This window comes from Vanellus vanellus (assembly GCF_965231255.1).
Source record: "Vanellus vanellus genome assembly, chromosome: 2".
In the NCBI taxonomy this organism is placed as follows: domain Eukaryota; kingdom Metazoa; phylum Chordata; class Aves; order Charadriiformes; family Charadriidae; genus Vanellus; species Vanellus vanellus.
The window spans coordinates 75,615,217-75,757,696 of NC_138906.1; the positions used below are offsets into that span (position 1 = coordinate 75,615,217).

Genomic DNA, 142,480 nt, shown 5'->3' on the forward strand with positions numbered 1-142,480 from the left:
ACCAGGATCCACCATCTATTCTCTAGTTACCAAAGCAGACGCAGACACAGACACAGCTCCTGGGAACGCATAGGAGGAAGCACCATCAACGACAGCTCTTCAAAACAGCCCTAGATGTGAAGAAGATTCTTCCTTTGCCATTCCCTGCTGGGTAGCATCCCCACTGACTCATGTACGTTTCTAGAGTTGGGCCCTGCATTTTTGGAACACAACATGTACATTTCTCTCGCTATCCCGATAGTTTTTAAATTCTTATGCTGCTGACCAGCTGCACTGGAAGGCCCTTCTCCTTTAGCAAAATTTCTTTTTCAGTCCGAGCTGGCATGCTTCAAACTCAGTTCCCCTTGCTGATGCTACTATTTGTTTGCATCATCTTTTGTGTTAGGAATCATATCCTGAAAAATGACATTTACGATTTCTTCTAAATCCTATCCTATGTTTCTGTGACACTCAGTTCTGATTTTTCAAGGCAAGCTGTACACATTGAGACTGTGTTTTTCAGAGGTGCTGAATAACCCATCCTGACCTGAAATGCTTTGCATCATCAAAACGCATCAAAATACATCCAAAAAAGGGGTGCTGAGAAGTACTGGGAAATCTGTGGTTGGAAAGGGGGAATGAAATAGGAAGCTAGTGTGCTTTGCCAAGTCCTTATCCCTGTGTTTTCTCCTCAGACCTCCAGTGAAGAGCAAGCACTGCCAGGTGGCTGCAGAGGAGCGGATCTGTCAGGCACTGTCTATGCCCTGGGCTTGGGTGGGAGCACCCGTGCACAGCCCTATGACCTGAAGCACAGGCCTTCTGCAGGAGAGAAAACAGTACAGCCTTGGGCAATGAAACCTAATTTCACTCCAAGGAGTTCTAGTTAATGGGAACTCAGGGAAAGTAGGATTATACCACAGTGACTGTTTCCAATGCAGTACAAAATGCCTGCATCTCCCATGGTCCAGTCACTGCGTAGCCTCTCCCGTGGGTGTTGGCTGAATTACAGTGAATTAAGATAAGGGGAGCTGGGTGGGTAATTAAGGCTTTTATATGCATGTTTTGAAACAGGATCCAGTAAATTCACAGCTAAAATTTTGAAAAAATAGGGTAGGTTAAGCATTTTATGTCCACCATGTTCTTACTTGCAAGATGCAAATCTTTTGAGCTCCTTCTGAAACATCTCACTGGAAAAAGGCCTATAAATCATGAAATACCTGACTTTTGTTGTTTGGGACACTACAAAAACTAGGGAAATGTGTTTAATGAACATTCTTCTTGTTCAAAGCATTTCAGTAGTTCGGCTCTGATATTGTTTCAAAACTGTTTTCTCAAGGCCCTCCAGCACATGGCGTTACGAAAAAAGTTGTCAGACTGGTTTTAACACATCTTTTCAGTACTGATAAGCAAAAGTTCACTGAAATAATTCTCAGTAAGATACATGGGGAATATACCTTTCTTAAGCCTTTCTTGTTGAATTCAAACTTTAAGGAGATCTGTTGCATTGTAAGCTTAAGCAGCCTCTTTCAAAGTTATTAGAAAAGTACGGGGATGTGTCACATACTGCACTGAAGAGAGTCTATGTCACATCCTGTTAACCGTGTCTGCTTTTAAACCTGTTTTGTAAGTACAGTGAGTGGCTGACAGTCTCCAGCTGCAAACAGCTTTGAAACTACACGAGCGAGTTTCAAAAGAAAGCCAGACACTACTGTATTTTGGTTGCTAATGGTAAAACACTCAATAAACAGCATGTTTTTCTTAATGAAGTAAATGATTTTAATCTTGAGACTACTTTGCTTAACAATGCCATCATTAAAATGGTAATGGGCTTTGAGGTCCCTATTCAGCATGGTATGGCATCATACCTTTGCTGCTATTGTTTCATCTTGTTTACACAGAAGTTTCTGCAGTTTAGGCTGGTAAGAACAAGATATTAACCAAGGAAATAAATCTCAAAAATAGCATGTGGCTAAATCTTTAAGTCTATCTTAATAGGGCCCGATCTATTCTCTCCCTGAAGACAGTCAGCCATTTTAGTAGAATGCAAAATAGTTCCCCTGCAAGGTGGAAACAAGACGAGCTAATGATTTTTTTTAAAATTGTTATCTATGTTGCAAATGATGGTTTTAAAAGCCAAAACATGCTAAAATTACTCAGAAAACAAGTATTTTACTAAACCTGCTAACATGATTTGGTAAAACTTTATACATCTTTTTTCTCTCTAATAACCAGGGGACTTGACTGAACACAGCTAGAAAAAGCCCTGTTCAAACAGGTTACTTTTTCCTCCTAATTTTCCAGTGTAAAAGTTGAAGCAAAAACAAAGCAAAAATACTTTTGCAGATGGACTCGGGTATCAGACCTGGAACTTTTCCATGTTTCCTTTTCCATACTTTTGCATTAACTAGCCTCCCACTGCAGACTAGGCCCATGCCCACAGCTTGGCAGTAAAGGACTAGTCTGGGATGTCACAATCAACTCCTGTTCAAAGAAGCCACAGGTTGTATGTCTAATTCTCCATTATATCTAAGTTATGCTTTGTGTCTTGTCACATTAGCTGGTCCTGATGGGGACCTCTAAGACATCGATACAGATTTAGAGCGGCGTCAAGGTCCCTGCCATTTACCCTTGAATAGAAAGGCCTTTGCCAGAGCCAAGAATAACTAGAAAGCAGCAACTTTCTGGCCACACCTCCTTCCTCACATCACCCTTACAGAAAGGGGCGGGGGGAATAGATAGGAAGCACCATGCTCCTACACCCAGCACAGGAGGATTTTGCCGTGACAGTTTCCATAAGGCTTAACATGCCCTTCGCTTGCCCAGAGGGGCATAAAAAGCCTAACAATGAAACCAGACTCTCCCTGCCAGTAAGCGAAGGAATGGTTGCTAACACAAGTGCTTCTTCTGCACAATGTTTAGTTTTCCCAGCTCACTGGATTGCCTCAACACACATAGAAATATGCTGAATAGGTGGGACCATCAAGACTTTCTGTGGCAGACCCAGAAGAGGAAGCTTTCTAACCTGGCATATTCACCTGATGATGAGAGACTTGTGGGTTGTCCCTGCCCAGATCTGAAGGACTTGCATGGCAGCAGAGGCCCGTGCAAGCAGGTGGCATGAAAGACTGTCCACTGACTGTTTTGCATTGCCAGGAGAGTCAACAAAACCAAGTAATGTTGTTCCACATAAAAGAAGCATGATATACCTAAGCAATTATTGATCTTAAAACACTGGATAAAGACTGTCTAAATATTTTCCATGACTGGAGGCAATGGGCTACATTCATCCATGAGGTATCATCCAGGCCCTCTGCTGAGATCTTTTTAAGAAAAACTTTGTGGCTCACAGCACTTTAACCATTATTGGTTTCTAATTTTTTTCTTAAAACTGGAGTAATGGTACAATAGATTAGTTATATTTCACCACAGTTTGCTTACATCCATGTAACTTTTATTATTAAATTTAGCTTTTAGTAGCAAATGACTTGGTAAATGAACTTGACAAATTATCTCACATAAAAAGTAGAAACAGTAGCATTCATTGTGCATCCTTGAATGTCCTTGAATTAAAGGGCATGGACGCTTTTGAACACTGAGTAGCTTTCGGAGATGAAAGAAGCTAAGGGATGTTTATTCGTAACAATACCTACTTGACAAATAATTCAAAGGAGTAAAACTAATAGCTGCACAGTTTGCTCCAGTGACTTTTGTTCCCTTAATGAAATGTACACGCGTACCCTCATGCATCGACTGGATGCATACCTATTTATCTGCTGTGTGGCCTGCACTGACACACGCGGTGTGTCCCCTCACTCCTGATCCTCTGTTGATCCTCAGGCTGGGAGCAGAATTGGTCCCATGTACAGCAACCCTTTTTTTTTTTTCCCCAGAATACCAGTGCTTTACAAAAAGCACAACTCTGGAAGAAAACTAAAGAAGAAACAGAAATATAATGGTATCTGTCTTCTGTAGGGTTTTTTTCAGTTCTTCCTTCTAACTCTGAAAAGCGATTCCCCACTCCTGTGAATAAAGGTCTATTTCTCTGTAAGAGGAAGATGGAAATCAGATGATAAGAACTGGAGGGAATAGGGAGAAATGATGCATGACTGGGCCTCAAGTTGAGTATTTTTTACTTGTTCTTTTAGTTTGTTTTCCACTTGGAAAGTATTTAATTTGGGGATTTCCTGTAGGAGCAGGGTTGATGAGTTCTCTCTTTTAACGTAAGTAACAATACTGAAAATTGTTAATCTAAAGTAACAATGCTGAAAAGAAGATAGATGCAAACTTAAGGTTTGGAGTCAGCATTCACCTTCTTTCACACCCTTTAACTTCCAAAAATTCAGGCCATCAAACAAAAATTACTTGCATGCAAAAGGGCTGCACAGGGCTACTGCAGTCCCGTGGTTGAGCTACTGCACCTCATGCTACATCAGTAAGGCAGTTTATTTCTATCTCTGTTTTCTTGGTAGTTTACAACACGTAGAGGATAAATTCTGAGAGTTTTATTGCATCAGGAAATGTAAAAGTTGTGCACTTAACTAACACAGTTTGTTGGGACATTTTTTAAACTTTTCCTGACCTGACTGCAAGAGTTATCCAGCCTATACAGTTTCAGCTTCCTCCTCCTCCATTAGCAAGGCTCACCTATGATATTTACTGCATCATTGCATCCAAGCCAAACTTGGTTACTGCGGCAACAAAGTTTTTCTTCTCAAAGGGTCACAAGGAAACACATCCTTCAGGATCCCCTAGTAACCGGCAGCCGGTACGACTAGGGAACATCAACAGTGAAATGCCTGCTTTCCATCGCTAAGGCAGCGCCCCCTGTGCCTGCAACAAGGGGGGCAGAGTCTAGTTACATTCCTGACCCACTTTCACATCCCTCCCTCCTCCTCCTCCTCCATCTCCTCCTCCCTCTCTGAGCACAGCAGCAACCAGCAGGGCAGCAGGAGCCTCCATTTAACAAGCCTTGCACACCCGCAGCCACCAAGCTGTGTGCTGTCTCCTAGCAAGCAGCAGCAGTGCAGGTTTCCCCAGCAGCGTAGGGAGGCGGGGGTGGAATGGGAGGGAGAACAGCAAACCCCCTGGAAAGGAAGTCTTCCCTCTCACCACCCTTTATGTGCAGTGGTGGTGCTTCTGTCTTTTGTCCAGCCCTTTCACACACCCGCATCAAAGCCCACACCCGCATCGAAGCACGCACCCACACCAAATGCAGTGTGAGGCCATCCGCCTTCCCTCCACTCCCCAGACGGCCAGCCATGCTTGGACGAGCATTTACTTTGCTCTCCCAACACCCTTTCTGCCATCCCCTTGCCTCTGGATTTGCCTTAGTGGGTGCATCTTGACTGTCCTGCTCCCCTTCTCGCCCACCTCCTTTATATAACCCCGCCATTCCTCTCCCACTCTCACACTCCTGGGCCTCATCCCTTTCCCCAGACATTGCAAAACCTCCGCCTGCCTCCCAGTGCGGCAGGAAGGTAGGTGAGTAAGAGGAGGGAGCTCCTGACTGGTTTTGCATCCCAGCAGCTGCTCACAGCATCCGTCTGTTACCCTGCGAGGGACGCTGCCTTCCCCTCGGGAAGCTGAGAGGGATTTCACCCCACACAGGGAAGGGAGGGGGGGGCAGACATTAACCCCCATGCCTCACCTCACCTTCATCTCACCACCCGAGCTGCCCACGTTTCCCCCGGCCTTGCGCCACGGGCCGCGCAGGCCTCGCCAGGCCGCGGGAGGCCATGGCCGCTTGGGAGGGAACATGCAGACAAGCCTGTGGGGGTCCCTGCTGCTTGGGGGGTGCCTACACGGCCTGGGGGATGCATGTGCCACCTTGGGGTAACCAACATTTGGGGTGTGGCTGTGGCCTTGTAAGGCCCAGAAGGGGGGCGGCCACCCGGGGGGCGGACAAGGCTTGGCTCCAGGCCTCGGCCTTATTTGTCTCCCCTCAGGGCGCAGGGCCACCTCTGAGGCAAGGAGAGGAGAAGGTGGCCCCCAGCACCCAAACCCCTGGTCCCCGAGCAGGTGGTGGGTTTCAGAGCTCCTTCCTCACCGGAATGTGGAGGGGGGGCAGCTCCCCTATGAGGCAGGTGTGCCGGGCCCCAAGGCCATGGGCAGGGGGAACACCACCTGGGGCCATGGGGAAGCCCTGCTGCTGGAACACGCACAGAACCCACCACAGTGGCTGTGAAAGATGTTAATGGCAGCTGGGATTTTTTGGGGTTTGGATTTTTTTTTTTTCTGGGGTTCTGTTATTGCACAATACCAGCTATGATCACAAGCAGGCTGCTCTCCAGCCATGCCGTGGAGCCCACCCTGTGAGGGCACCCTGGGACATTGGGGCAGGATGGGGTCTGCACCAAGGAAGAGCTCCAGTCCCATGATGGCCTTAGGTGCTCGCTGGCCTGGGACATGAGCTGCTGCCACTGGCCTGGTAGTCCCTGGGAAAAAAAAAAAAGGCAAGAAAGTGGTCCTCCCACCCGGCCCATGGTGGGAAGGAGCCTCAGTTTTAAAATTGTGACTTAGATTTCATGTGCTGCTTTCTCAGCCTGCAGAGTTTGGGGTTTTTTTTGGTGGAAACGGGAATAAAAATAGCTGTTTAATTTCTGAAAGCAAAAAGCGGCTGCTTAAAAAATTGTTCACTGTTCTTTGTGCTTGTATAACTTAAAACCACCTGTTTTCAAGTTTGGGCTTGATGCATATTTCTGCTCCGTTCCTGTAAGCACTTCAGCACATGTTACACACATGCTTATGTCTGCGGAGTCGGGGGCCTGAATCTTCAATGTCACCCTAAATCGTTAGTGCTGTACCACATTTACAAAACTAGTTGAGTAATAGATTAATAATGACTCAAAATAACATGACACACAAGCAGTATATTATGTCCATCACCACAGAAAAGGTGGTTTTCCAGATACTCTCTCTATATAAATGTGCATGTAGCAGAGTTTTAGGTACTGAGTATGTAGTAGATTTGTATTTTTAATTTTTAAATTTGAACTAAGTGTTTATACCTCTCATTTAACCTAATATTTTACACATAAAAGTGCCCTAAAATATTTAAGTATTATTTATGTAAGCTTTATATTAGTGCGCACTGTCCTGCGTGCTGCCAGTACTAACCTGGTAGCAGTACCTCAAACATCTTTAAAACTTCCTTGGGTATTTCTTCACAACACTGAGTTGATGCCTATAGCTAGCCATGCACCAGGGAAGAGTTACTCACCTGCAGGGGTGTTTGTAAGGACACGAGATTGCACAGAGATTATTTCGCTCCCTGGTAATGTTTTTTAGGTCAAGTGAATATGCTGGACTTCCCTGCATCTGTTGTGACCACGACAACGACTGCATGCTGTGAAGTGTGCTTGTCACTGACGGACGTATAATTGGAAATGAGCAAAGAAAAATCAGAAAAAAACCAGGAGAAACCACCAAGAAAATAATAAATGCAGAACTACAACAGTGATAGATGTAAAAACTACTAAACTAATTTTGAGTGCAGTATTTTTCACTGAGATGAGATAACCAAATCTTGTGGTTGAGATAAGACACTTCTGAAAAGGCAGCAGTAGTTGTGCTGCAAATGCATTTTTCACCTCTTCAGAGCTTTTCAATAAAGGACAGAGAATATTTGCAATACTTTGATAGCTTATTATTAAAATAGTAGTATCCCCATTCCGAATGTGAGAAGACACGATTGAATCAAACTGCTAGGCTGTTTAATGAACAATTGTCAATGAGCAATGTATACTTTTCTCTAGAAAGGATTTCTAGAAAGGATTTTTACTTCTTACTTCTTACAAAAATCCTATCTAAATCAGCAACTGCAAGATATTTCCAAGAAGAGCTGTAGAGAAGTGTGGATTGTCTGGATTTATTGCATAAAATATTGTTTTGCAGTACTTTATAGTGAAGCTTTATTGATTAAACAGCTTGTTTGGGGAGCTTTTTGTGCTAATTCCTAAATGTGGTGGAGAAAGGGAGGTGAAGTTGTATGATGCAAGTTGGTAGAGACACAGAGCTTAGCTGCAGTTGCTCAAGTCTTAAGGTGCTTTGCATGGGTGTATTTTCTGTATTGCAAGACAAATTTTAAGGTGAAATCTTCACTGTACTTGCTGCAGTAAAGATGATGGTTGTAAAACCCGGGTCAAGCACTCTCCTTTGGTGAGTTCGCATTATGGATAAGGAGTGGTTTGCTACAGACCAGATACTGAAATATGGTTAGCAAAGTGATAAAGCAATGCATATGCAGGATGTTTCGAAAGGCTCAGAGGAGTGTGGTGGGGAGGCTGTTCTGGGCTGTCCTGGGCCACTGGGATGGCACAAGGGAGCATGCCTAGGGCAGGAGCCAGTGAGCAGCCCGAGACGGTTGCTTAAGATGGCCTTTACTTCAGGCACCTACTGCAGCCATAAAAGTAGGCGTGCGAGGGAATATGCTGGCAGAGCCTTTCCCAAACCAGCAAGGTGTGCCTCGAGGCGCATCGCCATGAAGGCTGAGGTGCGGAGGGGCCCTGATCTAATGGCAGGCACGTAGAGGGTTCTGAGGATGGCGCAGAGCAGGAGGAGCAGGAACGGCTCTCCCTGTCTGCCCCTGCCGCCCTCAGCCATGCTGCCAGCTGTGGGGCAAAGCCGGCTTGGGGGTGAGAGAGCCTGTCAGACGTGGCAATACTGGGGGGCCGTGGAAGGGAGAGGAAGAACAAGAGGGAAATAACTCCCCCAAACCCCCTTTTTACACCCTTTATTTCAATACAGACATTAGGGCCTGTCTTTCCTGCTCACAAGATTTTTTTTACTTTTATTTTTATTTCATTTAAACCTTGCTGTAACTGCTGCTGATGTGGTACAGTAGGCGAGGCCAGCAGCACACCCCCATTTGAGGCTGACCTCGCCTGGTTTGCCTTGCAGTGGGACCGAAGCTGCTCAGCTTCACTGCTTTTTTTACCTCGGGATCGGTCTGAAACATTACCCCGAGGTAAAAAAACTGCACCTCTTTGCACATTGACGGCAAGGCCTCACTCTGCCTCAGCCATCTCGCTCAGTAATTGGAATTTCAGCCAGTACCTGCCCCTAAGATGAACGTTGCCCGGCATTCCCAGGCACGCCCCACCTCAAACGCCGGCCCAATCTTCCTCTGGGCCTCAGCACAGCATCAACAGCCTTTTCCTGCCTGGAGCAACGCGCGCTGGCTGTGGAGCAAGGCTCCCTGCTCTGCGTGAGCTACTGATTCATGCCGCTCTCCCATCAGCAAGCAGGGAGATGTCTGCCCCATTTCGGGGACCTGGGTGTGAGTAGTTACCCAGGCGAAGTTCGTGCTTGGAAAGAAGGTCTTTTTCTATCTATCTCCACTGTCCCTGTCCTTGAAGATTTATATGACCGATTTATAAACTCGACTTAATTGTAGAGATAATGTATTTAAAACATATGTGCTTCCCGTAGCGCTGCGCACGCTTTGAATGCTGTCTGCCTCTTGCCCTGTCTACGTTCACAGAAGGTACTGGTGCATATGGAAACAATCAGGCTACCCAAAAGACAACACACTTGATACTGCTAATTACACGGAGTAAACGCCGCTGGGACTATAACCAGTCTCTAGATCTGAGTCAGTGTTTTGCTGCTGAGCTAAAGAAGAAAGTCCATTATGTGCGCTCGTATTATAGCCAGCTAAGTCCCTGCTGCACATATTGCTGATTTCTGTACATGCTACATGGCAGAGAGCCAAGGAGTTGTAGCACAAACAGGATTTTATAACCAGTGTTATTTAAAGATGGGCAAACTGTGAAGCTCCAAAAGTTAATGATTCTAGCGCACTTTCAATTAATTTTATTGTCAAGCTATATTTCAGGGTACTAAAGACCTCTTGTGATGACAAGAAGGAGTGTGTGGGAACAGGCGGGAATACAGTGTGCATTGTTATTCTCTCTGATTTATAGATCAGTGAATAACCTATCTGGATAACAAGTTACTTCTTTCTTCTCATGTTAGATAGAATCCATCTCTGTGTTGAGCTCCCCCCCGAAAAGGCATTTTAGCAGTATAAATACAGTATCAGACATCATATTGCACAAATGGTACATTTGAGCCCCCACACAGAATTAAATATCACCCTTTCTGCACTAAGGATATCTGTAATACTTGTGTTGTTAAGACAATCAATCTTACAATACCCTGATACACAAATCAATGAATGGAGTTAAAAGTATTAACTACATCTTAATGACTTACAAAAGGAACTTCTGACAGGATACTGTATTTTAGAACACAAGTACCTACGGAAGTCTACATGCCGTAAGTTTCAAAGTCTGGACTAAAGCAGGCTGTGAATGAGCAATCAAAGTGATAAAGCCTGGCCTCATGATGAGCATCAGGTTCACTACCTCAGCTCCCTCCCTGTCCTTCTGAAACCATAGGCCAGCGTCGTGTGTTGGCTAACCGGCAGCACTGGCTAGCAGCTGGGTTTTGCTCGCCTTTCTCCTTGCAGAGGACACGAGTTTGGGCTTCAACCCAGACACTGGCTGATTTAAAGGGACATGCTATGTCTGAGACTCTTTCAGATTTGACTGAAATTGGACAGCAGTTTGGAAAGGGATTACAGGAAGACCAAGGGACAGAGCAATTGCATAAACCTCATTTCCTTAGGAAACCTAAGGAAAAAAAAAAGCCCTAATCCAAACCAAAACACACACTTTGGAAAGTATTGGTAGAGCTGGGCTGCAGTCAGGCGTCCTTCTCTAGCTTGCAGCTGAGCGAGGTGGCTGCTCCAGTCAGCTCCTTCTCCACTGCCCCAAGTTACTGCTTCATTGGCTGTGCTGATTCAGCTGTTTGTCGAGCTGCCCTTTAAGCCAGTTCTGTGAAACGATCCACTTAAAAGAAAAGACGTGCTTTTCAGGGAGGATGTTTGGTGTTTTTTTTTTAAACCCAAAGGTCCTTAAAAAAATCTTTAGAGCTCAGCTACACAAACACTTGATTTGGTGTCATGGGACAGCAGGTGTAAGTGTCTCTGTGCCTGTGTGAGGGACAAGGAGGAGCTACACCATGGGGCTCTGCTTCAGTCTGAACATATGTATGTCCATAACACGAAGTGGCAAAAACAGTGTTACATCTGTTCTGGTGTTCCTACTCTTCTCAAGTCCGCCAAGACCATAAAGCGACCTTACACCTGCCTGCGCAGTGTATGCACCTACTGGGTGGTCACTCTGTGGCTGGCTGCCATCCTCCCTGCAGGGTAGCCACTGCAGAACAACGTCTTCCTTTGGACCCACCAGTTTTGGCAGACTTAGCCTACATTGATTTTTGCCAGTTAAGCTATATCATACCAACTTGAGAATTTAAATAATGGCAAAGCTACGCCCACACCATTTAAAATGTTAGTCAATGCGTTAGCACCAGGCTCATCTCCATGTGAAAGCTGGCGTGTGACCAGCCAGAGTATGAACTTCTCGGATGCTGTCACCCTGCACTTAGGCCGTAGATGTTCATGTAGGCTGTGGCAGAAGTTACTGTCTCCAGCTCTTCCCTGGCGCTGGAGGTTCCTGCTGCTTCAGATCCAGGGAGTAGGCTGTGGGGTGACCACTTCCTGTCTTGTATTGGCTGGTAGCTTATAATGTTGAAATACTAGGCTTCTGCTAACCTACCTCATTGAGACTGAAAAAAAAAAAAATATAAGAAGCTTTCAAGCACAGTTCAGCAAAGCAGACCTGAAGGTATGGTAACCACAGGCTGGCAGGAGAGCCTTTTCCACCAGCACCTTAGCTTGGGAGGATGTGCATCTGCAGCCCAGCCCCCTGCATAGACGTTGTTAGACTATCTCTAGAGAGTTTATTGCAGAGAGACCTGCTGCTTATTTCTAGCATGAAACCACACAGCTCCTCCTTTGGGCTGGCATAGTGTTCTGCCTAATGGGGGCAGCTATTCAGATCCTCTTCTGTGTCTGCTTAAAAGGGGTAGACATAACCTTTATGTATGCTAAGGGGGAGGTAGCTCACCCCTCTTTGAAGTGCAGGTAACCTACTTCACTGCTGATTGCAAACCAAGAGCATCTTCACGGGGAAGTTTTCTGCTGAAACCAAAGTGAAACTTTACCCTTGGCTTTCTTATTGGTACCTCCTGAGTCACCACATCCTTCTCTTGTCACCATCACCTTTCAGTTTAGAAAGTGGCAACAAGCTATGGTATTCAGCAGTGAGAAGTGGGTCTCTCTGTGTTTGTGGGGAAGGGATGAATTTATGGAGGGGTTAACATCTGCACTTTGAAAGCAGCGAACACCGAAGGGTCCACCTGAGAAGAACGTTTCTGGCACGCTGCAATTTTGCGTTGCTTCCCTACGTTTCTTGTGGAGACAAGCCCCAAGGAATCTGAAGACTTGGCTTATTTTCCTGATCCTGCAACACATTTCCTGTCTTTCCCAGCCATGGGCAAGTCACACTTTAGGTTCACATTTTCAAGCATGGGCTTTAATTTTAGCCCCGTAGTTTGAGATACCCAGAATCTGTCTTGCACATGTATTAATCACTTACAGCTCTAGCCAAAATTAACAGAAGCTGCCTGTACACAGAAGTGCACTGAAAATTAGATGCTACTTAGAAAAAACAGGACCAGCTCTGTCTTACTCAGCTTGCTCATATGTTCAGTGGAGATGATAACACCTGTCCAGCAGGGGAGACATCAGGCTAAATTAATTAATGTTTGTGAAGCATGTGAAGCAGTTAATTTTTTTTTGGTAGCATTATTTGCAAATGCAAAGGAGAAGAACTCTTTAAGCATTGTTTATCTTGTTTTGGTGTTTTTATTGGATTCAAATAAGGATACATATTATCTCCTTCAACAGCAAGCTTGCTGCCCATAAAGAATTTGGTTTTGCTTGGAAGGATTAGGGCATGAAATTTTGGTTCCTCTCACTTGTTTATGAGCACGAATTTGCTACACATAAATCACTGCAGGTCAGAACATTGCTGTTCCCTGAGCACAAGGTAAGAGAGCACAGAATCACTCTTTCATGTTGTGCAATTGAACAGGATTTGGCTTGTCCTGATTTTGTGTTTGGAGAACTCAGTCTGCCCTTTGTACTTGATGTTTTACCTTTTTCTCTTGAAGGTCCAGTGGAGAAATCTGACTAGGCGCATTTGCATCACTCATTCACTGCCTGCTCTTTGCCTGTGTTCAGTGTTTTGCTGAAATTAAAGTACAACTTCCTTCTCTTTTGCTTTCTGTGGGATTTCCCAGTGTTTCACCAGGCTGCAGCTTGATGAACTCTTCAAGCTGGCACTGATGCCTGGTCCAGGGTGCATGTGGCTGTAAGGTGGACCAGATCAGGGAAGCAATATGGCTCAGAAAATAACCGTTTCTGGTTTTTAATCAGCTTCGTTTTGTGCGGTTTAGTTTCATGACAGAGCTGAGCAGCAGGGCAAGAGCAGGAGTTGCAGAGAGAGGGAGTCAAGGCCCGATCCTTCAGGTGGCCTTGCACAGTGGTGTTTGCAGAAACACAGTCTTACTATTTGCCACCCTGTGCCGCTTCATCTGTCTTAGTGCCACTATCTCTTGGTGGCGGGGAGTGGTGGCAATAAGTTAATGTTACTCAGTAGCCAGCAAGCAATGGGGATAAAGACCCATATTGTGTCTTTCTGATCCCAAGGCTATCCCCCTCCCCCTTTCCATTCTTTGGTTTACTCAGTAGAGCTACCCTGGTTCACATAAGCTAACAATCTGTTTGAGAAGGAACAATTAGGCCCACAGAAGCTGTTGACATCTTATTTTCATTTTTTTTTCAATGGCATAACGGGTACTCCGGTCCAGCTTGTCCTTTTGTGTTCTCCATCCCAGGCGTTCCTCCCAGATGCAAAGACCCCATGAGGATGGGGACAGAACAGTGGCCCTCCCAGATGTTTTGAACCAAGAGGCTGCTAATGACACTTAGCATTTCTCACAGACCATGATGTGGCTGCCGAGCAGGCTATTAATTGAAAACACTGCTCGAACTAAGGCAGGCTCCCTGGGCCAGCTGCGGGCCGCTTCCCGTGCCCTCTGAGCCCACAGTGCTGGTAATTGCCAGGACGAGCCGTAGAGCCCAGGGAGGACGGACTGTGGTTGCAGGAGGCCATAAGAACAGCTCGGTTGTCTTTTCCAGGAAGTCGAACGCACGCTCCCTGCTTCTTCTTTCTCTGTGGTCTTTTGGAGCTCAGCGTAAATCAGATCCTGAAAGCAACATCCCACTGCAGAAAAGCCAATGGTCCCAGGAACCGACTCCTGCTATAAAAAATCCTACAGGAGCCAGATGCCCCCAATCCTGAGAAAGATTGATCAAGCGGCTGGTGGTGTCACCTTACGCTTCGCTTTGGCAAGGGAGGGAAGCACAGAATGATGGAAAGTTTCCAGGTGGAGTTGTATTTAAGGTTTTTTTGGGGGGGTTTAAGTGGGAAAGAGTCATTCTACAGGATGCAGTGCCAGCACAGAGGCAGAAGGAAAGGAGGGCTATGGGTTACCGAGGAGCAGCCATTCCTAAATGTGGCGTGCTACAAATTTACGCTTTGTGAGAGGTGGGATTAGATCATCACCGTGGAAAGGAAATCTATCAAATGCATCTCCTGGAGGTATGGGAGGCTCAGTGAGAAGTCTTCCAGGGCAGGGTGAATCTTTGGGCAGAGAACTGCTTTAGGGATGGGAGAAGGGGGAGAGAGAAAGAGATGCTCAGAACCGCCACGCTGAGCCTTCCTCCATCTCTGGCTGCAGCTGAGGACGGCTGCTGCTCCAGCGGTCCAGCGGCGGCTCTGACTGTTTCCCACCCGCACGGTAAGTTGCGACGCTCCTTTAAAGACAACCGCTTAAGGTAATTACAGACTTCCATTTCACCCCGCCGTTCCGGCCGCCGGGGCTGCGGCGGACAGGTGCTGCCGCCGAGCCAGAATCCGGCCCGGCCTCCGCGGGGGCGCGCCGCGGGCTCTGTGCGCGCCGCCGGGCTTGTGCGCGCCGCCAGGGGGCGCTGCGCCGCGCCGCGCCGGGCGGGGACCGGGCGACCGCCGCCGCCGCCGCCTCCTCGCCGGCCCCGCCGCGGGCATCACGGGCCGCTCAGCCTCCGTGGGATGCACCTCGTCTACCCGTGAGGGGAATGCGGGTGACGAAGGGGAAAAACGTGGAGGCGGCGGTTGGTGGCATCTCGGGGATGTGCGTGTCGGGAATAACGTCCCCGGGTGTTTGGAAGGATCGGTTTATGAACTTCGCACTCCGCGGCGGAGTCACCCGACATCGTTTAGCGGGAGAGGTTTAGGACAAAAAAGCAGGGAGGGTGATAGTTTGGGAATTGCATCCCTTTGCTCATCTCCGGTGCTCCACAGCGTTTGGCCTTTCCTCCTTGCCCTGTCGTCAGCACGTTGGTGTCCCACGGATCTGGGGTTGTTGCACGGAACATTCCTTATAAAGACATCTCTTGGCACAAAGACAGTCCCTGGGCGCAGGATCCTAGGTTGAAATGAAGCCTTCTTGGAATAAGTAAATACTAGGGGTTTATTTCCTATTGAGCTAGCAGATAGGTTGTTCATTTTGCCGCAGTTTGTGGTGCCCGACCAGATATGGGTGGATACTTCTTGTCTTCCTCCCTCTTTATATTTCCAGTCTCGATGGGAAACAGCAAAAAAGTTAGTGAAAAGAGTTAACATCTGAGAGAGAGAGAGAGAGAGAGAGAGAGAAAAGGATGAGGCAGGCTGGCTGGGCAGCCAGCCTCAGGAGATGGTAACACAGAAGAGCTATTCATTCTGAGAGCCAGTTGCTCCTCGCCCTGCTAGATTATAAATTGGACACCTTATTAAGAGCTGATCCTCCAGCAGCCCCACCCAGGGCTGCGCTCATGCTCTAAACCAGTGGAACGTAATCCCATTTCACTATTGATGCCTGTTACTGGATAAGCACATGTGCAAGCTGGGCAGAGGATACTAGGCAGAAAGAAGCAGCATCCTGGCTATTTTCTCAATGGTCGGTTTAAGCAGGCAGAGTTTTGGGGAGAGAATGGGGAGGAGGTGGTTTGCAATAAAATTTGGGTACTTTTATGATGATGCTAGCTACCTTACCAAATAATTAAACCACTGTTTGTTCTTGTTGTTGTTGTTGTTTTTGGGTTGTTTTTTTTTCTTATTTTCTCAGTTGTAACTTGAAAATACTGACTCACTGGCACCGTGTGCCAACCCAAATGTTGCTGCGGGAATCAACCACTGGAAGAGCCTGATGAGTTATAACCCCACTGTGGCATAGGCTTTGAGCGGGCCTCTTTGGTGATTCCAAATTTCTTTTCTGATGGTTTGCTTGGTCACTTCTTTCTTGGCACATTAGCCCAAAGGTCTGGACAGATTTAGGCAGATGTCAAATCAAATGGTTGTTGTGGTGAAAATTTCACGAGAACATAAGTTTAACAAATTCAGCAAAGTTTTATCATCCTTGGCAAGACAGCCAAGCATTTTGACCTTTACGCACCTTTCAATCATTTGAAAAGTTCTCTGACTGGCATATGAAATGCACAAAGTTATTGCCAGTTGTCGTCAGAAATAAATATCTGACATGTATTCTTCAAGGCTTATTTTCGTGCTAAAGAAAACATATTATAAACCTGTTTCAGTGCCTCTGAACAGCATCCCTGCTCATACACATGTGTTTTTCCTTCCAGGCAAAACCAGCTGGGGGGTTCATGCAATGCTAGATTCATTGTGAGGATTCTGCATCATCAGAGCATTTATTCTGAATATTGTATAGATACACAGCTGGTTGGCTCCCCTATTGATGTACCTCTGGTTTACTTTCTTTGGCAGGCAATTTCAACACAGATATGTTGCAACTGAGCAGTGGTCAGGAAATTCAAAAGTAACATGGAAAAGTAACCTTAAAGCAAGGTCCCCTCCCTGTGTAGCAGTGAGTTATGGACATTGATTCAGGTGTATTTCAATGATACCTTCTAGACTTTTTGACTTATTTTGCATCTCATATCATTGAAGAGCCTTTTTTGTGTTCATTTTAGGAGGATATACATTTATTTCAGATCTGATTATCATTAGTGAGTCATTTGTCATTTGAAAATGTTTGTGTGATTCTCTCCAGGTTCTGAGTCCCTGACTGTCGCTGTTGTGTTGGAAAGCAATGACTCCTCAGATATCCCTGGACACCTTTATGTATCTGCCTCCAATTACTTTATGAGCTCATGAAAATCAACACAAGGCATTTTCAACATTTCTTTCTCTCTTTTCCTCTCCTAATTTTTACATAGGGCACTTTTGCCAATAACTGTTTCTTAGTAAAACAATGCCTCTGGATTCATGCTCTGTGCGTATGTCTGTCTGTGTATGTCATTCCATGTGCCCTACCTCCCCACCTCCCCAAAAGTGTGGGCCTGTTGGTCAGTTAACTTGGCAAAAGAATACAGATCTGAAAGTGAAGTACCTATAAGGTTAAAAGAGAGAGGCAGATGGGTACACAAGAGAGCCTGTTTGTGCTAGAAGCATCATGGTGCTGTCCACTCAGCTGGCCTTTTATCAGGCACCAGAGAACTCCCACTGGAATGTGCCCTTGGAAATCAAACTTCATTCTGTCTGTTGGTCATGGGGCTACTCATTCGTACTGGTGGTTTTGGTCCAGTTAGAATAGAGAGGCTGGTTTGAAAAACTGGAGTTTCTCTTTTGTTCTGCACTTTTGAGATTTATGGTTGTCTCCTGCAGGTGATCAGGAATCCATAGTTGTGTCCTAGGCACCAGAGAATCCCTGATGCACGCACGTTCAAATTGGGTATTTATTTTGTTACAGAGCAATATAACCATCAGATTTCAATTTAATATTAAAAGTGTGGATGTCCTTAAACCATTTTTTGCTAAACTCATGAAGGCTTTGAAAGTAAGGGCAAAACCTTGGATATAAGCTGGAACTGAGTGGTCAGCAGAGCACAGAACAGAACTCAAGCCTGTTTGGTGGTCTTGTGCTGCTGAGTAAATGGACTGAAGCATTCTTGTATGGGGTATCTTTTCTAAACCTGCCAGGTTGTAGAAATCAAGCATAAGGGCCGAGTTCAATCTAGCAAGTCATCTGATCAGAAATAGTGCTGAAGAATTGCGGTTTTTGCAGCAACAGTTATTGAGGTTTCTGGGATGAATGAGTTCAGATGAACATTAAATCTTCCATTAGTTCCATTGCCAGCGATGGAGAATGGATGACATTATGGAAATGTAAAATACTTTCCTATACCATCATCATACTTGTGACAATTCAGCTTCTGCCAGCTTCTCTTCATTTGCTGATCTCAGCCAAGCCCTTGAAGAGCTGGGTAATGGTGTTATTTGCATGGGAGGTGAAGATGATGTAGAGATGGGTGTCGTATGTGTACTGCTGACAAGTCAGCCCATGGTGCCACTGAATCTTCTCTAGAGGCTTTATATAGATATTGAACAGGCTGGGTGAGGGGAAAGAATCTTGTGTTATTCAGCAGGTGGAAAAGGTTTTGGAGGTTAAGGAAGGAGCAAGTGTTTATCATAAATCTCTTGAGTGTACAAGAGATTTATGTAAGGGATGTCTGAAGATGTACCAGCTCAGTTCCATAAGGCTGCGGACAGACATTTATTTTCAAACAGCTGAGCTGGTTGGAGAGCCAACAGCCATTCCAGATGCTTGCCACCAATCCTCTGCTGATGGCGCCTGTACCACTTGCTCTGCTATTAGAATGGGTGGTCTAAGGTCTTCCCGATCTATCAGGTGAAGCCTCTCAGATAGTTTTAAGTGCTGACAAAGGTGGTGTTAGTTAACCCAGCTGTCATTGCTTTACCTTTAAGAGAGAGCTGTTTACTAGCACAGCCTTACCCTCCGTTTTAGAAAGGAGGGAAGAGAAGGTTGTAGTGTTTTCTGCTGAACGTGTCTATAGCCCCAGACAGTTCCTGCATTGCCTCCTAGAGGTCTGAAGATGGGTAAGGCATATGTGTGGGACTGGACACACTGGAACAGACCACGTTACTTCTGTTTTGGTGAATATGTAGTTGGATATTTTGTGCCAAGCATGTGTGTTAAATATGTGTGAAGTACTTGTTTGTTACATGAGCAACTAAAATGGTGTATTTGGAGCTATGTCAGGCTCTTGTGTAAACAAGTTGTAGGATGGGTACACAGTGTGGTAGAAGCCCAGGTAAAAAAGAGGCCATTAGTATCCAAATTTACTAACAGACCATTTACAAGAAACTTGTATTAATTATGTTAGTACCACTGTGGTTAAAGCTGAACCAACAAGTTACAATAAAATGTTTAAGAATATTCAGTTATGGGCAAAGAAGAAAGCTCCTGGGCTCAAAGGATCATTCAGAAATGGGAGGAAGCAGGAAGAAAACGTGCGAGTCGTTTTTAAGAGATCCTGGAGTTCTTACAAGATTTCCAGATCCAAAAATACAGAGCTGTCGAAGAATCCTTGACACGTACACAGGCAAAATGGAGCAAGCTGTCATGCTGTGTGTGGCCTGGTTGTAAATGTGTCTGTGTGCTGGTAGTGCTTTAACACTGAGAGTTGATAGTACCCACTACTATGATTTTCAAGTAGTGAAACATGCTCTCTATTATTGAATGGACCCCTCTGAGGACTGGTGAGACTCGGAAGTCTTCCCAGCATCCCAGAAACAACCTGCAGCCTTTCTGAAACATGGAAATGAGCACACGCTTTTAAAATTCTCCCTTCATCAAGAAACAAACCTGCCTTTTTGTGTAAAGCTGCTGATTTATTGTATGACACAAACCTGTAAAAATGGGCCACTCTAATGTCTAAGTCTGGCTCTAAATGAGATCCCTAACTTACTGGTCATCCTGTTTCTGAACTGGACCAGAATGGAGCATCCTACCTTAACAACAGCCTGAAACTCTAGTGGAATTTGGACTTGGCTCCAAACTCAAGGCACAGTCTCTTCTCTAAATAAAAATAACTAGATCACAAGCTATTTTGAGGTGGTGACTTTTAGACAAGAAACATAGGGCTTACATAGGTTTTTACTCCTGTAAAATACATCTGGATGCTGTCTTTCTTCCAGCCGATATTTTGAAAGAGCTTTCATCAGCTCAGAGCCAAATTACTTCAACTGGAAGGTGGAAACTGTAGTACAACTGACATTATTCACGGTAAGCACCAATGATTTTGTTGTTGTTGTTGTTGTTCCTGCCCCTCTCTGAATATTCTGCTACTCTGGTTGCTGCTGATGCTGATATAATTTCTGTCATGGCCTGTGATGAATAGCATATGCAATGCTGGGTCAAGATAAGAGCCAACAGCATGTTGGAAAGCCTTCTCTAAATATGAATCCCCGTGCTTCTGGCTTTCTTGGCAGGGAGGTGGTTAACAAAATTGCCACTCCTGGTGCCATTTACATAGCTGCCAAAGCTACTGATCACCATTACCTCTTCCTTTCACCCAGCACCCGCTAGCAAATCTTGTTTTTTTTTTTTTTTCTATTTGCTCGGCTATACCTAGTGTAATGATATGAATAGTTTCCATTCACAAAGAATGTGGTGGGATATAGCTGATTATAAGGGATAGGAGGCAAAGGAGGAAGTGGTATGATGGGACCTTATTGTCCGTGGCACTAAGGAGCAAGCGCTAAAGCATGTTTTACAGCAGTGGGAGCTAGTTATGTATTGTACCCTGCTGGGAGCATTCCCACTGTGCTCAACAGATGGACGGCAGGAGGGGTTCATTGCTGTGTTTTAAGGGAAGACCCCTTCTCACCTCGGGAGCTCCAAGCAGTCTACGAACTTCAGTTAATTAAAGCTCTGGACCGTGTAAATTATTATCCTGTTGTGTTGAGGAGCAAACTGGTTTGCATAAGAGGTCACAGGAAGTTTTCAGCTTTGCCAAGGGTATAAACTAGATCTTCTGACTCGTAGGTCTGGGCTACAATCAAAGGAGTTTTCTTCCTCCTGACATAGCTGGCCTACCTTCTCTTTGATATTATCCCATCTTCCTCTAATCACTGGGTGACATCTGATCTCTGTGACTTTTGTACAGCATCCAAGATCTATTGTATTTGGTCCAAGGTCTCGCCTTTCATTTCTGCCTCTTATAATTCCATTTTGGTCCCTGCTGATTCCAGGAGGTTCATCCCAAGCCCAACTGCCCAGCCCTTGGAAAGCAGAGCGCACCCTGGAAAGCATGGTGCGCCTTGGCGGTGTATCTCACCACAGCATAGAGCTTTCCCTGGACCAGCCACAGGAACCGTCGCAGTGTCCTCCACTAAACTCTAATGTGGAGGATGGCTATTGCCACCCACACGCTTCCTGCAATTTCTGCTTAAACACAGTATTCGTTACTTGCTGCCTGCGGTTGGTATGTAAAGCTGTTTTCTGTAGGTTTAAAGCTGCTGCCCCCTCCAGAGTGGCCTTGGTTTAGTGTTCAGTTCAGTGATTTTGACAGAGTACTTACTAGCTGATATCTAAGGTTTTATTTAGGGTCAAGTTAACATTTACCATTGCTTTTGTTAATGTTAATATTTTTCTTTTGTCTCTAATCTCACTAATTGTCTTAGGGCTTAGGTCTCCCCCCCCCCCCCCCCCCCCCCCCCCCCTTTAAGGATTTGCAATTGCTCTTTTGGGCTAGATGTCACGGACCAAATCCTGGCCTAGTTTACACCTGTAAGATCAACGGACCTGCATATGTGCACATGAAGACACAGTTAATAGGATGTTGAAGTTGTTTCTCTGTTTTGAAAAGTCATGTGCTCTAGAGGACTGATGTTGAGAAATATCATTTAGAAATTATATAATTCCTAAGTCTGTAAATCCTGATGTACAGATAGCTTCTCCCCAGGTTGTATACTTTTATTAGTGATAAAAAAAAAATAAATAAAAATTTTAGATGCTTTACTGGTAGAACCCCTTACTGGAGTTATAAACTCTTATAACAGCTTTTTACACAATACAACACTTTCCCCATCCTACCTAGTACTAAAGGCTTATCTACACCAGATTTCCCAGATTCAGAATTGTATTTGAGTAAGTTTAACATTTGTACAGAGGGTGAAAATGGAGATTTACATTCGGTTTTGTAGAGTTTTTTTACTTTTCAGATTTTGATTTGGCAAATATTAAAATCTTCTGTTTTTTTTACTCCCAACTCTTTTTGGTTTTTTTTTTTTTTTTTTGATCAATTGGAAGCTTTGACTTTGAGTTTTGCAGCTTACCTAACGCAATACAAACAGACACCAAATTAAAATGAAAGTAGTTTTGAAATAAAAAAAAAAAAAAAAGAAAAGCAGCTATGTTGCATCTCAAACACACTGAAAAATGTTTCAACACTGCTGGAACTCTTTGTTTTCTTGATTTTCTTCTTAAGGGAAATCCTGGCAAAATTGGCTGGATTTTGTGATGTGTTTTGATTCCAGCAGAACAGGATTCCAGCAGAGGTACTTTTCCTGGTGGATGGAGAAGAGCAGGACCAGCAGAGCTCCCTGTGCAGAGGGTGTTATTCCAGAAGAGCACTCCCTCACCGGCTAAGAGGAGCAATCCAATACGCCTTCTGTCCGGGGGAAGGAGGGAGGAGAGGGGGAGTAAGGATGCTTCCTTCCCAGTGCTCGGGGCTGCCGGCCAAGAATGTAAGTCTAAATTCAAGCCCGGCGAGTGCTGTGCCAAATCCAGAGAGTTTGGAGTCCCTTTGTCCAGAAGCTTGCAATACTTGAGGGAGTTGCCAAATGGGATGTGTGGCATCCATGTAATATATCTGATGCATGAAAACTGGTTCCTGCTGAGCTTACCGTGGTGCCTGAGGCAAAAGTACTTCTGATTCCCTACATGATGCAGCCATCACCAGAGCACTGCTGTTCTCTGGCTACAATGGCAGTTCAGGACAACCTCCTGCCTCAGGTCAGGCTGAGGCAGATGGCATGCACAGGGAGAGGAAAGGTGATGCTGCCTTTGACCCTGCTCTCCTTCACTTGGAAGGGAGGACCCAATGCCCTTTGCATTTCTCCCTAGGCTGAACCATTAAGTCTGATGACACAAACGAACCTTTCGCCCTGGATACAGGCCAAAAGACTTTTTTTTTTTTTTTTTTTTTTCTTTCTCTTCCCCTCCTGTCTCTTTCATAACCATCATTTTCACATATCTCTGGAACATATCACGAACTACTGTCATGTGCTGTAAGTGCGCTCCCCTTTTTTCTTCAGCTATGTCCTGCTTCCCATCTGCCAGATAAGAGCCTCTCCTTGTGTGGCTGATGCTTGTGTGCCACAGGTGACAGGGTGGACTGAAGCCATTGCTTATGCCCCAAGAGAGAGCCTCCACATCTGGGAGAGAGGGAAATCTGCTCTGGAAACACCACCTAGCAGCCTCCGTGTCAACAGGGCTGTAGCAATTCTTGTGGGATGAGAGTGCTTGTGTTCCTCTGCCTCATCAGAAAGTTCAGCCAGTTGTGCTTATGCAAACCCCTGGAGGGCTCTGAGGTTGAGCAGGTGTCAGCAAGGACATAGCCTGGGTTGCAGAACTCCTATGACAGGCTGTGCCGGACAGAGAGGAAACTTGTCTTGGTAGGAATTTTTGTTGTGTTTCATAGGGATGCCGATGAAGGACAGTAGGCAGGGGGAATCCCATGATGATGCTTCCCAAGCATCCAACCAAGGTAGGTTTCCCATTTCTGTACAAGTGTTGTTCACGTCAAATGCCACGGGGTTGCTGAGGGCTGCCTGTGGAGCAACTCTGATACAGGGCATGCCATTGTCCAGGCAGAGGTGGAACAGAAGCAATGTGGTTTGCTGTGGCGTGGTTCTCTTGGGCCTGAATTCCCACTAACCTGGGTGTGAAAGGGCCCACTTGGATGTGTGGCAATAGTTTTATAACCCAGGTCCATACCTGGATCCAGGCCATTGCTAGAGAGACTAAAGGAGATGTGATGCCTCCATCCCTCATCCTCCTGATGTCAGTCATGATTCTGGCACAAGTTCCTCCAGATTTCTGGGGCTTCTTGTCAAAGCTTTTACTGCTTCACTGAGAGCAAGAGCCCTGGACCACAAAATGAGAGCTAAAGCTTTTTCCTGGGGCTATCCCAGCCTGGGCAGCTGTGCTGTCTCCTGGGCTGCAGCTCAGCTGCTCCGGCTCCGCAGGCATCATCCCTGCTTGTCCCCTGCAGTGTGAGCCAGGAGGTGGGTTTCAGCTGTGAAACAGAGCACGGTCTCTCCTGCCTTCCCTCGGGGTCCAGAGAGTGTGCCCTTCCCCTGGCATCTCACCTGCTCTTTCATCTTCTCCTCTGATCACATTGGGGCTGCTTCCCGCCCCCCCCCCCCCCCCTCCCCTTCCCGAGCCCAGCAAGCAATCCCCTGCCTTTCTGTCCTGGGCTGGCCATAAGTGAGGCTTTCTGTGTCAGCCTCCCAGGCAGTGGGACTTGTTTCCAGCCCACTACAGGCAGGCCTCTATCCGGGTGAATGTCCGTGTTAAATATGTATGAATCCGACTGACTTTGACTTCCTATTTGTCCAGGTTTTATTCCTTTTTATTCATTCATGGATGCCTCCTGCCAAACAGGGAGTCGCGACCACGTCTCAGTGAGTTTTGACTTGTTTGAGACAGTCTCTTGTCTTTAAAGCTTCCTCCCCTCCTCCTCCTCCTCTGCTCCATCTCCCTCTGGCTCGTTCCTCCCCCCCGCCCCTGCAGCTGCTGGACAGCTTTGTGACCACCAGTTAGGATGGCTGTTTGCCACTCTCCCATGATTGCTGCCATGTGCTGTTTTCCTTATGCCTGTTCCCTGTTTTCTTCCCCCGTCAAAGAGGAATTCTCCTCTGCAGAGAGAGAAACAGGCGCAGCTGTCTCTGGGCTGAAGTGGGAGCTCCTGCTTAGCTCTTACTCCATGGAAAGCCTCGCTTTTTTTTTTTTTTTTTATGGCGATCAGTGATTTTATGTATTTATTTATTTTATTTTTTTGCCTTGTGCTTCTCAGTACACCGTGAAGTTTTTATTTGCATCCAAACGGCTGATCCTTTGGCTTTCTACCTCTGCTTTGTGTTTACGTACTGGTGTGAGGGCTTTGACTCATGTACCCTTGGCGGCCGCGGAGGCTTGCTCAGCCTGGTTTGTTCACCACCTCTCTGCCACAGGCTACCAGCCATCAGGCCAGCGAAACGCATGCTTGCACCTTGGCTGCAGCCATGCAGAGCCCAGCAGCTTCATGAGAGCAGCCGGTGCAACCGAGGCTGCGGATGGTCAGTGGAGTGGCTGGAGGAACTGCTTTGGGCTTTTTTTTTGGGAGAGCAGCGAGGGGCAGCCTCACAGGGGCTTGCTTGGGGAGTGCTCACTCCTTGGGGCTGTGAGCACCAGTGGTGGAGCTGGAGCAGGAAGCTGATGCTTTATAAATAGGCTTATTGTTGCGGATGGGGCAAAAGTCCTAGTGAGAGCAATGCTTGTGTATGGGCGGGTGAGCCTGTATAACCTGCCCATGCTGGGCCTGAGGACTTTGGGTGGGATTTTTGGGGGTACCAAAGAACTTCAGTACCTGACTCCTGCTGAGATTTTGCCTTTTAAGCTTTTGGGATGTTGTTATTTTCCTTCCTCCCCAGCCACCAGGGAATCCTCCCAGACAGACCACTCTTGCAGTGATGTGAAATAAGATCAAGTTTCGGCAGAGAGACCTCCAAGTGCAGGTACTGGTCCACAGGCTGGAGTGCCACCTACTGAAGCAGTGGCTGGTCAGAAACACCACCTAAGCCTGGATGAAGTCAAGGGCTTATAGACTTAGCAGCCTGTCCTACCAGTGCCTTTCAGGGAAGCTGGTGAACCAGCTGATGACTTAGACATTGCAGGCCTAGGAAAAAGAACATCTCCTGTGCCCTGTTGTGTTCCCTTGAGATTTCACAGTGGGTGGCAGTCCCCCGCAGGGACCTGCACAGGCCACCTGGCCAGGCAGGTGATGTTGGGTCTCTTTGTCCTGCCTAATCTGGGAGGGTGTGAACTGAAGAAGGAAGGGCTTTCCCCTTTGGTGTGTTTTCTGTTTTGGTTTTTTTCTTTTTCTTTTTTTTTTTTTCCCCGGGAGCACTCGTGGCACCAGCTCTGCCAGGAAATCTGCTGTGGCCGATGAGCTGCTCCAGCCTTTGACCGGGGCATCGGGTTCCTGTTGACTCCTTGCCAGAACTGCCTGTGAAATGGTGGTGTGAATCAGGGTGAGCTGGCACCCGGGGACAAAGGGGAGGCCCCTTTGCCTTCGCTTCCTTGGCTGCTGCAGGTGGCAGCCCCGCTGTCCATCAGGGGGTGTTCCTCCAGGGATAAAGCCCTGTGATAACCACCCTTGGCCTTCCATGAGCTGGGACGGGACTGCGCTGCTGAGGCAGGAGCCACTGAGAAAGTGGCTACTTCTCCTTCCCCCTCCCCACCATGTTTTATTTTACATTTAAAATACGTTTATTTTATTTTACTTTATCCTATTCTATTCATTTTTTACATATTTATTTTTACTTTGCTCTACTAATTTTAACTTTTTTTTTTTTTTTATTTTACTTTGCCCAGCTCTATCTTATTTAACTCCCCCATCCCCTAAGCGCTCCTCAGGATGACAATCCCTCTTGCCCCATTCTCTGCACCCCCCTCCCTCTCTGCTCGGTGGGAAGGTTGTTCCTCGGATGCTGGAGCTCGTCCCTGCACATAGTCCATCACCTGGCTGAGGAGCCAGGGAGGGCTGTCCCGATGCCCCAGCTGGGTGGCAGTGCCCATGCCAGGCTGGTCCTCGCCGTGTGTGACTCAGGTGTCCCACGCTCCCGCAGCCACTCGCTCCCACGCGCTTGGTGACATTTTCCTGCCAGGTCTGAGATGGGGCCACAGGATGCCTCTCCCTCTTTAAAGATACAGTAGGATTCCTTTATCTCCTGACGCCAGGCGAGCCTGGGATGCTCAGAGGTGCAGATAACACTGCTGCTGTGCGCGCCAGGCAGGCGACTGGGGACCTCTCTTCTCCCCCATCCTTCAGCAGATGACTGCCTGGTCATCTCCCTGCCCTTGCTTTTATTTCTGGCGGGCACAGAGGGATCCAGCTGCCATTTCCTCCCTGTTAGGAAACTGTGGCGTGTCTCTCCCAGGTGCGGGGTGGCCGGGCAAGGCTCTTGGGGAAGGGGCAGCAGGCAGGAGCGAGCGGGCAGTGGTGGCCGGCTGCTGCCCTGCTGGGAGCTGCAGGGCTCGGCAGGGCAGTGGCAGCCTGGGGGGAATGGATGGGTTCAGGCTGCAGGGTAAAAGCTGACGGGGAAGCCCGGCCATGCACAAAAAAGCAGTTTATGGTCTGACCAAGGGAGTTAGGGAGAAACTTGATCCCTGCCTATGCCGTGAGTGTGTATTTGGGGTTCTTGTTTCTTTGGGTCTGCTCGTCCAGGGGAACAATATATCTTACCCCATGGATGCTTATTAAATACCCAGTTACTTATGTGCTGATGCATGAATTGAAAGCTCCTCTTGATAAACTCACAGAAGAAAGAGGAAAATTTTAGTCACCGCTGGCACAGAATACCAGTGATGCTCCCATCCAATACCACAGTTCATTTTCCTGTGATATTTTAGGGTGAGAATAGCATCTTGCCTAGCATCTTGCAATTTTATAACTGAGACGTTTACAACAACAGAAATATCTGGGAATTCAATATTGTCCAGGTCATTGGATTAAAAGCCTGTCTATCAATTTACCCCTCCACCTATGGCTTTTACTGCACCTGTTTCCACAAGTGTCAGAGCATTTGTTTTGTCTGTCTTTTCTGTGGCCAGATGAAATAATCTTGGAGCATGGGTGTGGTGGTGAAAGATGCACGTAGTGGATTTGCATCTCTGGGATAAAGGGAGAAGCCGAAGAAAGATTCCCCTGTAAGCTGGCTCTTATCATCAGTGCAAACATCTTAGTCAGCACAAACCCAGATTGCCAAAATTGTGCAGCCGGGTGCTGTCAGAGCTACAGCCTCTGCAGCTTCCTGGTTCCCTGCATCAGCCAAGGATTAAGGCTCCAGGAGCTGATGCTCCTCTGGCAGGAACTGCTGAGCCCTGGTCAGGCAAGTGGCAAGCGTCTGAAACTTGGCATGTGACCCTGCCCCTCTGGAATTTGGGAACAACAGCCTGCCATTTGATTTTAACAAATCATCCCGAGGCCAGGTCCTGTAGCCTATTGAGCATCCGTAGACAGTGGCTAGAGCTGGGAGGCTGCAGGATAAACCTAACATTTTGGACAATCATCTCCCTGATACAGACATACTCAAGTGAGATATTGTGTGTTAAAGTTTCCAGGAAGCAAGGATGTGCAGATACTCTGACTCACTCTAAGAAAAACTACTTCTAGTGACTCAAAGGCTTAGGTGCTGTTGTTTCCTAGTTAATCACCGTGCTTCACCGTGTGTCCAAAATCCCCTTTTGAGGACCAGAGAAAGTTTGTGGCCTTGAGGACCCTTCCTGCTCCGGTGCAACTCTTTGGGTGGAGACATTAACCTCTTGCTGCCTGTCAGTACCGTCTGCAGACCTAATTAATTTCTGGGCTGTTACCTCAAATTACCTGGTAGGCTCCGAAAGCCTGGTGGTGGCAGCTTTGCCTAAAAGGTGGACTTCGCAGGGGTGCAGGACACTTGGACTTTGCTGGGGTTACCATGTGATTTGAGGAATCCCCACAAAGGTATACTGCAGGTTTGGCAGCGATCTCTTGATCTGACCTTGCAGGGGGTGCGTGAACGCATGGGCAGTCATTCCTCAGAAGAGACGGATCCAGCTGTGCGCTAGCACTGGGGAACCCCGCAACTCTGACATTCTTTTGCAAGAGGACAGTAAGAGATGCCACCCTTTGCCTTGGTGCAGCTGGTCAACCAGAAAACCGTTCCCATTGTGTAAAAGGTGAACTTTATATCCTTTGTAGCTTTGTGTTTGATTATTGTGTCCTGTGGTTATTTTGTACCAAATGGTACAAAACCCGAGTATTATGCTTTGAGACTCCAGATAGCTCATCTCCTCTGCTCGAAGACCGAAGCGTACGCTGCTGTCAGCACAGAAAAATAGTATGTCTGTGGATGGGAGTAAAGAATATTTATTTTCAAGAAGTTTGTGGTAATTTTGCACTTAATTAGTCTATAAGAAACCTGGCAAATCATAATAAAAACCTGAGTTTTCCTTTTCCTAAAACTAGGTCTTAAAATGTAACTTGCCTTAAATATCTGGGATGAAAAGGCAAGCTTTTGAAAGAGATGAAGCATGCCCTCATGTGGCAATATTTTTTTCCTTATAATACCTGTTTGTTTTGGTTTTAATCCCCAAATAATCTATTACAGCAAGTTATGTCATTACATCAGAACTGGCATACAGAGTGGATGTTGTGATACACATCAAATATTCGGAAATAATTATATATGCCTTAACTCTCTTGTTACTTGAGTCCCTGCATGAGTGCTTTTCTTCTAAAATAAGAATAGCTCCACATAGGAATTCTCAAATAAACAAAGGTGCAAATTAAAACTTGTCCTGTGCTCTGTGGGAAAGTTGCTTTCCATGTCTGAAACCAAAATCTAAAATTGTTACAAAACCCTGTGTGGACAACTTTGAAACCAGAATAATTGATCTTGAAGTCAATTTTAAGCTAAACTAAAACAAGCTGCAAATGAAATACGTGTTCACAGAGCTGGCCTGAATAACTCACTTTAAAAATCATGTTATTTGTTGAGCTGGTAGAACTTCCTCATGTCTACATAAGGCTTGCAACTGTGTGGGAAAACCTTTGGAAACCTGGCTTTGCTGTAAATTTTACATTTTTGACACATAGAGATTGGGTTTTAAAACCCCAGCTGACGCTGCTCTGATAAATTGGGAAGTTCTTGTCTTGCCTGATATAGCGTTGTCTGCTTTTACTGTAGATTTTCTTTTTTTCTTCCCTGAATTTAAACAGTAAATGTGATTTATAGCAATTACTGGGTCCTAACAGCTTATCGGGTCTTTTTATAGCATTTTTTTTTTGCATGTGATTACAGATGGATTGATCTCTTTCACCCAGAGCACCACAGGGAGAGTAAAGATATAAATGAATGAGGATCATGGGATGCCTGATTTGGACGTGTGTGGTGGTTACCATCAAGTTTTAAAAGGCAGGGAAGTGATTGAAATCCCAGGGTTTCCAGTCTGCTGCCTGGTTGCCGTTTCCATTAGCTCACTCTTTACTGGGTCACCAGGAAGACAGAGGCAAGGAAGATGTACTGCACCCCACCATGGAGCAACCCACAGGTTGACCTCCCTCCGATGCATGATTTCTCTTCTGAGGGACCTGCCAAGGGCAAGATTCATCTATGTGGGGGACCTCTGACCCCTCTATGGCGGCTTGTCACACTCGTCACCAGGGAATCACCTGTGCCACAGGTTCCCCAAGGTTCATCCTCTTCCTTACAGGGCCTTGCAAAGCTGCGTGGGCTCACAGGAGACCTGAAGAGTCATTGCTTTCTCCTCTTGTCTTCCTCTCTAGTCCAAGCTCCCTCCTGTGCTGATGGTAGTTTCCACAGGATCAGGAAATACGAGAAGCAGAGAAATGGGAAACTCAGGGTTCACTGGGCTCCCAGTGACTCTGCTGTGGGGGGCCTGAACGTGCGTGAGATCTGTGGGTGGTCTGAATTTTGGGTGCTTGATCTGGAGGCTTTGGATATCAGTGTGGATATCCAAGTTGCTTTGAGAAGATTTCAGGCTGAATGCGAAGTGAATTCCTTAAATCTCTCCCCTAGGGTCTGACTGACTTCAGTGGCAGTGAAATCCTTCCTCAGACATAGCTGGGCAATCTTCATTCATCGCATCCTCAGCAATGCTCTGCTATCGAGTTCCCTTTGAAAAGGTTTTTATGCTGTAATCTGCTGGCTGGTTATTTAACTGGTGCTGCTTACAAACCTCTGCTAGTTGTTGCTCATCTTGTAATTTTCAAGTGTTTATCTCGGCTCCTCTGCGAAGTGTAAGGAAATGGATGATTAGTAAAATTCTTCACAGTATTTTAGAAGCATTAGTAAATATTGAATAAAGGGCAGTCACACTGTTGTTTTCATGGGAACTGTGAAAGAAACTAAGAGTGCTAGATTAGATGCGGTCCTGCTCTTACAGTCACAACTCTCTTATACATTGTTTTTTGCACTTCGATGCAAAACTCATGTGTGAGAATGTGTGCTTGTAACAAGCCAAGTAACTCAGCACTGTAAGAATCCCACCAGCTTCATCTCCGAGCCAGTAATGAACACGGGCCTGGACGCGTCCACCCAATTTGCTTGCTTGCAGAAACCATGTTGTGCTATTTACAGTCAACAGCAGCAGTGTCCTTCAACTGTTGGCTTTGATGCAGTACACAGAAGTGACACTTCTGCTTAGCCGTTTCTTCTTGCTGTGCCCTAGGCTGGTCGTAGCTGTGCTCTGCTTTCTGTTACTGGCCCAGAGACACCCTGCATCTGGAAAAAGGTGAGCAGGGCACCTCTGTTGGAGAACTTGAGTCAGCCCTCCAGGGGTTAGTCTGTCCCTGTGCCTTTCCGCCCATTTGCACGGCCTTAGTAACTGAGCCAGTGTGTTTCTGGCTACGGGGGTGTGCAGGAGCAGCACTGATGTCACTGCAGGAACTGCACGAAGGACCAGAGCAGTGTGGTTGAGGCGGAGATGCTTGCTGACATAGCTGACTAGATGAACTGGTCGACTGGTTAAATATTGGTGGGAAGGGAACTTGCAAAGCTGTTTTGAAGAAGTGGGTGGGTCTCAGCCACATCCCCACTGGCTTTCGTGTTGCACCCTCAATCCTGATTTCCATTTTCTGGACACGCTTTGCTTCCTGCTCTTCTGCTTGTTTTGCAGGAGATGCTGGCCAGTGGGTTGTGGCAGGCTGGCAGAAGTGTACGGAGACCTCCATTGGATGAACAAAGGCTGCCTGTTTTCTGCTCAGCCCAAAAACCTCACAGATGGCATGGGACGCCTGGTCATGGTCCTGTCACTGGTCTTTCAATCTGCAGGAGATGAGTGATGGTGGCACATCAGGCCATACCACCCTGGAAACATCGCTGTTAGCCTCATGGCAGTGTGACGTGGGTTGGCTGGTGGCCTTCAGATGCAGAGCACTTAATGCCGTGGATGGGAGCACTCTCTCTAAACTCCTTTTTCCCAGGCCCTTCAGCATTTTTTAATGCTTCTCTTCAGATACATCTGAAATAGGTATTACAGGGGTACACACTCCCGCTTCTCCCCTCCAGCAAGGCTGGGCTGCAGGGCAGGTGGTCACCTCCTCCTTGAGGGGCTTCATCCATGCGTGCTCCCTGTGTCGTGGGAGGGCCAGGCCATTTGCAGAGGTGGCACGATAACCAATTTTGCTTCTCGCTGTACGCCAGTGAACCCTGGCTGCTTTCCCGCTGACGTAACCTGCGGGGCCAGCAGGATGTCGAGGTGGCAGGGAGACAGCAGCTGCCAGGGGTGGGGGGAACAGCTGGCTCCTGCCCTAACCCTGCTGCATGGGGGACATGCTGGCCCGAAAGGTGGGGGGGGCAAGAGGGGAGAAATGCCTCCAAGAAGGAGCTGGGCCACCATGCTTGCCTTCCTCCGAGCCCATCTGCCCCTGCTTGTCAAAGGCGATGTCTGCACAGCCACCCAAAGCTTTGATACACACAGGCAGATGCCAGCGAGGTTTAATCCAGCTGGCTTGGGCAGCAGTAAGCAGGGAATTGCTGTCCTAACCTTTAATCACCTGAGCGAGTACCATGTGTACCTGAAAAGCTCAGGCTGAAAATGGCAGCCTTACAGTGAAAGGCAGAGGTTTTATCCAGCACTGATCCTGGCTGGTGGTTCCCTCGTGAGGGACAGGCTGCGTTGTGGATGGTCGTCCAGGCTGCTCAGGCCACCTCTGAGGTCAACTCTAGGTCCTGATGTCTGAGGGGCTCCATCCCTGGCTTGCAAGAAGAGGACCACTTGTCTGGCCCAGGAGAAATCCTGAGGGCCTTGAAGCATGTGGCCAGATCTTCTCCTCTTCCAGAAGGTCCTACAAAAACAGGAATATTGTACAAGGAGGTGACTTAGGCAGGACTATGGGCTTTAGCAGCACACAGGCCCCCACCCCCAACTGAAAAGTTGTGTAAATACCTTTCCAAGTTATGAGGTTTTCCTCAATAATACCAAAATCGCACAAGAGACAGGGAAGGATGTTTATGGGAAAGGCAGGTCTGCCACGCTGGGGCTTCATGCGAGAAATTGGTCCAGTACTGTCTGCTAAAGTTAGATCATGAATTTGAGAAGGCCTAGTTGAGGAAGCTCCTTAGCACAGCTGGATTGACCTTGATGTTTTTAACCTGACAAAGTCAATTCATGCTAAGAAGCAGCTGCTTTGGCTGTGGCACCTCTTCAGGGTACCTCCATGCAAGCCTAATGGGCCAGAGAGATGTCCACTTGGTATAAAGAAGGGTGCTGCTGAAAACTAACCCCCAAACCCAAGATCCACCCTCTTTTTGAGGAAGACTTTCATGTGGTGGGGAAGAGGCAGGGGAGAAATGAGTTCATTTAGAGTTATCCTCTTACAGTCTTCTTCCCCAGTAGCTCTTGGAGCATTTTCCAAGGGACACTTATTGTTACTCTGGCTTTACTCTTGGGAAACTGAGGCACGCAGCAGTAAGGTGACTGATCTGTGGTCAGTGCAAAGCCCAGAGAAGGACCTTGCTCTCTTGGGTTCCAGCCAGGTGCTCACTACAAGTTAAGTTATAAGTGATATAGAAATAGCCGTGCTACTCTCTTTAATTAGAAATCCCGATTTCTGTCGGGAAGCAGGTAGAGGAGGGAATTGGTGAGCCCTGCTGCTGCTTTTCCTTACTAACCCGCCTGACAGTTCCCTTTTACCATTTTACATATGGTCACTTGATACCAGCAGCTGCTTTGGGACATCTCTATCTGTCACATCGTTCTTTTTATTTCAGTGTCCAAAAGCTTCAGTGTTCCACAAAAAAAAAAAAAAAAGCGTTACAAAACCCACCCCTGGTAGCCGAGTTTCCTCTCAGTCTCGGTTCTAAACATGTCACTTTAATGATGTCTAAACTACGCAGCGCTTGATGAGCAAAACATTACTATCTTCTAGCCACATTTGTTTTCCCTGTCTCCCAGAGCATTATAGTCACCCGGGGAGAACTGCGTGTTCTACTTCGCTGCTGTAAAGCTATTATGGGTATGAAAAGTTCCCATTAATCTGCTCCACACATGGATGTTTCTGGATAAAGTTCAGTAGCCAGATCCCTCTTTCTTTGTGTGCATCAAACGAAGCAGAAAAACGCCTCCAATTTAAAGACACCAAATGAATAACCAAATAGATGAGATTAATTTTTGTTTAATCCACGTGGGCAGTGAAGCCAATGGCCAGTGTTTGTATGTGGACTTCTCCTGGGAGTTCATTACCAGCCGAGTCTGTAATAAGTTAATGCAGAGATTCCATGGAAATAGGGGGTTAATTATATGCAGAGGATGTTGGCCAATGTGCAGCTTTGAACAACAAAAATAGCCCAAAGTCTTGTGTTTTGGATGTGGAATCAATTAACGAGGTCCACGACATGTACCAGAATTTAAGATAGTTGTTGTACTATAAGGATGCTTTATTTTTTTTTTTTTTTCTTTTTAAAAAGCTAAGAAAATAAGTGGATAATGGAAGGCGAGGGACAGAAAGACATGAGACTGGTAATAAAACACTGGACTTTGGCCTGGGGCCAAAGCCAGCTTTTCAATGGGTTTGAAGTTTGGACAACAGCAGAGTTTGAACCGGTTTTCACTAACTGTCCAAAAGGTTATACCATAATAGATGGAGAGAAGAGGTTGCTTTTAGTTTACCAACTCCCTTCTCTCTGCTGGCAGGAGTGTTAGGCTGCTAATGCGCCGTAGTCATTAGACTGACGGATATCAGCATGTGGCGCGTCGTGCTGCAGATTCAACTCCGAAGCTGCAACATAAAATATTCTCCTCGATGCTGGTTGGCACAAGCCTAAATTTTTCCCCCTTTAAACATCTGGTCCTAATATAAAATGTGTCTTTCTGCCTTTTTTTTTTTTCCCTTACCACATATTTAGAAATGGCTTCTTTAAAAAATAGAGTGCGCCCCCTTCCCCTATATTTCAAGGTTTTAGAATTAACTGTATGTATGTGTGGTAGTTTAATAGTACAAGCTTGGGTCCTGAATAGAGCACAGCACTGAGCCTTTGCAAAGGGATGTTGTTTCACAAAAAACGCAGAGAAAGATGAGATTGCTTTTTCTTCCCTTCAGTGTTCGGAACTGTGAAACACACTTTTGGCTGTTACAAGTTTTCAAGGAGCCCCTTAAACAGGTAGAATACAAATCTGAATGAGAAAGATCTGACCCATTTTCACCCTCTTTTATTTTAGCACAAGCTCTGGGCGTGCTGCAGGCATTTAAGTCCCTCAGCTCCCACTGCTTTTTTTTTCTCATTCCCTTCGCCCAACTTGATCCCTAAAGCCATCAGTTTGTTCCTAGAAATTACGTACTTATTTGTTGTGTTGTGTTTTGTTTTGTTTGTTTGTTTGTTTTACACACAGAAATCCCCAGGCCAAAGCAAACAGCACTTAAGAAAAATGTTGCAAGACAATCCAATTTTGAGCCAAGCGCCCCTGATAACTTCTCAGCACCTTTGCTAAAGCGGTGGAGGCTGGGGCCACTGAGTCTCTGTAGAAATCACAGCGGGTAAGATTTGTTTAACTAATTAGCGGTGATCCTGAGCAACTCTGTGGTCTGTAATTTATGGGGTTTCCACCAAGTTCTGTGTTCAGCTCCTCACAGAGAGAGTGGGCCCCCGGACATTTTAGCATGTGGACTGCTGGAGACTGTCTGGCAAGGTCTGCCAAGGAGCCACCTGGGGTGCAGGGACATGGTGTGAGGTCGAGTGACCCTGCAGCCCCCCTGCCCCTCCTGGTGGCCCAGCCTCATCACTGGCCATTGTCCCGAAGGTACTCGGGGTGGGGGGGGGATCCAGGGTGCAGGCTAGGACAAGGGCAGGATTGATGCCGGTGGGGTTTACGACAGAGTGAGGAGGCCGACTATATGAGGAACCTTGGAGGGTGACGCTGGAGAAACGGACTTGGTCAGCAGGGGCGATGCAGGGACCATCCTGCCCGCTCGTCTGCCCGCCTGGCTGCTCCGAGTTAAAGTGTTACCAGTGAAGGCGGCTGCAGCCTTTACACAGCGGATCTGGTGTGCCCGTGGCCTCCCAGGGGCACCTGGGGACAAGGTCAGAGCAGCGGGAGGGGAAGGTTATTTCTGTGGCGGCTCTTTAGGCAGACGGGAAAGACGAGGCAGGGGAGGTCAGGCAGGAGGAGGATGCAGTAGCCGAGCTGAGGTGACCAGCCTCTGGCCATCAGGTTGATGAGGAGACACAGAAGCTGTGGGGCTTGTTAGTCAGGGTCCCAGCCTGCCGAAGGAGCCAGCAGTAATGAGTATGGTTTCCTATACGTTGCATGAGGATGGGCAATGCTGTTATTTTGACTGTAATACCGGGAATGGCTTCAGACACTGTGTTACAGGTGCACCAACAATGAATGCCGGCGTGCCCCCCAGTACCCACCAGGTATTAAAGCAGGAGCAGGCTACGTCTACTCCCTGGCTTGCCCGAATTTTGAATGGAAAAGGTATACCCCAAGTACCAGAGCACCACTCAACTCCCTTGTTTATATCCTGCAACTGGTTCAGTTTGGTCATAACCAAGTGACATGGGAACGTCCAGCCCCATTCATCCTGTAAGTATATGAAAACAGCATATTTTTTTGTTTTCTGAGTGATCTGAGGTGCGTCATAATAGATGGAGTCTTTACTGTCGTTTTTATTTCTTCCTTGTTTGGGAGTGCTTTAGGATGGGGCGACCTGCTGCTGACACAGCTGAGCAGTGCCATGTCCTGTGCCTTCAACTCAGCTGAAACTCTTCACAGAGCAAGAATGGATGATGGCAGCCTAATTCCTCTGTAACCAATCTGAGCAAGGAAGTATAATTATGATTGTTATCACTGGTGGATGTTTCAAAGGGAATGCGTGCTAGATACTCTGACTAAGCACTTAATTTTTTTCCATCAAATTGCTTCCAGCCCAGCAGCTAGCTCTACGTACATAATAGCTCTGTTGGCTTCAATGAGGTCCTCCAGCTAAGGTCAGCTGAGCACCTGCCCCGTGAGAGTGGGCCACAGAGCAGATGTGAGATGCCGTGGTGTCACCTCATTGACTCCTTTCCCCTCCTGCTGCAGACTCCCAGCCCACTGTCTACTTTTCAGCTTTTTGCCTTGTATAGTTTTAAATGAATCAAGCTCCATCTGATTTTACTCTTAAAACACTCGATCATTTCCCTTTTAAACTTCAGATTTTTGTTCACACTCAAATAAAAATACACATCAATATTTTATAATTTCTGCAGTGTATCCCCAGGCACAAATTATATTGTAATAATAAACGGGCTAGCTTGTTTTAATAGTTCCTGGCTTTTGGGTTTATGTAACATTGCAGGTGTGATTCTAGTAGCAATAGTGTAGGTGTGAATTATTATGTTAACGTAATACGCTGTACTTTATTGTGTTTTATTGCTTAATTGGCTTTTTCCATAAGGATTCTGCAGTTACTGGAAAATAATGCCAAGCTTTTCCATGAAAAGAATGATACTCTTTTTTTTTTTTTTTCTCTTTACTAAGGTCAGTCTGATTTCAGCATGTGACTGGGTGTGGGAAATGAAGGAAAGATGTCATTAAATGAATTAAAAAAGTGCTTACTAAGTCCTTAATAAAAAGCAGAGCATGCTAAAAGATGCTCCTTGTTATGCGTAGATACTTGTAGCCCCAAAGAGCCCTTGGGAAAACAGCTGGCTGAGCTTTCTGGCAAAGGAAGCCCTCTCCCATGTTCGGGGGATTCCCAGGTGGTGGGTGATACCTCTGGCTGGTTACGTGCTCTGTGATCTCCGCTGTCCTTCCCAACACCTTACTTTTGCCAGAGGATGGAAGATGATCAAAGTCATCCTTGCAGCAGCACACAGGCCCTGATCCCTGTGCCAGCGTACCCCTACAGGAGCGTACCTCTGAGCCACCCCGCACCAGGGCACCTGCCCTTCCCAGCCACCCTGTCTGGCCCCAAGCAGTGGGGATGCAGGGAGTCCTTTGGAGCAGTGTAGGGACCCCGTGTGTGGGTCCTGCTGCTGTGCCTGGGAATCAAAGGAGTGGGGTGGGTGATTTTCTAAGTGGAACCTCCATCATGCAGAATAGGAAACTTTTGATTTGCCCTTCTTCCTGTAATGGTATTTTCCAAAACTATTAATGAAAAGCAGGGCTGGGCAAGAACTGGCCACGAACTACAAAATATGGATGCAGATCTAGATTTCTAAGCAGGGTTTTGCTTGATTCCCCCCAAATGGTGAGGCTGTATGTGTGCTGAATGCTATCTTGCCTTACCAGAGATCAAACTGAAAATCTGCAGAGCTGAAAGCCCAATGGACACAGCATTAACGGCTGGGTTAATAGGAGTTAGCCATGCAACAGATTGTCCTTTTCTATGTCTGAGGCACAAAAAGTGTATACTCATGTCTTCCTTTTTCCAGGTCTCACCAAGTCTGACCCACAGAGGACACGCATGTCTGAGCTGTGTTTGAGCCCTCTGCCCAGGAAGGGAGGACTCGTCTCAGCCACAAAGGTCTCTGGGGTTTGTGCTGAAGTGGGTTTCCACCATCTGGGGTCTACCCAAGGGCGACATCATACTCGTAGAGGTAGGAAAACTTCATACAGAGAAGACTTTGAATTAGGAGTCCGCTGTGCATTGCAACATTTGACATCATTTTCACATAACTCCAGTGTTACTGCAAATTCGGGCAAAGTGTGAAATGATTCTCTCTCTTATCTTTGAGGAAATGCAATGTGCTCCAACCCTGATGACTCTGAAAGCCAGCTCTGTCCTCTTTTGGTCCATGTAAATTGTCAGGTTTATTGGAAAAGCTCAACAAACCTCAACAGCATAATCTACCCAATTAAATTTTAAGTACTTTGGGAAGCATTCAGTATTTTTTTCTTTTCACCTTATGCAGCTCCATAGAAACCCTTGGAGTTCTGCAGGTACGTACCGAGTTATGAAGAAGCTGGAGGCACTTAGAGGGCTGGAACATGATTAATAACTGTCAAATTACAAGGAACACTTTAAAATCCCTTAAACCCCTTAAATGTCTTCCCTCTCCTACTTTGTCCTAGGAACCAGGACATGAGCCTTTAGCTCATTCCTGTTGTTCCCTGGTGCAGTCCCTTCATTTGTGATTTGAGAGGATCTGAAGCCACGGGCAAGGCATTCAGAAACTTTAAAGCAAAGTCCTGACATGGAAAAAAAGGGAGTCTGGGTGAGCTGCAGCCCAGAGGATCACACAAGGAAGTAGCTGGTACATGCACACCAGCACCAGAGTCCTCAGACATCACAGGAACCATAGCTTGACTGCCAGATAAACTACCTCCTTTTGTATTCACAATTGCAAAATATCTCTGCAGCAGCTCTAGCAGTTGCTCAGAGGGAAAAGAAATAGAAAAAATCTTATTGCATCCTTAGCCTAACAGGTGTTTTCTAAAAAAAAAATAATAGCTGTGCCTTTTCATTTGGCCCTTTGCTCTATCTCCACTTGGTATCTGAAGTGTTTCTTTACCAGGAGACAAGCAGAGGCAGTCAACTCTTTGCAGACACCTGACAGTGGTTTTAGGTTTATAAATTTTAAGGTTGTTTTGTTGTATATATTTCAGTATTGGTTTTAGTTTTAGATTGCATGGAGTAACTATATTTATTTTGCTGCCTTGCTGTATTTTGCAGAAAAAATTAAGAAATAAGTTTATTTCTCATTCCTGTCTGCTGTGGAGGCCTCAATCTCAGAGTAAATTACAGGAGAAACCCAGAAACAGTTAATCGAAAGTCTTGTATAGTGCCCCGAAGGTCATTAGACTCAAGGTCTGAGCAGCTGCCAAGGAGAGTGAGCTCCAGGGCGGGAGCACTCATCTGAGAAATCCCCGTTGCTGGATGTGGAGGGGTCGAACCTGGGAGCTGGCTGCAGGCTGAGCCCAGCTGCCATGGCTGGACGTGGGGTAGGACCTCATTCCTCCTCATACTTCTGGTCCAAAGAGCTCTGCAAGGGGATGTGAGTTGCCATCTCATGGAAGGGCAACTGGCACTTGCCTGTCACTCCAGCCGGCTGGCTGCTTCTTTCACTAGCTGGGAGCAAGCAGGTAGCTCTAAAAACATTAAGACAGACGGTTGCTGGGAGTTAGGGCTGATGAACAGGAGCCATGTGTCCTGCTGTGAGCTGCTTTCCATCCCACCCACATCTTTCTCTCCCCATCAGAGTGACTCTGCAGAGGGTCTGCTGGTTTATCTTCCACTTCAGTCCTGTCTCTTTCCAACTTGGAGGTGGAAGTGAAACCACAGGATATGGAGGCAAGATGGAAACAGAGAGGCAGAGCGTTGTGATGTCTGTTCAGTATGTGTCTTCCAGTACCTCTTTCCACGTTAGAGAAGAATTTTGACTAAATAAAGTCATTAAGTGGAAACTGTTAGGAGCAAGGATGTATTTGGGTACCCGTGCACTGCTATTCACGAATGTTAAGCAGCATGTTAAACCTTCCTATAGATCAGTCGGTATCTGTGGGGCAGTCTTGATATTTTATTCCTCATTCATGCCATAATTGCAGGAATCCTTTATGCCAGTGTAAACACTGATCTCACTGCATGTTGGAATTACAAAGTATATAAGATGAGGAGAGCTGGAATAACAAGAATGTGTATTTTCCGAAAAAGTAGAAGGTTTCTGGAGGAGGAGTTTTCCCAAAGGGAGCTAAGTTTACACATCTAACTCATTCAGGCCTTTTTGCTTCTGAAGCTGACACACATATGCACAAACACACACAGTCCAGTATCTATTTCACGGACGCGTTCTTGCCATCTCAGTATGTAAAGGTCTTGAAAGCAATAGCTACTGGCAGTACCCCAATTCAACATATCTAATAGGTCCTTTCCAGTTACAAAATCACTAAGGACACATGCCCAAGTGAAAGCGGGGCTTAAACTATCGTGCTGTCAGAAGCAATGAAGCAAGCCTCATGTTCTTGTGGGCTTGATTTGTGGGTTCTTTGTTTTTTTAGTCTTGGTTTGCTGACTGCATCTCAAGAATTGTGTTGCTAGAGCGACTTCGCTGATGTAACTCCTGCAAGTAACTCCAATAGTCTCCAGTCTCCAGGACTGTTCAAAATCTAATAATAAACAGCAACGGGTTTTCATTGTTTTCCAAATTTTATAGATTAATAGGCTGCGGGTGGAAGGAAAAAAGGGTAGATATGATTCTTTGCAAACTACCTCTGACTCAGTGGATCTGCTCAGGTTTAAGAGGACGTGCCCTGCCTACATACTTAAAGCAGATATTTTGGATCAGCATCAAATGGCCTAACTCTACTGACTTAAACATAACATTTCCAATTTACATCATCTCAGTGTTTGAACCTGATGTTACGTGTGCAGACATGTAATCAGAGGAGTGACACTGCCTCCTTTCAGCTTAACGTTTGACCTTCTCTGTATACGCATTTTTGAGTCTAGAGGCTCATGGAAGTACATACACAAACACAAAATATCTACGCTTTGCCATGTTTTCCTGTCTGCTTAGGTGGGAAATCTTAGCTACAGTAACTATCGGAGAAAACTTTTTGATGCAAACAACCGTCAAAGGAAACAAATGCCTTGAAAGTGGTCCTTATGGTTTGCACCTGGTAAGGACATCCTGAATCTCCAGGCTAACAGGAACAGAGTTCCTCACAGGCTGACATACATTTTCCAGGCCTAAATTTCTGTTAGGAGGTTGTTTTGTTTTGTTTTGTTTTGTTTTGTTGTTTTTTTTACATTGGCGTTTCTCCTAGCAATTGTCATGCTGCCTATTTATACTTCTCAGCCTAGAGGAACTCTGGCCAGGCCTTATCTTAGTGGTCTGTATTCCTATGGTCACTGAACAGTTCAGGCTTATTCTTTTGAACAAAATTAATTATCATTAGGTTATCTAGGAGTTTGACTCATACACCGTCTTTCACTAATAAGCATCATTTTGAAGAGCTTGTGTTTAAAAAGAATTGTTATCTAATGCTTACTGGCAGGTTTTAAATCTTACATCCCTGTTGAGATTGATTTCCTGTACATGCCTAATTACTGATGACACAGTAAGATATAAGCTGAAGAGCTATCTTGCAACTGCAAAAAAAAAGCTTTAAGCCAAGTTCCCTTTGGCTTAAACAGAAGGAGGCTTCATTTTATTTCATTTAGTAAAGTCACCATGGAAGGATCCTCCTCCAAGAACTTGCAGCAATATAAGGAGTGTGTACAAAACAAGTCCAGACATCAAACAGGGCAACTCCCAAAATGTCTCTGCATTTGTAAACATGCTTCACATCTGCTCAGCTTTGCTGTAAGCATGAAACATAAAACTTGGGGTATCTGTCTTATTCATTTGAATGGATGCTAGTTCAGGCTGCGGCTTGATGAGATGGAGGCTGCAGCTGCAGCTGGCTAGAGAAACTTTTAAGAAGAAAAATCCACCCTGAAAAGTTGAACATATTTTAATTTAAAAAAAAAAAAAGAAGAGGATCAGTTGCCTGATTTGATTTGCAGTGCAGCCCTATGAATAGTTGTTGGAGCAACTGCCTAAGCACTGCAGGCACTGTTAGCCTTTTCCTGGGGTCAAATGACAATCTTTCATCTAAAGGATGTTTACCGATGATGAGAACATGGAGGGAGGGAGAAAAGCTTCTGCTTCATTGAGATACGTGTCCTTTATTCCCGAGTATGTGTGCAAATGGCTAAGGAGGCATTATTGGGAAGTATATTGAAGTTTTGTGTAACCACCACAACTGTGGACTGGCCTGCTTCAGCAGGTGTACATTTCCAAATATCTAGTAGAAATTCTTGCAGTGAGAATGGGTGCGTAGTAGTTTATAAGGATGCAGAGTGGCATGGCTTATCCCCAAGTTAGGAAGATAATACACTTCATCAGTAAAAAACAGTTTTATACCAGCACAGGTACCTGCACAGCATGGATAGTACTCTTAGAGACCACATCAATTAAAAAAAAATATATAGTAGCATCCACCTATGTTTGGTACATAATCATAACCTGTGGAGTGTGTACGGATAGCAGGTCTGAGATACATGTGCTGTAAAGTGAGTGGCATGAGATGATCTTTGTTCATGGCCAGGCACTAAATGAGACTCTCTGTTTTAAATGTTAGTGAATATTGTGGACACTGCACTACTACTTAATATAACTTCTGGACCGAGCTGCTGCAAGCAGCTTTTGCCCACAGTTGCTTATCACTGTCCCTTCTCTCTCTGCAAGTTACATTGCTAAGGTTGACTGGCAGAGCTGCTGATCTGATTTGCCTCATGCACTTCAGTCAAAATATTTACCTGTACATCTGACTATGAAGAAGGGCATCTGTCCATAGTCTGAGGCTTTTGGCTTGAGGCAAACCATGTCAAGTATATATAACAAGAATAAGCAGACCAAGACTGATCTGGACTTTCAAGAGTCCGAGGATCTGAAACTAAAAGAACAGTGTCTAACAGTTTTACTAACTTTTATGCTATTTGAATCCATAAATACAATCACCACTAATCATGCCATCGTTGGACTACTTTCACACACGGGTTAGTACAACTATTTTCTCTCTCCGCCCTCATGCCAATTTCTAGTTAGATATGCCAGCCGGGCACATTTGTTTCCATGGGAAATGGTCTTCTTTGTGTAAAGAATTTACACAATTTTCAATGTAGAGACTGTAAATCTGTCACCACTTAAACACGTTAAGCACTGTTTCAGGAGTGCTGCAGCCTTCTGGAAAACCCTGGGCTTCACAGTATAGTTATTAAATACCATGCAGTGAGAAATCTGTGGGTATGTTGGTGGGGGAGAAAGGGGAAAGTAAGGCACATCCTAACAGGTAAGGTGATATCTGCTGCTTAAGGACTTAGAAATGGCTTGGCCTTCTGTCTTTGGCAAAACTTCACTTTTTATGTGCTCTGTGGCTTGTGTCACTTGGCCGCATCCCACCCTTAACTCTAGCATGGCTACATTTCAGCAATGTGGTGTGTGTAAGTGTCGTGAATTATTATTTGTATGGCAGCAGTACCTGGAGGCTTAAGCGAGGACTGTAACCCATTGCGTTAGGCACAGAACAAATACACTGTGAGAGGCAGTTTCACTCTGAAGATCTCATGGTCTAAACAGACCAGCAAAAGAGCAGGAATGGAAAGAGAAACAGAGAGCTGAAAAAATCCACCACTTTCCTGGTGGTGGCTGGTTTTGTGTCTTCCCAGCAGCGAGTGTTGTGTCACTTAGTGCCGCAGAAGGCAACTTTTGGGTCAGATCTACACACAGGGCTTTTGCAGGGTAGCTGTGGTGGCTTTTCCCGCTGTGACAACTTAAGAGCATTTCTTGTCCTCTGTGACTGCTGTGTCCTACTGCCAGAGTGACTGTCCTAATGCCTTAGCGACTGTCCTAATGCCTTAGCCAGTGAATAAAGGTACACGTGCCTACATCGTGGTCCTTCTAGTTTCCTTTGAGTTTCAAACTGCTTGTATACAGCAGATCATTGGTATTGCTGGAGGTGGGCCTCAAGTACCTGGACTCCTAACGCCCACTAGCCTCCACCGTATGCTTCAGGCTAAAAGGTGCTGTGCAAAGGATATGTCATGTTGTTATTACAGTCACTTTTCCAAGGGAACTGTGTGTCAGAGGGTTTTTTTTTGTTCTTTGTTGTTTTCCTAACTCACAAAAATATCTGATGTTCTCCAGAGTACAATGGACTTAATCCACACTGCTAATACTTATTTCTATAAATCTCCTTAATAGGACTGAAGGAGCAGTGACTGGTAACCTGCCTGCAATGCCACAACCCTTCCTGAACTTTTTGAGTGACTGGGTTGGTAGGAAATGACGGCAGAGTGCTGACGAGATTAGCACTTCATGATCTTCGTAGTGTGAAAAAACCCCAGGACCAACTCATTCTTCAAGCTCCTCAGTGACTAATAGGTGTTTTATCATCCTTTTGATTAGAAAGCATTTATCAGCAATCTTTGCTAGCTCACTGCATGAATTGACCTGTCATTCAGTCTCAGCCCTTGGAACTGGTAATTAAGTTTAGCAATCCACCTCAGCAGCTCAGATTGAGATATGCAGTATGTTTCCATGTGAGTAGGAGGGTACTTTGGGTTTTCCTTCCCAAAAGGAAAGGGCCTCAATAAAAGTGAATGAAGGGTCCCAGCAGATGCCTGCTTATGTCAGGTACCTGCAACCATCAAAGCCTTGCAAGCAGAGCGCAGTGAGTGGCACGGAGCAGCTCCACCACGGCTGGAGGTGTGCTGTGGTGGCATGGCACTGGGGCTGACCTGACTACCTGTGGCCCCAGGACTGGAGCAGCTTTACTTGGAGTTGCTCAATGTAAGCTGGGAACAACGCACTGTGTTCACTAGACAAGTACCTGCTTCAACGCCAAACTTTCCAAGTTGCCCGCTTTTGGGGCTGTAAAGGAGATCTGCACTTCATTCTTGACGTTTAGGTATGTCAGCCTTGAAATTTAGGCACGGATATGAAACGTTGAAGTCCGGATACCTCTTTGTGTTGAGTAAGGGGTAAAGCAAAGCAATTGCAGTGAAGCATGTTATGTGTGTCGAAATCCGGAGATAAAGTACACTGACACAGGTCCTACGCCTTCTCTGGTACATTTCTTCTCAATGCCAGCAGAGGACATGTTTTATTGACAATGTAAACAAAAAAAAAAAAGCAAGCCAGTCTCCTGCTGAAGGAAGTCAGGAGTCAGACCCTATGGAAAAGTGACTGAACTGCAATGTTACGCCGTGATTTGCCATGTTAACTTGAAGGTAATGCTAGCAACATCACAGGTAGTGCTGACATGAAGACTGCATGCCTATTGTTATCTCTTGGCCTGTCCAGGTATCATTTTCTTTTCAAGATGAGAGGAAATTTGCGGATCGCTTACACTGAGACCGTACCTATAGTAAAGGATCTTTTTACCCTCCTTGTCTAAATCTTTCATTGACATTAGTTGATAGAAGCTGATTTTCAGTAGCTAGCCAACTGTTTTTTTAAGCAAACTTTGCTCTGAAAAGACAGATGTCTTAAAAAACCCCACCCAACCTTCTTCACAACTGCCAAGGGGTACAGAAACGACAGTGTCCCCAGTACTCGCTCCAAAATCAGGTTCAAGTTGCCTGATTTGGGGTTTTGGAGGAAACACGCAATTTGCAGCGTTCGCTGAACCTCACAGAAGATTTGAATTCTAATTTGTCTGGAGCTGCCCTGAAATATTCCTTACCATTCCTGAAATATTCCTTACTCTGTTTTACCACAGGAAACATCCTGAGGGGATTTTTCTGCTGCTTCTTTTTTTCCCCCTTTCATTACAACAGGCTCGTCTCCGTGCTGTCTTAAGGAGACCACCTACAATTTAAAGAAATAAAGACCTCCGTGAAAAAGTACAGGCAAACCTGATATTTAAGGGTCAGTTCCCCACAATATTTATCTAGTTGTCTGAGCTGGTCTAACCACAGAGGGGGGAAAAAAGCGCCCATTTTCATGTGATGGCTGGGAGGGTAACCTCTGTTAAAAAACAACAACAAAAACAAAACCCAGCGACCTAAAAGCAATGGGAAAAATGCCAAGGAGAGGAAAGGAAAAGGACTCTGATATTCATGAGGTATAGCGAATAATAGCACTGGGAGGTAGCACTGCTTACAAAGTATGTACTTGGTGAGGATAAAGCAAGTTAAATTTTGGAGCGGAGAGAAAGGATGCTGCCTAATATAATTTATTTAAGAAGTTTCTCTGTGTTTCTAAGGGGGAAAAGCGTTCCTGGACATTGAAAAAAAAAAAAGGATGGAGCACGAGCAACAAAATACACTTCTTCCTTGAAACCACCCAGGGCTTCCTTACAGCCTCCTGCTCCCTGAAGATCATGTGCGTTAACTTCAGACCAAAAAAAGAGAGAAGGAAAAAAATCCTTACAATTTGGAGCAAAGGCCGCCTTTCCTCACCAAGATACTAAGCGGGGACATAAATTACAGGGTATCTGTTTCAGGCCCCTTTCAATATACGGCTCCTATAAGAGCTCCGGAGTAAGATAATCCTCTGGAGATCAGAGGCAGCATGTTATTAGCAAAAGCTCATAGGTTACATTTACTGGTGTCTTGGGTACCTTTATGCTGAAGTGTTAGTATCAGCTAGAGAGTGCATAATCTTTCTCCTGAGTCTAATTATATATTCACTGTGCAGACAACAAAATATTCATATGTATTTAATTAGTAAAAAGATTATGCTTTAAACCCACAAAATCAAGGCAGTAAGAAGCAAGGATGAAAAGTCAAATAGCCCTTAAATTGGTCTTTTATCTGATCGCATCACTGACTGCCTGGGAGCCCCCAAGCCCCAGTGCGAAAGATACTGTAAAAACATTTAAATATAAAGCCATAGTTGAATAAGCTACAGCCAGAGCGAAAACCTTGGTCTCTGGTACACTTAATGACCAGTTGAATTCTTCCTGATTTACACCAGTTCATATGGAAATGGAAATGCGTACGGTTTGTGTTTTCTCAGCCCCTCAGTTGGATCGTCTATAACGTTTGTGGTGTGGGTGAAATGCCTTCTGCCGCTTGTAAAAGCAGTTTGTTATCTGCTTTGGAAATTTCTCATTTACATTATCCCATTACAGTATATTAGGTAAAGTTCCCAAGGACTTGCATTAAAGTTAGATTAATAGCTTAAATAGGGGGTTATATATTGACAGGCTGAGAGAGTTGGGGCTGTTCAGCCTGGAGAAGAGAAGGCTCCAGGGAGATCTTATTGCAGCCTTCCAGTACCTAAAGGGGGCCTACAGGAGAGCTGGGGAGGGACTTTTTACAAGGGCATGTAGTGATAGGAGGAGGGGGAATGGCTTTAAACTGGAAGAGGGCAGGTTTAGATTAAACATTAGGAAGAAATTTTTCATTCTGAGGGTGGTGAGGCACCAGAACATGTTGCTCAGAGAAGCTGTGGAGGCCCCATCCCTGGAGGTGTTCAAGGCCAGGCTGGATGTGGCCTTGGGCAACCTGGTCTAGTGGGAGGTGTCCCTGCCTATGGTGGGGGGTTGGAACTCGATGATCTTCAAAGTCCCTTCCAACCTAAACCATTCTATGATTTAAATATAAACCGTAAAGGCTTCACCCTTGAAAATAATTCCATTGTTTTATCTTCTCATCTGAAGTACCTTATTTTTTTCTTTTTTTTTTTTTTTTAGTGCGGTAAATTACCTGGATTTTGCAGGTGCTTTCTGAAATCTAATGGCAACATAATTGTTATACAAAGTTGCAGCAGTTAAGTTTTTATCACAGAGCCTGTGGCTAAAGAAGAGATCTGGGAATGGGGAGAACGAAGCACTTTTTGTGCTTCTGCTAGTTTTCTCTCTGCCTGGCCCTGGGTGAGCTCTTTCAGCTGAGATTTTCAGGAGTGGTCACTCAGTCCCGAAGCCTGTTGGCGTGGCATTATTTTTGTAACCTGTTGTTGAGTATCAAGAGCCCCAAAGCAGACAGTACATCTCTGGCCAGGCAATGTCCCCCCAGTCACCATCTCCAGGTTCTCAGGGCAGCCCTAGTGCCCCAGCCGTCCTCTGGATCAGACCAGCTTCACGCAGCTTTGGCTCTGCTTTTCCATGTTCAAGTAGTATAATGCCTTAATCTCACAGACATTTAGGTTGGAAAGGACCTCTGGAGGGACACCTTCAAAGTAGTGCCATTGTCAAGTTAGATCAGTTTTTCCCCCGGCCAGGACAGGGACCTGCAGATATGTGTTTCCCAGAGGTATGCTCTGTGGTATGTGTCTCAGTGCAAAGAGTGAGCAAGACTGAAAGGAAAAATACCCACGAAGCGAGCTGAAAATCCAGCTCCTAGAATTAGAGGAGTTAAGGGGATTCAGTCCTGCCTTAACAGAGTTCAGACAATTAAAATAAGCCATTGGTATTGAGGATTAATCAGCTCAGTTGGGATGGGTGATAACAAATGCCCTTCAGTGGGCTGTGACCACGCTGATGCTGCATCCACAGCCCATCTTTTGGAAGCTGCAGACTCTCCCCAGAGAAGAGTGTCAGAATAAATCTGCTCAGTATCCCCAAACTGAAAATTTATGAAGGTTTCATCCTGGAAAGATAGGACCTCCGTGAAAGCGAAGTAGAAAATAGAGGGCCTCTTCATGCTAAGCCCTGTCATACAATATAGCTATTGTTTCATTTCATACATCTAGGCTGGGAGCGGTGTGCCATATGCAGAGCATGAATGGGGATACAGTCAATTTATTCCTTTAGCAGTTTTTAAAACCATCACATGTCTGTGTATGCAGCGTGTGGAGTCTGTCATGCAAAGGCTTCTGTTTTTTTTTTTTTTTTTTTTTTAAACACCCTTATAAAGGGGTTGAAAGGGATCTCAAAGAATGCAGGATATTGAGGGACTGATTGCAGATCTCTACGCAGAGCGCGGAACCAGGAGACATGGCTCCTGAGCTGTGGTCACTTGCTCTTGCAACAGGCACTGTGGGATGTGTAGATGGCCGGACCTCCACAGTCCCTCCCGGCTCTGCAAGTAAATGCTAGGTAATTTTTTGACCAGCTGGGTAAACCCGGGTCTTCAGAAGTATTTGGATACTTAGGTTGTCTTGGTACTTCGGTGCAAGTAAATGTCCTCCTGAGCTGACTCTTTAAGGGAGGAGATTTGTTCAAGCCAAGCTTTCTTTCTCCTTACCCCTCTGCAGCTCCCGTTATTCAGAGGTGTAGCTGGGGGCAGAGTTCATCGTGCCAGTCTGTCTTTTGAGGAACAGCTTGGGTTGGTTTTGCTGTTTTTTTCTGAGGGTGTGATGACCAGGCTGTGGAAAAGGTGTTCAGAGGGCTGGAGCCATTGTGGCATGGCTGGTCTCTTCCTACCTGGAGCTGGTGGGATATTGAGGAGGAAGGAGTGAAACTGTAGTTGTAATTGTAAGCACCACCCTTGGCCCTAAGTTTGGTCAAGTGGATGTTTTCTTGTCTTGAAACACCATCTGCTTGCTACTGTTTATATTCCACGGCAACCCTAGCACATTCAGGTGGTCCGTGCTACTGGGCCACCCGTGGTCGCAGCCAGAACGCAGTCGGTCTCGGGAACCAGGTGTGCCCAAAGTGACTCCCAGGCACTGACAAACCAAAGCAGGCAGAGGTGGGGAAACACTGGTGTTTTTTCAGTGGCCTGCCTGTTTCAGGCGTGCTTCTGCAGCTTAGGGGCTCAGGCTTCAGGGTTTATTTTCTCTCTTGTAAGAGTGGAGGAAAAGCAAGGGTCTAAGCAGGCTCTGAGAGGTTATGTAGGGACCAGCGTGCACAGCCTGACTTTAAGGAGCCTTGAGCCCTCCTCACCAAAGCCATCTTTCCAGCTTGGGAGGAAGGTGGCCTCTGTTTTCACAGCACCCCAGGGTGAGTTAACAGAAAACGGCCAGTGGTTCTGGGTACTTCAAGTGTTTATGCCACTTATCTGGTACCTAAAGATGGAGGTTTTGAAGACACTTTTTATTTTTTTTTCTTTCAGCTGCTAATCTTAAAGTGGCAGGAGCCTGCGCTTGTGGGAAGGTTGCACTAAGGTACCTCAAGGGGCTTTAAATTTTAGTGAGAGCTATGTGAGATACCTTCTGCATCATGTTAGCAAAGCTGAAATTCAACTGATGCATCTTTGCAGAAAATAAAAAATAATGCTTTATGATAAAATAAAAAAAAAAAAGAGGAAAGCCTGTGAACCGGCAGGACAGCGTTACAAGCGAAGCGCAACCTTGCAGCTTCCCCTTGTGTTCTTTCACTTCGCTTTTCCAGTCGGTCACGAGAGCTGGAGCAGAGGGCGGCCACCGACCCTCCCCGTCTCACATCGCCCTCACAGGGCGGGTGCCGTGCATCCCGCTGGGGGGTTGCCATGCCTGGCGTGAGTTTTGCTCCCCGACAGGCACGTGTGGGAGCTGGTGGGAGCCCAGGTGGCAGACCCGCCGCTGCATGGGCTGGGCAGATGACTCACAGAAGCTGAGTTTCCACCCTACCAGCAGGCAGCAAAGCGAGCAGCGATGCTGCCGGTCCTCTGCAGGGTGACGTGAGCCTCCCCGAGGCAGCCCTTCATACCTTGGTGGGAGGATAAGGGAGGAGGTGTAAATCACAGCTGGGTTTCCACACAGTAACCTGCAGGCCTTTACCTCCGCACAATGTTTCACAACTGGCACGGCGGGCCAAGAGGTGACTTTTGTGCTCCTACGTGTTTTCCCACCCAGGTTGGCTCAGTCATAGAATCATAGAACGGTTTAGGTTGGAAAGGACTTGGAAGATCATCCTTGAACCTCCAGGGATGGGGCCTCAACAACCTCTCTGGGCAACCTGTTCCAGTGCCTTACCACCCTCAAAGTGAAAAATTTCTTCCTAATGTTCAATCTGAACCTGCCGTCTTCCAGTTTAAAGCCATTCCCTCTCGTCCTATTGCTACATGCCCCAGTAAAAAGTCCTTCCCCAGCTCTCCTGTAGGCCCCCTTTAGGTACTGGAAGGCCGCAATAAGATCTCCCTGGAGCCTTCTCTTCTCCAAGCTGAACAGCCCCAACTCTTTCAGCCTCTCCTCATAGGAGAGGTGCTCCAGCCCTTGGATCATCTTTGTGGCCCTCCTCTGGATGCGCTCCAGCAGGTCCATGTCCTTCTTATGTTGGGGACTCCAGAGCTGGATGCAGTACTCCGGGTGGGGTCTCATGAAAGTCCTTCATAAAAGTCAGCGGGCAGCAGATTTCTTGCGTAACCACTGCTCAGTGACGCAAAATGAGAGAAAAGAAGAATTGAAACAGGTGGGCTGTTGGGTTCTCCCTTTCTTATGCTTAAGGGCTGTGTGCAGGTGTGAAGCACCAAAGGTGAAAATCTCAGCTACTGCCATTGACTTCGGTTTTCTTCCCCTTAATTTTTTATTTCCACCGTTACTGGATAGGATGGGTTCAGCCTGTGGACACCTGTATCCCACCACTCTTTTACAGGATGCCTCCCAGTGTCTTTGTCGGGATGAGGACAAGTGCTTCCTATGGAAACCAGGTGCAGCTCAGCCCATGGGACTCGTTACCACCTCTGGCATCATTAGTGTACCGAGGGATGAGTGAGGAGGCTCTTGCAGGAAGACCGCTCACGGCTTGCAACTGCAAAAATCCCAAAGCTAAACAGCAGAAAGCTGGCTGGATGAATGCAGAAAGCGCTTGGAAATAAACACCCCATGGAGGCGCAGCCAACCTTTTCGAAATCGGTTTAAAGCAACCGGCGACTGTGTCCTCCTCCATGTGTGTTGAGCCACGGTAGGGGCTGGCGTCCCTGGCAAGGTGTGCAGGGGGTACAGTGGGTCCCTCTCCCAGCTGGGACGCCCCCTCTGGGGCTGTCACATAGAGATGTGACGTGGTACCACCAGCCGGTTGTGCTGGTGGCCAAAAGCCTACCATCCCAGGGGCTGGAGCAAAGTTGAGGATGTTGGGCAAGACGCGGAGCCGAGCCCGGCGTCTCCAGCCGGTGTCAGGGGAGGGCGAGGGCACGGTGGGGTTGTGTGAGATGTCGTCCTGCATGCGTGCGTCTGCCTTGCAACGCTTTTAAAGTGCTAACATGTTTTACGATGCGGTGTGAGCAAAACAAAATAGTGGCTCCTGGCTCCTCGTAACTTGTGTAAATTCCAGATGTGACAATCCTTTTACTGGCAAACGGAGCTGTTTATCCCCACACTCTCCTCGCGTTGAATTAGCTCCTGCTAGGAAGAGCTTGCTGAAAATGTGCCTGCATTGCTACTAAATAATTGTCCCTCTGCCCCTTCCTGGAGCTGCACATAAAAAGTGCAATCCAAATTCCTGGGCAAACCATGCAGGGCCCTGGAGAGCACTTCCCCCCCCCTCCCGCCCCCCCTCCCCCCTTCAGGAGTTGAACGTCATTCCTAAAGGATAATGCAGGATTAGGGCAAGGGGGAAAACGAGTGGCTTAAACGTATCCGAACTGCAGTGAGGCTCAGCAAAATGTATCCTTGTTCCCACCCCTGGCCCTCTCTGTTGGTTTTGGGTTTGTTTTTTTTTTTTAAATAAAATTTTTCTTTCTTGCAAGGGGAAGGAGGAAAGAGGGCCTCCGGATTGTGAAAGGGGCAGAAGAGGAACAGTGTGAGTTCCCCGAAAGCCCCCAGCCCCGGTGGCCTTGCCTGCCACCACATGGCACTGCACATGGGAAACCCTTCCCGGCCCTTCCCACTCATCCTCCCCCACCTCCTCCTCCTCTCCCTGAACACACAGGCGCTAGTTATTAGGGATTAGGTGGAACAGATGCATGTAAGATGCTTACGGCCTTTTCCAGACACAAGGCCACTTTCCAATCAGCTCAGAGGAAACAGGGTAATTAGACGGAGTCACAGGCAGGGAGCAGAGGGGAATTAGCCTGTTACCCAACCAGAGACTACAAGCCCACCTCTTTCACCCCCCTCTGCTATTTTCCCCCTCCATTTCTCTACTTATTCTGTCATTTCAACCTTTTTTTTTTTTTTTTCCCCCTTTTCTTTCCTTTTTCCAGGAGGCAGCTTTCCAGGTCAGGCCTCTGCAGCTGAAACTGCCCGTGACGATGCATCAGCTGTGTCCTTTAGAAAAGGTGTCCTCTCTTGGACATGCTGCTGGGGTGTTGTGCCCCCCACCTCCCCACGAGTGAGCTCAGAGCTTCTGGTTGATGACAGTGGGTGGGTTGATGAATTTGGGTTAACTCTTCCCCCTCCTCCTCATAAACCAGCTTCACCTGCTGGTGCAGTTATTGCCCCGTAAGCTGATGATAGCAGTTACAGATGTCTGAGAGGAGGAGGAGGAGTGCTGGGCTTTGAAGGGAAAGATGCCTTGCTTGTCATTTGCCTGCCCTAAAAAGCATATTAAGGCAGCTTTGGCTTGAGTGCCCTGCAGGCAGAAATTCTGAATGGGGACAGGCTGGTCCCAAAAAGCCTCAGCTGTTGGGGTTGCTGTCCCCCACCCACTGGAGTACAACCACTGCATACTGGGGGCTTGTCGTGGTTTGGGCAGGGCTGCTGTTCCCAGACTGTGTCATGCTTGATGGCTCTGTGATGGAGCAGGGGGGATTTTTCTTTTCCAATGTTTTTTAAAAAATTACCTGGGTGTGATTGCACTTCAGCGCATGTTCATCTTTGGAGGCATCTTGCTGCGTAAAGTCCTCCAAACATGGAGAGCCGTCCTGTCACCACGATGCACGGGGCAGCTGTGACAAGGTAGTGGTGATCAGGCATTAGGGGTGGTGATTAAGAAGCTGGCTATTGCATTTATTACCACCTCCTCCCACGAGTGCCTGCCTCGCTTGTTTAGTTTCTGTGGCCTGTCTGTACTGCTGTTTATTGGGAGAGCAATGCTCTTCTCTGAGATGTTTAGTTTCAAAACCATCAAGATGTCCCCAGGGCGTTTGAAAGGGGACGTGCTGTGTCATGAAAGGCAGTGTTCCGCATGAAAGGTTTCTTTCCAAGTGGCAGGTCAGTTGGGCAGTAAACACACGAAGGAAGATCACCATCCCAGCTGTAATTGAGCAGAGAGGGGCTGACCCCTGTTTCGAGGCAAAGAAACTGGCTAGTGTCTGAACTTCCCCAGACCAAGGTGCCGCTCCTCGCTGGTGGTACCCTTTTGCACATCCTGTAGATAATTTTCTGAGATTGACGCTAACCTCTTCTCATAAGCATGCACGAGCACCGAGTGTTGAAATCCACTCAAGAGCTGGATGGAAAATTTGTGACAATGGTTTGCTGTCAGGAAATGCTGGTTCAGCAAGAGGAAAAGATGTCAACTTCAACAGTAAAAAAAGGATCAGAAAGAAGCAGAAAATAATAATAATAAAAAGATACTATTGAAGATATTCCCTTGAGGGCTTTTTGAAGCAGTGGATTTTATTTTTCAGTGCTCTGTTTTTATTGTTCATTGGCATATGGGATGGACACTGACAGAGCAGAGGCTGCACCATCTTTTTCCTGTGGTTTTTCCTCAGTACGTGGCAGGTAATAGCTTCTGCGCACCCAACACTCCCTGCCCAATGCATGCAATATCTGAGACTTTAACGGTGTGGATGGAGGGAGAGGAACTCTCTCTGATGTCCCCTCTTCCTTAAGGAAGAGCAATGTGCTTCCGTGGAGTACAAAACTCCATGTGGAGGCATGCTGGGGTCTGTCCTGGAGCTGGCTTATCTCCTCCACTGACACCCTGCGCTCCTGGCTGTGTGGGTTAGCTGACGACCTAGTAAATCCATCAGCTCCCCCCGGCTCTCAGCATACTGCTCATCTATGTGTCTCCAGCTCCTTGGGTCCAGTAATTCTAAAACCAGCATCTTTCCCGAGCAGCCAAGTCCTCGCAGGAGTTAAAGCATAAATACCCAGGACAGGAACAAGACATGGGTGCCCTGGAAGAATAAACCCTTGTTGCGTGGTAAGGAGGTGTAGCGTCGGTTACTGCTCTGCATTTTTTCTGTCTGCCAAACACATGACGTTGAAAAGTCAACAGACAAAAATATATATGTTGAAGTAAAAACCTAAGCAAAACAGTAGTCTAGGGCAGTTCTGGAAACAGCCAACCAAAAAAAGTCCTCCAAAATACGTGGCTTTGCTACCCAGGGTGGTTGGCTGAGTCAGGACCACCCCAATTAGAGTTAAAAACAGAGCAGAGTGCTATGTGCATTTTAGCGTACATTGCAGAAACAGATTATTAGTTAGATGGCGATTAAAATGATTGACTAGTCTAATCTGTGCCCTGGTATAGTGCCAGAGCAGCAGTTTATGTGCTTCTGCCTCCTCCCCATGTTGTTTCAGAAACAGGATGGCATTTAGATGGGGTTGTGGGGAAGTATGGCAGCACCTGGGACGGGACTTCTCTCGCTGGCCTTGGGCCACTGGTGGCCTGAATTCCCCTCTGGGACGTGGGATGGTGAGAGGAGAAGGAGCCCAGCGCTTCCCATCCCAGCTGGTGAATGGGGCCAGGCTTGTGTTGGACTGCACGTGAATGCACCAGCCCAGATGCTCACACCTAGTCCCATGTCCGCTTGTTCCTAGGAAGGAAAGCTAGAAGATTTCTGAGGTTTTCTTTGGTATTTCGTGTCACGGTGAGGTTCCTGTCTTGGAAGTGATGCTTGTATTTTATTCTCCTTTTTCAGCACTGCCCCCTCAGGTGGAGGATACAGGAGGGGAGCATCATTTTTATGATAACAAGGATGAGTCCTTTGAGATGCTGACTCCGCTCAGCTGGCATACGGGATGCTGTGACCGGCCTGCCGTGTTTTCTGTCTTTCTCTGGGACCACTGAACTAAGTACTGCAGTGCTAACATGTAACAGATAGCTTAGTGATAGACGCACTGGCAGAACCAACATGTTTTACAGAGGTTAATGAGTTTTGTAGCTGTTACCTATTACCAGGACAGGGACTGCCTACACGTGTTCCTATGTCTTATTGCCGTAGCAATGCTTGTCCTGGAAACCTGCTCATCTGCTTTCCCCCAGGCGCTTGTCTGCTTTCCCCCTCTTTACAGTTTCTCCAGGCCATGCTGCCCATTTAGCATTTCCCTGAGCTACAGGGGACAGACTGAGCGTCTGGGAATGTGTGCACACCTCAGATGACCCGAAACAGCCTGCTTTTTTTTCCCTGTTACCGGATCACTCAGGTGCTCTTGCTTTGAATCTCCCTCTTTGTTACCTACCGGGGCATTTTTAGCTGGAAGCGTGTCGGGACAGGGACAGTTTGACACAAGCATGTACAGCATGGAGGAGCAGTCTGACCTGCTTGCTTACAGGCTCCACGCGCTGCTGCTCTAACGACGATGGTGGTTTTTCATGAGTGTTATTGGAAGAAGGAAGTAACTGTTTGCAGTAAGCCATGTATTAATTGGGAGCTGGATTTTTGGGGACCTTTTGCCTGTTTGTCTTCCTCTCTGGGTGACTTGCCCCTAAGTGGGATGCTTTGCAGCCCCGATCCTTTGTCAGCCCTGCCAGGGTCTGGCATTTGTCAGTCACTTGGAAGACAGGAGCTCAAGCGAGAGCTTTTCCCAGTTGCCAAACATGGTCCATATTTAGGGAGGCTTTTGGTCCCAACCTCAGAGGAGCTGTTGGTGTTCTTGCTGCTGGGTGATGCTCCTGCCAGCCTGGGGGTGAAAGAGGAGAGACAGGGATGTCCAAGGCTCTCGGCTAGATAACGCCTGGATTTCACCTCCGGCACGTGATGCAGCTGTTTTGCAGCTTGTGCAGGCAAACGCTGTTGAAAACTGAAGGGGCACGGGAGAAGAGGAAGAAACACTTCGTTGCTCCTCTCCCCTCCTCTGCCTGTTCTTGTCATGCTGCTGTTCTCCTCCTCCTGCCCCGCTCCCCAGCTATTTGGCAGAATCGCTGCCATTGCAAATGTACGTGACTAATCTGTTACTTGAGGAACGGGAAGGCAGATTCACAGGCACGAATGACCCAGGCTCTCAGGAAGCCGATGGGATTCTCTGCTGGGAAAAGTTTTTTTTTCAGAGGGCTGCTCCCCTTGTTAAATGATGGGAGAGATACTCATCTGAGCGTTAGATGGGATGGATAGGGTTTCTGTTAAAGAGGTGGCCATCTTCTTCCCAGCCCCGGAGGCAGATGTGCTGCAGCAGGACAGCATGTCCTCCCCCTTCTCCCCCCCAGACATGTGGATGCCGTTCCCTTGCGGTGGCACGGTGCCATTAGCCGCGGCGTGCTCGCTTGAGGAGGGAGTGCAGAGGCTCTGGAAGGTCTGGGTGTGAGATTAGGGCAGATCCTTACTCGTTCATCTCCAAACCAGCTCACGCAGAGGCCCGAGGCTGTGGGACCTGAATGTTCTGACCTGAATACAGCCAGGCGCCTGCGCTGCAAGCCTGGTCCTCATCTCCCTCGGCCACTTTGCCTTGCTCTGTTTGAGCTGTGCATCCTTAAGTGATTCAGGGGCTCGGGGCCAGAGGGCTCTCTGCCTGGCCGAGCTGATCCCGAAGAGAAGGGGTGATGTGCCAGGAGGTCTGGGAGGCAAATGTCATTTCATCACTGTTCTCCTGGGAGAGGTAGAGGGATCCAGCATGGGAACAACGGGGGTGGGGGACAAGGGTTAATGAGGAGAAATGGGATAAATTAAAGCAGGGAAAATGTAGGCTAAGTATTGGGGAAAAACATATGTTTTATAATAAATATTACATGTTTAAGTGCTTGCAAGCCAAGAATTATTTGCTCAAAAAAAGAAAATAAGTAAATTCCAGAGAATGACTAAATTATTGGACACAGTTCCTAACTAGGTACCTAGAAAATGTGTTGAATCAGGCTGTCAGTGTGAATTACTAGCCCGGCTCTGGAAAATGTACCCTAGGGAGCACCAGCTTTCCTGGTTTTCCACTGATCATAATGCCAAAGTGAAATCTCCTGAGGCAAAGGGCTTGCACATTAACTAACTTACAGTGCCATCTAGCCCCGTCTGAGACATAAGGCGTTTATGAGTGGTTGCTAATTTTGTTCCTGTAACTGGGAGGCTGAGTCACTTTAGTTCAAACCCACCTCTTAGGTCATGTGCTTGTGGATGTAAGTGTATCTTGGAGTACATCCGTACGTTCGCTGGGATGTATTTTTAAAGACTCGTCCACGAGTCATAAACATAAATGCCTGACTGGGAGCCACCCCAGCTGGACAAATCCTACGTGTTTTCACGGCCACTTGGGGTGGGGAGGGCAGCTCAGTGTTGCTCAAGCCTGCCTGACGCTTCCCATTGATAACGACCTTACTAGGGATGGCTTAGAAATTTGCCAGTCTGTGACTGCTTGGGCTGGGAGCGTTGGGTGCTGGGTGCTCGCTGCAGGCTACTTCTACGAAGCTTCCCCCAGAGCAGCGTTCCTGCCCTTCCCGAGGGTGGGCTGTGGACTGATGCCTGGGTTTGCTCATTCTGAAAAAAAAAAAAATAAAAATAAAATACAGGCGGCAAATACAAAAGCGATAGTGCTGCCGCCGCCGCCGTTCATCTTGCGAAACACGGTGGGGGAAGAGGGTGGTGGCTCTGGCTCCCACTGCCCACGCTGTGCTGTGGCTGCATCCCTGCGCCCTTCACCGCCCCCGCTGCAGATGCATCCTCCCCTGACAGGTGATGGGGACATGGGGCAACCTCCAGTGACCTGCCACAGGCCAGGGGGTGGAGAAAGATGCCGTGGGCTCCCCCGTGCAAGGGTTTGGCCCCCTGAGGTCTGGGAGAGTCCTAAAGCTGCTGTGTCGGGTCTGTGCCCGCGTGGGCCCGGAGGGCTTCAGGGGGGCTGTGGGTTTGGTACAATGTCATGTTTTTGAGTCTGCTAAGCTGGTGTCAGCCTTTCTTTTCTGTCTTGCAAAAGACTAATGCAGGGAAGGTGCCAGACTGCCAAAGGTGGCAAAGCAACCTTTACCTACAGAGGAGAGCACCCGTTATCCTCACCGGGCTTGGATTACAAGAGTGTTCTTTTGCACTTTCTCCTTTATGTTTCTTTTTTGCCTCCTTGTGTGCTCGCAGTAATGGCTGTAACCAGACAGATGCTAACGGCCTGGAATGAAGTCGACTGCAATTACATCCTAAGGGAGTTGCTCGACGGGGGTTTTGTGAAGGCAGGACGCAGGCTTTGGTGGAGCCTGTCGCTGCTGCACATGTGCTGTGAGACCTCCAAGTGCACTCACCCTGCTTTGTGGGAACGAGGAGCAGAAGGCTCAGAAATACAGCCAGTCTGCTGCACATCTGGAGGCAGTAACGTGAGGCAAAGTATACACCTCCTGTACTCGAACGAGATGTTTTCTTGCATTAGCGATTTCAGCGCATCGGCACCAAAGTGCTGCCTTTTAAATGCACTCGTGCCGCATCCCCGTGCTCCATGCCGGTCCCAACCTTCTCCAAGCACCTTTACAAAGGTGCTTGGAGCTGGGTTGCAGGGTCAGGCCTCTCTCTGCGGTGCTTTTGCCTTCGTTCCTTTATCTCCCAAAGCAGCAAGAAGCACATGCTGCGGCAACGTAATCATTTAATCCAGGCTGGTGAAACCTGTTCTCCAGATGAACAACTGACAGATCATTTGCTCCGTAGCTCTGCATATGAATGCAATGTTTGTTGGGGCGGCTGGATGTCGGTGCCAGCTTTCCACTCCTGCTTCCAGCAAAGCCAAACAGCAGCCTGACCGTGAATCTGCTTCCAGCTCCTTCCTCCGCTCCCCGCAACATGCTCGCTGCAGCCGCGTTAGTCCTGGGGCTCTCCCTCCTTGGCCGCTCACTGCTGCTGGCGATGTGGTAGGTGCGCAGATAGATACCGGCCAGGTGAAAGCAGTCCTCGGAGAAGGGCAGCAGGCTGGTGGAGCTCGGGATGGGAACATGTTTGCCTGGGGAGGCAGGTGATACCTGAAAGGGTGCAGCCAAAACTAACAAAGGTGTGTTCACAGATAGATAGGGTTTGATCTTTAGCCCCTGATACAAACCTTACTTTGGCTGGGGAGGCGGCTCTGCCAAGCCCCGTTCGTAAGGGCGTAACAGCCTGGCAGGCAGCTGGGGATGGACGTGCCAGCCGTGGGCTGGAGAGGGGACATTTGCAGTGGCCGCCGGTACATGTGTCCAGAGCCCGTGAGTTCTTGCGCATCGTGCAAATGCGTGTGCTCATGTAGGTTTTCTGAGTGCCCAGCACTAAAAATCTGTCTTCTCCCAAGCACCAGAGTTAGTCCTAGTGGGCAGCCTGTCCTGCTCTGCTACGGGAGGCTGCTAGCCCTTGTCTGCTGCTTCTCTGGTTTCAGCTTCCATCTCTCTTCCAGATTTTGTAATGCGAGTAGCCCGGGCTGCTAAGTAACAGCTGACAATCTCACAGCACAGCCGATGGCATGGTGGTGGCGCACAACCAGGGAGAGGACTCTGGTGTGCTCCTGGTGGCAGCCACTGCTCTGGCAAACAGCGTTAGAAACTCTCCAGGTGATTATGCAACAATTTTGCTGCCATCTTCTTTCTTTTTTGGCTTAAGGAACAAGCCCAAACATTGGGCTGAGGCTCTTCCAGGGCCGGTTTACGCCCCTTGAATTGCTTGATCTGCTTGCATTGCCTCTAAGGATGGAGGGCAGAAAGAAGCTGCTTGCCTTCAGATTGCAATCCAGATTTCTTTAAAACACCTTTTTCAAGAAGGGCACGTGTTCAATATTTTCAGGGCCAGCTCTGTGGGGCTGGCTCAGCCTCCAGAAACACTTTCCAAAGCTTGTTCTCCAGAATAGTGCGCTCTAAAATGCGTTGCATCCCCCTGCACTGACTGGCCCAACCTCCTACCCTGGCCGTACAACAGGGTTTTTCTTTCAGCTCAGATGACGGTGGTCTCATGCAGATGGCTGTGGAAGGCCCCCTTGCAAGACCAGCTCTCCTTCCAAGCTTGGTTAGCTTGGCATCATCTGAACTGTGTGAGGCAAAGAGCTTTGAGGGCCCTTGCTCCAATTTTGTGGTAGCCCTGTTTGCCCTCTGTTTTGGTCTCTCTCCCATCAATAGTTCTAGATGGTGTAGATGGTTTTTAATGGACACATTTGATTGCTCACAGATGATGTCAGATTAACAAACTTGGACACGTAAAGTAACCTGGTCACCTACCAACTGGCAGTAGGTGGGAGTACAAGCACCCGCCATGGCTTTGCCAGTGCAGCTGTCCTGGAGCAATCACCTCCGTAGATGAAACCAGTGTTCAGTTCAGGGTTTGACCCATCAGCTGGGACTCTAAAATCTGTTCCAGCTGCCATCATACTACTGGTTTTACTGTTTTCAGCTGAAGCGTAGTAAAGGCGTTGGAAACCCGCATTGATTGATTTGAATGGACTTAGGATCCATATTGTTTTATGATCCTAAGATCCATATTAGGATCTGTGTTTGTTGCACATTTACAGAGCTCAGCTGCTTTTTCTTTCTTGCTCCCTCTTACGCACCTCTGGTGCCTGGCTCCGTGCTAGATGAAAGCCCGTGGGGCGTTCAGGGAGTGCAGGTCTGGGCCATGTATCACCCTGTCGCCAGGACCGAGCTGGGAGAGGTCAGTACATGTGCACAGCTCAGAGCAACGCGTGCTTAGGGGGGATGGGGAGTTTAAAAGGATCACTGGTATTTTATCTGCAGTTTAGCATGGCTCAGGTTTGTCAGCAAGACACCACAGTCCTGGAATTTCAAGCCTGAGGTGGAGCTGGGAAAGAAATCCTAGAGATCCTGGGTCTCTGTCTAGGGCTTTGGACACAGCACTTGTTATGTGGAGCCCATTTGGACCTATTCACCCCCCTGCCTCTGCCACGATTTTTTGGGGCAAGCATTATCGAATAAGGAAGTGAGTAAATCTTGCTTGAAGTTTTTTTTCTTGCTATCCCCCCTGTCCCACCCCCAAGCTCCCCACGGCAGGTGCTAAAGAGACAAAAGTCAGCGCTCCTGCAGAGCAAGATTAGCAGCGCACAAAATGATCTCACTCCTCCTCCTGCATCTCAGAGCCTGGACAGCCCCCCATCTCCCCAGCTTTGCAGCCCAGCTGTCCCCAACCCCAGACCACAGGGAAGGATAGCAGCAGGCTGCTCGCTGCTCTGCTGCCCGGGCGATGGAGAAGATAATGGGAAGGATTTCTTGGTACAAGTATGAGCATGAACCCTCTGAAGAAATATTAGGTCTAGTTGCAGTGGAAAGAAAAGAAAAATAAAGCAAGCGCACACATATACACACAGACGACCTCAGCCTCCTGTGACACTGGAGGGTTCGGTGGTGTCTGAATTTTTTCTCAGCTGCCGGTCCTTTGAATCTTGACACTGCTCCACCGCTGGAGCAACAGCTGGAGTGCTGAGGTGCACCACGGCGCTGCCAGGTCTCCTCGCTGCAGATCAAGCCTTGCACTGTGATACTCAGGGATTTCCTTGAAGCCCTTGTGCCTCTGCCCAAATGCTGAGATCGCCTGAGAATCTTGGCTTTCAACATAAGAAAAAGGGGGGGGAGGAGGTGGAAGCTAATTAAGAAGAAAAGGTTTCTAGCACTCATGATTGTGTAGGGAAATTTAAAAATGGGAAATGAGTGTGACCTATAGTAAAATAATAAGCAAAAGTATATTCTACCTTTTTGCCCCAGGTGGGGCTGTGAGAATTGTTCAGATGATGGGCGGGAGAAAACAGAGCCCCGCTCAGCACCGCAGCCCTGTTGCCACGGCAGAAGAAAGAGCAGTGAAAACTTATGTTGCTAAGTTGTGACAGCCGGTGGCTTTAGCTATGGTGAATGACACGGTTGGTGCTTCCTACTCCTGGCTGCTCCCTTTTGCCAAAGTTTACTGCAGTGGTGGTGGTGATGGCCCAAGGAAAGGTATGGTGGTCCATCACAGATTACCTCCTAAGCCTTAGGATGTTTTGCTAAGTGAGGTGCCAGTCCAGTCTGTGGAAATCTGTCTTGATGTTTGTTTTTTTTTTTAAATGTTAGACCCTGCCTGCAAAGATGACGTTTTTCCTGGCCTCACTTTTCAGTATTGCTGCTGTTCTTTCCATCCTCTATCTTCATTGCTTCCACTGTAGGTACAGATACATGAGTTTTCAATACCTGCAAGTTTCCATCCTGTTCGTTGGCAGTGCTCTGCACAAAAGGGACCAGGAGAAGTTGGAGATGCTGCAGGTAAGCATCCGACAAGTAATCCTCGCTTCCTCAACGAGGCAGTGTTTTTTGCATGGTTAGGGCAGTGGAAACAGGACTCATGAGTGACAGAGCAAAAAATCAGTGATTACTATTTGGCAGGAGCTACTCAAACTTTGTCAAGCTGGGCAAGTATCTCCATTGTGGTCTCTGACTCACAATTCAAATATGCTGGGAACATTTGAGGGGGCTGGGTCAGTTCTTTAAGCAGTGGGAAAAACAAGGCTCTAATACATCACGGCATAGCTTTGGGTCTCTGCTCTACTGTTCTGCTTTTCCTTAAGGAAACTGGTGTGGCTGGCAGTGGGGAGAGGGAGGTGTCGTGAAACCACACACACACGCACACACACACACACACATGTGATTTTGATCCCTCCTAACAGCGTTGCAGGCTCATTTGGCTGCGGTGGCTGAGCTGAACCACTTCTGACTTGCCCTCCCTAAGGTGAACGGAGGATGAGGATGTGCGCTGCGGCTGGTGACAGCTCGGTCTCCACCTGGGCTGCAGCAGCCTGGCTGAGGTATGCAATGCAGAGGACCTCATGGAAGGGCTCACCGGCCCTTTCCGGCTACTCTGGACCACTCTGTGGGCACAAGAGCATCACAAACGGGCTGGTTAAACCAGGTTTGCAGCTCTGGTGTGTCATTATGGTGGCAAAAAGCAGCCGGGCTGTCTTGGTGAATCAAGCTGTGAGGGTAGGAAGGGTTGCCGGCAGCTCAGGTCTCCCCGTTCCTTGCACCGCTGCAGATAAAGCTGTGAAGCTGCTCGGGGAGGGTGGGGGGAGATGCACTTACGCCCTCACTGAAGGTGCTTTCTGCTGATACGGCACGTTCCTGCGCACGGAGGGGAAGGCAGATATGGCCAGACATCCTCTCCCAGATCCTGTTGCGTGGGTGAGAGCGGCTGCTGGTGGTGGGGTTGCTCCTCTGTGCTCCTCCAGCTGGAGGCAACCACCCGCTCAGGGATGTTTCCCAGCAAATACGATTGCAAAGCAGGAAGATGCTTTCAGCCCATGGCTTTGCACTTTCTGCACCCGGAAGGGGCCAGAGGGAGAACTGGGAAATGGCGCTGGAGGAGCATGGCCAAAAATGAGCAAGACCAGGCGAGGAGCGGCCATATGGCAGACGAGCTGTTGTCTCCACAGTTAAGCCAAGTGCTTGGGATGCGAGAGGCTCGGCTGTGCTCGGTTCAGAGCCTGGCTTCCTGTGTGTTCCTCCCCGCTATGATTTTGACCAGAAATTCCATTTTTGACCTGAAAAATCTTCCAGATGAAAATTTAATTACAAAAGTGATGTATTCCCACAAGAAACTTCAGTGTCAGCAAATAAGCATTTTTTTTTTTATGAAAAACTGGTTTATTCACGCACACAAAAAACTGGCTCCCATTGATTTCATGCTAGAGCATTACCCTGGTAAAATTTCCAGTGTTTCATTTAATAAAAAATGATTTTGATTTGCAATTAGCATCCATTAGGCATACAAGTCGCAAAGAATTGATACCGACACTGCGGTCCTCCCGTACTGGATACAGTTTGTCGGCGAGTTATTAAATCATGACCTACATTATGCCTGTGATTTATAAATGCAAGCGTTTTCCTCCAGCCGATGTGATTTGTAACACGGACTTTGTAAATATTTTCCGTATGCAAAGGTCTTTGCTTGCGGTTGTTATTGGTTCCATATTTACTTGGGATCTTCGCATGCAGAGGATGGCTTTTGGCTTGTGCAGAGGAACTTCTCTGAGGCTGGACCATTTCCCCTCTCACAACGAGTCTCTTCAGGATTGTGTGTAATGCACAGAAAGCCTGCTAGGGGCAAGGGGCTTTTCCGCGTAACAGAAAACTTTGCAAGCTCATTAATAAAGGCCAAATAAAATAAAGCTCAGAAAGTCAACATGTTTGAAAAGAGATGCCGTTCTGGGAAAGAAGCGGAGATGGGGTGTGTATTTATGTGAACAAAAGAAGTCTAAACTGTAAACTATAATATATCTTTTAGCTCATTAATGCGTCTGATGCTGACTAATTCCAGGGGTGTTCCTGCTGCCCGGCAGCAAAAGTGCAAATAAGTGGACAGCTGTGATTTAGTGCCAAATATTTAAACGCATCGTGACAATTCAGGCCACCCACACTCTTAAGTAAATACAATTTCTGGAGAGTCATTTCAGACTGGACTGAAGTGCAGAGCAGCCACTTTCACGTGCATCTGGGCCAAACAGTTTTCAAGTATTTGGGACCCAACTACCCTCTGTTACACCCTGGGAGCCCCCATTCACTCCACAAAGTTTGAACTATGTAGCTGAGGCCAGAGCTGACTCTTGATGCTAATCTGACTTTTTCTAGCTCAGTAAGTACAATTTTGCATGTAAATGTGAATGTGGAACAGATCTGGACTCGATTAGCTCCTGAGTCCTTGACAGAAAGCCATAATTGTTTATCCAGATGATTCTTCTTTGTCTCTCTTTTATTTTCTCTACACTTTAAAACCAAGGTTTTAATGGGCTTGTAAAATAAATACATGCGTGTAGATTACAGTGGTATAAAAGGTGTGAGGAAAGGCCTTCCCTTCTCCTCAGCAGGAGTAAATGCTCGCTTGGTGCACGCTTAAGTTGCAGTCTGCAGAGCCTTGGGCAGGGGTGGCTGTGGATCCCACGGTAGAAGGGAGGGTATTTCCAAGACAACGCTTAGCCCGGGGCTGCCATTACAGATGTGAAGGACCTGCGATATATATCTTTTTTTTTCCTGGTAGGCAGTGAAATCTGTGCTAGTGGCAATAGCTGGGGCACAGGGTTGTTGGGGGAGGGGCAAAGCAGGGAATATGAAAAAAAAAAATTAAATTTATCAGGGTAATCTAGTCTAGGAGCACAAGTACTAAAACATGTTAATCACAGTCATATGGTTATGTGTCACTGCAGGGCAGAATTAAGGCTATTTGTATGCCTTAGTTGCACATTGCCACACTTCAACAAGTTTGAGTTTATTTTAAGCATAACTTTAACTCTGAATTCCCTGGGTTTGTAATGCATGATCTGGAAATAAGTGCAACCTCTTCATGTTGTACTTTACTCTTAAATTAGGCTTTCTACTTTAGCTCCGTTTCTGTTGGCTCGGCAATAGCATGGGCTGTCATTTCCTGCCCTGCCGGGTTTGCTGTTTAAATGGAGAAGGCGGTGTATCCGAATAAAAGAATACGGCAGTAAAAGCAGGGGTGGGAGATGGATGGCACGTGCAATGAGGACTTCTAGGGCTGCTGTGTGCACAGCCTGGTTACTGCTTTAACTGCCCATGCCCAGCTATCTCCTGCGCGATGGATACCCTTGGCACACAGATGTTTTTGCAGGGGGTAGAAGAGAACCCACATGGGATTGGAAGCTGAAATTCAGTTTTATGCTGTGGAAGTGACATCATGATGCCCACTCCCAGTAAGGCCACTGGATTTGGTGGGATGATGCTCAGCTCACACCAGGGTACCTGTGAGCTCAGCCAGCAGCTCTGGGGCTACGTGCTGTAGCTCTCCAATGGAGCGGTTCCACCTGGCCTGGCTGGGCACAGCCAGCCAGGCAGCTTGCCCAGGGATAGGGGCACAGGGACAGTCCTCTGCAAGCGAAATGACTCCGTTTGCCTCCATGCAGGGGAAATTGCCTCCTGCCTCTTTTGACGAGGAGGGCTGGTGGCTCAGTGAGCTCTGGGGACGGAGTCGGCACCCTGGCTGTTTTTAACATGGGTTTCTTCGGACAAGGTTCCTTCTTGATAGGAGGGAACTGGCATCACCCCTGGAGCTCCTCTGCTTCTGCCTTGGCTTCTGCCTGCAGCCATCGCCTCCTCCTCCCAGTCCTGAGCCCTGTCCTGCTGGGCTTCTTGCTGCACATCCAGAGACACAGTGCACATGTACCCTCTCTCCCCCATGCATGCTCCCCCACTCTCCCTCATTTCCCTCCCCATACACACATGCCCTACCCCCTGACTAAAGCAAAATTGCCCTTTTTTTGGCAGCTGGCCTTCCCAGGGGCCCAGACTAACAGAAGCCTGAGCCCTGACTCTGCCTGTGCCTTGGCCAAAGCGGAGCAACTCCTTGCTGACAGATAACGTTGCCTTAAAGGAGAAGGGATTTTTTATTTCCCCATCTATTTCCCCATTGCGCTCACCCATTCGTTTCCCATCTCCTGTGGGTAGGGGGGTGCTCGTGCCGGGGGACTTGCCGCCACCCAGTCACCTACTGGGAGTTCCCCTCTTCCCCGCAGGCTTGTTCCTGGCTGTGGAGTTCGTCTCTGAGCCAAGTCTCCTGTAATTAATGCAAGCCTCGCTGTTGACGTTCAGCGAGCTTTGGATAAGGCCTTTCCAGGACTTGCAGCTTTCCTCCAGCTCGGTCCTCGCACGCCAAGTGATGAGGCTTCCAGAGCTTCTCCCACGGGATGGCTCCAATGCATGCATCTCACTGTCAGGAAGCTATTCCTGCCGTTCGGCCTAAATTTTCCCCTTTTCAAATGTCATCCCGGCACTCCTTAGCATGCGCTTTCTGTGCTTCTCGCTCCCTCTGAGCAGGCTGATGCTTTTCCCTCTGCTGCCTGGGCTCTTCTGGTGCTTGCTGGCTGTCACCCGCTTTTCTCGCACCCGCCTCAGCTTAGACAGTCCGGGCACATTACCTTACGCCTCATTTCCCTTTATAAATCAACCCCCCCGGCCATTTTTTTCTTTTTTTTTTTTTTTTTTCTTTTTTCTCCTTTTCCCTCCTCCCAGTGACACAGGAGTGATTTTTGGGTGTATGTCCCACAGCGTAGAACATTTTTCTCTTGTGTTTGTGCTGACAAGGTTTTTACTGTAAAGTGCTGGCATTTATTTGTTGCTGTAAGCCGCCAGCTCTTTAGGTAACAAAGGTTGGGGATGGTAAATGCACAACCACCTTTGAGCTGGAGGTCCTACTCAGCTGGTGCCGCTCTCATGCAGACTCTCCGATGTCAAATACGGGTTCAGCTCCTGCTGTTGCCTTCCCCTGTGTGGAGGCATGATCACTCGCCCCTGTGCGTCCTTCTTCCTGTGGACTTCAAGGATCTGAGAGTACTAACTCTCTGCCGAGTTTGGTCTGCGTGGGCAATGGTCTCGAGTTTGGGGGGGACAGGGAGGGAAGAGGGGCAGGCTCTGCCCCACGCTGTGCACATGCGGAAGGACTGCATGTGCCTAATTTCTTTATCAAGCCAGGCTGAAGGTGCTTCCTTCTGAGCACCAGAATGGAAAAGAGTAAGTGACAGCTCGCTTTCCCTCCTCTGTCCAACTCCTGTGCCACAGCATGGATGTGGATTTTGTTCAAGAGCAGGACCCGGGGCGAAAGTCTGAGCTGCCCTCCCACTCGCACTGCCACCGGTTTTGTGCTCTTGCTCCACCAGAGCCAGAAATGGAAAGTTTTGCCATGCAAAGCGGCAAACATGACCGTGGAGGTTGCCATGACAGCTCCAAGGAGAAACTGGGTCAGCCCTGCAGCTTGTGGAGGGGACCAGCCGTGGCTGCCTGGTGGGCACCCGTAAGCCCACAGGAGCAAACACGTCCCAGCACTTGTTATTGAGCTGACTGTATTGGTTCTTTATTTCCCTGCAGGAAACAAAAGAGTTGTTAACTTGGTCACCGTTTAAACTTAGTGCAGCCAAAATGGTCGATTGTAACCCACAGCACTGCCATGGCAACAGAAATACATATATATATTTGAACGTGCAATGAGAACAACTTTTCTTGCCCATAAGTAACTCTTCAGAGGAGAAGATTTTGGGAAAGTAGAATTAGGAATGAAATACTGAGGGGACTTGAGATACCAGGCCAGAAGAGTTGAATACAGGATCATTTCAAAGTTAAAAGGAAAGCCAAGGATGGATGCTGAGGCTGAGAAGGTGCTTCAGCCTGTGAATTTCCTTAAATAATAGCGGCCTCCACGGGCTTAAGACCAGGTTTAGAAATGTTTTGATGTCAAAATAAGTTTCTCAAAAGGCAAAACTGGGTGTTCATTGATTATTGACCCCTTTGGAGAATGTGGTCACAAGTGTTTCAGGTGATCATGGCTGAGAGCTGTGGAAGAGCTATTCTTTTTTCCAGCCATTTAGCCTCCTCACCTTCTTTATCTTCCCTTCCAGGGTATTACAGTGATCTGTTAATTCCCTTTTTCTCCTCCTGCTTGCCACTTTTTAGACAGATGATGCCAGTGTCTGGGATCTGGGTACCATCACAGGAGAAGAAGAGGGATGGGTGAGGCACGTCCACCACTGCCTGCAGTGGAATCCGAAGTCACCGCTGTTCCTTTCCTTTGGCATCACCCATAACGCTGTTGTCTGGTTTCTGTGCAAGGGAAGGACACCCACCTCTTTGCAGGTCCTGTATTATCAGCAGTTTCACAACAAGAGGGTTTTAGGCTTAACTTTGGCTCTACTTTTGTGTTGATATCACTGACGGCTAATAGTCTTACCCGTTTAACAGTGCGACTATACAATCTGTGGTTATTACCATGTACAAGACACTACATACTTTTGTAGAGATTTTTTGGAGAAGTTGCGTGTGTGAAATACAAATGAATGCATTGACCTGCATTTTGTACACGCATGTATGCACGCACACACACACTCACATACAAGCGTGGATTTAGTTGCAAGCTCTGCTCCATAAAAGTGGTGTTTATTTTAAAGATTTCGCTGCTGCTTTCTGCAGCCTCTTCGCTGTCACAGAGGCAAGGAGCACCAGAGGGTTTGCCCCGCAGGGTACCAACAGCTTGGTACGCACTTTGCGTTGCGTGGCTGGAGGGTCACTGAGCCTGGTGTCACCCAGCCAGGAGCAGAGTTGCTCCTCTGCTGCTAGCGACCTTGTGGTAGTGACCTGGCCCTTAGGAAGAGGTATCTCTGTTCCCATGTAGATAGCAACTTCTGGGACAGTGGTTTAGCCACAACAGTGAAATGACGACCCTTGTTTGGGCTCGCTGAACACTGCCACCGTACAAATAGTAGTTATTTGGCATCAAATGGAGCCCTGGCTGAATCGGCTGGCTCAGAGGCTGGGCTGGGTGCAAGGTCTCCCAGCGTGGGGATGGAGCCCCTCTGAGGCATCAAAACACGCAAATCCTTCCTGCCAGCTTCCTCCCTGCCTGTTTTTCCTTTCTGTCTTGGACATCGTCTCCTCTCTGAGTTCATCTGGAATCATTTCTTTCCAATGTTTCTAGAATCCCAGAAGGAAGCTTAATCGCTTCAGCATCCTCCTCATGCAAAGCATACCTGGGGTGCTGGATGGCTGAGTAACCTCTCATGCACTGAAAGTCATTAGCATTTGAATTAGTGACATGAGGATAATGGGCGATTATCCCATTTAACAGCTGTTGAGTGCTGTTAAAGGGACACCTTCAAGAAGAAGCAACAAAAATGTAGTGGATTTTTCTTTTTTAGTAAGGGCTTCCGTGCCTCGTATGAATACTGACATCCTCTCGTGTTTGAAAAGTGGTGCAGTTACTACAGGGACATCTTATAATCTTTAAACCTCTTCCCTGTAGAGAGCTGGAAACCTAAATACACCCACAGTGTGCCAGCAGATGAGAGTGAGAAAGTGGAACTGTCCCCAAACAGAAAGAGAAGTGGTCCCGGGTATTTGGGAGCCAGGCTAAGCCAAATGTAAAGGGAAGCAGTCATAAGAAAGCTGCAAAAATAAGCAAAAGTTAAAGCATCCCCTCTGCTCTGGAGCGCTTCGGCCGTAAGGGATATTTGTGGGATGGGCCTGACGTTGGTAGAAATGTGGCTGTTTCAAGAGGAAGGATGAGACAGGCACCAGTGAGAAACCCCAGAGTAGTATAAAGGATGAGCAAAAAATCCTTTCCCTGAGGATTTTGCCAGATGCAGAGAAGTGCATTTTGAAAATGTAGGATCTATCATGCTTATAAGAAAATCTTTCTGTATGCAGGGCATTTTTTCAAAAGAAGACTTAAGTGAGTAGGAATTATTACAGTTATTAGTGTAGGTGATGCTGCAATACAGATAAATTTCTGTCATGGTCCATGACTCCATTTCTCTTGACAGTGTGTTAAGCAGAAGACAAAATACTGGTCCTTGTCATCACAAGGAAGCGTTGTCTGGACTCCCGCGTCAAAAATGTTAAAACATAACTCTCCCTTCCTCCCACTTAAGAGTCTCAAACATGACTTATTTTGAGGGTCTGCCTTTTAGGCTAAGCTGAACAAGCTGAGGATGCTGCACTTTCACAAGGATTCATCCTATGCCAGCTCCCACCGGGGTGCTGGTGACCAGCCTCTCAGCCTTTCAGAAATTATGACCCCTCATTCAGGTGCGTTGCTGACGCCCGACCCCCTTTCCAAAAGCTGTCTCAGACTGGTGCCCCGAAATGTGTGTGGAAAGTTGGCTTCCACTCCTCCCCCAGACAGCAGCATCTCACACAAAACGGATATACCCACCCCCCCACCCTCCCCCAGGCTTTCATCCTCAGCAGAGAGTAAAACGGGCACAGCGACATGAGCAAAGTGAAGTGGCTTTTTTGTTCCCACGTGGTGCTTTTGGGAGAGCAGAAGTGCTGTGCTGGATCAAGGCAGCAGTGGCCAAGTACCCAGGGCTTTCGGGCCAAGGCAAAACTCTTCACTTGAGACAATTAAGGGTTAAACTGTCCGGAGAGGGACCTTCTTCCCAACCATCATTCAGTGACCAGCATCACATTCTGAGACCTGAGGGCTCTTATCCTTCTCAAAGCTAACTGGCAAAGCTATCTCTCACCTGCATGTGTGGAGCCCTAAGCCGGGGCACAAGGTGTGCCTCGGGGCAGGTTAACCCTGCAGGGTGAGAAAATCAGTTTAAGTTGGTGAGGTTGTCCCTGGAGCAGAAGTGATGAGAGTGGGCAAACAGAAATATTTCTCTAGCGTTTTCTGTGCAGCTGGCTGGTTTGGCTTCCTCTAGGCTTGTGGGGGTAAACCTTTTCTAACCAGCCAGAGGAACCTATGAGGTAAAAGATTTTTCCACATGTCTTTTCCATCTCTTTCAATACCATTTTTGTCATCTGTCTCTCTAATCTCTTCTTTCTCTTTCAATAAACATCCTTTGAGGTGGGTGCAGTGGCAACACCCGAGCACAGGTGAGGATATAGAAATATTTATAATTTTAATAATATCCTTCTTATTATTTCCACCCTAATTATTTTTACTGTCTGTGATGACCACTTATGGTCGAAAGAATGTAAGCATTATTTCCATACAAAGTAGTGGTACCAACAAAGATGAAGATATCTGGTTTTAACGTTACTTGTTTCTAAGTAAGCCTTTTTCATACCATCCTTGCCACTTATCTGACCATTAAATCTGCAAATACATGCGAACGGTATTTACTGTGTTGTTACATGTACCTCGAAGCAGATGGTGAGCCAGTACCAAAGCTCACATTTTTACACCTTTATGCAACATCTGGGGAGCTGGATTAAATTTCTGCCTGGCTTGGGGCTTCACACAGAGCTCTGCACCTCACAACTGCTGCCAATCCTGACTGCATTATTTCGGGGTATTTTTCTTCACACAGTATTAATGAAGGAATGTTGACAACACGTCCTCCACCTCCCTGTCTGTCGCCATTCTCCCCCCACCCTCCAACGTAATATTTCCAAAGAGGCCAAGATTTTGAGCCATCACTGTGTGCATTGCTGGTCACCTGGATGTCCTCTTGCTTTTTCCATACTAGGTGGCCCAGTTCAGCTGATATTGCAGCATCCCCATGTGCTGTGCATGGGCTGTACAGCGAGGCAGATGCAGGGAGCTGGGGGTGCCGCAGGACTGAGCCCAGGGCAGAGGGATGAGCCACCTTTGCTCACCCACATGGGAAAAGGAGTGGGAAGCACATCTCGCTGCTCTGGGACACGAGCCGAGCCTGTAGAAAGACTCCTCGTGACATTAAACCATCTGAAGGGCCATTGTTAATCACCATAAGGAGATCAGGCAGGTCTGTCCTGTAACCAGGGCTAGCAGCAGGCTGCGTGGGGCTCGGGTGACACTGAGGACACCAGGAGCTGCTTTGACTCATCCACACACAGAGCAGGAAGGAGAGGGCGATGGCAGAAGGGCTTCCCAAGCCAGGGCCTGAACCCCAGCCCGTTTAAGAGATGCTGAAGCCCTCTTGCCATGGCCACATAGGGGCAGTGCCTAATCCTGCGGGCATCCCTGCTGTGCCGTAGCCACTGGCAGGGCGAGGGTCCACGTCAGCCTGCAGGCTGTGCTGCTGACCCTCGTGGTTTGTCCTACAGGTTCACCCACTGCTCCCAGACATAGCCTTTTCTTTACCAACCTCCGTGCATCCCCTGCTCAAAGCCTGTGGGGTTGAGCGTGTGAGGTGGGTGTTGCCAGCAAAAGTGAAACCCACCTGTGGAGTTTCCTTGGGAGAACCCTCCCTGCTGACGAGTTCAGGAGTGAAGCAGCACTGAAACCTACTCATGTTTCCTTGGGCAACACCCAGGCCCGGGGGAAAATCTCCCAGGAGATCACCCTCAAACACACACACACAGCCCTCACCCCGGAGCTCTGCCCTTCTGCTTGCCACCCAAGAGCAGAGGATTATTAGGCATAAAGGATTCATTCACTGAAATTTGACCTGCGTAGTGTGGATGTCTTCTTCTGGAATCGTTACCACAGGTCCCCTTTTCAGAGAGATGCACAATGTATCTGACATTTGCTTTGGGACGAGCTGAATTGCACCTTCAATGCATCTGTTTCTTGAATGGATCTGACATCTTTGTATGGCCAGATGAATTCCTTCACCCCACAAAGCCACCCTTCTTATCTCTGCTGCCTTCATTGCCATTCCTCCCCTGCAGCACCCACACTCATTTTCATCATCTTTACTCTCTTTTTATCACTCTGTTTTCGTGGGCCTCAGCTGTGGCTCACTCCTTCCCATCCGTGTCGTCCTTCTTTCTCCTGTACAGTGCCTCATTGTGTCAGTGTCCACTCCTTGGAGCCTGTGCTTCTCCACGATTCTGTGTGTCTTTCTGCCTGTTTTTTGCTGGCATAATGTATTGCAATCCTCAGTCTTCCTATGCACAGATCCTCACAGACTCTCCTCCCCACGTCCTCCCTTTATCCCGCTTTCTTCCCCTGGGTAATAGTTTGCTGCCTCTTTGCTGAACCCGGTCCTTTGGGCAACACCCGTGATAGTTCCCCCAAGCTCTGCCTGCACAGCAGGCTCCAGCGCAACATGCCATGACCCAGCTTATCTCCCAGCCAGCCAGCAGCCAAACGCTGGCGGACAGATCTTCATGGACAGAAGAAGGAACTTTATTGGAAAGATCCTTAGCTGATGTAACTTGTCATTTTAGAGGGGAAAGCAGGCTTTGGGATGTGTAGTCCTGACACTCTACAGTCAATACACCTCCCTGGGATTCCCCGGGCTTCCTTCTCTCTACGTTCCCCACCTTGGCCAAGGCCAGGCACAGGAGTACCCATTGCATGTCCCCTGTGTCCTCAACCAAGCACAGGACTCCTCAGGGCCCTTTCTCCAGTAGCTGCTGAGTGCAGGGATCCATTTATAACCTTATATCCATCACACAGGAGTGGCACGGAGGGTAGGTACACTGAAACCCTGCTCTGAAACTGTGGAGCGCGATGCAGAGCAGTGAGCTCAGCAAGTTTGGGGCGTGTTCTCCCATCTAGTGTTGGACTTGTTCAGCTGGGGCTGGACCTTCTTTTAAACTAACCCCCCCAGTCCCCAGTGCCCCAACGAGCCCTTTGTCTTCTGCTGCTTCAGACCCAGTGACGGGAACTGCCAGGGAGAGACCAGCTTCAGGCCACGGGCTGTTTTGCCTTGTGGCTGAGGAAGTGCTGTTTATTACCTCTTTCCGTGAAAAAACACAATCCCCCAAGGTGGCCGCACTCTGACACTGTCCCACTGTTATAACAACGGCTGACAGATGCTTTTTCAGCTCTTGGGCAATATTCAGGCCATTTTGGTAGTGAGATACAACAGAACAAGGAGCCACACAGGTCAAGGAGAGCTGTCTGGTGAAGACAGCAGTGTTTGGAAAGAGGGTGTTTCCCTAGGCACCACCTCAGAGATGTCTGTCATTTATTTCAGATTTAATCAGGGTACCACTGGCAGCACTAAAGCAGACTAAGTCTCAGCTCCAAAAAACACGTGACTCCACATAGGGCCCCCATGTTTAAATGCATGGACATCCGCTGGTTTACCTCCAGACCAGAAAGAGCAGTGCCTATTATTTCTTCCTGCCATGAGAGACATTGCAATGGTCTGCTAGCAGCCTTTGCATAGCCAGAACGTGCAGTGAGTACGCTCTGGACATCAGTCCCGTGGCTCTCAGCATGGGTGTGCCAGCACGGCAGTGTTTCTGGAAGCACGGCTCCAAATTGTATTCGAAATAATTAAAGGGAGGGTGCCAGGTAGACGGGAACAGTCTTTTTTTCAGTGGTGCCCAGGAATAGAACAAGAGGTAACAGGCACAAACTTGAACATAGGAAGTTCCACCTAAACATGAGGAGGGACTTCTTCACTCTGAGGGTGACAGAGCACTGGAACAGGCTGCCCAGAGAGGCTGTGGAGTCTCCCACACTGGAGACATTCAAAACCCGCCTGGACGCCGTCCTGTGCAACCTGCTGTAGGTGACCCTGCTCTGGCAGGGGGGTTGGACTAGAAGATGTCCAGAGGTCCCTTCCAACCCTGACCATTCTGTGATTCTGTGATTGCACTGATTTACCCCTATCCTGCTCTCAAACACACACAGGCATCTGCGGGAGAGGGGAGATACCCCTCCCGCACAGGCATCAGCTGGATGATGGCGTGCGGTTGACTGGGGGGGAAAGGAATGCAGCATCTCCTGGTGACTGAGAAAGTTTGGGTGGTTTTGCACATAGGAAGCTCCTTTAAATGTGTTTCCTCCCACCGCCTGGCCTTTTGTTTTTCAGCCATTCTTGATGCTGGCGTTGGAAAGATGAACTCCCCAAAAGTGAACTTCCTCTCCTACTATAAACTGACCCTCGGGGGTTGCTATAGTGACTGCAGAGCGGCCAGCGAGCTGTGTAAACACTCCCTCCCGCTTCCCATCCCACTGCGCCCGAGAGGCCGAGCCGCGGGATGCGCACAGCAACCTGGGTTGTGCAGGCGGTTGTGAAATGCAAACCCAGCCATCCCTCTGCTTCCTCCCCGCTTCCCCCCGCGGGGAGGCAAAGGCAGCAGGCGGGCAGCAGGCACAAACACGCCCGCCCCTGACGAATTCGGGCACACGGCGCGGTGCCGCAGAAACCAAACCCAGACGCTCACCTGGGGAGGTTGAGCAAGGTGGGGAAATGTATGGTGCAACCGGATCCTCTGCAACACCTCATTCCCGTGGCCTCGCTAACAGTTGAGCTTCCAGCTGTGCGGGGGGAGCCGTGCGGTACACACACTCTCACAGCTCCTTCCCTGTAATTAATTCAAACAATCGACCGAGTGTGAAATCCATCGGTTTCTGGGTCCTCTGTTGCTCACTTTGATGTTAGCCCTTCGTCTTTCATTTTTTTCTTCCTTTTTTCAAAAACGCATTTCATTAAAGTCTGTAGCTGACTCTCTGAGTCACTTTCCAAAGGCTGATGCTTGTGTGTGACTGTATCCATCCCTGTAAAACCGAGTCAGACATTTCAGCAGCAGTAGTCTGGGCAACACATTGAAGCACCCAGGGAGGTGTTTCCCAAGCAGAGCGGGGTATGCATCCCCTAGGGCTACTGCAGATGTTCTTCCAAAATGGCAGGTACTGCCTAGCCGGGGATTTTGTGAGAGGTGAGCGAAACCACCCTGCCAGGAGGAAGTAATCAGCTCTGCTCCCCATCTCTGATTTCCAGCACCACCAGGCTAACGCAGTTACCAACCCCGTTTCGTTAACGAGGCGTCCTCTTCCCCGCTGCCCCCACCCCAGCACCCTGTCCTGCCCTTGCCCGCGGCACTGCCCGGCAGTGGCTCGTCTGGACCCCTCTCCCTCTCCCCCCTGCCTGCAGCCGGGTCTGGCGTAGGCAGGCAGAAGGGCCCCGGCCCCGAGCCGCCATGCTGAGATGCATTTTGCTGGGTTCACGGTGCAAGTGATGTCTTCAAGAGAAAAGGCTGCCGTCCCACCGCAACAGACATGCAACTGCTTCAAAAAGCGCACCTCAAAGGTTTGTAAAAGGACGCCCGGGCTCTGTGCCGTCAGGAGGGCCTGTTCAGAAGCACCAGGCATCCTGCAAAACACCCGCCTACGCCAGCTGCCAGGACACACTTTTGTTTTACTGTTAAGAGACTTCCTGGCACGAGGAAGGATGGATTTATGCCATCCCCTCTTTGTGTGCCTGGGTGTCACTAACCAAGCTGATCGATAGGTACCTTTGACCAGACACCTGGCTACACAGTCCCTGGCTGTTCCCCGAATTCCCATCCTTTCTGCCGCATCCGAGAGTGTACACAACCTCTGTTAGCAAAGATACTGGCAAAGGCGGGAGACAAGGAGGTTTCTGGAACAGTGTAATCCTAAACATGTCCCTATAATCCCAGCCTGTGACTCGGAGCTGGGGGGATGCAGAGGGCCAGTGTGGCCCACTCATCCACCGCAATGAGTCATTATGCCCCAAAGAGAAAAGGAGCCATAAAGCCTCACTCTGATGGCTGTGAATGATGGCAATGGGACATGTCACACAACGTACACTAAATCAAAGGCAGTTCTGTTCTGCAATACATTACAATACCCAGTCCCTATAGTGTCTCACTTAACAGATAGCAGGAGCTGAGTCTGATTAAACAGGGTTTTCTGAGTCACTTGCAGAGACCACCACAGAGGTATAAAGCAACACACAGCTCGGAGCACCTTCTAGACCTCGGTGGGTTTGTGCTTCTCCATTCATGCCATGCCAGCCTTGATATGGCATTTAAAAATAAATCCGCTGAATTAGTCAGCGTTGAGTACATGGTCTTTCCTGATCCTGTTAAATTGCTGCTGGACTCTCCACTGCTGGCTCCAAGAGCGTCCCAGCGCTGAGCAGTGCTGTGAGCCTGCCTGTGCTCGATGCAGAAAATGTGGCAAAACCGGTAATGTGATGCTCCCTTTTTCCCTGGAATAAACGTCACAGATATAAATGGCCTTCAAATCCCTTATTCACATACGGGCTTAGAAAGCGTGAAGTAAGGGGGAAGGGAGGCAGGAGGGAGGAGGACAGGCAAAGCAAATCTGCTTTGACAGCTCTGGGGGCACGAGTAGGCACCACCTGCAGCCACCTGCGGTCTCGGTGTGAGCGCAGCGCGCGTGCCCTAAGGAAGCCTGAAAGAAGACAGTGCAAGGGAGATTTCAAGCTTTTCCTGCATCTGGCTCTGATCCAGCTGCAAACAGTCCAGGGATGCCCTTTCCAGATGTGGACTGACACCGTGGCTGTCCAGGGAAACTGGAAATTGCCTGGGGAGGGAAAGGGAGAGGAGGGGTTGTTAGCATGGTTCAGTTTAAAAATGAGGGGAAGTTTGGGAGGAAGGGAGATCTTCTGCAAGGTCTCCATGCTGCAGGGAGCATGTTCTTAGAGGCGCCTCTGGCTGTGGACGGCGAGTGGCCGATCGGCGCTGCGGTCGGCTGCTGCTGTCTCCCAAAGCCGCAGCAGCATTGTCAAGCTGCAGACGTGCAGAACAGCTCACACCAAGGCTGCGCACTCACAGGTGATCTTTCGGTCTGTACATTTTCCAGCAGAGCTGGCAGCTGCTCCTGCGGTGTGCATGCTTCGTTGGCTATCCAAAGAAGGAACTGGGCGGGCGTTGATCCAGTTGAGGCGGTTTCGAGGAGCAAAGGCAGGAAGGAAAATTACCAACTTTGACATATGTTGCTCCCTGCAGGTCTCTCTTATTATAGCCTGGCGGGATGTCAAGGTGCACAGACACGACCAAGAGCTGCAGTGCTTGATGGCTGCTTCACCTCCTGTCCCACCCCTTTCACACAGGCAGGAGTGGCAAACCCATTTCTGACATACCAGGAAATCCTGGTTCTCGCTATTATCAAGGAGGGAGCGCACAGTTATACAACCGCGAGCTGCCATCAGCGGGACCCGCGGGAGGGAGGGGGGGGAAGTAGTTCACTTGGAAAGGAATGCTGCAGTGTAGGGCAGTGGTTTTGACATGCTGGAGTGAAACTTGGCATAGGGGAACAGAGAGAATTCGTTTGCCTGGTAGACGTGGCACTTGAACAAGAGATTAAACGAAATGGCAGTGGAAATCTTGAGAGATCTCAAGAGGCGGCTAGTTAGCACAGGGGATGTGTCTGCAGCCCTTCACGCAGGTTTCACCATGCTGGGTGTCCGTAGCTTTCTAACAGCTATTATTTATCTGACTCTTTAGCCCTTTTGTCCCTCCAGCACACATAAGAAGCCAGCTGTGTGCATAGTCCTACCCAGGGTAGGGCCTCCAACTTGACAAGAAGAAATGAAGACACAGGGTTCAGCAGCCTGAAGTGTTTGTCAGCCGTTTGTGATGATGGCAGAAATCTACTTACTTTTCCAAGAATATTTATCCACTCTAGTGTGCCAGGAATAATGTAGCGTGGCATAGCAGCCATCCAGAACGATGGTAAATATTTGTTCCTGGTAAAAATCTTCTTGCCACATGTCTTAATTTGCAGAATATCTCCTGTCTTGCAGCAGATGGGGCATGGGGGGATCTGGGGTGTCCTTCTGTAATGCCACTCATTAAGGACTGAGTCTTAAAGAGAGCACTTATGTAGAAAGGCTGGGAGAAATACACACGTGCATCAAGAAGCATTAGGTGTGCATTGGATTGCCACCTTTCATTCTCCCTCTTGACAAGTCCCGGCCAAGGGCTTGACATCTAAACACAACACGTTAAACCTTCCTCTCTGTGATTTTTTTCTTCTGGGGCAAGTTCCCCATCACTCGCTTTCATGCTGTGCTTTCAGCCGTTGTTTTTGTAGTCTGTCAGCACAACCTTGAGAGAAAGGACTTTGGCTGAGAGCTGAGCACACAGTACCAGCTGTACTGATTTCCATCTCCTGGTATGAAGCAGTGGACTTTCGTACTGTGCCTTCTTTGCCTCCCCCAGCTAGGCTGAAATCTCTTGCCAAAGCTTCTGCTCTTCTGCGTGGCTGAATCGACTTGGCCACAAGAAGCAGCGGGTTTAGGCTCCCACAGCCCTGCTGTCGGGACAGGAGCCCCTTGGCAGGGCACAGGCAGCTGTGTGGAGTGAGAGGCTGAAGGCATCGGAGGAATGTTGATGTTCCAACAAACTTTGGGATGAGCGAGTGGAGCTGGAATGCATGAGAGGATCACAGAAGAGGAGGAAGCGAGCGGAAAAGGGAGATACCGTGTGATAGATGGGAAGGAGAGCAGAAGGGCGGTGTAAAATCACACAGGGGATGGGCAGGATTTGAAGAGTAAGGGCAATAAAAGATGAGGGAGTGTTATAAGTGCCTAACTCTGGGGACATGCTAAGAAATTGGTCTTCACCCCCTCCTCATCTCTGACTTGGACTGTATTTTGAAAAGAAAACTCCCCCCAAAAGATATTTTAGTGACTATCTTTTTTTGTTGTGAAATAGTCAGGTTCTTGCACTATGATTTTTCTTCTTTGCATTCCTCTGGTTATAGCAGTGAAGTAGATTAAAAACAAAAGCACCATATTTTGCACTTTGTCACATGTTTTTCTGCCCTGGCTTTTTCTCCTTTCTGTGACTCTGGCAAGGAGAGGCGCAAAGCACAGACTTCTCCTCCTTAGCAGGGCTTTTACACTGACCTTGTCACCCACGTAATGCAATGTTGTTACCTGGCAGTTACGATGCTCTTTAGCCTTAAACAAAGATTTGTATGAAACACAGCCCCTTTGTGTGAATAGAGGGAAATAGGATGAAGAAATCAGGTAATGCCAGAATAGCAGCATGCCTGGAACACAGGCTTGGAAGGGTAATGTGGGAAGGGGGACACTCCAACCTCCTCCTCAAACATTCTCCAGGCACCGGGAGATGATCCGGAAAGTCCACATTGTCCTAGTGTCACTCAGCTGTAAGGTCTCCATCCCATCACATGGCCTGCAGATACTGATGACCACCGACTCCTTTCACCTGCCTCCCCTTTGCATGCCTCGGAAAAGGGTGTAAACCTGTATTTCTATCCTGTCTCCTCTCTTGCTGCTGTTTGTCCTTCCAAAGCATACCTAGCACACCTATTTTCTCAGGCATGTGTTGATGAACTTTTATTTGTATCCCAGGGGACTTGTAAGAATTAGGGTCGCCTTGACATGAGTGGAGTACTGTACAGAGATATTTTCAGCTGTTTGTAACGCTTGTGTTGAGTATGAAACCAGCAGCAATTAGGATCCAGGCCAGTGCCTTCAGTGAATAATGGTCTTGGTTACTTGGAAATATCAGATGGCTTCAGCTTTATGCAGTTGCTATGAGGAAAAAAAGTTAAGTAAACAAAGAAAAAGAATAAGAGGAGGGAGTGGTGTTATTTTATTGGCATAGTTAAGAAGGGCAGTCAAAAAGAGAGAAAGAAACTGGAAAACAATACCCTAGGTCTTCTCTTGCAGCCCACAGCACAGAACAGACATTTTCTTCATGCGCCTTGATGTTCAATACCCTTCTACATGAGCACTTTTGGTTCCTGTCCCTCAGACCTTCCTTGGAGGCTAGTTTTGTTATTTAGGTGTCCCACTGTTAAGATTTGTTTCTAATGCCTAACATACGATCTTCATCACCATGCAGTCCTGGGACCCCATCCCTGCAAAGCACCCTCACATCTCATGGCATCCATGGGAGCTGGTGGTACTCAACAACACATCCCTGGGGTCAGCACTCAGCAGTTGTCCCTTTTTTGTGAGTTGTGTCTGAATAGTCCTCCTGGCTTCCTCTGGGGGTTTGAAGATGGGAGATCCTGAGATGGGAGACTGAGAAGGAGATTATTTCTGGAGGTTTTCCAGAGCTGCTACACTGCCTGTTGCACAAATGCCTCCCCCTCCTATAGATAAGGGAGAAATGCTTTCAGATTCCTTGAAATAATTGAATCTTGTCTTTCCTCGGATAAATAAGGTAACCTGAGGGAACCAATTACGCCGTGTTTCTTGGTGTTTAGCTGTGGAAGGAGGCACTTGGCCACCTTTGCCAGACCAGCCTTGGAGTTTGTAGTCTTTTACGCTGCTTCTCCTGACTGGCAGTGTGCGTCCCACTTGGACCCAGGAGTGGTGCAGGTAGTTCCTGGGAGTTGAGGGCCTCCACCTTGATTTTTGGGCCAGTCTCCCTTTTCTGGTGCAGACTAGCCCTGAGCACAGAGAAGGGCACAAACCTTCCTCAGCATGCCACTGCTCAGAAATAAATTGAACCCCTTATGCTGCCCTGCAAAACCCCCCTGAGGACTCCAAGGTGATGCAGGCCGTCTCCTCCTTGCAGCTTGCTTTCCCTGCCCGCAGCAGGCGTTGCCTCCTCTCGTGGTATTCCCCACAGTGGCTTGCGTTTCCCTCTGGAGATGCAGCCCGTAATGAGATCAAGATGGAGGGGCAGCCCTTTAGCAATCCTTCGGCCTGCTTGAGTAAGGGAGGAGGGCTGCCAGTGCGCCCGTCAGTGGGACGAGGCCTGGGCAGTCTTGCCTTCCAGCAACGATGGAGCCGATCCTTCCACGGCAGTGTACTCTCACTACGATGACACCAAAAAAGCCTTGGCTCCTTGCAGGCTGCTGGCACACACGGCTCGCGAGAGCACTGGCAAGTTTTTAAGGTTTTGTCAGATGGGAACAGTGGTGGAGAAAAGAAAAGTGAAACCAGATGTTTTTCCTTACGGTTGCTTCATATTCGTATGGGGGGGGGGGAGAAGAAAGGCCATAAAAATGTCATAACCCTTGATCCCTGAGGCTCAGCATTATACTCTGCAAAAGCCAGTGCTGTAAATCTGCACCTCTGCCTCAGCAGCCGCAGGTCCTGACAGGGCGAGACCGTTGCGATAGCTGGCGGTGGGGGGGGAAACATTTCCGTTCCGTTTGTCAGCATAAACTGGAGGAAAAAGCCTTTTGGAAGTTAACACCGATAGGCTACTTTTATGGAATCAGTTTTTTTTTTAGATTTCTCTGGGGATGCATCAGTGCCGAGTCCCGAGGCTGACCGGCAGGCTTAGAAATTTGGGATGTGTCTGCACTGCAATCAATCTACTCCACAGGCTGTGCTGATGGAGCAGAGTTAACTTTATCCTCCCCAGCCCGGGCTCGCCTGTCAGCACAGCCAGGGCAGTGCAGCGCTGGAGGGTGAGGACCCATCGCCGAAGCATTCCCCAAACTTACCCAGTGGGGTTTTGCAGCCCTGGCTATGCCTCAGGCACCCAGCCTGGGTACCGCCGTGTAGAAGCAGTTCTGGTTAGAGGATCCGGCTGGCGCCAGAGGAGAGCTGCTAGGAAAAGCCTGACTCCAGTCATCTCTTGGGGTTTTTTTGTGTTTGGTTTTTTTGTTGTTGTTGTTTTGGTTTTTTTTGTATTGGAGAGGCTGCTTGTTGTAGTCAGAAAACAACCGTGAGGAGTGCCAGGCAGCCCCCTTCCAGGGAAATGTGTGTTTGGGTGAACGCAGGGATGGAGGAGAGGAAATGAAAGTTGTGTACACATGCTACTCGAGCCAAACAAGGATTTAAACAGAAAGCAGCTAGGCCTTTTCTGCTCTGTACAGCAAGGGCTGTGATAACCAGATATTTTTTCTTAATATTTCTAGATATTTCCATGCTCACTTTCTGCCTACACGTCAGCAGTGAGGAAAGGCTTTCCCTAATCTGATGCAGACTTCATGGGTGCGCATCTGCCTCACAGGGGCTGCAGCGGGAGGTGACTTAAGCCGCCAGCCCGGATTCTGAATCTGAATTTCCCTGCAAGGTCAAAAGTGACTAAGTTTAGCCCTATTTTGGGGGGATAAACTGTGTCACTTCCTATAGGATTCAGGTAGTTTGCTGTGCTGGGCAATGTCTGGTTACAGCACTACTTGTACTAATAGGTGAACAGGACCAGGAACAGCATGAAAGGTGGGAAGTGCACGGAGAGGGCAGAGGGCTTAAACTCAGAAGATTTCATTTTGGATCTTGATTCAGCCAAAGACTGTGGTTTCTGTGGTTAAATCATGCAAACCAGCTTTTGGAGCCTTCTGCCCTTTTGCAAAAGAAATGAGCTGCCCTTGGTAGTCCCCGCTGGGCCCTGAGACTGCACACTGCTCAGGTATTACGACAGCATGGCCCAATTGGTTAGAAAATTTTTTAAAAGTATTTTCATACGGGGGTTAGTAATCCTGTAAAATAATTTAATGGAATGACTGCAGTTTTCTTTGACTTTGCAACATGTTTTACTCACAAAGTGACTAAAAGTTTAATCCCTTTGTGAAAGGAATTGCAGACATTTTACCTCACTGTTTGATTGCACTTCTCCATCACCGCACCAAGTGATGGAATGTTGGAGACATTTGCAAGCTGCCTGGCATCGTCATCACACTACTTGTGCCAACACTGGCACCCTGGGCATCCTGGTGCACTGCAGCTATCAAAAACAGATTATTCTGTGGGTGAGTTTGCTTCCACCAACTTTGTATTGATGGGGATGTTCTCAGACAGACATAGTTCTTCTGGTCCTTCATCAATGATCATGTTTTCTAGACCTCTCGTCTATCTCATGCCTCTCTTCTGGACCCTTTCAGTTTGTTGGTGTTGAAGTTTTGTGTCCAAAACTGGAGAGCAGTCCAGCTCCAGCCTGAAGGACTACTTCACTTGTCCTGAGGGCTTTTCTCCTGTTTATACATTCAGCATGTTGTTTGCCTTTTTCCTAATGGCATTGCACTGTTGACTGACATTCGGCATATGACCTGATCCTCCCCTGCAGAATGTGTACCAAGACGGTGGCGTCTTCATCCTGGATCTGGGAAATGACGTATTCTCCCAGCGTATAGTTCCTTGTGCTTGCGCCACTTGAAATGCGTTCACTTTCTCTGTGACCATTTCTTCAATTTTCCTGTGGTTAATGGAAAGAAACTTTTATGATTGATTCAGACATTGATCAATGTTCATTTGGGGGAGGCCGGCTTGGGTGATGGAGTTGTGGCAGGTCAGGGCACCAGGAGACAGAGGCAGATGTTACTGGCAAAACTGAAATCTAATGGCTGATGTTTCAACGCTCAGTTGTGAAAATACTAGTTAGCTCTGTCAAACGATGGGTGTTGCCGACCGGCTTTAGAGGTAATTACAAAAGGTTGCCTGGTTGTAGAAATAAGCATAAGAATAGTTTTGCATCTCTCTTTGAGTTAGGGAGTTAGTAATAGCCAGAGGGTGATGATTTCATGTGCATACCTATTATCTCCGGGCATTTTGCAAACTGACTGAAAAATTCAGCCACTTTGTGAAATGACTTGTTTCACAATATGAGAACATAATGTATGTGCCTTAAAAGGCTACTGTAACTGAAACAGAGCAAGTAACTCAACAGCACCTTTGAGGGTTCATTGAGAGACAAAATTTGTTGGAGGAGAGAGGAGTCTGCTCCCTCTGTCAGATATTCTCCCTGTCCCTGTTGCAGCTGACAACTTTGAAGCCATTAGAAAGGACAGCATGGCCTTTAGACTTGTGTTAACCTGGAAACTCCCCTAGTACTGCATTTTTTTTGCTATTGTCAAAAAACTCTTCCCCTTGCACTCAGCTGCTCCTCCTCGCTCCTTTTTGCTTTGGTTCAGTGCAGCAGAACTTCTCCGAGATTAAAAAGTGCTCCTTCTGCCATGCAAGTGTTGGGAGAGGAGAGTGATTGCTGGGCAACTGATGAGCTGGGGTGAAACAGTATTGGGAAAGAGAGCACAATGTTCTTTTCTTTTTATGGAAAGTGATATATTACTATAGACCACAGTAATCCAAGGTCTGCTCTTAGGTACTTCACGATTAACGATCAGGCCCCACTTGTGCTGTACCGACCATTTGTGCAGCTGTGGTAGGCACGAGGATGTCAATTAATCTTGATTTCTGCTATAGGATTACTTCATACAAGAGGAAATTTGTCATCGGGTTTAGTTTCAGTGTATGTAAATGGACATCACGCTATCTTTGCAGGGAAAGCACAGGGCTCTGCTGCGCCAGGCGAGTCACTGGTCCTCGCTGGAACTTCCCTGGCAAATTCCCTCTCTTCTCTGGAGCCCTAATTCAGTCTAAAAGATGGAGCAATCAGCACACAGTACAAAATGTTTCGCAAACTTTGCCCAGTCTGTCCCTGTGTCACACCCATTTTAGGGAAAAGGAAAATAAGGCTTTTGCTCAGCCATATAAATGGTTGCAGTTATTATTTGCACGGCAGCTCAAACTTTGTGAGATGCAAGGTAAACACAGAAACAGGTGAAGCCCTGATTCTGCATCAGAGAGCACAAAGTGTGTGTAAACGAAAAACCCCCAAAAGACAAAAAAGATGTAGGCAAGCACGCCCTCCGAGAACAGACGTGCTGACTTTTAATACGCCTTCTACCACCACCCTGAATCAGAGAAAAATGAATTTATCTTCAGAACTGCAAGGCCCAGAGAAATAAACAAACAACAAACCACAAACGTGGTATTCTTCTTACTGGCTTCTTTTGCAAGGTGATGTTTGCACAGAAGAATGAAGCTCTTGTCTCCGAGGTGCGATGAAAAAATACAGAATAATGTGACTTGTGACAAAATCATGAGACCTGCCAAACCGTTTCCCAGTCCGGTGCCCAAGTGTACCTGTTCTCCTTCTCTACCCAACATAGCAGCTCCTGCTGCATGAAGCCACACTCCCCAGGGACCGGGTGGCCCTGAAATGGGCACAAGGCAGCGCATGCCGGCTGATCTAGTCAGTACAGGTCAAAGCAGGGAAGAGGGAGCAGCCACGGCCTTCAGCAAAAAAAAACCCAAACAGTTCAGGGACCTGGAGAACTGGCTGCCTTTGCGAGCTGGGGCTGAAGTCCTTGCTGCTGTGCCTCTGCTGTGATTGCTCCCTGCCTGACCCCGCTCGGCTGCAGCTAGCTCAAGTATGCCAGCCACGCCGATTCTAACATGGAGATCACTGCGCACAAGCCAGAGGAGAAAATAGCTGGGCAGATGGAGCTATATTAAGGAGAGCGTCTCAGAATTGTCTGCTGAGATTCTCTGGGGCCAAGGGCCCATCTTGGCCTCACTTGCTCTCTGCCTTCCCCAGCGCCTCCTCCTCTTCTGCCCCTTTTCTCCCTCACAGACCCTCCATCTCTGAGGAAGCCGTGGGGTGATGCACGGCCCAAGGGGTGCTACCTCCAGCTGGAAGGTGCGGGAAAATGAAACCCTGGGTGTAGGAAGCCCGTGCCCCATCTTGTATCCCAGCAAGCCGGAGGCCCCTCTGTTCCCACGCCCCGGTCCAGACCTCTGCTCTGCCACAGGTCCCAGGGCAGGACCCAAGCGGCAGTCTTCAGCAGGGATGGGCTGGCACGGGTGAGGGAAGGCCTCCTAATCTTCCTTGTCAGCAATCAGCTTTCTTCTCTGCACACTCCACAGGGGAAGGACTTGCAGCAGCATGTTTTTCTTCTTCCTCTCCTTCTCTCCCCCCCCCACCCCCGCCTCCCACCGCTCCCGGCCAGTACCAGCCCTGCTCCTCATCCCTGCCAGTTGTCTCTGCCTCCCTCCCAGCTCACTCTGCCTCCCTCCCAGCTCTCCCCTCCGGTTCCCAGCTAAGCTCCAGCGAGCAGGGCAGCAGGCAGGGGCCGGAGGGGAGGACAGTGACAAGAAACAGCTGCTGGCAGCTCTTAGCAGCTCGGAGAGTGGCCCCTAGTGACCAGCAGCAGAGCGGGCTGGGGGACACGGATGGCCGCATGGCGGGATGGAGGGCACTGGTGTCCCCTCGGGAGGTCAGGGTGCACTCCCCCGGGGTCACCTTTTGTAAACAAACAGGCTCCGTCCAGCACAGAAAACAAATGGGAGAAGAAAAACGCTGGGGTTGATGATGCGATTGAGGGGCCTGAAGATTTGTGGCTTTGGGCTATTACCCTTAAACTTTTTTTGGTGGCACTGAGACCATTTCCTCAGGCAGGGAGGTCTCAAGGAGTCTGGGCAGAAGTTGCCTTGCCCCATCTCCTCCCCTGCTCTGCTGGAAAACAGAGGCCGCACGTTGCATGACTTTTCCAGGCCTTTGAAACATCCTAATGGATCGTACAAAGACAGTAGCTGAAAGTACTTGGAACGGTCATTCTCTGTTATCAGTGCAGGCATCTGGTGTTTGGGGGGCTCAGAAAGGAACAGAGCTGTCTGGTCAGATGTGATATGGGCTCCAGTGCAGTATGTCTGGACTGTGGCTGGGATCCCTTAGCTAGTCACCGTAGAAAACTGGACTGCAGAGAAGCCCTGGAGTCGCTCTAAGTAATGGGTTTTCAGGTTGCTGCACGTATGGAGAGAAAAACGGCTCCTTTCACTGGTCAGAGCGTGGAAGGACCAAAGATGGAAATACTGGGATTGATTGTGGTGGGTGTCAAAAGGGGTGCTGGAGGATAAAGAAGCACAGCAGCCATATGGGAACAGTAATGCAGTTGCTCAGAGATGCTGCAAAAGGCATGTGGGACATTGGCCACCATTTGCTCTTTATAGCACACACCTTACTTGATTAGCTCTTCTGTTGTAAGAGTAATTTTACTGTTTGCAAACAGTTTTCACGACACTCCTTTTCCACACAGCCCTTTCACAATGTTTCTTCCATGTTAAACTTGACAGGTATGTAAGTGTAATTTTGTCCCAGAAAAAGAATTTTGATTTTTTTTCTGGCTCTTGAACATTTAAAAAATCTTGTCCACAGCATTGCTCCCAAACAATTTTTTTTCCCCAGTTGTTAAAATATGATGCCTCTGGGTTCAGATCATGTGATTCTCCATATCACTGTTACTGAGTGATATTTTGCCCCAGCACATCGTGGTCCTCTCGGGACCTAGGTTTGATTCTGAGTCTGCGAGGAAAGTGGCAGGCGGGGTCCTCAGCTGCCTGATGCGAAGCACCAGTGCTTGCAAGAGGGAAATACTAATTCTGTTGTAGAAAGCGATGTGACATGTCATCTGCACAATGCAGGGCAGTTCTGGTCATTCACGTTCAAAAAAGATTGATTCACGCTGGAACAGGTGCAAAGAAAGGCAGCGGGAGGATTAGGGCGTTGGAGAGCTGAGGTTATAAAAGTAGACTAAAAGAGCTTGGCTTATTTAGTCCAGCACCACGAAGGCTGAGAAAGGGATATGATCGCTCTCTATAAATACATCCTGGAGGTTAACGCTAAGGAGGAAGAGGAGCTATTTCAGTTAAAGGACAATGCTGACACAAAAGCAAACGGGCATCATAAACCCGGCATGCAGAAACCGAGGTGGGAAGTTAGGTAGATGCCAGGCATTGCTGCTGGCAGGGCAAGGGCAGGGTGAGGGCAGGGGGCTTGGGCAACTCACTGTGGCTCCCCCTGCCGTGGGCTGGGCACAGCAGCCATGGGCTCATGGGTATGTGTGTCCAGTTCTGGGCTCCCCAGTTCAAGAAAGACAGGGGACTGCTGGAGAGGGTCCAGCAAAGGGCTACAAAGATGATTAGGGGATTGGAGCACCTCTCTTATGAGAAAAGGCTGAGGGACTTGGGTCTTTTCAGTCTAGAGAAAAGAAGACTGAGGGGGGATCTTATTAATGCTTATAAATACTTAAAGGGAGGGTGCCATGGGCATGGGAACAGTCTTTTTTCAGTGGTGCCCAGTGATAGGACAAGAGGTAACGGGCACAAACTTGAACATAGGAAGTTCCATCTCAACATGAGGAGGGACTTCTTTCCTTTGAGGGTGGCAGAGCACTGGAACAGGCTGCCCGGAGAGGTTGTGGAGTCTCCCACTCTGGAGACATTCAAAACCCGCCTGGACACGTTCCTGTGCAACCTGCTGTAGGTGACCCTGCTCTGGCACAGGGGTTGGACTAGATGATGTCCAGAGGTCCCTTCCAACCCTGACCATTCTGTGATTTTGTGAATCTGTGACCCTGGCAGGAGACATCTGCCTAAGGCTGTTTGGTGGAGTGCCGGGGAGGTGGCACAGCAGACCTGCAGCTCCCACCCTGCCTGGACCCTGAGGGCACTGGCAGCCCCGATGTCCCTGCCCAGTCCCCCGGGTCTCCCCCACAGCCCAGGACCCTATGTCAGCCCCCTGGGGCCTTCAGCCCCTGCCCAGCGATGCCACAGCAGGGCCGGTCTTCACTCCCCACTCCCCTGCCCTGCTGTGGACAGGCACTTGCTGGCCATGTTAGCCCTGCTGCCGGGGGTGAGCAACGCCGGGCCATGTTGGTCTTCATGCAGGGCTTCCACTAGCCCCTCATTTCCAATGGCCATGGTAGTCTCAGTTTGCCTGCCTGGAGAGGGAGGAAGCACCATTGAGTTGGGGCGCGCTGGTGCCTCTTTGTTTTGTGTCGGGGGAGGAGAGGTTCCCCTGTAATGGCTTTGATGGGGCATTTTGGGGTATGGAAGGAGGCAGCTGCCCCAGCCTGCTGCTGGCCATGGGGTTGGAGCCTGGGAGCGCAGCCAGCTGCCCAGGGCTGGTGCTGCAGCAGTGCGGGATGTCCCCAGGAGGCCACGGACATTTTGTTCCTGGCACAGAGCGGGGTCGGCCGCTGGAGTTATCCCATGGCCAAGAAGCTCTTTCTGGGCGTGTCTGTTGCTTGAAATCACTTGCATTGTGTTGTGCTTCAGCCCTCTGACTTGGGCTCCAGATCTCGCTGCCTAAAAACGTTGGCAACGTGAAGGGACGAGTGAGTTGCTTTCAGTGATGGGAGCTGAGTGGCTGCCGGCTACCACTCCACTTTTATTTCCACCCCGTACCATATGCTTGCTGAGAGACTTCACCTTCAGATCAGCGTGATGGAGAGGAGCTGCCAGGGAAACTGTGCTCCCTGCCGAAGGATGCTCGGCCAGGGCGGGATCCCTGCCTGCCCTCCCCGGGACGATGTTGCTACGGGCTCTTGGGATGCTCTGCTGGCTCAGGGCTCCGAGCGCACCCCTCCTTCGGTGGCCAGGCCACCCACCTCAGCACTGGGTGACACAAAGTGATGGAGATCGTACCTAGCTGGCAGGGTGGGCTTTTATGGCTCTTTGCAAAATAAATAATGTCGCTGTCACAAGTATCCCAGCTCATGTGTTTTGGGGCTTCCCCCCTCTCTTTTCATTGCTTGAGGCTGAGGGCAGCCCATGGGGTGAATATTTCACTCCAGGCTTCCATTCAGCTGTTAAGTCGAGGTGTTTGCTAGAAATGTAATTCTTTCTTATATCTCCAGGATAATAGCTGGGCAGGATGGCAGATGGCTCATTCAGGACGAGACATTACAACACTTTTATTCCTGGCATAGGATGGCATGTGGCTGTACCGCCTCTGGGTAGGTGTTCAACTGCTTGGCTGACAGTGCTTCTTTAAGGGAAGATTTTTTTATTTTGTTTTTAAATGCCTCTTCTCTTCCTTTGCTGGTTGGGACATCCTGTGTCAGAAAGGGACCCGTCAATGCATGCGTTAGATACCTGCTGCCCTCTAATGGCTGCCTGTCCTGGCAAGCCTTGGGACAACACAGGTTTTGTCCACTCCGTGAAAGGAATCTGCTTAGCTCAGAGCTTTTCCCAGCGATTTCATAGCATGGGACCAACTTCTGGAGAGAGAGAGAGTGTGACGAGATCTCTTCATTACTCTTCATGGTATAACGTGCCTCTTCGTTTTCCCTGCACTCAGTGCAAACCCCATCTCTTGCTCCTTGCTTCTGCCACATCCCATCCTGCTTTGATTCCTATTAGGGAAGAACTTGCCTTTCCTAATGGCTTTAGATGCGGTTTAGAGGGTGGACAAAGAAGAAAAACAACAGCGCAGCTCCAGAGCTCCATCATCTTTCTGCAGACCACAGGAGACCTGCAGAACATGGTGGGAGAGACACTGCTGCGGACTTGCCAAACACTTGGAGAGAGTTCAGACAGCTCTATTTGTGAAATGCTTTACTGTGGTAACGGAGACACACAGTGTCAACTTCTGCTAGTTCACTACCAGACGTGTAATAAAGTCTCCTCTGTTCTGAGAAAGCTATCGGTGCCCTGCCTGCCTTGTTGACTTAGAGGGATTACATTTCTTACCAAGCGGGGACCGTGCAGTTCCCTGCTGAATGGTTTGCTGCTGCTTATCTGCGGGCAAGGTACAGTGTGTTGCTCCCTCAGGAGTGTTTCCTGAACCAGCATGGGCTCCCTGGAAAGCCTGGTGCTCATTGAGCGTTGTGGAGTTGTTCTGGTTTTCTCCCCAAAACCAAAATCTTTAAGGCTGTCTTAAGCTGTATTGGAGCAGCACGAGGGAAGCAGTAAGATATCTGGAAGGAATTTTGCAGATGAGTTAATGATCAGTGGAGTATGAAGAATGGTACCGGCACAGCCTGCATCTCTCTGCCAAGGAATCTAGCATCCTACTGAGGACTGGAGGCCTTAAGCGACAGGGGAAAACGAAAGATGAATTGCAGTTAAGCAGACAAACAAGCACACTGAGAGCTCTTGGAGGAAAGTTCCAGCGGCAGAAGCCTAACCTCATTCACAGCTTTCTCCCTCTTTGCCCTAACTACTTTTGCTAATTTTGATAACAATCTCAGTGAAAATGCAGGATCATGACTGTTGTTTCATCACAGTTAGCCAGCCTCGGTGAAAGTTTAATGAAAACAGCAAGGCTGCAATCTTTGATGTTCCCTGTTCTATCCAGCCTGGAAAGAAGACTTTTAGTGCTCTATTTATAAAATGTATTTTAAATCTGGGTTTGTACGTTTTGGAAGGTGGGGTGTGTGTGAAAGCCTGGCTTCATTCAGATCAGTGGGAGTTTTGCCATGATTTGCACGGGCCAGGTTTTCATCCTTGTTTATGCAGTTTTGCAGCCAGGCTGAAGAACTATTAGGATGCATGGGCCAGAAAGAGAAGTCTTGAATCTCAGCTTTTTTTTTTTTTTTTTTTTTTCACTGCTGCAAACAGTTGGGGTAAAAATGCTGGGAAAGTCCCAAGGAAATTGAACTGGCATAGAAGTCATGTGTTTAGCTGGCTGTGTTTTCAATGCTTCTTTTTTTTTTGTGTTCCCCAGCTCCTCTCTCACCGCCTGAACCGAGAATGATGTGCTACAGACCAACCTGATCTGCCGAGAGCTGCAATTCTGACACGCAGCCATCTGCAATGCCTTCACTGGCAGGGGAATGCTGGGTAGCTTTTTAAGATCAGATAATAGGCGGGTGCAAGACAACCAGAAGTCTGAACATACTTAGTAAGCAACGTTCCTGACTAATGTAGGCAGCAGTCGGTTTAACAGCAATCCACATTTGGTAGCCAAGGCACTATGGGATCTGCTTGGATCAGGTTTGGGCATGCACCAGGTGAAAAAACTGCTCTGTTAGATGGGTTGCTTTTTCTAAGCAACACACTGAACTAGGAGTCATGTGTGAAAAGGGTTTCTAGGTCACATCCCCGTGACTGTGAATTTGCACCCGTGGGGTTTTCAGGTGGTCTTTCTATATCTAGTAGCACTCATCAGCTTCTAAATTCCCCAGTCTGTGTCTGTGCAGCAAAGAGCATGTGCAGCTGTTCATTTCATTTGACAAATCCTGCACCTCATATTCCAGACTAACAGTCAACATACTTAAAATTTCTATTTTGGGTAGAACAGTGAAACCAATAGGTTGCAGTGTAGTTTTTACCCCAGAAGTTGCACTGATTTTAAAAAAGGCTATATCTATGCATCTTTGTCTGCTAAAACACTGGGACGCAAGATGCCAGACAAATTAACCTGAACATCCACATACGTCTGCAAGAATTTAAAGCAGCTGTATGATTTTAAACTCATTTAGTTTAATATTTTACCACCCAGGTGTAGCACCTTGTGTAGGGAAGGTTTCACAGGTACCACCAAGGGCTGTGCTGGATTGTTAGAACAGGCAACTCTTAAGGTAGAGCTTTGAGCTAAAAATAAGTCACTCAGTCCAAGCATCCACATAAGGTTGTGCTATGCTCCACAGCTTATCTGGTAGCAGTGACTTCAGAGGAACTACACTGAAGAAGGCAATAAGAAAATTTGGTCCTAGGCTCAGATCTCAGAACCTCCTGAAGGCCCCAGAAGCGTGTAAAGCAACTGCTGATGCTTGTCTGGTGCAACACTGTCCCTTCTTTCCACAGAATTTGCCTCAGAAGAATGAGGATCTGGTCAAGTACAAACTAATCCTGGACCTGAACATGATGGCTGAAGAGTTGCTGGACTGGATCCTGCAGGCCTTGTTTAAAACAAAACAAAAGAAAACAAAAAAAGACAAACCCAACAGTTCTGCTGACACAGGTTGGATTTTTGCCTGAGGTACACCTACCAGGTTTGACACTTGGTGAATTAAAATTGAAATTGTTGGGGTGACTTTCCTGTTTTCTTCGAATAAACACGCCAACACTCCCATCAAAACCAACGCTCCGAACAGAACCAGTTTGGCTTCCTCTCCAAGGCAGGACCCACCAGTGAGAATTTTGTCGAATCTTGCCAAGATGCTGGTGGCTGTAATAAGCTGGATATAAATGGGGGGGGGGGGGAGGGGGGCAAAGGGACGGCCCACCGGCCTTCCCCTGCCCCTACCAGTGGAAGAAGGATAGGTGAGATGTCCCTGCTGTTGTTCAGCTGTTGGTTAATAGAAGAAGCTGTTTTCTATTTGGGCTTGCGCTGGTTGAGCAGCCCCGTCTGCAGCTGTATCGTGTTACACACTGTTATGCAACCCCATCCTCTCGCAAACAATGACAGAAGCAACCTAAATCATGAAACATAAAGACTATAATTAAAGAGGGGAAAGTGCTTATTTTGCATTCGGATACCCACAGCCAATTCAGATTAGCTGAACTAGCAAATCTCTTGGCACAGGCTTAACGAGGATAACATTTGCACTGGGCTAAATGATGGTTGTTTTACCCCACTGTTGGCCAAGACGGTAGTGTAACCTGACTAATGCTGCCATGGCTTGGGCAGTTCTCTCTCTTCTTAACAGACAGTGAGATTTACGCCACTAACAGGAGGGGACTCGCAGTCAAAGGCTCTGCCTCAGGTTTTGAGACCATTAGCACCTGGGGGAGCTCTGGACCAGGATGATGCTTCAGGTCTGTTTCTTATAATTGGAAGTTTTCAGGACTATAAATCTGAAAGTATCTGCTGAGACTATGCCCTATGTTTCCCTGCCGGGCTTATCCTCTTCACGCTGGTTGGGGGGTTTACGCATCCATGCAGTTCGCTGCTGCAGTTGGCTGTGAAAAGTGGGAGCCCCCAGCCAGGAACTCTGATTTTAGAGTGTGTGACTGTGCAAAGCCCCTGAAAGCTTTGGAAAGGAAAGTGTTTCTGAACCCCCTACTCACTCCCTCCCACCTCTTAAAGAAAAAAGAGCTACAGTTTTTAAGATCTGATATTTCTTTCAGATTTTTCTTGCTGGAGGTCTTCCTTGGGGAGCCCAAACGAGTAGCTTACTTAGGCATTAATGGAACAGCAGCTGTTTAATGTTAAACAAAGAGAAATTTTCATCCAACTGATTGCTAGATATTTGAGTTAAATAAGAATTAATTATGAATACAGGCCCTGCTTCCCTTTTAGCTGGCAACTTTTACTCTGGTGAACATCTGCATGGGACTCAGTTAAGTTTTCTGATTTGCGCCACAGTCATCAGGACTCCGAAAGTTCTAAATAAGCTGAAAAAAAAAAAGGTGAATGTTTTTATGTTGCTGCCTCGGGGACTATGAAACTGTATACCTGCTGGATCTTCAGTTGACCCGAGGGATATCTAGTGGGGGGAGGAAAAGAGCTTAAGTTTAAAATGTAAAATATGGGGAAGATGAGTCAGCAAAATTTTGATGCTGGTGGCTCCACCCAGCTGTTTTAATCATGCATCTTCCCTTTTTTCCTGCTATAATCATTCTCTGCACGTAGTTAGAATTATTTTACAGATCACCGAGTGCCAGAAATGATGCAAGTTACACTGTCCCAGTATCAGTGACACCCACATCTTGCTAATTTATATTGGATATGAAGATAATTACCCATGACTGTGGGCAAGTAGGTCAACAGTTCAGTTTATGGAGAGCTCTGCAAAATACTGATGACAAAACGCTGCAGCATCTGTACCGCTGGGTGCATAGAGAACACTTTCTTGTCCCGCTGCTGCCCAAAACCCTGCATTATCCCTTCCCACAGCCATCCCGTCACAGCCAAAAGCTTAACTATCTGAAGAGTCAGGCAGCACTTCAAATGGGAAGACGTTGCATGATATTGAATAACAGTTCTGTTTCTCCACATGCATACACTTTTCACAGTTAATCCCTCATTCCTTTGCCTCAGTCTCTGCAAGGAAAAGTTCAGGCATCTTAGCCTTGACAATAGCTCTGCGTTGCCCAGACAGTTAGATAAACTTGAGATGCAACAGGTTATTCCACAGTGGCATCATTAAGGCTGGGGACTGCGGTTACCAGGAGGGCACAGTATCACATTTTATTGACTGCAGTATCAGTCAGATACAAGACGCTGCCTCTGCTGACACCACAAGCCAGTTCTCCAGCCCAGGTGTACCTATAACCCAGCTCCCTCTCAGAGACACACATCCAGAGATGTTTCTTAACCTCCCCCAGGCCTTAGGCCCCTCATTTTTGTGTATATCCTAGGATAAGAACCTCAGCAGCCCTGGCCCATCCTAGCTCTGCTTCTGCTTCGCTTTGCTATAGGCTTTGGGTGGGAACCATGATGATTTTGCATGCTAACGAGCCCTTAATTGCACCTGCATTTAGATGCCTCCTCCCCTTAGCTTAGCTGAGCTCACAGCATGTGGTTCATTGTGTGCCTCAATGTACAGCAGGTGACCAGTCTTACATGCCAATAGAGAGGAGTTTATTTACAGCTGGGATCATTTCCAAGCTATAAGGCCCAAGAGAGCCTGGCCAAGAGGTTTGTCTGTGGCAGCCAGGGGTGGGGGTGGGGATTTGCAAACTGGAGCTAATAGGGTAAATTCATTATTCCCTTGCCTTTAGGGCTGTCCCAAGTTGCTCACCTGCTCTTAGTCAAGTGATGAAGCAGCAGCTGGTACAACTTGCCATTTTCATTACCTTTATATTTGGCCCTCCAGCAATCAGGAGAGAGAGTTTGGACTTAGAGTTGCTAGTTGTGCCTTTTTTCCCCTTTAGGAAGGATTGATGTGGAAGTTGAGTTATCTGGAAACATTACTTCTAGTGCAGCTTCCGCTTCCTGCCCTCTTGTTTATGGAGAAACAAGCTGACCTGATATTCCCTCTATCTACAGGAGCTTATCTGACTCTGAAGGTACAGTTGCCAGGCGATTTTTAGAGCAGTATATTGTTTATTTTTAATTCTCTAAATACGGGCTTAAGCTCATAGACAATTGTCCTCTTTATTGCCTTTAAAAAAAAAAAAAGCTACTTTGGGGATACTTAAACCAAGGCTGATGCTCAGGATCGTAACTCGGCACTCTGTGATGCTGTAAGGAGTGCAGGGAGAAACAGCTGTCTATGGACTGCAAAAGAAAGGCTCTTTGGCAGCCAGTGGTGTCACTGCTGCAAAGACCCTGGGAAAACTGTTTCTGTGGATCACAGAGCCTTGTTGGATGCAGGAGCAGTTGGGTATTTGATACTTCTTCAGAAGTCACATATTTACAAAGTCAGATTCTGCTATGTTGTGGTAACTTAAGAAGGTGGAATTGTATGTTACGTTGGTGTATTCTTTTTCCTCTATGTCTCCCTTCCTCTAGATAAAACCAATCTGTTTTCTGCTTTAAGTCTGTAATGCCAAAAGCCATTTGTAACAGGCTGCTCTCTCTTTCAGCGTCTCTAGTCAAATTCAAAGAGTTAACTTCTATGTAGGTTAAATACAAAGGTTTTCTTCTGGCTCAAGTGCTACTTCGCTGAAGTCTGTCCTTTCTTTTCTCTATTTTTTTTGGAATCAAATTTATGGTTGCCTCTCCACAGAGTATGAAAGTTTCTTCTTATTATTATTTTAAGTAAAAAATATAACTGCCATGGTGTCCCACTTCCTGGATGACATTGGCAACTTTACGTGTGGCTACTGACATTTCAAGAGAACCATCTTATACAGGCGGTCTGCGTTTGGCTAAATTTAGCAAGCCACGGATCAAGTGGCAAGTATGTTCCACCCTGAAACCTATTTTAGGGAGGAACTCGGCATAGGCACCAAGAGGTTAAAAAGCTGTGTGGGGGAGAAGGAGGGGGGAAGACAAGAAGCAAAATATTTTGCAAGAATCGTTGCTATGTTCTGAGCTTCAGCTCTTGAAGGCTGCGGCTCTGAATCACGTTCGCTGGGGAAACAGCTGCAGCTGTTTAAGATGCTACTGCTCCTCAGCTGTTTGTTACCTTCCCTTTGCAGGCTGGGGGCTGGGCACAAACCTTCCTTGGCAGCTTAGGCTTAACGTACCAGCTTCTAACCCGAAGCAAGTAAGGCCCAGGCATATCCCCCTTCCCCCAGCATCGCTGGGAAGCGCAGCAGTCCCTGTGAGAGGGCTGGGGTGGGCATGGATACTGTAAGCAGCCCCAGTAAGTTTTCTGAAATGGGTTTGGAAGGGGCTGTATGTATGAGCGCTGTGTGCCTGAGAGTCCTGACTGTACTCTGCTGTCCCGGGTCGTGAAATACGTTCCTGCATATTCAGTTGTGACTGACTGGGTTAGTCAAAATTGTTTTGGAAAATTGACTTGGCTAAATCACAGAGAAACCATGGTGTGGACATGCTGGTCTGTAATTAATTGATGAGCGCTAACCAGATAAAAACCGGTTGTCAGCTCGCCTAAGTGCATTCATATGGGTTTGTGCATGTTTAGCCAAAGGGTGCAAACCCTCTTTTGATTCAACTGTTTCTAGGCCCTGTTTATTCCCTCCTATAAAAGTGTATGTTAAGAAAAAGGAGGTGTAACGCTGCCCCAGAACGGAGGTGTACCACTGCGTGCCCATCCTCTCCCTACTGCCAGGGCTGCCCTAGCGATGGGAGATGCAAAGCAGACTGCCTCCCTGGGAGCCCTGCCAGCGGCTGACTCAAGGCAAAGCATCTCGGGGACTGGCTGGAATGGATAAGAGCCGCACCCGGGCTGGTGAAGCAGCGCACCTGGTGCTGTCTGCTCCGGCAGCGATTGGGAAAGACATTAGTGTTTGCTGGCATAGCCCCCTGACAGTCTGCCCAGGGCTCACCTGGGCTTCAGCCACAAGCAGGCAAGCGAGCTCGCACAGCTTTGAGGTCTCCCGTTGCCCCAGCCTGCACAGATGAGGAGCTGGCACGGCCCTGCTCCTGCCCTGATGGAGAAGGGGGATGGATGAAATCAGGCTGGGGGCAGCGGAGTCACGGGCTGGCCCCTCGCTTACTCTTGGGGTAACTTCTTGCTTGAGGATCCATAGGTATGTTAGAAGTGTGGAAAGCACAACTAGTTTCTAGTAGGGATGCTGGGCTGGCAATTGGGAAGTGTAGAAGATTCCCAGCTGTGCTACTGGCCTCAGCTTCCCCTAGAAACAGATTAGGGCTAATAGCTACGCTATCATGAAGTTCAAGCTCTGGAATATTGAACGTTACTTAAGGGAGTGTTCATGGGACTGTCACTTGTTTTGTGTTTTTTATTAGCAACACTGGCACTTATTAAAATGGGAATAATCTGGGCATCTTCATTGTGTAGCTTGCTTGCCTGTCTATTCTTCTACTGAGTCCAAGTCATTTGACAAAATAGTTCAGGGTCTTCTGTGTCAGCTGTTAGTGCAGCATGAGAATAAGCATGAGTAAGAATTTTTCTAAAGTCTTCATACCATAGTTGCAGGAAAAAAGAGGGTGTTCCCTTTTTTTTGTTAGGATGCACTAAACAGGTCCTTATTATTAAATCTTAACACAGGTTTTTGACCAGCCTGAAAGGCATCCTTGCAATGAGGAAACTAATGCAGTAAGTGCTTCTAGTGCCCATGTATTTAGGAGAGATACTTTCTGAAGCATTCAGTACTCTTTCACAAAAGTCATGAGAGCATCTCTACTCAGCCCTAAAAGCCTCTTGATCTCTGCAGAGCTAGAGAAGCCCATATTTAGCTTTCCTGGTATTTCTAAAGCTGGAGGAGAGGGGGAAAGAAATTCCACTCCAGACCTGAAAGGAAGCACACCTGACTCCCCTCCCACCCCCTCCATGGGAAAAGATCAAGTATTTCTCAAGCCCCAAGAAACTCCCCTGAAAAAGAGCAGAAACCCAACTTAATATGCAAGCAGCCTTAAAATCTTAACAAAAGAAGACAGAATTAAACCTCTTGAAAACATCACCTTTGCCTTATTTGGGGCAACGCAGGTTGGAGTAGGGGTTTTCAGATCAGACTTGTCCTCCCCCGTTTTCAATTCTGTAGGAGTGAGCAGAAGTAGAAGGGGTCATTTCAGCCCCTGCTTGCAGGATGTGGTGGTGTTGAAGAGCAGAAAGGAATGCTTCAAGGCTGCTTGGAAAGAGAAGGAATCTAATTCCCACCTTAATCAGTGAAATGGGCTTTTTCCTATCGATTTCAGTGAGGGCTGCTGCAGACACTGATAGATGGAGGTGAAACTGCAAATAGACTAAACCTCACTGAAACTGGTGGAGGAGGGAGAATCTGTGCCCCCTGTTTATGGTAGGAGTAGGAAACAGGTAAGTTACCTAATGGAACTTGAAAGGTGGAAATACTGGAGCCCCTGCCCCAAATGCACACTCATGACTGGTAGCAGGGGCTTCAGCTGGCTATTGACTTGTCAAATACAAAATGATTGAGAAAAGCAGAGGAAAAAATGATGGTGTCCTTTTAATGACAGAGGAAGGCTGTCCTAATGCCTAACTGAACACACCATCTAGCTCTCCCCTTTCCTCTGAAGCAAGCTACCTGGGGAGGCACAAGCAAAACCAGCATCCCTCACCCTCCCAACACTGATTTTAATCTTTTCAGTAGGATCAGCTTGCTGTGGGATGGCAGGGATGGTCATGCTGGCCTGAGGGAGAAGCGCAGCTGCAGATGGGGGTTGTGAGAAGGTAAGAGGCAGTGATCTGAGGGTGATTCTTTGGGGGGGGGGAATAAAAATCTGCTGAGTCTTGTGCTGGCAGCTGAAGCTGTTAATGAACTGGCTGTGGATCTGCTTGCAGAAGACAGGCAGCTGTATTAATTCCCGATATTGACAGGTTTGCTGGTGAACCAGCCCGTTACTGGAGGTGGTTTGGGAGTAGGTACAGGCTGTGCTCGGCTGTCCCCTCTGCAGGGCAGTAATACCTGGCAGAGAAGGGGTTGGTGGCCCCCAACTGGCAGTGGCCTTGAGCCCTGCAGCAGGAATAGCCAGAGCCGCTGTCAAGGTTTGAAGAGGTTTTTAAACAGAGTATGAATTTCAAAAAGGTGACATGAGAATGTGAGCAAATACATCACTTTGTTGTTTGATCTCCGTTGTGTTCATGGCGGGGGGGAAGGAATTTGTGCATTCTTTGCAAGAGATGGAGGGAACACCTCATTCGGTTACCAAATCAGCTTATAACGGAAACTTGCCGCTCCCTGCATTTTTGGCTGGCTGCTTAGGTCAGGCGGGATAACAGTAGCACTGTGCTGGGGTTAGTGTCACTCTAGTTATGAGGAGGGAACTCTGTCTTGTCAACGTTGGCTGAAATTATCTCTTACTATGGATACAGCTGATATTTAAGTCATTAACACTTCGGTGATAAATATCTCCTCACATGGTAAAGTCCTAGGAAAGTGGCTTTGATAAAAATCAAGACGATTGCTTAACTGGAAACTTTCTATTTTCCAGGCACTTGCACTGTGTTGGTGCATGACACTAGACTTGCTCCAACAAGTAAGGGCCCAGTGGGGCAATTCGTAAGGCTTGTGGCCTGGTCCTTGTTGCCTCTTTGGAGGGCCCTCCAAAGCAGGCGGGCAGCCACTCTGGCAATACTGGTGATGGCAGAGGTATCAGCTGAGGTGCTGTAGCCCCATCTGTGTTTCGTGATGGTCCCTCCAGTATCGGGAGGCCAGATGTGAGCTCTCTGTGGGACAGAAGGGGCTGCCAGGTCCTCAGGAAAGCTGCTAATGGGGTTGCTTTCCAAAAAAATTGATGCTTGTGGGTATCTCCTCTAATGAATCCCAGAAGCTCTTGGAAAATGGTTTGCTCTGGTACCGCCAGCTCAGGACCATCCTCCTGATGGCCTTGGTGGGAAGTGGAGCGGGTACAGGCTTGTGCGAATGCCTGCAGCAAAGGCAGCGTTTCTGAGAGGCCTTGAGCTGACTGCATGTACACAGGTCAGCTCTTCCACCTGTGTGTGGTATGTGATCTTCAGGGAAGATCAGGTGTGTATACTCATGTGGTGAGAAGAACTTGTGGCCTGTCTCTAGCCAGAAATTTGAGCACTGCCGTCGCAGTGTGTGTAGCTTGCATAGTCTCATTTGCTGGTAGTTTCTGCAATTGTGGTAGAGAAGGGCCAAGTTTCAGGGAGGAAAAAAGTGGCCATGAGAACTTTTTAAATCACTAAAAAAAGACACAGACACTGCAATCTTTGCTATGACTCATCTGGGCTGTTGTTTGAAATAGGCAGGCTGAGCAGTTGTGGACCTCCTTGCTCAAGGGAGCAGCACTCATTTGTGAACTTGCTGAAGCCCTGAAAGCAGAATTGGTGTAGGTGAGCTGTTCCCATGCTCAGCCTCTGACCACTTATTTCCCTCCAACCACGGCCAGATGCAGTGCAGGGAGAGCCAGCAGGTCATGGCTGGCTAGTTTCTTCCCACCTGTTGTTTCTACTGCTGCTAAATGAGTTTGAGACTTAAAAATCCAGCAAAAATGTTCTCATAGCCATCTTTCTCCTGCAAACAAACAATGAAGTAGTTCCAGCAATATCAGTAATTCCTGGATGATGGGACTTTGTGCTGCAGTGAGTGCTGCAAATGGAGGGTGGGGAGCATCTGTGAGGAAAGCTGGTGTCTGTGTTATCAAAATGTGAGTGGTGATAATTTCAGGACCATTTGGCAATGTTTTTCCAAAACTTGAATTTTATTCCAGCTTCATAGAGAGTCAAAGCACTGCTGTGAACTGCAGCAGCTTGTTTGGTCGCTTCCCTTCAGTGAACAAGCCATGCTGCCGTGGGGCCTTGCTGGGACATGAAAGTGCCGCTGGATGAGTTCTGGCAAACCTCACAGCATCGCTACCTCCTCCCTGGGGATTAGTGACCTGTCTAGCCCCAGCAGGAAAGAGCGTATCCCCTCGGCTCACCGAATCTTGGTGCAAAGTGCTGAGGAGAGTATGTCTGTGTCCTTTCACTGTCCGGCAGCCTGGGGCACAGGGCAGAGGAGAGCTGATGTCCCTGGCCACCACTGCTGTTTGCTCAGGGAGAGGGAGTCAGGGTGATAAGGTGTCCCTTGTGATAAAGCGCTTTTGTTTTTTTGCCTGCTGGATCAGAGCTAGGTAGGCGCTCTACGTTGCCATGCGTTAAGGGTGTAGGCTGTTTAAAAGAAATTAAAAAAGGGACTTTGAATGGGCTGGGTCCAGGTGTCAGAGGGTTAAAACAGAACACTTCCGGCAGTCGCTGGAGGGAGAAAGTTGTATAACATCACCTTACACCGGGTCAACATCTCCATCTTAGCTAGCCAGCCCTTTAAAACCTTGATGTGAGAGAGAAACACTTGTGTAATTATAAAGCTATCGTCTGTTTAAGGATGGTGGGGTTGTGTGGTTTTTGGTTTTTTTTTTTTTTTTTTTTTTTTTCCAAGTTTTTTCAATGGTGTATCGCCATCCTCACGGCAGGAAAAAAGATTACTGGGGCGAGGTAGGACGGGAAAAAGACTAGTGGCAGGGCTCGGTAGTTTAACAGTGCCACCTCCTGGATGGCCGTGCGAGGCAGGGATGTCCCAGCTTTGCACTGACGTGTCCCACACTTATTAGCTGCCAGCAGCAGCCGTGAGGTCCCACACACGGACTTCTCGCCAAGCGCTGGGCGGTGTGGGGCTGCAAAGGGGAAAATCAGCTGCGGCTTATACCTAGTCGGTGCAGCAGCCAGGAATGGTCTTTGGTGTGCAAAGGCTGGCCCCGGCAGGATTTTTCCGCTTCATGCAAAACCCACAAGTCTTCAATATTTTTTTTTTTTTTTTCATCTGCACGGGATGAAAAGAAGTCCTCATCTCGCTGCCTCTCCCAGGGGTTAGAATAAAACGTTTTGATTCACAGGGGGGCAGGATAGATCCTCTTTGGTAAGGTCTGATCAATTGTCCAAATGGTGATATTTAAATTTCATAAAATGTTAATTAAAGGCAACAATTAAAAAGGTATTTTGAAATTAAAAGCCCCTTCCCATAGCACTGGTGTAAAGCGTTCCCCTTGGGAACAGGCTGGGATTTCCTGGCATGAGGGAGTATCTGTTGCCCCATCCCCTAGGCCCCTGATCTATTAACACTAATTAGCACAGGACATGGAGTACCGCACAAGGCAGTGTGGCTGTAGCCAGGCAGACCTGATGGGGCTGCACTAGGTGCTGCTGTGAACACCTCTTGAGCCAGGATGATGCAAGGGTGGCATGGCTGGAATCTTCCTCAAGATGGGGTGTGAGCTGGAGAGCGAGGATTTGCCTGCCAAGGAGGAGATGGAGCTTGGGGTACTGTGGAAAAGGCTGTCCCTAGGGAAACCAGTGGAACAGAATCATAGAATGGTTGAAGTTGGAAGGAACCTTAAAGATCATCTAGTTCCAACCCCTACGTTATGGGCTGAGACACCTTTCACTAGACTGGGTTGCTCAAGGCCCCATCCAACCTGGTCATGAACACTTAGTGTCTCAGCTTTGGAGGAAACCTTGGTTTCCCCAAATGATTGGGTTTGCAGCTTTATTTTTACTGCTGCATTTGAATTTCCATGAAGCTGAGCAGGATCTAGGGCTACCGTGCATGTGGGTGGCAGTCCCACAGCAGTTTAGGCAGCTCTTAACCTCCCACCTTGTTTCCCCACTCCTGGCAATGGCACTCCTATGACCACTGCTGAGACACTTCAAGAAGTGAAACCAGCAGAAAGCACAAGGTAGAGGTGAGCAACTTTCTGCTGGTGTAGTTTCATGAACAGGTGTGCAGCAGAGCAGGGTGAACATAATGTGGGTGCAAGGGAAGGGATGGGAATGCACAGCTCCAGTGGCCTCTGCTTTGCTCTGCCCTGAATGCTGTGTTTATGATGGTCGCCAGCACAGCTGGGGTGGGCCTTTAGCAGCAGGGTCCACATCCTCAGGCACATCAGATGCTTCAACATACCCTTGAGTACTTAGAGATGCTCAGGACCTTATAGGCAGCATTTTCTCTCTCTAAGGAAACAATTTGTCTTTGCAGAGGTTCCAGTAACATCATGGGTTTGCCTCTCTTTTTTTTTTTTTTTTCCTCTAGATGGTACAAAATATAATCATTATGCAAAACAGCAGAACAGCTTTCTAATCTTCCCTCTGTTGTACCGCTTTGGCAAGTTCTTTGGTTTTATATCTTTATTTCACGGTGTTCCCATCCTCCTCACTTTCATCTCATCCTACGGTGTTTCCTGTGGGTGTAGTTACTACTGAGGAAGCAGGAGTGGCAGGAATGTCTTGAAATGGCTGTGATGGAAAGACCCAGTAGTGTGGTAGTGTCTCCTGAGCAGTACCTCTGCCTGTGGTGGGGCAATGTGGAAACCTTAGCAACGCTTTTGATGTGAGGAATGCTGCATCCTGGGACCTTGACCCTTCAGCTGGGCTGAAGGATTTGTGGTATGAGCCAGGCTGGAGAACTGGCTGGGCCTAAAAAAAGTAAATAATGCTACAGCACAAGTCCAGTGTGTTGACACAATCAGAAATTCCTTCAGGCAATTTTGCTGCTGAAGCCCCCATATCGTCAAGATACAACTAAATAGTTTTGGGCTTTCTTCCAAATAGCTTATGATGAGTCTTCTTCCTCCCAGTCCTTTCTGCTGTGTGACCCCCGTCTGTGTCTGGAAGACTTCGCCATTTAATTCATCCTTTACCTGCCACGCTTTCCAGACAAAGTGCTTTGCTTGATCTGGGTGCATCCCCCGACATTGAGCAGAAGATCTTCAAACTCTAATATTTCTCTGTTAGCTCTGTCTCACCTGTGTTTGGGGCTTCATCCTAAGTGGAAGGTGAAACAGAAAATTTTCAGCATAAATGCCTCTCTGTCCTGATGATGCTATCAGTTGTGTGAAGGTCTGCACAGAGAGATTATTTCAGTCAAGCCAACATAGAAAAAATTTGCCTGAATCATTGTTACAGGTGGACTAGGATTATTTTCTTTTTTTTCTTTTGCCAAAGAATACTCTGGTGTGAAACCCACAAATACTCCAGAGTCTACTTGAGTTTGTTTCTTACCTTGGCTGTATTTAAGGTTTGTGTCCACATTGCTTTTTTTTTTTTTTTTTTTTTTTTTTGCTGGCCGATGGGAGCAGTTTACTGTTGTAGATACTACTATATGAGAGAACTATGTAAGCAAGCAGCAGTGACTTGGAGGTGAAAAAATCCTGCAGAGTTGTTTGCAATTGCAGACTGTGGCAAGCAGTACCAAATCTCATTGTAGTAGTGGCTCTAGGCCTGTTTGTTTATTTGTACTTCTCATCCACAAGGTACTGATGCATTTTTGAACTCATGTCTCTTATCATGTGTTTACCCTTGGAGATGTTGATGAAAGAATTAGGAATGGAAAAGTACTGTGTATTCCTGATCTGGATCTGCAGTTTCCTAACACCCAGGGAGACCCTGAATTTGATGCTACTTTCCTGTTTCTTAGGGAACAAACCAAGCTATGAATAATAAATACAAGCTCTGGGGTAAAACTGTTTTCCATTCATAAAATTCAACAGTAAAGACTGAGTAGTAATTTCTCAGCCTGCTGCAAAGCAATAGGAACTCGATGTTGGGACTAGAAAGCTACTGACAGCTTCTTCAGTTTTTGCTGTGCCACAGTTAATAAATTGGTTTGGCTCCGATTTTTATCTAGATACAATGAGGGTGTCTCCAGCTAAGTGAGTGGATTAGTGTCATTTCCAATCTGAGCAGTTTGAACTTGAAAAAATAAGGGCAAAACAAAGCCCCTTCCTTCTGTTAGTTTCTCCCTTGGCTTTCAGAATGGGGAAATAGCTGGGGCATAACTTGAATAAATCAAGTAGAAAGAACAGAGGAAAGCTGTGGCACTGTGTTTTGGGCTGAATTAAAACCTATTGCACAGACACTGAAGTTTTTGCTTCAGTGATGATGGGGTGAGAAATCAAATCATAGGATGCCAATATCTTTTCTGTGGTCCTGATCCTGTAGTTATTTGTGTTTCAGCACCTGAGGGGTCCTGTGGGAACCCAGGCAGAGTGCTGCTGGCAGGGAGGAGGGGGTAAATTGCTGTCAGCACAGTGGTGCAAAGGTTGAGAAGGATCTTTGATGTGGGTGCTCTAGACAAGAGCATCTCAAGCATTCAGTAGGGAAACCTGATTATGACTTGCTCTCCTCCTGCCCTGGAGCAGCCTGTTGTTTTCCAAACTGATGTTTGTCAGGTAGTAGAAGGAGTTGAAGTTTTGCAAGAAGCAAGAGAGCATCTTGGATCAAAGTATTTGGTTTTTCAAGGTAAAGCTGCATTAAACTGGGGAGAAGCAAATCAGCAACAGTGGAGAATAATCTGTGCATTTTATCACTCTGCTAACCCCAGCTGTAAAATTTACCATAGGAAAGCTAATAAAATGGGAGCCATACAAGCAAACAGAGGGCACGGGACTATTGGCAAACATTTATTTTGGCTCTAGTGGAGGCACTCTCCTGATCAAAGCGGTTGGAGTTTGAACCTCTTTTAAGTTGTTCCCTGCTTGGTCTGGGAGTGCCCTGCTCTTGCATTGATGGCATCAGTATCCTCTGTGCAGCTGAGTGGAAGAAGGAGAGTATCAGTAGGGAGAGGAAAAGTATGTGTGAGGCCGCTTTACTGCAGCGTGAGACAACAGTAGCTTATTTTAGCTTTGCCAGCCGCTGCCTGGTTTAGGAAAACAACCTAAGGCTTATTGTATAACTAGATAGTACAGGCATTATCACAGGGCCAACAGGGAATGCTTTACCATCTTGCAGGCTCATGCCTAGCAGACTGAGTAGCTCTTAAAACCCTTATCAACAAAATACCCTGCTGGCAGAAATCCCCTCGAGCCTCAGGCTGGGCCCTTCGGGAGCCTCTTCTGTCTGATCTCTTTGTTTGGGGTTCCCCCCCTTCTCCCCCAACTAGAGATGCTTCAGTCCCTCTTGACAATTAGTCTCCTGGCTGAATCAAATTGCTCCTTTCTGATCTGTTCAGGCTCCATGGTTGGTGTCTGGTAGGGGGCTCGCTTGGTGAATATACCGTTTTCTCTGTTTCACTTGTGGGGGAAACACGTAAAGAGCTTCTGGGAGCAGGTAACCTGGGCAAGGAGGGAAGTGGTGTCATGGAGAAGCAGAGGGAGGAGAGCAGGATCTTTCTGTGAAAACATATCTCCCTTTAGATGTTAAGAACAGAACAAAGGCAGTTTTATTTCTGACTTTCTTTCCACGGTTTTCTCTCTCACCGTTTCTGGCCCTTCTTTATTTTTCTATTTTTTTTTTTATTCTGTTGGGGACTGTTGTAGATGCCAGTATGCTTGAGTTCAGGTCCAGTTTCAGGCCAGCTCCTAATGTGTTTTACACTGAAGAGGTCTGAGAAACTAGTGAGGAGCTGGGCTTGAATGTACCTGCTAATACATTGGCTCTCCTCGCTGGGTCAGGGCAATGCTGAAGAACCACGGAGTATCCCAGCCTCAAAGGAGAGGCCAGGCTGAGCAGGAGGGAAGAGAGTGGATGGTGGGAAGTTAACCCTGTGGGTGTCAGTCTGCAGAAGATTACTTCGTAATACATTTTTAAAAATGCTTATTTTTAAATGACTGCATTACTTAGCCAGAGCTAGGCCAGAGTACTTCTTTTTGGGGGTCTCCCTGGAGGTGTGGGTATTGAGGGGGGACTGGAGCAATCCAGAAGGCCGGCAGAGCAATCCAAGCAAGATTTTCCTCTCCCTGTCCTGGGGACCATATGTGACTTTCTGGCCTCATGTCTGCCAGAGCCAGCTCTCCTGCGCTGTGTGAGGAAGGTATGGCATCCGTCATGTGAGGCCCAGGAAGGCTTTCCTGTTCTAGGCTGGTTGAACACTGGCATGTACTGCATTAGCCTGAGAGCTGCCCTCTAGGGGAGCCCCATCCTACTGCTGCACAACAACGAGCATCTCTGCGGTGGACAGCCACCTAATGAGGCTGAGCGGGTGAGAGCTGGATTTGTGGGAGGACCTTCATGGTGATCCAGGGATGTGCTGGTGTAAAGGAGTGGTGGGATCTCTGTTCGTGTCTGGCAGTCTTGGATGTTGCCTGCTGAGATACAGAAGCCTCCGTGCCTAGGCTGTGCATGAGTTGGGAGAAACATTATAATAGCTGTTTTGTCTCAGCTTTAACTGATTATTGAGTGTATTTGTAGCACACTGATCACTGTGTTTGCCGGAGCTCCTGGGGACCAGACTCTCATCCCATCTGTCTCACTGAGGCATTTGTCAGTCCTGGGAAGGTTAGTTCAGAATAATCCACTAAAGAGACTGGGGTCTTTTCATCGTAGTCCCTTGCATGAGAGCTGAGGGCAAAGATAGCTTCATGCCTTACCTTCCCAGTGCTGTCTGGGACAAAAACTTGATTTTTTTTTTTTTTGTTTTTGTTTTGTTGGAATAACATCCTTTAGATGTCCTGTTCCCCTCATTCCCCTTTCTCATGCTGCAGAGCACTACCAGAAGAATAAAATGAAGCCACTCTGGGATTATTTTAGGGCTACACTGGATAGTGTAGAAGATGGTGTATGAGAAATCCAAACAATGGTCCTTTAAGGAAAGAGTAGCATCTTTCAACATAACAGAAGTAACAGCATAAAGACACTTCCAATTCAGGCGATCTTGTCAGCAAGGTCTGAGAGCCCAGAATCTGGCTGTGGGGTTCACTTGTGCCTCACCCCCTTGACTTCAAGGAGACCTGGCTGGAAACGTGCAGATTGTTGTTTTGGCAAAACCCAACTGCCTCCTTGCTCAGGCTGCAGATCCCTGGAAGATATTGCTCTCACCCTTGCACAGCTGAGCTATCCTCTGCTGGATGTTGTTACAGTGACCTTACTAAGGTCTTTGAGGCTATTCCAGAAAGACAACTGCAGTAGCTGCCAAATGCATTTTAATTCTGGTGTGATAGTGTAAATACACCATAGACCTTCTGGGACAGTAAGGGATTCATTAGCTGTGCTGGGATCAATGAAGATGAGCCCTGTTTTTGTTGCTTGACCATGCACTATGGTGTCTAATTAGAAACAGGAATTCAAGGAAGAAACAGGGGCATTTCCTAGGCTGAAGGGGCAGAGCTCTGCTTACTTTAGAGAGCAGTTGAGACCTTGAGCTGCTAAGCCCTGAATGGTTTTTAGACAAGGAAGCTCCATGGCTCTGTGGTATGGCAAACATACCTTTCTCTTGCTATGGAAAAAGCTCCAGTTTAGGCCTTGGACTGTGGGTTTAAGATTTAGTCTTGGTTCTTTAGCTTAAGGGCAAGCAATTTTTGTGATAAGAAGCCACATGTTGTTCAACTGGTGCTGGGAGCAAGGCTCTGCAATGTCTGGGCAGTGAAAGGTCAATGATGGAAGATCTCAAGTGCCAGATGTCTGATGCTTTAGGGATTAAATTTCCACTTTTTTTGGGCAGCTGAGACCTCCTGCAGCAGCTTCTGCTACAGATGCTCCAGGGGAGCCCCTGCACCATGTGGAGGCAAAGGCCGGCTTGTTTGCTGTGGTGGGTCTGGGTGGGTCAGGTGTGGCCCAGAGTGTAAGGAGCCTAGCGAATTTAACTAAGAGGATGTCTGCTATTAAGGGATTGATTTCAAGTAGAAGTGCTGAAACTAGCACTGGTTTTGTTTTTCATCTGATAACAGACCAAGAAATGTGGTGGAAAGAATTTGGGTTTTAGTCATCCTTTTGTTGTGTGGTTGTGGTGGAACAGAGCTGAGCAAGTGGACTCTTGTGCAAGTGCTGCTGCTGAATGCAGTTTTTTTAGCTTCTCATCAAGGTCTGACTCTTCTGATACCTTATGGGAATCATGGGGAAAGAGGTGAATCTAAGGGGCTACTGACATGAGGATTAAAAACTGAGCTTGTGTCTGTATTTTGATACTATATTAGTTAGGAAGACTTAAAACACAGCAATGGTGGTGACTTGGATGAACTGCTTCCAAGATAGCATCAGCACTGTAGACCTGAACCCTGATCTGGGCAGTGGTGGTCAAAGCTTTGATGAAAGCCTGTGACCTCTTCTTTTTCTTCCAAATTGGGGTGTAATAGAAATGAACTGAAACTGCAGTGTGTTAAACATGTTCTCTCCCATTTTGTGGTGCTTGATGGTTCATGTTCAACAGTGGTAAGCCCTCCCCAGTCCAAGTCAGGCCTTAAAGGCTTGCTCACCTTTGCTGGGATGGCAGGTGAGAATTTTGCTGCATGGGAGGGAAGCAAGGGACTATCCCTTGCTGCTCGCTGTTGGCCGCTCTGCGGTGTTGGTCATTTGTGCAGCAGGGATGTTTTTGCTGCTCAGGAATTTGTTTGAGCCGCAGCATGTGGGTGTGTAGGATAGAGGCCATGTGTCAGAGCTCCTGTGTGGCCAGCTGTGAGGCACAGCTGCCCCGGCCATACATCCTGAACCTCTCCAAGATGAGGCATGCAGCCCAATGCTCACCACTATTCCTTGTAGGCATGCTCTCAGCTCCAGGACCCTCCAATTCCTGTACATACCTTTCCAAACCAGAACTCAACCCTATTCCTGATCCTTCCCCTACTCTTCCAATCCCCCAAACAGGTCTCCATACTCTCCAATTGGATCTCCTGAGATCCTAATCCCATTTGTTGCCCTATGCTTGGTTATCTACCCACCCATCAGCTATGCCAGCTGCAGAGGCTTCTGGAATGAGAGGGTTTGGGGATGTGCTGCACCTGGCAGTGTAATTTGTGTTTACTTCTCCTGGGGCTTTGTGCTCAAAGCAAGGAACAATTTGTCCTCTGCTAACATAAAATGTGTGTTGACATGACTGATGCTTCATATTTAAAAAAAAAAAAAAGGCATTCATTTAACTTGCTTCCCTCAATCTTCTTTCCCCTCTCTTTTTTTTTTTTTTTTTCCCCACTCTGAGCTTTGGAAAGATCCTAAAATTATTAGGAAAAATGAGGAAAAAAATATTCTTTCATTATGAATTTATTGAGAAGCAAGAAGAGCATGTAGCTTGGATACAGAATGATTCACATATCACTTAAAAGACATTAAAGAACAGAAAATTCCAGGTAGACTCCAGAAGATTTGAGTGATCTAAATCCAGTGGCAGGGCATAGATCACTGGAAAAAAAGGCACGTTCATCCTATTTGGTCTTTGTTCTGTGGTTATAACAAAATCTATACTAGTGGAGGCTCCAGATCAAAAATTTTGAGTGCTGTAACTGCATAATACATATGAAAGCCATCTTTAGCCTGTGTTAGAAATGGATACCTCCATAACTTACTGCAAAAAAATGTTTAGGCTCTCGCCTGTTCTGCCTCATGCTATTTTAATTCTAAGATGAGAATGTTGGTATTGGATGCTTTCTGCTTGCAACTGTATATATTGGAAGCAGAAAGTGGGCTACAGTGTGCATTTAGAGATAAAATTACCACTAGAGGGTCTAGTGACTTCTTGAAAATAGCGAATTATAAAGAGGAATAGCATCAGAACCACCACGTGGGGATTATTTCCCTCAGAATCATTGTAGCATGCATGCAGCTCACTTGGATTGAATAGCTTTGGTAGTCTGTGGCTTTCATGAGATTGGTTTGTTGCTAATAATAATCTAAATAATTTTTCACAGTAAAATCAGCACAAGCGACAGTGACGTGATCTTCATTAGTCAGCTTTGCTGAAATAGTGTACTCTCCCTATATGAGACAAACACAAAAGCAAGAGATTAGCCCATCAGTAGTATATAACTGCTGCTGTTTCTATGAGGGAGTCCTCTTCCTAGAAACAGAACAACGCTTTTCCCATCAAGTTCCTCCAAAGCCTTTCCCATCCAAACGCGATTCAGAACTGGTAAAGGACTTGCCTATATCTTCTACCAAAATACTCTCATCAGGGATATCAATGCTGACAGCACAAGTTCAAAATTAAACCAGTGCAAGGGGAACACAATGTTTTGATGCATAAAAATTCCTTTCAAATATGTATAACTTCTCATGTTTCTTATGAGCAAGCACAGTATGGTCTGTGCTGTTCAGTAACTGGAAGGGGAAGAGGTGCTCAGTTGTCTGGCACTTCTCTTCCTTGGATCTTGTTGTTCAGTGTGTACAGTCTTATTGATATGAATTTTTATAAAAGAGCACCTTGGGGGATTGTGTGTGTGTATAGATGACCCAATCTGTGATATATTCCTATATAATAATACAAGAGGTAGTTTAATTTAAAATTGTGGTGTTAAAGCTACTAATAACTCAGGCTTTGGGCAGCCCTTGTATCATTGCAGTGCAAAAATCTCAATAAAAGCCATGGCTTTTTTCTATTGGTCAAAACTGCTCTCTCTAGACACTCGGAGGAGAAGCCCTGGGCAGGAGAGGTGACAAGGCTCATTTAACAGATTTGGAAGAAGAGGTGAACTAGATTTCATTAACTCCAGGTTGCTGGCACTGCAGTATTTCTGGAGCGTGGAGGGGAGCAAAACCTGGGGTAGGAGAGCTTGGCAGCAGTGGCCCTCTTGGCTTTGGACCGTAGAAAGCTCTTGCCCTGCTTGGAACTCTTCTGGTAATGGAGTAGAAGGAGGCACAGCTAGAATGAGTCAGGCTTCTTGGCATTCGTGTTTTACCATGGGATTTCTAAAGCAATAACTGGCCTGTGTCCTCACAGAGAGGTTCAAGTTAAGTGTAACATCCAAATTTAGAGAGAAGCCCAATGGCAACATGCTCATGAGAATACAGCCTTGTTGTAATTGCTGTGCAGACTGCGTAAATGTCCTTCGGGCTGCTCACATGAGGCCGTTCTTTGTAATGAGAAGATGATGATTGCTGCATGGAATAACTCCTTATTGCTGGCATGGAAGGATGATGTTATTTGCCCGATTGATTAATTAACAAAGAAGGCAAGCATGTTAATTCTACAAAAGCTTATAGTTTCATTCATAGAAGGGAGTTTATAATAACTAATTTCCATTGCTCATTGTTAATTAGATTATTTTTTCCTCCTCCAGAATAATTTTTTGCTCATGGGTGAAAATTCTTATTAAAAGAGGATTGTGAACAGTCGTAGAATTTCTGGCTTCAAATTCAGCTAATTTGCCCAGAACTGGAGTTTTACTGGTCTGTGTGGATGTTTCTAAGGCTTCCTCTTGGTCTAAAGACCTGTTGTTCAGTTTGTCTAGAGCCTTTACTACACAAGTGTCCTCAGTATGTTAGTAAAGCTGCTCCTGGAGTAGGATGCTGACTGATATGAGCTTGGGCACTCCAGTGGGAGAGAACAAAAGGCATTGTTCATCACAGCATTTCTAGGCATAGCCTTCAGGGAAGGATGCTGGTAAGCATGGGATAACAGCCTGCTATCCTAAGAAAATCTGTCTATTTCTAGATAACGGTGGCTTTCTAATGCTTTAAGCAAAGCCACTTAATTTTATATGGAAAAGGATTAGTCATGTAAACACTATCAGATCCAGTGTGCCAGCTGGGGGAGCTTGGAGCATGCTGATGTGACTGCTGATAGTCCTCTGACCATACTCATCCAGAAAGCCCTTCTGCTTGGGAGCACAGCTGTGACCAACTTACCTGTGGGATTTCTTTGATTCCCAGTGTGACTGGTCCCTCATAGTAGAGGTGTTCTGAAAAGCAGAAATGGTGATGGGTGGTTAGATATGCAGCACAGGAAGGAAACAAGCAGCTGATCGTAGATGCTTTTTTATAATAACACTTCAAAGGGCTCTAGTGACAAGTGTTGTGGAACTGCAAAGTGCTCTATACACGGTCTTGCAACAGCCCTCCTGAGAGAAATGTCAGGATGTGTGCTGCCTTACAGGGAAAGCAGGGCACAGCCTGGGCTCAAGGAGAACCTGCAGTCCCTGTCCGAGTGGAGGAGGGGGGCATGGCTTTGCACAACTGGGTGGGTGTTCCTATGCCGGCATGCATCCTGCAAATGGGGAAATGGAAGGGGAGAGGGACTGCCGGACACAAGCCCTTTAGCGTGATCTATTAAACACCTGCACTAGTTGAACGATACTGTTTTGGTGACTTTGAGGAAAAAACAATCTGAGCTGAGTGTTTCTGTAGGTGTGGACTTCTGACTGCTTGCTGAACATGACCTTAAAGTTATAGGAATGTGTCTCTCACTGCCAAGGGGAGTGTTCACCAAGAAGTTATGTGATGTGCTAAAGCCATCACAAGATGTGTTGGTGACTGGAATAGAGCCCAGGAGTTCCACCTTCCAATCATCATCTCCCTAATAGCAAGGCACGCTTGCTTTTTGCTGTTGAAGAAAGGGCAACTTTGGCATTAATGAACAGAATTAGCAAGCTGTTCTGCAGTTCCTCCTACTTTTTCATAGCTTACTGGGCCAAACTGTGCAGACTTGACTGAAAATAAAACTTGTAGATGTTTCAGTATTTCAGAATTTCTTGCACAACTTGCCCTCCGCAAGTTGTGGAAAAGTCTAAGAACTGTTTAAAGATTCTCTTTTGTAGGTGTCATAAAATATTCTTTACTTTGACAGTGACAGAGGAGTAAGTGTTTGATCATATTTATATGAATATGTGCTGGTATCTTGGCGCTTGTCACTTCTATAGAGTTGTTTTAGTCCAGTCTCGCTGTGCGGGTTTAAACTGTTCCTTGTGAAAAGTTGGACAAAAGGCTTGTAACATGTTTACGTTGTATGGTCCATCCCACCACACGGTAGGTATCTGACATGGAAAAGAGACCACAGAAGGTCTACCCCACATATGCTATGAAAGGTTAGTCAGTGCCTTGTAACAAACTTATGAAAGCATCATGACTATAAGATAAACCAGGAAAAGAGTAGGAGAAACCCGAGACATCAATGTTCTACACCTTTGCATTAATGAGGAGTTTGTTAAACATAATGCCCTGATGATTCTGGGAGGTAGAAAAGATACAGAACTTCTCAGTGTTGCCCCCAAAAACCTAACACCAAAATAGAAAACAGAAGAAGTATGTTTTGGCTTCAGTCAAATCAGTCCCAAACTGATTAACTATGCTGCAGCGCTCATGCTGTACTCATTCTCCTCTGCATCCCTGGCTACTTCATCTGGACACCAAGAAGTAATTTTCTTTTCAAAGAGCAGTCACCATTGCCGCTTGCTTCTGTGCATAAAGCACAGAAGTCTGACACATCTCTGCTGCAGAGTGGTGACTCAAGAATTTTAAAAATACAGTACAGCCCACTTCTCGGTTCACAACTTTACTGGAGTCTAAATGGGAGTTAAAAGCACTGCAGACTGCGTGACTTGGGTGATGAGTGACTCCCTTGGGACTTGAGATGTGTTTGATGTGTGCTAAGCCATATTGTGAGCTTCCCCCTCAAGGTGGTGTGGACCATGCAGCGGTGTAGCTCATGGTTTGTGTATCCTTTTGCTCAGTAGAGAGCCTTGTTTGACTGTTCCTTCAGCCAACTCTGAGCCTAGCAAAACTTGGATGGCAGTAGAGGAGAGTGGAGAGGAAACAAGGCTCTTCCCCTTCTCCTCCACAGGGACATGGAACCTCATGGATCATGTGGTTCATTAGGGTCCCACCTAGGCTGTCAGAAAGCCATCCAGAATCTAAACATACAGATGCAGCATTCAAGCTCTGCAAAGCCTGTATTTTTAAAATGAAGTAGGAGTCATCAGGCCATAAATTTGCTTCTGAAATGATGGCAATGCTAATTGCTCCTTCAGTGTAGGTAGAAGCTATTTTTTCCCTCCACTTTGCTGTGACAAAGTAACGATTACATCAGAGCTAGATGAATGCAGTCTTAGGGCTCTGCTTCAGCCCTCTCTGGGAAGACTTCCATGATTTCTCTGATGTGTGGTAGCTATGCCCTTTGCTTGGTAATCAATGGAGTCGTACTGATGGGCTGTACTATCTTTTATGGAGTCTCCAACTGGAGCTAGGTGCTGTGTCCAGTTTGAGGTCCACATTTACTGCTCTATGCTTTAGCATTGCCCTTAGCTTTTTCTAGCTAGGGGTCTTACAGTGGTTCACAGTTATTAATCATATGGAGCTGCTGGAAAGAGTCCAGTGAAGGGCCACTAATATGATTAAGGCACTGAAACATCTCTCCAATGAGGAGGGACTGAGGGAGTTGGCACTCTTCAGTCTACAGAACAGAAGGATTAGGGGAGAGCACATCAATAGGCACAAATACTTGAAAAGAGGGTGTAAAGGAGAGGGAGCTAGGGTCTTTCCAGTGGTGCCTAGTGACAGGACAAGAGGCAGTGGGTACAAACTGAAACACAGGAGGTTTCTCCTGAACATCAGGAAAGACTCCTTTTTTTTTTTTTTTTTTTTTTTTTTTTTTAACAGTGAGGGCGACTTTTCACTGGCAGAAGTTACTCAGAGAGGTGGTGGAGTCTCTATCCTTGGATATATTAAAAAAACCTGCCTGGATATGGTTCTGGGCAACCAGCTGTAGATAGCCCTGCTTGAGTAGGTGGCAGTTGAACTAAATGACTGTCAGATGTCCTTTCCAACCTCAACCATTCTGTGGTTCTGTAACCAGGCCTATAGAAAGCTCCTGTGACCTTCCTTGCTTCAATGATAGGGGGAGGGGAAGGACTCTTTTAAGTATGTCCTGATAGGAAAGCAAGGGCAGCTCTCATTTTCAGATAGTTGGGACCTGCCAGGAAATAATATGGGTATATAGATCTGCTGAATTTTATCTTTCATACTTACTTCAGACTGGCAACCTCCTCTGTGCCCACGCTGGCTGGATCAGGCTTTTTAAAGCCTGTTCAATGTTCCTCTCGCATGAGGATCTCTGCTATAATTCCAGAAGTGTAAACATCCTCCAAGACTTTAAGAACTGTAGTTTATCACAGTATCCTTCATATACGTATACACTTTTCTCCATATATTCATACACTTTTGCATTCCTCCATTGAAGGAGGATGAACACATCTGCTGCAGTAAGTGTAACTGTCACAAACACTGAGCATAGCTCATTGAAAGAATTCTGTGTTTTTTTAGAGCAAGCCCAGATGTAGTTGCAAAAAATGTATGAACACTGGGAACAGCATAAATCGTGAGCGTATGTTTCCAATTTAAAAAATCCCCTATGTTTTTTATTGGTCTGCTGGTAAGTTATGGTGTCCGTCAAGCATGCTGTCATCAGTGATGTGCTTTCAGTTCACCTTCGACTTTCAGCCCTCTTCCTTAAAGGCTTAACTGAAGGTGATTTCTGTAGAGCATCCTGGAAAACATTTCTAATGCACCAGTGATTCAAGGTAATACTGTTGTATTTGTTGTAGCAGCTTTTCCCTGTTGTTTCTACCAAAAGTAACTCTAGTCCTTTTCCCTGCTAATAAGCAGGTCTCTAGTAGCTTCCAGTCTGAAGCAGAGCTTTGAAATGTGTAAGAAAGAACTTCCTGAGGATTACTTCAAGTTACTAGTTATCATTTATCATGAAGATGCCTCTCATTCCTGACAAAACACCTATAATGAAATTCTCACTCCTTTCTCAAATCTTCCTTGCACTGAAAATCTTTAAACATTCTCACACTCTTGTACTATATAAAGGCCCTGTACATCTGCACCCACCTCTTCCTTTTTCTATGTTTTAAATCTTTTTAGAGCTGAAATGCTGCATGTTGGAGTTCTTCTAGGACACGATCTTGCACCCATGCAACTGACACACAACTTCTGTGAGTTTTAGGGATGCAGGAGTGATCCGGATAACTGCCAGCTATAGATGTATAGTTGAGTGAGAAAAATGTATATAAATACATAGGTGGGTGAGAAACATCCACTCTCTTTACTGGGGAGGAAAAAGTGAGATGAAGGGGCTAAGTACGATATCAGCCCAAAGACTGAGCTTTGTGGTGTAGCTGCTTTCTCAGAAACCTAATGTACCTAAGCTCTCAACGTGATACCCAGTTCTGTAATTCATGTTATGCTCTCTGCTTTTGTTCACAAATACTATTTTAGGAACTTGCTCACTGTAACACCTACTGAAAGAGGCAATAATGTAAAGAATGGAAGTCTGAAGCAAGGGTGGGGCGGGTTTCTTTTGTGGTTTGGGAGCATGCACAAAGAATCATACGCGTGCTCTGATGGTGCCTTTATCATTTGGGCCTGAAAGAAGACTTGCAGAGGATGCAACTGTCTCTTGTCAGTAAGCTTTGTTTAAGCCTGCAAGTTGTGGTTGGCACATTGCTAAATATTACCTGGTACGTCTTTTTTCTCTGATTTTAGTGATGGCATTGGGAAATCTGCTCTATCTTATGTAACTGTTTGCTTTGGAGGAAACGGGGAATAACCAGTACTCTACTGAAAAAGAGGAAGAGCTGAGTTCATGTTATGCCACAAAGAATTTAGCAGTTTTGTTATTGTTCTCAAATGGACAATGGCCCATTTCCTTGCAACCTTTGGGCTAACAAGTTCACAACAGGCATATAGCTCAAAGAAAAATATCTTGGAGTTGTATTTAGGAGTCCCAGCAAGTAGTACTAGATGTAACCTTTGCTTAACACAAATAGTATTTACTATATGATTATGATGAGCATGAAACCTGCAGCTATATTAAGTCTTCTAAAGTATTTCCATTTCATGGCAAAACTGTAGCATTATAGATGAGCAAAGAAAAATAAAACAACCCCAAACACCCAAGACTTAGCCACATCTGGCTCTTATAAGTCTCTTTTCCTTGTAACTTCTGCTCTGTTTGTCCATGAGTGAGTGGACCAACAAAGTCTGTAGCAGAACTATGTTCTGTCTCATTTTGGGAGAAGGAGGAACAGACTATATTTGGTCTCCTTGTGGAAGGTAAGTAAATTCTGTATGGAACTATATTTAAACTCGGGTCAGGTCTAGCCAGATCCTGGAAATATTGCCTGTACAACAGGGGAAAGGAGCTTTGCATGAAAAGCTTCAGTTGAAAGGGCTACCTGCTCCTCTGTACCTTTGCTAGGCTCCATACTTAGCCATTCACAGTGTTGTCCTTTCTGTGTAGGTATTAGGTCAGATTTACAGCTGTGCTAATATGGTAAATCATGGCTGTGCTGAATTGCCTCAAATTGGACTTCAGGTCTATTCTGTGTCCTAAAACATGGGTCAGAATCAAATGTCAACTAATTAAGAAATACCACATTTTCAGTTTGAATCTTAGTCTGAGAAAGTTCGTTTCTTTCCCACTGTGACTTAATTCCTACATAAAAATAGCTGCTGAACAAGAGGATGTGTATTAAAAAGTGTGTGGCAGAGGTCCTTGCACCAACTTAGGGATGCTTCTAAATAAAGATATATATAGTATTATTTAAACAATCATTATATCATAATGTACTTCAATTAGTACAAACAATCATGTCAGTTTAAGGGACTTGGAAACCCCAGGAGTCTTTTGCTTTGTGGCTTAATGTTTGAGTAGCAGTTTGTGCTCAGCTCAGGACTGACTCTACTTCTACTTAATGGATTCTCTAAAGGATGTTATTTAGTACTTCATCAGAATAAGACAGTTTTTCAGTATGTCTGTGAGTGGCTTTTTTGGCCGCTTGTAATTCAATACACAATTGAAGAAACCTCTGAATTTAATTCTTTTGTCTATGTGGCTTCCAGGATTTACATAATTGGTTGCTCATGCAGCATTTCTCTATTATTCTTTGTGATATTTCTATGCTGTGTGAAATGTCTTAGTAATTTTCCGGGAGCTGTCTTAGCAGTAGTGCTGTGTATGGTCTTTAAACTCATAGCCCTTGCACATGAATTACTGCAGCGTTATCAGGATGGGGATGCAAGTGAATGAAAGGAAAGCAGAGCTGCTGAAACTAACTGGTGCTCTAATAACTCTGAAACTTCCCTGCAGCTCTACCTGTTTATTTTAATATCAGCCTAAAGAGAGATGAGCATGGCAGTGTTAAGTTAATGGTTGGACTCAATCTTAAAAGTCCCTTCCAACCTAGATGATTCTCTGATGTAAGAGGGATTTCAAAATAACTGTTTAAGATATGTGAATATTACAGTCCAGAGGCATGATCGTAGCTCTTCCAGACATACCAGGGCTAGCTTTGCACTACCTGGCCTGGGTTGTGGCAGAAGGGACCTTGAGGTGCCCAGGCTCACCTGGGACCAAAGAGGCCTGCTTTCTGGGGGCGACTCATGCCACTGTAAACCAACTAGTGCAAGTCCGCACCAGTTTGCGGTTTGACTGGTGTGAACTGAAATCATATGACTGCCACCATAGGTGTGTGTTGAGTGGAAACAAGATGCAAACCATAGATGGTATCAAATAGTACCTTGGTCCAAATATCCTTATTCAATTCCTCTTAAAGTGAGCTAAGAATTGCCTTTAAGGACAGGAAGTGTTACTTGCTTAATGGTGAAGAACATGTTCAGAACAGCTTGTTTGTTTCCTCAGCCATTTCTTTTACAGAACTGGCCTTTATTTTTGTCATACTTCTTGCTCACATGACAACCATGTGCCTATTAATAGGGTTTATGAACCTCTCTGCTGTTGCATGGGGTCACATTACCACAGTCATTTTTTTTATGGACTTGAAATCCCATGTGTGTGCAATATTCTGTGATTAAAAGCAAAGCAAGCAAACAGGTTAGGGGGAAAAGCAGGCTCTGAAATTAAAATGTCTCTGCCCTACTGTGTTTCTGTCATCCATTAACATGCTGTTGAAGTAAACAGAACATTACGATGTATTGGTGTGTTCAACAGCACAGCGGGTGCATCCTGCTTGGAGTATTCAGTAGCCATCAAACACTTAGAGTGCTACCTAAATTACCTCCTTTCTTCTTTCCACAGAAAATAAGCTTAGAATGACCCGGCTCACAAAGCGCCTCTGAGTAGGTTAAGACAGTCTTCCCATTTATGATCAGGTCAACCTTGACGTACAGTTCCTTGATGCTGTGTCCTACACACAAAGCAGAAGGAGAGCTCAGAGAAAGTGTAAGGACAAACAAGTTTATTACTTTATGTTTAAAAATATTCCGCTTTTTTCCCTGCTGCTAAAGCTATTGAATGTTTTCTCTTCACTAAGAACTCCTGTTAAATAGAAATCCATGCTTCAGGAACAGGTCTCTAAGTCCCCTAAGGTATACAACAGGGGACAAAGTAGCATATAACTTTATTGTTAAATAAACTATGTCCATGACTAGTCTCTGACTCTGAGGCCAACCGGCATAGTAAATCTTGTGTCCATATGCCTAAACGCTTTCTTCCCTACTGTGTCTAACAGAGGGACCATATCCAGTGGGCTCCTGGGAGCAGCCTGTGGCCTGTACATGCTGACTGGGAAAATGGTAACTGGCCTGAGCCAAACCTGTGCCAGGGACCAGCATAGCAGTGCTGGGAGGTCGCCTGCTTGTGCCTGGCTTGCTTACATAGATACAGCCACTGAGGCTACTGGACTTAGAGGGAGGTCCTGTACTCCAGGTTGTTGGAAAAGTGTTTGCAGATGCCTGTAATGTGATTTTGCAGGCTTGTTTAACTTTGCAACCACCTGAAAACTGATGCTCCCTGGGCAAAAGGGCAGCATGTCTCACAAGAGGGAGAACTTTTTCATGCAAAGAAGCATTCCCAAGTGCTAAAAGATACTTGGCACACAAACTTATTTTTGGCACCAGGAGCATACAGCAGCAGTCTCATATTTGTGCTTTGGTAGCAGAGGTTCTAGGTGAGCTTGAGGCTGATGGGGTTGCCAGAAGGCGTCTTTCCTGTGCAAGGATCACAAAGCAAGCTATGGCTCATATTAACTCATGCACCCAGCCCATTAGCTCAAATGCAGTTCTGCTTTTAACCTTATATTGCTGATCAGTCATGTGCTGAAGGGTATAATTTCAGCTAGCACAGGTGGTGAGCTGATGGCATGACTTGCCTCAGGCTAGCACCTCCCCAGCACTCCCTCAACATGCTTCTCTGCATGTCCAGGAGGGGCAGAGATGTGCCCCCACCTTGGTCTGTGGGAGTCCCTTCAGTCTCCTACCTGCAAGGGTCAGCCTTGGCAATTTGCTGAGCACTGCTGGTGCTGACACAAGAGCGTGGGTGCTGTACCCGTCTCATTCAACAAGACTGTCCCCAGAAGGCTTAACTGTGAAGACGAGCTCTAGAGCAGCCCCCATCTTGACTATCCATATGTACAAATGAAGGGTAGGAGAGGAATAGGGACTGAGGGCTCGTATGACCTGCTTAGGGTGGCATACATAGTCTAAAGCCAAGCTGATAACAACTGACACTTCTGTAGCCCCATGCAGGTTTTGAAATTTCTCAGAAACGAAGCCCATTCATATTTTATAGGAGGTTGTCGCTCTTACTTCTTAATACCAGTAGTCACATTACCTGTTTATGGTGTGAGAAAATAACGATTTACTTACTTAGAACCATTGCAGCTCTGATGTTAAAGGTGTGGGTTGTGACATCAGAACAACGGTCAATACTGAAAGCAAAATCTTGCTGGGGATCTGTTTGGAGATGGAAAGCAGTGGGTGACAAGTTATATCTTTTAATGAGACACTGACTACAGAGAAGAAAACAAAATACAAGTGTTATAAAAAACAGATTATATATTACTTAAAAATTCTCCAAGATGTGCTCAAAGCTCCCATACCCTTTGTTTAATAGCTACTTCTGTCCATTCTACCACTTGAGTATGAAGCACATTCAGATGATGCCTATGTGTGGCTAAAACCTATGTGGGAAAACGAGCCAAGTTCAGGGAAAGCAAGTTCCCCACAGTGGTGGGCAGTCGATACTCATTCAGTGAAGTCTTAGCATAGCTGTTCTTCCCAATGCATTGGCATTCCTTCCTCAGCACTGATTGGTTATGATGATGGTTTTAATTCATTTGTATCACAAGATGGCTTGGTGAGGCTGATTGGGAAACTGAATTCTGAAGTGGAATGAAAAGTCTGAAAATGAAAATAAAATTGGGTAACTAAGATCCTGCAGTATTTCATGCTGGGTCCACCATCGTGATATTTCTAACCCAGATAATATTCTATGTTTCTGCCTTTCTGGGAGACTTTAGCAGAGCTGGGGTCAAAGGGAGCCCTACAGCTGATGAATAATGTGAACATGGCGCTTACCAGTTCCTACAGTATGCCTTTCTCTGCATCAAGCTCCGAAGCTCTTGTACAAACTGAATTGCTTCCTCTCTCCCATGCCCCCTTCCACCTTCTTCCTTGCTAGCCTCTATGAGACTCTGTGTTATGCCTGAAGGCTTGCCAACATGTCACTCTGGTGACAGCCGGCAGCAACACCTGACAGCTCAGCTGCCACAACCAACAGCACGTGCAACTGCGTTCCAGACCTGTGGCTGGAGGTGAAAGACTTGGCTGGTTTGGAAGCATATCATCTTGAGCCTCAAGGCTTGCTTTAGGCATAGGTTTGTCCCTCATGGTGGCTTTCTAGCCAGCCTGTGCATCTGACTTCCTCCTCTGTGAAAAGGAGAGAAGCAACTGCAGCATGTGCAGAAGCAGCCGTAGGCTTGCCGGTTTACATAGAGCTGGTGGTGACAAAATATAACCTTGGGAATCGAATTCTGTTTCTAAGTTATTGTTGCTTGAGGTAATCTTCTCACTGAATTGAAAATAATGGGTTGGGAGAATTTTTCTTTGATGTTGTAATGAAACTTGAGTCATAAGTGTCCTTTGTGAGGCTGAGCTAGCATCTCTGTAGTCTGACCCTATGTTTGCAGCAGTGCTCCACAGCTTGCAGGGAGCAAGCCTGGGTGAGCAAAGCCTGATGGCTTAGAGTGGAGCATGAAAAGAATTAAAGTGTTGGGAGGAGCTGGGGCCTCTAACTAAGCCAGGCTCTGCAAGCACATGGATTGTCAGTGTGGTCTGGAAGGAGCTCCCAAGTTCTGGGAAATTAAAACAACTGTTTAAAGGAGGGAGATAAGTCACTGGTATTTCCCACAGCTTTGTGTCCATGTGTCGGATTTTGTCCTCCGCACCACTAAAGCAGTCTCTGCAGTCGCGTGATCTGCTTGGGTCAGAAAGTTGGTGCCTGGAGTTTTTTATCAGCTCAACTGTGACAGGATTCTGGGGGTCATCCTTCTTCCCTTTCCATATTCCTGTCAGTTCTCACTCTGTTATTGTGGTTTCAGAAGCTGTTGCAATCGGGTAGGAGAGCAGTTTCCTGCTCCAGCCGGAAAGTGTGTCAAACTTCTCTGTTCTCCAGGACCGTTATGCCTGCTTCCTCTCTGGGTTCTACCCCCTCTCAGGGCTTGGTTTCCGCTTTCCTCTGGACTTCTGCAAGAGCCCCTCTCGTTTTTGTTTTGTGTGCGGTGCAATGATAAGGGTCAGGAAGCAGCTGCTCAGATTCAGAGCAAATTGGGCATTGATGCCTACAAAGAGTGCTGGTTGTCAAATGACTAAAATTGTTGGCCCTGTAATTTCTAGAGGGAGCGATGGTTAAAAATGGCACTGCAACATATATGATGCTCTTCTCTTTTCAAAAAGACTAGGCTGTGCTTTAGTCAACAAATTAAATCATGGTATTTGGGCTAGAAATTGACTTTTTAGTTCAAAATTTCTCATCAGTAACTGGATGGAAAGGGGATGTTCATGAAACCAAGCTTCTCTGGACAGCATGGGCTTCTTACAACAAACCTGACCCCAGGGTTGTCTTAGTTTGGATGTCTCATACCTGTTTGTTTGTTTTTTCTATGGGTTGAGCTCTTTTGCCAGATGGCATATTTCATGGTGTGTTGTAGCCATGGATGTCTTCTACTGCACCGCTAGTGATGCAGTATAGGGCTCTGGTCTATCCAGAGAAGTGTTGTCTGGTCCCCAGAGAGGAAGAGAGCATGGAAGCACTCACATGAGAAGTTCCAGTAAAATTTGTGAATTGGAGCACTTGGATTTTGTGTTGTTACTCTGTTGCTGAGAAATGTAAACTTTTCCTCTGGCAACAGGAACCCCAATTAATTCTCTGACCATCTCCCTGTGGAAATTCAGGCTATGACTTTGCAATCCAGCATCTTAGATATTGTGGTGTACATGGGGGCCTCCTGCTGGAATCAGTTGAAAGGATGGCTGTGTTGCTAAAGCTATGGTGCCAGGGAGTCTGGATTCCAAAACATGTAGGCAGAAAGGTTGCGGCTAAAAGGAAATTAAAGAAAATACTGTTTTTTAACCATTTGATAAGTGAAGATGTCTGTAAACTTAGCTGTGCCCTATGAACTAAGGTAGTGTGCCATACCCCTCATTCTTTACATGTTGAGGAGTCCCTCATGTGGCAAAGGCAACTCAAGGCAATTGCTGTTTTTGTGTTCATCTCAGATGCACAACTGTGAGTCACTGTGTGTCTCTTATGGAGGTTTAATACTTATTCTTCCTTGTTTGCCTCAATTTGAAGTGAGCTGGTTAGACTGAAAAAAAAAATACATGTTATGTCTTTCACATGTGCAGAGCAATAACATTTACCGTTAAATCTCTAAAATACGTGGGGCTGCCCTTCAGCCTTCCACTTCCCTGCAACACTTCATAGTGCACAGTACTGTATGTTCCCAGACTTCCCTCCACCCACTCCCTTCAATCTGCTCCCTCTTCCATAATTAAAACTAGAAACTCTTCAACTGGTTGCAGAGTTTTGCTTTTCCAGTTCTGCCTTGATATATTTTCAACACTTGGAATGTTGCTGGAAATTTTGCAAATGTGTTGAGGTTTATCAGTGCAAATCTCCTTATTGGGGGGGGGGGGGAACGGACATTTTTTTGTGTGTCTCTAATGAGAAGGGCTTGGGCTGCAACATATTTACAGCTAGCATGAAGGTGCCTGGGAGCAGGATTTCGACTCAAGTGTCTCTCTAGACAGTTCTGTATCTTTCAGGCAACTGCTCTGAGAGGCAAGTCTGGCTTTTGTAAACAATCAATGCACTGTAAGATCTCTTAGACCTGGTATCTGAACTTGATGCTGTGGCTAATGCTGAGCTGTCAACTGTACCTAGCACTGAATGTACAGCTCTTGCTGAAGACTGGCTTCTGCAGTGCAACCCCGATTTGTGAGAGGTAAATTTGGGATGTACCTGGCCTCTTGCCACTGATCACCCCATACATGGCATAATGCCAGCTCACCCCATGCATCCCACCTTCTGTTTCACCCTTACCCAAGTTAGCCTGGTGGAGGTTTGTTGCTATATAGGTTTGGTATGTTGTTTTCCCTGCATATGAGCTGTAGTGGCACCATAGCGCAAGATTTCATCCTGGCTTACTATTGCGAGGTGCTCACAGCAATGACTTTGGCTGGGTTTTTCTGGAAGACCACACGGATGTCTGCAGTGTAGCCTAGAAGCTCAGATGAGTTGTTGAACATTTTCTTCCTAGGGTTTCTCTTCCTGCTCTTGTTCTTGGCAGAAGGTTCATAGGTAAATTAGCTCAGCCATATTTACAGTGGTGTTTCTATGTGACGCTCCTGGCTACAAACCTTACACCTTTGGAGATTATTACTCCAGTAACATGGACAACAGATAGGAACACACTTTCATGCCTCAGTTAACTGCAGTTGTGGGGCCACCAGCTCACGCTCCTGCTGAACATGGGTGTGCGCCAAGCCACAGGGCTGCGAGCTGGGGCTGTCCTTACAGCCTCCTGTGCTCTGGGAGGTGATCTCCAGCAGGAAGATGAAGCAGACAGCTGGGAATGATAATGTGCTAACCCACTATGGCTAGGTCCCTTAGAGCCTGAGCTGCTCGATGACTAACCAAGCATTACAGAAACTGCATGGCCAGATGGGAAGCACCTGTTAGGAATTCTGCTGGGCTGGTGTGCAACAGCCTCTGTCTGTTATTCTTCTCTCTCCCTTCCCCCATCTTGTTAACTATCCTCTACTTGCTTTACTGTCATCTGAATCTGCTCTAAAATCACATTGTTTCCCTATAAGCATGAAAATCAGTGGTATGAGTAAATAGGAGCAGCCAGCAGGCAAGCTTTGCTAGTAAAGAGCCCACATCTGTAAGTCTTTGCAGTGGTGAGAAGATTCTCCACATCGGTAAGCTTTGGGAGTTGCAAAATAACGCTTTTAGGAGCAGATAAGCCACAGAATTAAATGGAGTGACATAGCTGCGCTTAGCTAGGGTCATACAAGGACAAACTACTGCTAGAGGAGCTGGAAATTAGCACAAGGAAGAAACATATTTAGTAATTACCCAACACTCCTCACCTTCAAAGCTCTTAATAAAATTAAATCATTAGTCCTTACAACATTCAAGGTGATGAAAGGAGACGGAAAGAATGAGGAACTGTTTGGGATCTCAGACTTTATGTATTCACTCAACATTTTCCCTTTAATGTCTATTTAAATAAATTAACCTGAATGCTCAAGGTTATATTTGACACTGGAATCTACTTATAAGGTACTGAGGAAGAAGCATCAGGTGAATTAGCAGCTCTCCAGTTGTGCATCTAGATTTCCCAGAGCACCTTCAGTTTAACGAACTTCCCTTTGGGCCTGCCTTCCCTGCATGTCACTGCCATGTCCAGACACGGCTTGGGGGAGCGGACTGACCCTCTGTTCAGAGGGGAGCAGAATAAATTGTGAGACTCGGTGGTGGTGTCTAGTTTATCATGAAAGTGCTTCATCCCAAGAAGCACACCTCGGATGTGACCAGCTCTGGGCTTTTGCCTAGTTCAGACAGACACTCTGACCTCCTTTGGGGAAGTCACTGGTATGATTTATCTCCTGTACCTTTCTGGCTTGCTTAGGTAACAGGGGGGTGAAGGAATAGGGAAGACTAAGGGCACATGAACTCTAATGTCCTGGGGGTACAGGCTGTGGGAATTCCCCTTTGCAAACAGTGGTATCAAGCTGTAGTCTCTGAGGTCTGCTTAAACCTGAAGCTCTTGAAGATGTCTAACAGTGAATAACTCTGCTTCCATTCTGATAAAACTTGCACAGCTGTAGAAGGAAGCCTGAAGATTTGGTGTCAGTATAATATATAAGCTAAAAAATCCCAGAACGCTAGCAAGAGAAACTTAAAATACAGCTTAAAAAAAAGTGTTTATGCAATATTTAAATCATTTCCACTCCTCACTCAAGTATACTGAACACTGGTAATGCAAAGAGAGATTACACTACTTGGTTAGATTAAGGCACAGGCTTTACTGACTGGTGTTTATGGCCCTAGTTTTGGAGCAAGACTATTCCAGTGTCTTACAAAATTATTTAAATAAAGGATGAAGACTTTTTCACTTGCTATTTCAGATAAAACTCATTGAGTATAACTGATGTCTGAATTTGCAAATATTCAGAAACGGTAACTCAGATGGCTGGTAGCTTCTCCAGATGTGTTGCTGGGGCACGGACTGCAATAGTAGCAGCGTTTAGGGTGTGAGGGACAGATGTGGGATGGAGGGTTCGGCCTGTGAGCAAAGGGCTTGAAGTGTGGCAGAGGGAGAGGAGAGGAAGAGATTTGCCTGATACCAAGCTGAGGTTACCCAGCTGCCACCTGTGGCCACGGAGCTGCTGGTGGCCTGGGTGAGGAGCTGTGTGGAAGCCAGCAGGTGTGAGGGGCCCTCTGCACCCGGAGGGCTGTGTTTAGGGATGCGGGTGTCATCAGTGTGTATAAAGCAGCCTTGCCAAAGACTTGACCTGAGTCTCCCTGCCTTTTCCTGCCCAAACCACCTTTCTTGACAGCAGGCTTTTTAGAGCTGTTTGCCAGAGCTTGAGGGGAGGTGTAGTGCCTGAAGGTTTATGGAGACTTTTCTTGCTTTTGCCAGGTGTGATATTTGGAGGGGGGGGGGGGGGTGTGTGTTCCTGTGCTTTGTGTGGTATGACAAAGCTTTGTCTAAGCCTGTTTTGAGAAGACAAAACTGAAATATGCTGGCTTTGAGAGATTGCACATACAGATCTGTATTTATATTTGATAATCCTGATTGGTCCTAGTTACCTTGAGAGAGAAAGGGAGGCAGGGTAAGCTTCAGCTACAGCAGTGTAACAAGAAAATACTGCATTAATTTGGGCCCAGCAGGGAATGTATTAGAGAGAGAAAGTCTTTGTTCTTCTCTTATGTTGGTAAGAAAACACCATGCTCTGCATGAGTAAGATGCGTACAGTAACTGCCTGTATTTCCTAATCGGATCTGTCTCTTCTCTCTTCATGTGTTGTGTGGGTTTTTTTTTTTTTTTTATCGTTCTTTATACTGCTCTACTTGAGACAGAGATGTCTGGACATCAGTGCTTGCCAGTATGACTGGGGATTCACAACAGACTTGCAGACTTGTGTCAGAAATAGAACCAAACATTACTAGAAACTGCCCTGCTGCTAGACACATGCCATGCTCTGGGATAGCAGGCTTTACCGCTGATTATACAGAACAGTAATCAGCAGCATATAAATGGCCTAAATGTTCCCATTTTCCCAGGATGGGTAGAAATCCACTGCAGGAGCATGGCAGTAAGCTATAATTGGAATGGCGTGTGTGCTCTGCTGAGGAAACTAGCTGGGTTCCTGCCTGCCCGATCACTGCTGGATCACTTGACAGGAGCCATCCATCTTCAGGTGAAGAGGAAACTGGTGCATTGAATTAATTTGTGGTAGCTTTCAAGATCCTAGGTTTTGGCAACTGGAAACTCTCGAGTCTAAAAGCAGCATCTGGGACAGATCAAAGGTTTTGGATTCAGTATGAGGTGATTTGTTCTGTACAGGATATTTGGATATCTTGTCCATGATGGCCACTGTTCCTCCCTAGTTTTAGGTTGCCATAAGCCTTTTTTGAAGTTGGTGCAGTGACACCAACACACGATAATGCTGAAGTCCTTTTTGCATTTTTACGAGGTGTTAATTTTTCTTAGGTTATTCTGGATGTTTTTGCTGACAGATGCTAAACTGCTGTGAGAACCTGATCTCTCCTGCCTCTCTTTGGTAAACTGTAGGTATTGTAGGGTCCGGAGCTATTCTGAGGCCTTCATGACAGCTCTAGATAAGATGATGTGGCAATGTCAAGAAAGCCTAGCAATGCTTCATATGTTTCCACAGAAAGCTTTACACTGGAGGACTTACAAGCAACTGTGGTTTGTTCTTGCTCCTGACTCTATTAAGTGAATGTGCCTTTTGATAATTTCTTCTTTATCTATACAGGAGCTAATCTCAAATTTTTATCAAACTGTTAATATGGCTGTGACTCCCCTGTTTAGTATATTGGCCTGCTCCTTCCATAAAGATGCAAATTCAGCACGCAGCAGCAAATGACAGTTCTGCCTTACCCACAGTACTTCTTGACTGTAATACAATATACAGTCTCCTGGGTATGTCTCTCCTATTTGTTTCAAAAGGGGAGAACACATTTTCCTATGGCTTGTCCTGTAGGCTGTTACCCCTCCTGCCTGCGATACCTTAGTGACTCAATGGCTACAACAACCAAAGACACGGCAAAAGTCAATAGGTGGAAAATGTGTCTACTAGTTTAGATTTAGCGGGAGGGGCTGTCACACATAAACAACCCTCTTTTGCAGTCCATGATGCAGGACCTTCATTGATTTGGCAAAGAAATGGACACTGTGAGGAAACCTCTGAGAACTAAATTAGATGGGGAAAATTTAAAGCGTGGTGGGAAAAGTTCAGCTGAGGTTAATTCTCTCCACTGCTAGTCTCAGTGAAAGCATTAATATTGATTTTTGCTTAAATGGTTCAAAGTCTAGATGCTGAACCTAATGGTTTTGCCAGGGTACCTTGGAGGTATGAAATTCTCCTGCTCTTCCTTAGCATTTACATTTTAAAACTTACTAAATACTCTCTCCTCTCTGAAAGAAGAGGTAAAATGAAATCAAAACCACCTTAAGAGGTCACATAGGAAAAGACAGTTCTAATCCTCTCTAATGAAGCGGAGAATGAAATAGATGAGGTAGTTTTAATAATTCATGGAGGGACCAAAATTTTAAAAAGACTTGCATGTGCACTCGTATCTATGCTGACTTGATTCTGATGATAGCTTCAGTTTGTTAGGATCTGGTGCCAGAAATATGCATGTCAACATCTGGCCTTCCCTCTGGAATAAGTAAGCTATACCAGATGAGTATAGCAGCAAGGCTACGACACTAAGATGGCTTGGACAAAGCAAGCAAACAAAAAGAACGTTTCAAGTGAAATTCTTAAGTTCTTTGATTGTTTGCCCATTAGCAGTCTATGCAACAAAAGATCAGAGGGGAGTTGGTGTCGTGTGGCTTTAAATAATTTAGAAGCAGAAGCAATTGCTGGAGACTGCTTGAGGGAAATAAATAAATAATTAAGTCCAAGACAAGCATCTGGCTCAATCTGTCTGCCAAAACCCCAAAGAATAATGGAAAAAGAACCTCCTTCTACCAAGTGTCTAGGAGAACATTTGCCCTGAAGATGCATGAGGTGAGAATTTTTTGCAGACTTTTCTTTGCTGGCTGAAGCTATCGAATTACTAATCCTTTAACTGAAGGATGTAAGTGTGTGGCCAGGGAGGAAAAAGGACTAGTAACATTGGTTGACAGAGAACAAAGTGATGTGTTGTAAAACTAGTGCTGCAATTATGACTATTTAGCAGAATTGTTTACAAGTTGGTATTGCTGATTGAGCAGGGAGGGATGTTACAGGTCTATTTTTAAAAAACAAAGAGGATTTTAAGGGAAATAGTATATTTGATCTCTCAGTATGTAGGAAAAAGTGTATGATGGGCTGAGTGTGTAAAGGGGATCGTAGCAAGACTGAAACTATTCAACATGGACAGACAAATCATCAGAAAACTGTAATCTAACCAGAGTCTCTCAGTCTCCACCTCTTCTTTTCTTTTTTTTTTTTTTTTTTTTTCCTTTAAGCACTGAAAAGTTCCCTCAAAGCAGGGTTTAACAGGAGGGTGTCTATACTGCACTGTCTGACCAGGGCAGGTTCTATACCAGAATAACCCTGTTGACTTCAAGAAGCCATTTTCATGGAGATGCAAATCTGAGCTCACAACTTTAAAGAAAAGCCATACAGATGAGTGTTTCTCTCTCTGTAAATGCAATCCAGTGCAAACTCATACTAAAGTGGGCAGTGCTGTGCTCTCTTACTGGACCAGTGTAGGGCAGGAAAAAGCTTTGCAGAAACAACGCTGCTTGAAGTGTGACAGAGCTATTCAAGCAGTCATGGGGCTCAGGGGATGTAAGTTCAGTCTGATTATACTCTGTTTAGGAAGAGGCATTGGCATGTAAGAAGTCGTCTCTAGATGATCAGAGGGACCTGCTTCTTTGTCTAGCAGAAGACATTAATTAAAGCAAATGGTTATCTATATCCCTAAAGACGTTTTATTATTTTTAAGTCTGTAGGTATGCAGATATAAAACTTGTAAAGGGTGCAGCCAGTTTCGTATTTAGGTTCTGGAGGTTGACATGAACACTGATTGCTCCTTCTTCTGAAACTTCAGCTGATGGCTATTAACCTTGCTTCAGATTAAAAAAAGAAAAAGCAAACAAAGTCAGATGTGAATTTGGAAATGTGTTTGCTTGTGATAGCAAAAAATCCCATGTGGTCTGAACAGTGTTTTATAAAGCCTAGGGAATATTTCTCAAGATGTCATCTTCAAATACTATTACTTTGACTCTCCTGAAGATCTTCCTGAAATGTCCTGTTATTTACTCTTATGCACAGAAAACAGTCTTTAATGGTTGATGCTCTCCAGATACTTTCTTAGAAACTTCTACCTTATCAGTAACCTTTTCTGCGCTGTCAAGAAATCTACAGTTTCAAGCAGCAGGCAACTCTGAAATCTCCCAGGTCCTAATCTAAACATAGACCTTTATTAATCACCGAGCATACTGGTCTGGGTAACACTGGCCTTCTGAAACACTGATTTGTTGATGTAGGCTCAACTAATATTTGAAGAAAGAGCTGTAAAAATAGTTGGAAATGTTTTTCATGTCTTTGCAGCAGCAATCAATCATCTGCTTTACCCTATGAAGAGGGCCCCATTTGAGCACTACACTGTAAGAATGTTTTCATGGCTAATTAAGACAATTGGGCTTATGTGAGTGGTCTAGAAGCAGGTGCTGGTAGATGTGTTGAGGAATTATATTTTGTATTCTCTTACTCCATTGCCCTTTCAGGTGGATACCTGACGTTCAAATAGCACCAGAATCTGCTCGGGGCACTTTGCTACTGTTGTCCTTCCTGCCTTTCCCTTCCCAGACAATTGCCTTTTAAAATGTAGCTGGAAAGATCAAAAGCGTTATTACTGTGAAAATCACTGTGAAATTAAAAGGGATAGGAATCGGCCATTTGTGTAGCAGGTTCTTTTCATGTCTCTGCATAGACTTGCCAATTAGGGTTCTCTTTTCTCAGTTGGAGAGGTTAACCTGTGCTGCTTTTATCTCGGGATCCCTGCCCAGGTTTCTAAAGTGATTTGTGGTCATTTGAGATCTTCCTTCGTTTTTGTCACTTCATCCTGGGAGGAAGAGTGGCACTGATGGGAAATGTCTTGCTATTTATAGACTGTCTCGGTGTTATGTCTCCTGTGGTTATATCCAGGAGGCAGTATACCGTCTACTTACTCTCAGACCACCTGTCTCTCAGCCTGAGTTTCTCACCATGGACTTGCTGCTGAGAATTTTTGTCTGATTTCTTTTAGATGGCTTTTTTTTTTTTCTTCCCCAAGTGCATTGTATCGATAACTAGGGTCTTGTCTAGCCCTTTTGATACATGCCTTGGGGTCCTGGTTACTGAATGTTTAGTCTGACATGGTTGGCTAGGGATGGGGATACTTTCTATAGGATCCAGAACATGGAGTGAGGCTGGGGGCTTGAGGCATGTCTGTATCTTACCCATTACAGGTGTAGGATGCAACTAGGGTAAGTGCTTGAGACGGGGAGTTGGTACTTGCTCCAGGGTACAGAAGACTGCTACACTTTGCCTGTCTTCACTTATCTGCCTAAGCTTTTCTGCTACTTTTTTTCATGGTTATATTAGCTCATATTTTTGGCTTTAGTCAAATTTTTACTGCATTACAGGAGGGGATCCGACAAACTGCAATGTGAAAATGAACCCTTGCTCCTTTTTAAATGCTCAGACTGAACTCTTAATCTGTTGATAGAGGGCATTCAGCTCCAGAAATAAAGTTGTGAAGTACTTGGCTAAAATTCTCTTGACCTTAAATTTTACTAGATTCAACCCTGATTCACTGGTAATATCCTACAGTCTATAGTAACAACAGTAGAGGTGAAATCCTGACCCTCTTGAAGCCAACAAGGAATCCTTTACCTAAGATTTCATACTAGATACCTCACTGTAGCTACTGTGTCCCCCAAAATGTGTCATCCTCTAGCGTTTTCAGTGGAGTAGGAAGTACCATGGGGATTTCTCAGACTAGAGGAAAATGCAGGGCAGTCTTCCCCTGAAAGGATATGGGCGTTTGCCTGTCATTGACTCTGCTGACATTACAAAGCTGTCATGAGAAGGTTTGGGAAAGGGTCTTGTCACATGTAGGCACTAGCATGTCTGTTCCCTCCCGGGTCAGAACAATTGGTGGGATATGGATAAAGAAGGAAGTTATGTTCTGCTCATCTAATTGTGGTTTAGAATGAAATGAAGCAGGGACAAAGCTTCCCCTCCCCTGAAAGGGTGATCGGCACCTTTGGCACTGTTGTGAGCTTGTCAGTAAGCTCAGTAAGACCAGTGCCTTCTCCGAAGGGAATGTAGACTAGTGTATTGAGACTTATCCTCCCCACATGTAGATATCTTCTTTTTTTTTTGGGGGGGAGGGGGGGAGGGTGTCAGTCCAAAACACCTTATATTTTTCTTATGCAAGCTACCAGACTATGAGCTGGGTCAGCAGAGCTGCAGATGGTGCACCCTGGTCTGATGCTACAGGTGTGGTAGCCTCTGGAAAAAGGCAGGGCAGAATATTGTGACAGCGGCTGTGAGTGTTGCTACAACTGAATCTGCCAGAGCTGTAAGGGAGTGAGGAATTTGGCTTCAAACAAGGAATCTGGTTTAATTTTTGCACTGTTTCCACATCTGTGTAATCTTCCCATCTCCCATACCTGTGCCAGGAGAAGAGAAAATAACTCGGTGGTGGGACCTAACCTGTATGATCTCTGACTTGTGCTTCTCAAGCTGTGAATTCCTTCTGAGTGAATGTACCTCTTACCTTTCTGTGTGTGGCAAACCGAAATAAGTGGTACATAAGCTCTAAACACCTATGTTTCTTTAGTTAGCCCAGTGGTGTGCATAGTAAGAAGAAATATCTGACTGACATGTGCCCAGCAGATAAATTTCATCATTTGAATCGACTCAAACTGTAGCCTGTGCCTCTGTGTCAAGGCATCTCGTGCTAACTGAGACCTGTTGAGGGAACAGCATTAACTTGTACAATGAATTCTTACAAGCTTTGTTATTACCTTTATTTTAGTATTCAATATCTAATTAAGTATTTTCCTAATGCAGTATACCCATTTATAATATGTGAAGCCCTGACTGTTGTCTCCTAGGAGCAGGTCAGTAAAGAATAGCATTACAAATATTTATTTACTTCTCTTGTCCCCTTTCTGGCTTTATTTTAATGGGTGTGCAAAACTGCATGAAAGCTACAGGGGAGAAAAAGCCCCCTGGGAAACCCTTTGTATGAGGATGAATTGGAAAAACAAACTCTAGGGTGCTCATTTGCCATGAATCGCTTTTCACATCACGTGCGGAAAATGAATGAGGCGTCTGTGAATCTAATTCCCTTTGTCCCAGTTGTAAAGCAGCTCAGCACAATAGGAGAGGCACAAGGCCAGCAAAGCAAGAGGTGGAAAGCAGGCACCATTCGGGGAACTAATTTTCAGCCATTCCAGTGCCGCTTGCTCCTTTCCTTCTCTACAGATTTAAAGAACAAACATGGTCCCTGGGAAATGCCTCTGTTCAGTGCTGCTGCTGAAGTCTCGCTAAGCACGGTGGCAATGGTGCAGATCACAAATCCTTCCCACTGTCACGCTGGGTCCCTTGTCACTCCAAGTGGGAGGACAGAAAGCACTTCACTGCAGCCTCGCTGCACATTAGGAAAACAGCAGATCAGTACATTGAAGAGTCTGTGTCATCCGGGGGGTAAAAAAGATAAAGATATAGGGTCTTCTGCTTTTTTTTTTTTTTTAACCTAATTTCAAGATAAAAATCCTAGTCAGCTCTTTCATGCTCAACTGGATTTTTGACAGCTATTTATTGTTCTGAATTAGGTTACATTATTTTCTCTTTACTATCGTCTATCTAAACACAGTCAGATTTGTGTGTGTGTGTGTCAACCAAATCGGCTATATTTGAAAGACTAAAAATACTTTAGCTGTGAAACCCAGTGCTGGCTCTGGATTGTAACCCTTCCATTCATTGCCTGGTTTATAAGCCTCTCGCTGCACAAGAACAACTTTGTTGCCCAGTTAAAAGGAAAATGGAAATTTTTAAAAATCTCACCACAGCTTTTGTAATGTATTTCCAAGTTGTCCTCTTTGCAGACTGTGTGCGTAGGCCATTCTGTGCTGGCATCGATGTAAAGCAGGACTAAGATGAGAACAAGAGCATTTGATGTCTTCATGGTGGCGGTGGTAGTTTGCAGGATTACTTCTGTCTCTTGCCTAACCCTCTGTGGAGGGGAGGTGTTCTCGCCTTTCTCCAAGGCAGACAGGAGTTACTACATTCGTGCCTGCAGAAGGGTTAAGTGAGCCAATGCAGCCTTAGCTTACCACAGCGTGGTATAAACAAGAGGCTAATCGGAATTGGAGGGTGCTATTTCCGTGTGCTTAGACTTCTGCTTTCTGCTTCAGTTTAAACTAATGACAAATGAGCTAATCACACCTACTCACTGCACGGCGTAGCCCTGCCTCGGTACCGGCTGGAACAATGCAGCAAACTGTTTAGTTTTTCCTCTCGCTGCCAGTTTCTTCTCTTGAAGTCGAAGCATTTGGGTCAAGACTTCACACAGGCTTATTTAGCCCTTCTGGCTGCAAAACATTGCAATCCAAATTGCCCCATCTTAAATCACACACAGTCAGACCAAATTTTGCAAGGCGGACGGTTTGGTTTCTATGTTCTTCTTAGTAACAAATCTGTCTGTTGGAGGGAAAGGAGGTGTGTCTGATGAAGCTGACACCAAATAAGCAAGCCCTGAAACTTTTAGGAATGAATCCTTCCTGCTTGACTATGCTAAATACTGCATTTATGTTAATTTTCTTCAGTGGTTTCTAGGAATGTACTATTTAACAGTATACCCAATCAGTTAAACCTAACTTAATTTTCTTTTTTTCTTCTGTCTTCCCAGTTATTTAACTGCCCACTAGTGACACTGTGCACTTGTTATTCACACCATGGCGCTTTTTTAAAGCTGTGCTGTATGCAAAACCTAGTGGCTGTTGCAGATGGAAAGGAATGATCAGTAAGGAAAGGAGGGAGGGTTGCTGCATCTCCAGTAAGCTTCTGGAATAGAATTTCAAACTGCAGTTGCCAAAAAGGACTTTCCTGGACAGAGCACCAACTGGAAAAAAGCTACAAGCTAAACTCAACCCTAAAGCAAATGTCTGCAATAATCTTTGAGCTGGAGACAAGAAGAAATGGGCTCTGTAGCATGACAGAGTTGGATAAAAAAAATCACTTTGGCCATCTCAGTCTTTCTTGCTCTGAGGGCTGCAAGTAACATTTGCTCTGCCACTGAGTAAAGTTGGAAAGGGGAAGGCCTACATACTTTAGCAAACAGGAGAGCACCTAACGAAATAATTACAAAATAGTGCTAGACAGTAAAACTACTCCTCAGGCAAAGCCCTGGCCTGAATGAAGGTAATAAAAGTAATCCTATAGATTAAAGAGGGGTCCAAGATTTCAACCACGATGTATTAAATTTAAAAGCCAATTCAATGCAATCCAAGAGACCTGGCTTTGAATAATGAGGATCAGGCCTGCTTCATGTTTTTGGATACTATCATAATGATAAATCATATGTCTGGGGTCAGGGTGAGAATCCAGGCAACTGTCCTTGGGCATGGAGTGTGTACGAATCATGTAAAGAGATTTGGGTTACAGATCAGTCTGGTTTGACTGGACTTTAGTTGTACCCAGCTGATAGCTGATGAAAGCAAGCACAATTGCAAGGAAACAGTGAGGAGAGAGACAATGTCTAGGATTACTGTAATAATTTAAACTAGAATCACATAAAGTAAAAGTCCCTTCCCACTTAGGTCTACAAAACCAGTAAAAATTGGTTATAGCAATTTATTACAAAAGCAAAGTACTTCAGATCAGGACTGTGAGAATATAACCTGCAGACTACTTCTAGGAACGACATCATTGTGGTCCATCTAAAAGGTCAGCTTAATGCTCAATAACAACAAACAAAGCAAATCAAATGATAGGGCCAATGCGTCAAAGAGACTCACTGGGGATCGCTAAATAAACCATATCAGGCTCAGGACCTCTCCTGAGATGGAAATCACTGGAAGCTGGGAAAATATGTGGGAGAAATACCATACGTGCTTGCCCTGCTCTTGCTTTTATCTGCATGCCTGCTTGTCCACGCTGCTGGGAACAGGTTAGTGGATTAAGTGGAGCCTTGGTCTGGACTGGACCAAGACACCGGGCTTGGTCTTTACTTCCCTTTCCCTCTGTCCACTCTATCCTGTTGGAACAGTGTTGCTGGTGTGGGTGGCTTTCAGAGTGCTGACTCAAAGCAGTCTTTTGCCTTTGTAGAAGCCTTGTGGTAGCTGCTCTGCAGATATCCAGGAGCCTGAGCCTTGCCTTTAGACATTTCAGTCTAAGCACAAGCAGGCAGCCTGGGAAAGCAGAACAACAATGGACTTCTGGGATACAAGTCTTCCTGCTTCTCTGAAAGCAGGATGGCTGGGTTTGATCTCCTAGCAGAAACCAAATACAACTATGTAGATGAGCTCAAGAGCTTTGCTATGCACAGGCAAGTGCCTGCACTGCTTCCCTGTCTGGTGCATAGACTCAGTCTTGCTCTTTTGAGGCAGCTACTTCATCCTTTTTTTTTTTTTTTTTTTTTGGCAGTGCTCCTGACACTGACTCAAAATGACAAGTCAAAGGATTTTTTTTTTTTTTTTGGTGGGTGTGATGTTGGAACGTGTGCCTCAAGTAGTTTTTGGGTAGGCAATGTTCTGAAGAGAAACAGCCATGATAGCTAATGTTTTGGAAACCTGCGCTGTCACTTCCACTTTGCCCCACCATGTTGTTCTCAGTGGGAAGGGAATTTTACTTTGGTTCAAGTTTACAACGTGTACTCCAGACACTGTTTCGCCATTTCATTCCCTGTGTAATCCTTGTATCTCCTAGAAAGAGCTTTATTACCAACTCCATCTGTTCTGAGAACTGCTTTCCCTTCAAACAGCCGAAGCCTGTGGGATGAGAAACCACATCTAAATGAAGTGGTATCAATGCTGGCAGTGGGAATTTGGTTTTGGCAGGTTGCTTAGCTGGCCAACAAGCATGTTTCTTTATCTGTCCGATTGAAGGCTTTGACCGTGGAGATAAGCAGCTCAAAAATGACTGTAAAGAAGGCTATTTACTTAAAGAGGGGCGGTGACTTCATGTATCTAGAGTACTCTTCACCTTTTTTGGATGCTTCTGCAGTATTAAAGAGTGGAAAAGCCTCTTGTTCCTGATCAAGAAGATTATTATATCTGTAATACAATTGGGAAGCGTAAAAGATGCAAAGATAGCAGACTAGTAAGCAGTTAAATCTTACATCAATGTCTGTAACTTCTTGGGTTGGCTGATACAAGACTGCCGACGTAACTGTATCAGCAAATCAGACACGTGCACACACCTCCTCCAAGTAGCTTATACCACTAGCCTCTCACTCCTATAACCAATAGCCAGTACCAGCTTCTCAGAGAAAGTATAGCAATAAAGGGGTTGGTTTGGGTTTGGTTGGTTGGTGGGTTTTTTTGTTGTGCCTTGTTACTTCAGGGTCCAATTCTTTTAGATTGCAGTCAATATTGGGTCATAACTGATTTAATAGACAGCAATATTTATTGGTTAAACAGCATACTATTAAGTAGCCTAATTATAGCTATACTATTAATAGATAGTGTTACCATTAACTTGCAATTGTATCATTTTGCACAGTTACAACCAACTACAAAACTCATTCTCATTCTCAGATCTTATAAATCACACCCAACCATTTTATTATAATTCTGCCACCCTTCCCAGCCACACTACTTGGTGCCAGAGTGCAAGCCTGTCCCTTCTTACTCACCCCCACTGAGTCTTTCAGGCATGGACCTGATGAGGAGTCAGGTGGGTTGTCTCCAGGGTTTCCTTTCAGTGTCCTGGTGGGCTTGGGTGCACGGACACCTAGAAACAGCACTGAAGCTACCCGCACTCCTACTGTTAGAAGATCCCATCCTCTTTTCACTTTACCTGATTTTTATGTTCTCTTCCCCCTTTTTTTTTTCTGCTGGAGGACCCATTCTTTTTTTCCTGCCTTTACCATCTCCCTTTTTTTTTTTGTTTACCCGAAGTACTTTCCCCCACCCCACCCCCTCCCCTTGTTGCTCTCAATTCTGCTATGTCTGTACTCAAATTGATGTTTCCAACACCTTTACTCAGGTGAAGTTGGCCTTCTGGGGTATTACTGGTAGAGCTGCTGAGGCACAGGCAGCCTCCTAAGACTGCATCCCAAAACTCCCCCACAATTATCTGGTTCATACTGGCAATGCTTTTTTTTATTTTTTTTATTTCACACACCTACTAAAG

The 142,480-nt window shown here is 46.7% G+C and overlaps 1 protein-coding gene and 3 long non-coding RNA genes across 8 annotated transcripts; 3 read left to right on the forward strand and 1 right to left on the reverse strand.

Annotated features, from left to right (window-relative positions):
• The first annotated feature begins 22,485 nt into the window (after positions 1 to 22,485).
• On the forward strand, positions 22,486 to 30,749 carry LOC309668692. The gene is made up of 6 exons (XR_014268866.1): positions 22,486 to 22,544; positions 23,501 to 23,566; positions 24,421 to 24,485; positions 25,494 to 25,577; positions 28,609 to 28,779; positions 30,642 to 30,749. It is a non-coding gene; the product is annotated as an uncharacterized lncRNA (long non-coding RNA).
• A 592-nt stretch (positions 30,750 to 31,341) lies between these two features.
• LOC309686427 lies at positions 31,342 to 36,572 on the forward strand. Of its 3 annotated transcripts, XR_014270539.1 has the most exons (4): positions 31,342 to 31,356; positions 31,741 to 32,094; positions 35,455 to 35,599; positions 36,422 to 36,572. It is a non-coding gene; the product is annotated as an uncharacterized lncRNA (long non-coding RNA). The 3 variants fall into 3 exon arrangements; XR_014270540.1 differs by lacking the exon at positions 31,342 to 31,356 and having other exon boundaries at positions 31,690 to 32,094; XR_014270541.1 differs by lacking the exon at positions 31,342 to 31,356 and having other exon boundaries at positions 31,690 to 32,094; positions 36,436 to 36,471.
• Positions 36,573 to 36,892: 320 nt separating this feature from the next.
• On the forward strand, positions 36,893 to 76,955 carry LOC309686828. 3 transcript variants are annotated; one of them, XR_014270583.1, is made up of 4 exons: positions 36,893 to 38,645; positions 63,513 to 63,609; positions 64,011 to 64,148; positions 76,542 to 76,955. It is a non-coding gene; the product is annotated as an uncharacterized lncRNA (long non-coding RNA). The 3 variants fall into 3 exon arrangements; XR_014270585.1 differs by lacking the exon at positions 76,542 to 76,955 and adding an exon at positions 65,280 to 65,517; XR_014270584.1 differs by lacking the exon at positions 64,011 to 64,148.
• A 35,882-nt stretch (positions 76,956 to 112,837) lies between these two features.
• Positions 112,838 to 138,512, reverse strand: LY86 (lymphocyte antigen 86). Its single transcript, XM_082479544.1, has 5 exons — positions 138,191 to 138,512; positions 124,184 to 124,270; positions 122,596 to 122,724; positions 115,430 to 115,482; positions 112,838 to 113,560 (listed from the first exon to the last, which is right to left on the reverse strand). The coding sequence occupies exons 1-5, from the start codon at positions 138,309 to 138,311 to the stop codon at positions 113,465 to 113,467; spliced, it is 486 nt and encodes a 161-aa protein (XP_082335670.1). The 5' UTR covers positions 138,312 to 138,512; the 3' UTR covers positions 112,838 to 113,464.
• Between the last annotated feature and the right edge of the window lie 3,968 nt (positions 138,513 to 142,480).

Excerpts from the sequence above, each read along its gene's own strand:
- LY86 (XM_082479544.1), bottom strand. The coding sequence starts at position 138,311 with ATGAAGACATCAAATGCTCTTGTTCTCATCTTAGTCCTGCTTTACATC. Across the intron at positions 122,725-124,183 it reads CAGAGCTGCAATGGTTCTAA|GACACAGCATCAAGGAACTG; the intron begins GTAAGTAAATCG and ends CTTTGTGTGTAG. Across the intron at positions 113,561-115,429 it reads GAATCAAAGAAATCCCACAG|GGAGAGTACACTATTTCAGC; the intron begins GTAAGTTGGTCA and ends TGTCTCATATAG.